At 38.4% G+C, this 138,858-nt stretch overlaps 8 protein-coding genes, 2 long non-coding RNA genes and 1 pseudogene across 13 annotated transcripts; 4 read left to right on the top strand and 7 right to left on the bottom strand.

Moving 5' to 3' along the window:
* Positions 1 to 21,443: 21,443 nt before the first annotated feature.
* Positions 21,444 to 28,366, bottom strand: LOC103436969 (T-complex protein 1 subunit alpha). Its single transcript, XM_008375431.4, has 17 exons — positions 28,056 to 28,366; positions 27,899 to 27,963; positions 27,158 to 27,247; positions 26,987 to 27,073; positions 26,813 to 26,872; positions 26,616 to 26,666; positions 26,178 to 26,273; positions 25,866 to 25,931; positions 25,515 to 25,732; positions 24,955 to 25,051; positions 24,197 to 24,283; positions 23,717 to 23,851; positions 23,394 to 23,498; positions 22,505 to 22,633; positions 22,289 to 22,410; positions 21,957 to 22,047; positions 21,444 to 21,855 (listed from the first exon to the last, which is right to left on the bottom strand). Exons 1-17 carry the CDS (start codon positions 28,126 to 28,128, stop codon positions 21,775 to 21,777), a joined length of 1,653 nt encoding a protein of 550 aa, XP_008373653.3. The 5' UTR covers positions 28,129 to 28,366; the 3' UTR covers positions 21,444 to 21,774.
* Positions 28,367 to 35,949: 7,583 nt separating this feature from the next.
* LOC103420204 (uncharacterized) lies at positions 35,950 to 42,785 on the top strand. Its single transcript, XM_029104511.2, has 12 exons — positions 35,950 to 36,343; positions 36,641 to 36,751; positions 37,099 to 37,194; positions 38,382 to 38,435; positions 38,606 to 38,751; positions 38,828 to 38,978; positions 39,058 to 39,195; positions 41,008 to 41,079; positions 41,166 to 41,239; positions 41,408 to 41,549; positions 42,182 to 42,260; positions 42,456 to 42,785. Exons 1-12 carry the CDS (start codon positions 36,194 to 36,196, stop codon positions 42,551 to 42,553), a joined length of 1,311 nt encoding a protein of 436 aa, XP_028960344.1. The 5' UTR covers positions 35,950 to 36,193; the 3' UTR covers positions 42,554 to 42,785.
* An 11,891-nt stretch (positions 42,786 to 54,676) lies between these two features.
* Positions 54,677 to 61,505, bottom strand: LOC103436968 (expansin-like B1). The gene is made up of 4 exons (XM_008375430.4): positions 61,263 to 61,505; positions 55,860 to 55,966; positions 55,378 to 55,692; positions 54,677 to 55,061 (listed from the first exon to the last, which is right to left on the bottom strand). The coding sequence occupies exons 1-4, from the start codon at positions 61,396 to 61,398 to the stop codon at positions 54,855 to 54,857; spliced, it is 765 nt and encodes a 254-aa protein (XP_008373652.1). The 5' UTR covers positions 61,399 to 61,505; the 3' UTR covers positions 54,677 to 54,854.
* On the bottom strand, positions 56,575 to 57,061 carry LOC139196991 (uncharacterized). Its single transcript, XR_011581932.1, has 3 exons — positions 56,937 to 57,061; positions 56,756 to 56,853; positions 56,575 to 56,672 (listed from the first exon to the last, which is right to left on the bottom strand). It is a non-coding gene; the product is annotated as an uncharacterized lncRNA (long non-coding RNA).
* A 2,288-nt stretch (positions 61,506 to 63,793) lies between the features above and the next one.
* On the bottom strand, positions 63,794 to 69,965 carry LOC103436967 (ATP-dependent Clp protease proteolytic subunit-related protein 4, chloroplastic-like). Of its 4 annotated transcripts, none has more exons than XR_529626.4 (9): positions 68,960 to 69,309; positions 68,614 to 68,817; positions 67,364 to 67,419; positions 67,095 to 67,221; positions 66,846 to 66,923; positions 65,519 to 65,632; positions 65,329 to 65,437; positions 64,176 to 64,257; positions 63,794 to 64,083 (listed from the first exon to the last, which is right to left on the bottom strand). XR_529626.4 is itself a non-coding variant. In XM_008375428.4 (8 exons), exons 1-7 carry the CDS (start codon positions 69,221 to 69,223, stop codon positions 65,363 to 65,365), a joined length of 918 nt encoding a protein of 305 aa, XP_008373650.3. In that variant the 5' UTR covers positions 69,224 to 69,965; the 3' UTR covers positions 63,794 to 64,083; positions 65,329 to 65,362. The 4 variants fall into 4 exon arrangements, 2 of the variants coding, with proteins under 2 accessions (XP_008373650.3, XP_008373651.3); XR_529627.4 differs by having other exon boundaries at positions 64,176 to 64,233; XM_008375428.4 differs by lacking the exon at positions 64,176 to 64,257 and having other exon boundaries at positions 68,960 to 69,965.
* Positions 69,966 to 70,467: 502 nt separating this feature from the next.
* On the bottom strand, positions 70,468 to 73,463 carry LOC103436966 (heptahelical transmembrane protein 4-like). Its single transcript, XM_008375427.4, has 4 exons — positions 73,229 to 73,463; positions 71,993 to 72,230; positions 71,580 to 71,856; positions 70,468 to 71,318 (listed from the first exon to the last, which is right to left on the bottom strand). Exons 1-4 carry the CDS (start codon positions 73,251 to 73,253, stop codon positions 70,665 to 70,667), a joined length of 1,194 nt encoding a protein of 397 aa, XP_008373649.3. The 5' UTR covers positions 73,254 to 73,463; the 3' UTR covers positions 70,468 to 70,664.
* Positions 73,464 to 77,122: 3,659 nt separating this feature from the next.
* Positions 77,123 to 78,157, bottom strand: LOC139196746 (protein BZR1 homolog 2-like). Its single transcript, XM_070823085.1, has 3 exons — positions 77,933 to 78,157; positions 77,722 to 77,818; positions 77,123 to 77,142 (listed from the first exon to the last, which is right to left on the bottom strand). The coding sequence occupies exons 1-3, from the start codon at positions 78,155 to 78,157 to the stop codon at positions 77,123 to 77,125; spliced, it is 342 nt and encodes a 113-aa protein (XP_070679186.1).
* Positions 78,158 to 80,542: 2,385 nt separating this feature from the next.
* LOC103436965 (light-harvesting complex-like protein 3 isotype 2, chloroplastic) lies at positions 80,543 to 82,431 on the top strand. The gene is made up of 3 exons (XM_008375426.4): positions 80,543 to 81,122; positions 81,846 to 81,983; positions 82,081 to 82,431. The coding sequence occupies exons 1-3, from the start codon at positions 80,732 to 80,734 to the stop codon at positions 82,332 to 82,334; spliced, it is 783 nt and encodes a 260-aa protein (XP_008373648.3). The 5' UTR covers positions 80,543 to 80,731; the 3' UTR covers positions 82,335 to 82,431.
* Positions 82,432 to 91,564: 9,133 nt separating this feature from the next.
* Positions 91,565 to 97,367, bottom strand: LOC103409500 (glutamate dehydrogenase 2-like; annotated as a pseudogene).
* Positions 97,368 to 102,869: 5,502 nt separating this feature from the next.
* On the top strand, positions 102,870 to 104,043 carry LOC139196992 (uncharacterized). The gene is made up of 3 exons (XR_011581933.1): positions 102,870 to 103,006; positions 103,252 to 103,381; positions 103,803 to 104,043. It is a non-coding gene; the product is annotated as an uncharacterized lncRNA (long non-coding RNA).
* Positions 104,044 to 104,698: 655 nt separating this feature from the next.
* Positions 104,699 to 107,590, top strand: LOC103420203 ((S)-ureidoglycine aminohydrolase-like). The gene is made up of 6 exons (XM_070823418.1): positions 104,699 to 105,368; positions 105,633 to 105,714; positions 105,951 to 106,007; positions 106,102 to 106,140; positions 106,701 to 106,771; positions 107,284 to 107,590. The coding sequence occupies exons 1-6, from the start codon at positions 105,217 to 105,219 to the stop codon at positions 107,336 to 107,338; spliced, it is 456 nt and encodes a 151-aa protein (XP_070679519.1). The 5' UTR covers positions 104,699 to 105,216; the 3' UTR covers positions 107,339 to 107,590.
* The last annotated feature ends 31,268 nt before the right edge of the window (positions 107,591 to 138,858 follow it).

The raw sequence follows: 138,858 nt of genomic DNA, 5'->3' as shown, positions 1-138,858 counted from the left end.
TGAACCTTTCCAAATTGTGCAACTTCAAAGGAGGAAGATACGGCAAATTTGGCCTTTTAAATAGAAGAAAAGACCAAGAAGGTGAGATATACATGCAATACAAGGAGATGCAAGCCAATACACAAGCAAGATGTTCATACAAATATGGTTCCATGTGCCCAATGATACACCATACATGAGCAAGATGTTCACATAAAAAGGTTCCACATTTACAACTTCCAAAAGTCCTACCTCAGTTGCTATGCTTCTGTTCTTCAAGGTTGGCCACCTTCTTCAAATCCGAACCCACCTTTCGGCCACCACGCCGGTTGGGGAAAAGTCATGCCTCTGCGCCTACTTATCTCCAAGAAACTACATTTGCCAATCTCATTGTTACCATTATCATCACCATTATATTTGTTCTTCAGAAGTTTCAACACATCCAATATAGAAACCTCCTTCTTCCCCTCCTTGCCGTCCATCGCACTCGACCCTGCCTGCCCACTGATCGATGGAGGCAGCTTCCGCCGCATCCACAGCTTCTCCATTCGGCGCAATTCCTCAATAGTCACATTAGGTATCCTCTTCATTATGTCTTTTATGCTTTCCTCTTCCTCACTGTCCGATTCAGATTCTTCGACACAACTCTCACTCTCGTCTTCAGAAGAGTCCAGCTTCCTCACCTCCAATTCTTTCTCGCTCGACTTCTCATTGGCGCCGTCAATTTCAAGACTTTTGTCTGAATTACAGCCGTGGCTGTGCGGAACCGTTGACTGAAACTCCGATTTCCTCAAATCGTGCTCGGAAACCCTCAATTTCTTCAACGGCGACTCCAATTGACCGCGTTCCGAAGCCAATTCTGCTATGAAACCCGTAACCTCCATCGTTTCCGCCTCAGAAAACCCTAGATCCGTGTCCCGCCCCAAATCAACCGCAGCCGCACCCGCGGGCCCATCCGTAAAACCATCGCCGGAGGGGACGGCTACGCCGCGCCCGTCTCCGGCGTCCTCGTACGGACGACCGTCATCATCGTCGCTCCGATCGACTTCCGCCAGCGGGGTTATACCATCTGAGGCCGGTGGATGCGAGTCTTCGGGCGGGGTCTGGAAGACGTCTTGGGACGCTCTGTTGTTGCTGGTGTTGCCACTGCAGATGGGATCTTCGTCGTCCGAGATCTCTGGAGGCGAGACCATAATGATTGCGGTGGAGATGACGTCATCTGCGGAGTTCAAGTCAGACGACGAGTCGTCCGGAAACCGGAAGGAATCGTCGTTTTCGTACATGAGGCCGCCTTTCTCTGGGGTGGGTTCGTTCGTCTTCACTCCTGTCCTTTTAAAGGGTCTGCAATTTTTCATTTTTATTTATTTTTTAATTTAATATTTGAAGGGTTTTGGTTTAGGAGATTCCCGCCAAAGTATTGATCGACGGTGGAGGATGACTGATGAGATGGGTTTAGGCGGGTTCACTTTTGGGTATTTAAATGTGGCGGGCGCTTTAATGCTCAAAGAGCGATATGTTTAGAAGGCCTAGTCAGTTTGGAATTTAGAGGATTTTAAAAGACTATTTATAGCTGATAAATTTTAAAGGATTTCATAATTTTATATGGATTTTGATAGATTTATATGAATTTCTGTAATAAATTTTTATAGATTTGTATGACCTTCTCTTATGAATTACGTAGGATTTTAAAAAATTTTATAACACCAAAAGAATATATAACAGTGGATATCATACTAGTTCAGACTTCAACAACTCAACTCTCTCCAACAAGTTTGAGATATAATGCTTCAATGTCTTGGAAAGATGGGAAATATATTAGAAACGAAATAATAGCCATGCTTGTCTTCTTGTCAATGAATTTATAGGCCTTAATGGAACATGGCATTGATAGTTCTTCTCACCATAGAAACTAGATTGGTTAAGTAAAGTTGGTTATTATGACAGGCAAGGTAATTCACATGAAATCGAAGCTAAGGCTAGTAAAACAATTAGAAAGTTAATGTCAAAATGCAAGAACCCAAATTAGGCAGATTGGTTTACACTTGGACTTGAACTTCTATAACCTATTGTTAACCCTAAAACCTACCAAGCCTACGTGGCGCGCATGCCAAGTAATTAATAAGCCAACTACGTCATTCGGTTGTGTGCGGGGCGTTGGACACGCTGCTAACTTCTTGATCTTGCGACTACGGCCGAGGAAGGAACACGTCTCGGCCTTCCGGTTCTAGAGCCTGAAGACAAGGCTGCTAGTTTTGTGAAGTTCAATTTCAAATTCGGCTTTCAATGTGCCGAATGTAGTAACTTAGTAACACATCACTTCGCCAAGAAGGCTAATGAGACAACCTCTACCAACAAGGACTCGGAAATCTTTATCGACCGAGACTTGGATAAATAACCAATCGGCCTCGAAGCAGTGCTGTCTATCCAAACTAAAGGTACTCATCGGTTGGCTGATTCTATGACTCCAATGTTGTCTATTCGAACTGAAGATGTTGCTGGTTGCCTTCACAATGATGTTTATCCAAACTGAAGATGTGTTGGTGGGAAGAAAGGGGAAGAGGATAAAATCTCATAGGTTGTTGAGAAGCTTTACGCAGGGTAATTTGTGTGTTGATTTGAAGGAGGGCCTTTTACGATGTGCGCTGCTTTGTATTTATAAAGCTGATGTACTTGCTTGGCGCGGCCTGGATGATAAACAAAGCATTTCAATTGCACATGAAAACTCTGTAATGGAATATTATGATAAATAAAATGATGACCATATGCAAATGGGGACTCTGCATGCTAATCCATTTCATTCCAACTTTGACTTATCTTTTATCCCATCATTGAATTAGTTGGACAATCACACACAGTTCTATTCACTTCCCAAAACAATCACCTTGCTTTTCTGAATGCCCATATGCCCTACACATTGCAGATGACTATCCAATTTGCGACTGGAATTCATCCCATCTACAAGTTACCTATACATGCATCAAGACCATGCATCCCAACAATTCTAATCAACCCCCTTGTTGCTCCAATCCGATGACAAGAATCCCAAGCCCATTTGAATCGCACTGCTTGCTTGGAGATATAATTTGCATCCTATTATCCCATTTCAATCCTTTATCCAAAGAATAATAACAAATAATGAATAACAACATGCTAGCATGCGTGATCTTAGGCCTAGTTAGGTGACCTCGGTATCACAAATGTGATTGCATTCGAACACCTTGATATTTTACTCATGCGACGATCTAAAACTCTGCTCATTCAACCGTGTCGATTACTTGGATCGATGGTGTAATTTTGGGTCCAAACACTGCCCCCCCCCCCCAGTTTCCTTGAGCTTGGACTCGTAAGCCGAATGGCTAGGGAAATTAATTGTTTGTAGCCAGCAAGATCCAGTCGTATCGCCGAAAAAATAAATTTTGCTTCCCGGCAATAAAATCATCTATCTTCTGCCAATGTTGTGGTCTCTCTCTGCAACCATCACTCTCTATACAAGGCTTGGCAAAGACTACTTTGCCAATATTTCTCAACCAAAATTCATGCCAAAGACAACATCCTTGAAAAACCAGTTTGACCCATAGAATGGTACGTAGAGATCAACTAAACGGCACCGAGAATGATGTTAAGTTACCTCTATTTTCAAGTAGGCTTTCAAGGGCACAGACTCCAAATCTGGCCTCAATTTTCTTTTATTCGGCCAAATCTCCATTGTGGGGATCCCAGCCGAATTGCAAAAACACTAGTAATCACGTGGCCTTGTTGAATTAGGCAAGTAACAAGGCATCACATATTCTTTCTTCGTCGAGGCTTAAAAATGAATAGGCCTCATGTCCAGTTCGGCAACTTCCATTTATTGTATCTGTTATCGACAAAAGCATGGTATTTTCTCGGTCGAGACGTACACAAGACCAAAAATATTGGCGAGCTCAACGAACGCCCATCAAGTCAACGAACACATCAAGCTTTTCATTCGTCTTCTTTTTGAGGCGGTGCGTCAAAAACAATAATCATCGAGTGATCTCTATTTTTTTATTGATGACCAACCACCTTGGCTAGTTGTTTACTGTAGATATGTCATGTTATGGAAGAGGCCCCATGATTTTACGGTGAGCTTGGCAAAAAAAACAATCCATCCTATATTATCCAATGCATGGCTCAGTTGAGACTCTATCGCCAAGTTTAGCAAATACATGTCATAAAAATCTCGATTATGACAACAAATTTTCTTCGTTGAAAAAGGTCATCGACATGTAGACAACAAAAGTTAGTTGAAAGGCCAATAATTGATCAAAACAAGCTTTCAAGCGTTCAAGAAAAGTTGGCACATTATCTCGGTCATCTTCTTCATCCAGTCGAAAAAGAAAGGGAAATAAAGCCCAGGAAGAAAAACCAATCTTTTGGTATCACCACTACACCACTAGCATCTTCCTGATTCTAAATCTGCTGGAACTTGGGCCTTTCATTCCCCACATTCTGACCATAGAATGGGAACCATTTGAATGCCACGGAATGACTTTTTCCTTGGAAAAATGGCACCATATAGATTTTCATTTGCATGGCACCCTCGAAAGCACAATGCACATAGCCAGCTAGCAGTGTCTGCCCCTCTATTTTATTGGCATCGGCTCATAAAGCCGAATGATTAAGAAAATAATTTATTCATTATATATATATATATATATATATATATATATTAGCAAACGAAAATAAAAGTGGCTGAACCATAATCAAGAGGAGGTCAACGATGCTTTCCTATGAACCGAGATCTTTGTATATCAACGTTTTTAATCGGATTTTGCTCCATGCCGAATAAAGAATTTTCTCCAAATATTCTTGGTTTGACGAAAGATTTTTTATCATCGGCCGTCGAATGTGTTGAACAATTATTATGCCCCCAAGCATAATTACTTCGTTAATTTCGGCTTTTAACTCAAATAATTTAGCCAAACGTGATTGCTCCATAACGGCTTTATCGCCTATAACCATATCGACTGTCATGGTTTCAGCATCTAAGACCATGTCTTGGCCCTGTTCATCATTCGAGCAATCCTCCGACGAATCATTTTCTAAGTCAAATTTTAGCTCAGAAACTTGAACTTTTTCTTCTAGGCCTTCCAAACTTTCAGTCTCGACCAAAAAAATAGATGGCCTATCTTTTTCTTTGACCAAATTAACAATTTTCTTAGGCCGACGTTGCGGCCGGAGTGGAAAATTGCCCCTCGGCCTTTTGAACCAACCATTCTTCAAATGGAATTGATTTGAACCTAAGACCTAAAGGCGTTTTCTTATCAAGCAACTCATAAAATCGAGCTCTATCTTCATTTAACCATTGAACTTGTAGGTTGTGATGAACGTTCACCTTTACCATTTGAGAGAAAGATTTTTGCCTTTCTTCACATACTTTAAGGATCTATTCCACATCAAGTTGAACTAGGAATGCATCCAATTGGCTGAACGGAGCCGGATTGACATCTTGATATATCATATGAACTTCATAGTTTTAGCACTGGGTCCTATTGGATGTGCTAAAATGTTGATCCTAAAAACTATTAAGCCTACATGGCGCAGACCAAGTAATTAATAAGCTAACTACGTCATTCGGTTGTGTATGGGGCGTGCTAGCTCATCGACCGAGTTCGGCCGGGGAGTAAAATATGTTGATGTGGCGTTGGGCGCGCTGCTAACTTCTTAGTCTTGTGACTGCGATCGAGGAAGGAACACGTCTCGGCCTTCGGGTTTTAGAGCCTTGTTGATGCACAAAACCGGAGGTCTTAGAACAACGTAAATCCGACCGTGAATCTACATGAAATGTAAATAACACAAGATGTATCGTGGTTCACCCCCAAGGTTTGGGCTACGTCCACACTGATTGTATATTTATCTAAAGGGTGAGGGGAGTGAGAGAGCTCTGTAATGTGAGAGCTTTGAGAGGATGAGGATATGGCCTAAGGAATGGTCTCTCCTAATTGTGAGGGTGAGGGGTCCTTTTATAGAATAAGGACTCCTCACTTATTATATATTTGCCCCCTCCTTTATCACATAATTACATTTAAGTCCCTCGAGTATTTGTACGAGATCTAAATACGAGGCCCTAAATATGGTATAAACAGTAGTCCCCCAAGTCTTCAGTCAAGATAGTTTTTAGGCTGGAGACTTGAAATTCAGTCCATGTGTGGGCCGAAGTAACTACATGTTGTCTTGAACTGATGTTCGATATGAGGCGGTGCTCAATCTGAAATGATGCTCAATTAGAAGTAGCACATGTTGCGAGGCTGCTTGGCTCGTGGCTTATGTTGCCTTGGTTGGCTCGGCTTGTGACGTTGAAGGTGAGGGAGTCCCTTTTATAGAATAAGGGTTTGGTCCTCAATACATGAATGATGGGCTAGAGTTGATGCTCTCTAATGATGGTGAGGGAGTTCCTTTTATAAAATAAGGGCTCGCTCCTCAATACATAAGTGATAGGTGCTCTCTAATGAAATTGAGGGAGTCCCTTTTATAAAATAAGGGTTCGCTCCTCAATACATGAATAATGGGTTAAGTCCCCCGAGTATTTTTCAAGAGGCCCAGTTGAGGTCCAATATGTGGGTACATAATGTAATCCCCCAAGTCTTCAGTCAATAGAGTCTGTTGGCTGGAGACTTCAAATTGAATCCATGTATGGGCCGAAGTGGCGGTTGTTCGGAGGTGGTATTTGTATACCCTGCACTGAAGCTTTGTAGGTGAAGCTTTGCAAGTGAAACTTTGAAGCTAAAGCTCTGTAAATGAAGCTTTTGAAGCTGATTGACATGAGTGATGCTCATGAATGTTTATGTTGATTGACATGAGTGATGATCATGGATGTTGTCATGAATGATGCTCATGAATGTTAACATGAGTGATGCCTATGAATGTTGACATGAATGATGGTCATGAATGTTTATGTATGATTGTCATAAGTGATGCTTATGAATGTTTATGTATGAATGACATGAGTAATGCTCATGTATAATTTGGAGTACTAGGTGTACTTTTGATCACCTGGTTGGTGGCATGAAGGGGAGTACAGGTTGTAAATTTCATCACCTGGTTGGTGGCATGAATGGCTAGTTGCCAAATTAGAGTACGGGTTGTACATCTTATCACCTGGTTGGTGGTAATAGCGGCGGGTTGCCGAATAATTTTGGAGTACTGGGCGTACTTTTGGTCACCTGGTTGATGGTAATAGTGGTGGGTTGCCGAATAATTGTGGAGTACTGGGCGTACTTTTGATGACCTGGTTGGTGCTATTTTAGGTTTATGGGCCTTCGCTTTCCACAACATGCCAACCCATTTATATTGGGCTTTGCTGTTTTTTGTTTTTTTTTTTTTTTTACCCTCTGATGGGGTTTATACATATTACCCTCTGATAGGGTTTATACAAATGTCTCTGAAAGATAAAAATAAATTACATCATTCTGGTGGGGTGTTTATTCCTTGCTTTTGCAGTGTCCCCATGTGCTTCCGCAGAAGAAAGCCTTTCTTTTGCTTTCTGCTTTTTCTCGATTTTTTATGCTTTGCTTTCGCTTTTGTTTCTGTTTTTCTACTTTGTTTCCCACTGCTTTTCTGCTTTTCTTTCTGATTTGCTTTTTCTTTGGCTTTCGTTTTTTCTCAGCTTTCTGTAATTATCTTCGAGACTGATCGAGTAGTGGGCTGTCTGCTGGCACCACTTTGATTTGATTCCCAAAACTCATTGCTCCCACTATCTATATCAAATATCGAGATGGCAAAGTGGGACCTAGGAGTTTAGTGAGGTTGAAACTTACTCTGTCAACATGATGGGATGATTTTTGCAGAGAGAGATAGATCTGAGCTTCGTACAATACTCTTCCTGTTGGAAATATGCCCTGAAAGTCAATCTTTGGAAGAAACCTTTCAGGACAAATGAATCGATGTATAGATGACTCTTATACATCAAATGGCAAAGATACTATTTAGGACTATCTCAATTAACGATATATGTCCTAAATAATGAATCCATGGACAATGGATCGATTGAAGAAGTAATCTAATGATGTTAGACTACAGAGACCTTCTTCACATAACCATTATGTCCAAAAGGTTCCTGGTCATTGGATTGTCGGAGGGAAACTGACAATGCTTAGACCGGTACATACTGTGTCCGCTTCAAATGAAAGAATGGAAAGTCTCATCCCATTTGTGTAGTGACACTAAGACAAGTATGTAGGTGCTCATTAAGGGAATGAGTTCACTGAACACAATCGAACGAGAGTACTTGCATGGAGGTCTACTCACATGTCAAGTAAGTAACTCTAATGGTTGGAATAATGTAAGTAGTCATTTGACCTGAGGCATCGTCGTTGTCTTGTGGCTAAGTACTTAATCTTTGATTATGTCAAAGTCACCCCATTCGTGGGTGTCCACGGCATAATTGGGGTTAAGCCACTTAGTCATGAAGGCAAGTGAATGCGCAACAAGGAATCTCTAATCCTCGATAAGAGAGGAAGAATACTCTAAGATATGATTCGGGAACCTTCGACCGAAGTATCGAGCGTAATAAAGGAAAGCGTTCATATACGACTCAATAGAATCATATAAGAAGGAATAATCACATTAGGGGTTTAACATAATATATCCATACCCTAGTAATGTGATTGAGAGTATTGTTTTAGAGAAGGATCGAATTACATTGTAATTCCAACTGAATAGGTTCTTCGAACAAATTCTACATTAGCTTGGGTAGCTATGATATATGGTTAGATGTCACTCATAGCTTGTGAGTTCTTCTAGATGATTAAATGTAGTCGTTAAAGAAGAAGGTGAATTAAAAGGAAGTTTTAGTTCACTAAGTGATTGGATTAAATTTAATCAATTGGATTGGTGCCAATCACCTCACTGCCTTGCTAATTAGAACCTAAAATGATTGTACACCGATACACTCTTGTAGTGAGTAATTACTGGATGATGGAAATAATTAATTGGATTAATTAAGTGTTGTGATTAATTTAGAAAGTCTAAAGAAATCATAAAAGCGATAAAAGATCGTTTTGGGCTTAAAGAAACGTTCGGGTTTAATTGGGCCCATTGGGCCTAAACCCATTGGGCTTTTATTCAAGCATTAGATGACTTGAAATAAATGAAAGCCCAAAAGCCCAAACCAACACAAGGAGGCCAGCCACTTAAAGGGAAAGGGAGAGAGAGAAAGTCAAGTTGTTGACTAGGTTTCTTTTTGTCTATATAAGGAACTTTATAGGGATATTTTCCTTAGGGTTTTTGTGTGTTTAAAACAACAAAGAGGAAAAGAAATATCTCTCTAAAAACACCTAAAGGCCGGCCACCCAAGAGGAGATTTAGCTAATCATCTTTTCTCCTTTTGGTTATTCCTCCATCCATCTCACTACACTAGTGGGTGTGGATCTTTAGAGGTTTTCTTCTTTGGAGACTAAAGGAGAACTAAAGGAGCACTCATTCTAGCAAAGTGGAGGAGGCAAGGAGGGAGGCTAGGCTCAAGGAGTTCAAGGAGCAAAGGGCTTGGAGGTGGTCCATCCTTGGTCTCAAGTCTAGATCAAGAGGTATAAGACTAAACCTTCACTTTGTTCTTAACTTAAATGTTTTAGATGCATTATATATAAACCTATGAACCTTGAAGGGGATTTGCATGACTATAGCTTTGATTTTTGTTATAAATGCTTCCGTTGCTTTCGTATATAAAATTTGATTTGTATATGCATGCTAGTCATTTTGAAATCCCATGTGAAAAACTCATAATTTTCCTTTCACTTCCCACATTACAGACCCCTCATTGTCACCATATCTGGATCCATGGTTCCGAGCCTTGTGTGGTCAACTCCTCTTGAGCTCCTAAAAACTGTCCATTTTTCAAGGTAGGAACCAGTCCACTGGCCTGCTGGTTTGAGAGCCTGTTGTGGTCATCGTCGTCGTTAGATCGAACTAGTGACTTTGTTAGATACACAAGACCCCAATCTTGCTTGATCACATCCAAAGAAACCAGTTCAAGCACCCCACTCAAAGTTGCAATACTGGTTTCTTTGGCGCACATGAAGGTGGCCCAGTTTGGTCTTTGACCTGGAGGTAAGAAAGGGAAAATGGCCCATGTAGAGCTTCATCAGGGTCAGCCCCAAACTCCATATGTCACTGGCATAGCCGTCGTAATTGCAGCCGTACATATCCGGGTCGAATCTCTTCGGGCTCATGTAAACGCAAGTTCCGACGTAGGAGTTGCAGGCGTCCAACGTCCGGCACATGATCTTGCTCACTCCGAAGTTGGTGATTTTTTTTTTTGCTTCCATGAGACTGTTTACTAGATGATTTTGTGGGTGTGGAGGTAGTTGACGGTGGACAGTGGGATTTTGACCGAGCATTGGTCGAGGACTGCCCAACCTTTGGAGGTCGTCGGAGAACCGGAATCGAGCACCAGTTCGTTATGATGTTGTGATGGAGGGATTGTCATTATGCTCAGTGTGCTTGGTTGTTCTCCCCTCTTGGGCCCTTACCAACCTCCAGGATTTACCGTCCTTCAAAGCTTGGGTGTTGGACCTTCTTTCTAACTTACCCCCTTAAATATGTTAGAAGTCTTCATGATGATTTGTTGGGATATTTGGAACTACCGCAACAACAAGCTTTGGAATGACCGCTGTGATTCTCCAGATTTAATGGTGACATGGTGGCAACAATTTCTGTCGGAAAACACCCCCTTGCTTAGGCCCTTGGCCAAAATCCTGGTCCTCCCAAATGGACAACGCCACCCTCAAGGCGTTTGAAACTCAATTTTGATGGTGCTTGGCGTGGGGATAACCTTTTAGGGGGTGTGGGTATCATTGTAAGAGACGACACTGGGATTTTTCAGCGGTTGCTTGCCTGAATTTTCCAAATGTGTCATCCCCTCTCCATGCGTGCGGAAGCCTTGGCAGCTAGGAAGTATGTGGTTTCATCTGAGCAGGTTGTTGGTCTTGCTAGAAAGGGGTCCGTAGGGAGCTTTCTGCCGGTCGACCACGTCCTCAAACAGGCCCTCGTAGACGGCCATAACTTTCTCCAGGTGGGTGTCGTTGACGATGTTCCGGTCAATTTTCGCCGGCAGACTGGGGAGCTTCGCGGTGGCATGAATGGCGACTGGGTCACGTCACATACAACCTTCAACGATGCCGCCGGAGTCAACTCGGTGCCGGAGATCGAGTTCAGGAGAGAGAGGAGAGTGATGATGAAAGGGAATGAAAAGCTACAGAACTTGGATAAGCAGAAGAAGTGTTGATTCTGGTGGTAATTGTTGAAGTGTCTGATGAGTTTGTTGTTGGAATTTGTGATGTTTTCAAAACTTCCACATGCTTTTTTAGACAGTTTTGGTTGTCTCTTGAAGAAGCAGAGAGACAGAGATGGACTTTTGGCTTCACAGCCTTCCTACTTAGTATGGCGGAGATTTGAGCATTGGGGTTTTTAATTGTTTTTGCAGATTCACGGCGGAGGTGAAAAATTGAGAGAGAACCGACATAACTTTTCGTGTCGATTTCCCACAGACGGCGCCAAATGTTGATGCACAAAACCGGAGGTCTTAGAACAACATAAATCCGACCGTGAATCTGCATGAAATGTAAATAACACAAGATGTATCGTGGTTCACCCCAAGGTTTGAGCTACGTCCACACTGATTGTATATTTATCTGAGGGGTGAGGGGAGTGAGGGAGCTTTGTAATGTGAGAGCTTTGAGAGGATAAGGATATGGCGTAAGGAATGGCCTCTCCTAATTGTGAGGGTGAGGGGTTCTTTTATAGAATAAGGACTCCTCACTTATTACATATTTGCCTATTCCTTTATCATATAATTACATTTAAGTCCCTCGAGTATTTGTACGAGATCTAAATACGAGGCCTTAAATATGGTATAAACAAGCCTAAAGACAAGGTTGCTAGTTCTGCGAAGTTCAATTTCAAATTTGGCTTTCAATGTGCCGAATGTAGTAACCTAGTAACACCTCACTTCGCCAAGAAAGCTAATGAGATGACCTCTACCAACAAGGACTCGGAAATCCTTGTCGACTAAGACTTGGATAAATAACCAGTTGGCCTCAAAGCAGTGATGTCTATCCAAACTGAATGTGCTCATCGATCGGCTGATTCTACAGCTCAAGTGCTGTCTATCTGAACTAAAGATGTCGTTGGTTGCCTTCACAGTGCTGTTTATCCAAACTGAAGATGTGTTGGCGGGAAGAAAGGGGAAAAGGATAAAATTTCAAAGGTTGTTGAGAAGCTTTGCGCAGGGCAATTTGTGTGTTGATTTGAAAAGGGCCCTTTTACGATGTGCGCCGCTTTGTATTTATATAGCTGATGTACTTACTTGGCGCAACTTGGATGATAAACAAAGCATTTCAATTGCACATGAAGACTCTGTAATGGAATATTCTGAGAAATAAAATGATGATCATATGCGAATATAGACGACAAATGGGGACTCTGCATGCTAATCCATTTCATTCCAACTTTGACTTATCTTTTATCCCATCACTGAATTAGTTGGACAATCACACATGCCAAAACAATCATCTTGCTTTTCTGAATACCCATATGCCCTACACATTGCAGATGCCTATCCAATTTGCTACTGGAATTAATCCCATCTGCAAGTTACCTATACATGCATGAAGACCATGCGTCCCAACAATTCTGATTAACCCCCATGCTGCTCTATTCCAATGACAAGAATCCCAATCCCATTTGAATCGCACTGCTTGCTTGGAGATATAATTTGCATCCTATTATCCCATTTCGATCCTTTATCCAAAGAATAATAACGAATAATGAATAACAGCATACTAGCATGCGTGATCTTAGGCCTGGTTAGGTGACCTTGGTATCACAAATGTGATTGCATTTGAACACCTTGTTATTTTACTCATGCGATGATCTAGAACTCTGCTCGTTCAATGGTCTCGATTACTTGGATCGATGGTGTAATTTTGGGTCCAAACACCTATATAAAGAACAATTTGGCATGAACCCAAATTAGGGTTCCTCCTTAAGTAATTAAGCTCGGATTGAAAGTATTGTAGGGACCATACAAAATAGAGTGGGTTATTATGCGATGGAAGAAATAGCGGGCCTAAACAATCATCACAAAGTCGCAAAGTCACAAAATATGTGATTTGGCCTAAACAATTATCATAAATAAACCAACAGTCATTACTTACACACCAACAATAGTAACAGTAATCTGTGAAATAATAAAAATAGACCATACAAGAATTTGGAAGAGAAAAGCAATATGTTAAAGGATGAGGGATGAGGGAATCAGAAAGCAGAGAAAACTAATAGTCATTACTTTTCTGTATCTGAGAGAGGAAGACTATTCTAATTCTAGAGCATGAAAACAAATCAGAAATCAGAAATCAAAGGGGGGAGGGTTGGATTCTTGATGGCATTTGGTATTTATACCACCATCCTCAAATCCATCAAAATCCTTCACTTGTTAAAATCCTAGAAAATCACTGGTCTTTTGACTACACCTAGACATTTGTGGACGTTTTTAAAATCCTAATCAACTATTGGTGGATTTGGATGTATTCTTTCAAATCCTATTAAATCCTAATTTGATTACACCATGATTTCAAAGTCTTTAAAAATCTTAATGGACTACACTCGAATTTTAAAATCTATTAAAATCCTAATTTGCCTACACCCCCCCTAAATATGGTAAATTACAATTTATTACCTCAAATTTGGGGTCAATTGCAATATCTTAAAACATCTTTAAAACATTCAATCTTCTACATTTACTTATTATTTATTTCAATTTCATATATCCGTTAGAAAATCTGTTAAGTTAAATGTTAAGTGATAACGTGACAACAATTAGTTCTATTTTTTTTTCTGATGTGGCTACCAAACTTGTGCCACAAAAAACAATTATTAAAAATTATTTCAATTCAGTTAATATTTTTATTTAAAAAATAAAAAAATAAAAAACCCACATCTTCCTCACCATCAGGCCACATCCCCCCTTTTCCCATCACCACCGCACCTCTCCCTCAACCCTACGTGTGGTGGTGCCCTTCTCAAATAAACAATACTTTTGCGGCATAGAGGCGTCGTCCATTCGTTTAAAAAAAAAAAAATTCCTCATTCTTGGTACCATGTTTTAACAATAGTATTACCCATTGACATGTTTACTTAAAAAAAAAAATAAGTTAATAATGTTATCATGAGGCACGTGAACTGATAAATACACTATAACGACTTTTATCTGTACTTTCGTATTAATTGTCAATAGATATCGCACAATCATTAAAAGCAATGTATTACGAACTTTGTGAGTTTTCATTTTGTATGTCTTTTCTTATACATGTTTTCTACATCTCCCTCACCACCACTCCTCCACTCTTCTACATCACCAGTTTCTCTCTTGTATTTCCCCTTTAATTCTAACACAAAAGGAAAAATTACAAACTAAAAACAAATTGGACTAAAACATGTCCCAAGTTCTAATTCATACATTTACTTGCATTTCTCTCTCCTCAAACATTAATAAAACACGTGCAATAAAAAATGCTTGCTGAAAACAATTGTAGGAAATAAAATAAAAATAATTACAGTGCACTCAGTTACAATATTAATCCTTAAAATTGTAAATTAACAAGAAATGGTGAAAATATCATGGTCGAATATGTAATTTTGGTAAATCATAGATTTGATAAGCAATAGAAAAGCTAATACCATCTTCCTCTTTATCTTGGTCTTCAAAGGCCTCTCAAACTAGCATCTTTTTCTCAACCAAACCAAAACCTAAAGAAAAACAGATCATGATATGACTTTTTTGTAATTGTGCACAAACAAACTCAGTCTTGTGGTCTTTTTTATACATGAAGTGGAAGGCTCTAGAACAACAATTTTGAAAATAAACTATGGACCTAAATCTGTGTGCGTGAGAGTTCAAACACCACATACATATTTGGGTCCAGAGTTTATTTTCAAAACCGTCATTCTAGAGCTTTCCACTTCATGTATTAAAAGGACTCCTAGACTGAATTTGTTTGTGCACAATTACAACAAAGGCAAATCTTGACCTGCTTTGCCTTGGATTTTGGTATTGTTGAGAAAAAGAAGATAGTTTGGGGTGAGGTTGAATCTTTTGAGCAAACATATAGGAAATGACCGAATGAGTAGCACCTGAACCTTAAAATTCTAGCAAGATGGCCAAGAACATTCAATGTACCCATAATCAAGTCGGGGTTACCCTAAGCATCCTGCAAGGTGATGTTGTTGAGGCGACCCTGCGTTTGTTGTCTGCCTCATCGATCCTTGTTTACCTGGTTTCCACGTCCCTGATTACCTCGACCTTGGTTGGTTTGATTAGTTTGCATGGTCGAGCTGCCACTGCTAAAAGCTATATCAACATTCTGGTATTGTCCTCCAGCATACCACTACACTCCGCCACCCTGATACGGCGTATAACCCTCTGGTACTGCAGATAGCTGCCCTGGTAATAAGGAACATCAGGCGAGTACTGATACACTCATCCTGGATACTGAGCTACGTTGCCTTGGTAGTGGAAAACACTACTGTTTGTTGGTAGGTGCCAGGTCCTAGAATCTGCTAAAGAGGAACTGCAGGTGGTAGAGTAACAGGTTGAGGTTTCTGATTCTGAAGGCATTGATTAGCTCTGTGTCTTATCTGACCATAAGTATAGCACCCACTATTTCCCTTTTTGCACTCACCGAAATGACGGTTATTACATTTGCGACAGAGCGGAGCACCAAAATTGATAGGGTTCCTCTAATTTTAAAAATGTGAACGGCCTGTGGAATTGCCGCCCCTTCACGATGTATTGGAACTTGAACCACCGCTCGACGATCTAGAATTATTACCTCTTCTCTTGAAATTCTGAGTCATTCGAGGACCAAAGGATGACTGCCCTCTGTTATTATTCCTCTAGTTATTATTGTTACCCTCTTCATCATCGTCATCATCAAGAGCATTCTCAGAATCTTCAACGCGAAATAGAACCTCAAAGAATTCTTGGTAGGTAGAGCATGGAGTAAAAGTTGCTAAAGAATGTAGTCGCTTACTAGGTCCCTTTTTAAAATAACGGAGCATCTCTCTGGGATTCCCAGCGATCTCGGGACAATAACAGGACAAGTCAGTGAATTTCGGATGCTACTCTATGACTGACATTTTACCTTGCTTCAGCTTAGTGAATTCTTATCTCTTTCGATCCTTGTACTTAGGAGGTGCGAATCTAGCCTCAAATAGATGCCTGAAAACATCCCAATTCATGGCATCTTGAGCAGACAATGGGCGTGACTCCTGAGCCCACCATGATCCAACTCCCAGACGAAAGAACCAAGTTCTTGTCATGACCCATCTATCATCTAGAAGATTCCCCTGCTGCTGCAAAACTCGGAAAGTCTTCTCAACATGATCGATCCAAACCTCGGATTTCTCAGGTCCCTCATTGCCAAAAAAATTATTTATCTAAAGATGGGATACTGTCTCTAGGGTAGTCCTCTAGGGGGGACGAAGTGTGGACTGAATGGCTCTGGTGATCGCCTCATCGAGTTGCCCAAAATTGGGAAAATTAATCTTAGAATGGACATGTGGTGCTCTACGAGGTGGCATGATCTGACATAAGAGATCAAAAATTATTAGAACCTATAGCATATACAAGGAATGCAGGACTGCCAAAACCTATGCTATGATACCAAACTGACACACACCGACCGGAGTCAAGGCATGTTGGCCGTCACTCGAAGGTGATGTAACCAAAATGTAAGTGATGTAAAAATGTGAATAAATTAAAACCGAAACTAGGATTTATTTAAGCTAATAAAGTGTATGCGCAGTAGCGAGAAGAACCCGTAAAACACAAATGTTCAGAGTATAGATGACAAAAGAGTGTGCAATCGAAACTATTTAAGTACTTAATACACAACCGGAATTAAGTCCTACATTTATTAGGGCTATGTCAGAATCGTCTGAGATTCCTCATATGGCACAGAGAGTTCAGCTATCTAAGACCTGGAACGGCAAAAAACAGAAGGGTGAGTGGGCAAAAACAAAGGATTATAAAACACATTTATTTTTTAACATACTAACCCCTCACTGTAAAACATGCATAGTTTACAGAAAATCATACTACGTATAAGTATGAAATCAAATGCAAATCAACAATAATTCCAGAAATATGCCAATCACAATATCTCAACAGCAGCATAATAAAATCAGAAGTTCATCGATCTATGCTAGCACATAAGTCGGAGTCGCCTAATGCAACCTGTACGACTGAACTAATGCTTATCAATCTATGCTAGCACACAAGTCGGAGTTGCCTAATGCAACATATACGACAGGACTGGGTGTAATCATAATATACGCTCTAGTGATACAATCACGTGAAGACCGACGTTATTCGCGGTCACATACGAGTCAGAGTTGCCTATTGCAACATATACAACAAGATGTCGGAGTTGCCTATTGCAACCTGTACGACATAATTAGCACCTACTTGGATCCAAGGCGAGCGTACGGTGCAGATGTGAACATACACTCGAAAGACTGGCCCTGGCCCTAGGCGAGCACTAACACCGGGTGCAGCAATGATGAGCAAACTACATAAATATAAGTATGCCATAATGATTCAACAATTCTAGTTAACATAATAAACTTACATGCGCATCATGTAATATTATTTTAGCATTTCACAATACAACATTTCTTATAACATTATTTAATCATGGCATAATAGGCATGAATCAATTCAAAAACATTTGTGGAAAGTATAAAACTTTATATATCATATATATAAAAACAAATGCCCACTCACTGATACGTGGTCAAATCGTAGCTTCCTTGCCTTGCTTGACCTCGTACTTCTTCAAGATAATTTTCTCCTATATGTGAAATAACTAAAATAATTAATTAATTAACACATACACAAAGAGGCTAGGAAAAACCCTCATAATTTGCTTAAACGGAGGGTTTAAATATACGAAAATGTTCAACTTGGCATCATGGACCCATACAAGTCAAGCACACGCCGGCCAGTGGCCGGACGCCCCATTAAGACACAGCCACACGCTCGGGACACGGCAGGCACGCGCTGACAAAAGCTAACAGATTTCAGGGAATATTCTATCAAAATCTAACGAAATATTCCATTAAGTCTAATGGCGTTAGAATACTCCGTTAACTTTAACACAATATTCCCCTTCTTCTTTGGTCTTCCTCCGCCGTCTGGTTCGTCGGAAACCGAGGAAATCTCGCCGGTTTCTGGAAAATTTTCAAAACACCATAACTTTTTCATTTGTCAACCATTTTTAACGAACTTTATATGGATTTGAAGCCCAGGGAGATGAGAATAAGATTTTACCTCTCAAAAGTCCAAAAGGTGGACGAAAGTGGATCAAAATCCACTCGACACTCTCAGCCTTACTTTCGTTGTCTCAAACCTGAGGGTCTCCTCGTCAGCTCCACTTCAAGACTAGGCTAATGGCCTCGGGGAGTAACCTAGAAGCTTCCAAGACTCCCAAAACCATAGAACACGGCTGGAAACACGTCCGAGTAAAACCCACCGAGTCGGAGCTTCCGAGTTGACATGTCAAAACTCGATCATTTCAAATTGGCTTGTACAACTAGGTTCGTGGGTTCGAGATGAGTGTGATGGTGTGTGTGTCGCAGAAGGGAGAGAGTCATGGGCAAATGAGTGAGAGAAGGAGAATGTGTGTGAGAGAGAGAGAGAGAGAGAGAGAGAGAGAGATATATATATATATATATATATATATATATATATATATATAGCTTTTTGATTGGGCAGAGAGGAGAGAGAGTGATCCGATTGGTGGAAAAGAAAGAAAATCTGATTGGGTGAAGGAATTGAGGAAATGAACTGATTGGTGAGGGGAATGGGTACACAACTCAATTTTAAAGAAGAAAAACGATAAGGTTTTCAGATTTTGTACAGTAAGTTATACACAAAAATTAATCACCTTATCAAAAACAGTGTTTCCAACACTGATAAATTAACACATGTGTGTACAACTCTACCCTTTATTAACGTATTTTAACTGTGCGTATCTTTTTCGTTACAAATCTGATTCGAGTCTAATTCGTGCTTACACAATCGTAACAACGAGTACTAATTAATTACGATAACGAGAAAAACAAACTAAAGCCGAATAACCACGTCCATGGCACTTTGCCCATAAGGGCATAAATGTCAATTTACACACTCAGGGAGAAAGTTACATGGGAAATTAGGGACAGGTCCTCACAACATCAACCTGAGTGATGCACAAACAATGTTATTTCATCTTTCACAAGTATCACAATATATTCTCAACAAATAGTATTTCAACAATAATTCCATAACCAATAACAAGTAAACACTTAATTGAAGCAATTAGCCAATAAATATCCAACCACATTAATCAACCAAACAAATCGAGAATATTATTTCATGAAATTTAATAAAATCAATTTCCATCAAGGTCTGCTGTATTTCCCCTACCTGAACTCCAAAGCTAAAACGAAGATCCACATCACTACCGCAATAGCTAGACTCCACATACTTGAACAAGCTCCTTGATCACGCCTAAATCACCATGTATTTCTTCCACCCTATTTCTTTTATAATCTCTCTCCAAATATACCTATATATATATATATATTCCTTACCCGACCCGTTAACACGACACGAAAATAACGGGTTTAGGGTCAACACGATAACTAATTGGGTCGATATTGGGTCACACGATAAGAACCTGTTAACAACGGGTCCTTAACAGGTTTACACGAGAGTAACATGCAGGTAATGTCACATCCCGGCCCAGGCCCCCACCACATCCCAGGCTCGACTCCGCCGTAGCACAATATTGTCCGATTTGGGCCTCGACCACGCCCTCACGGTTTTGTTTATGGGAACTTACACGAGAACTTCCCAGTGGGTCACCCATCATAGGATTGCTCTCGTGCGAACTCGATTAATTTCGGAGTTCCTACGGTACCCAAAGCCAGTGAGGTTCCAAAAAGCCTCGTACTAGGTAGAGATGGGAATATTCATATAAGGCTTACAGGATCCTCACCCCTGGGCGATGTGGGATCTTACAGGTAATCAGTTTCGACACAAAAAGAAAAAAAATATTTTGATGATTTTAATTTTTTAAACTACTAAAAAAACGTATTGTAGAATACAATAGATATAGTGGATATGTATCTATTGTTTATTAGTTATTATTGTATTATTATTGATATAAATTTTAAAATTTTAAGTTTTATTTATTTATTTATTTATTTTTATTGTATACTATATGTAAAAAGTGAGATTAAAAATTATAAAACACATTAAAAATAAAAATATCAAGTAATTTAAAAATACAAGACACATCAAAAAAATTATAATAATTAATTTACAAGTGCAAAAAATGTTTAAAAAAATATGTAAACACTCGTAATCGCATCTTCTACACTTTGAGGATGGGTACATTATCATTTTGAATTTTTAAAACCATACAAACCCTCATGAATAGTACTTTTAAGGGCGTTCAAAATAAATATTTTATATATTCATTAATGTATGAGTCTAAAAAATGTGAAAGCATATATAAATGCTTGTAATTGCATCCTCTACGCTTACACGATGGTTACATGGTTGTTTAGATTTTTAAACCCTCCAATATCTCATGAATAATGTTTTTTATTTGAGTGCAAAATTAATAACAATTATTGTAAAAGAGTAAAAAATGTAAAAAAATAAATAAATATTTGATGCATTATTTTTTGTTGCTTTTGAAGTTTTTTATTTGAGGGACATTTCTGTCCAATTATTTTGGTGAAGCTTGGGACACTAAAAACACTGTTCATTGAGCCCTTGGCTTTATATATAAACTAGCATTTATGCATGCGCTCATGTGCGTGCAAAGGTATTTATTTGAGGGGCATTTATGTCCAATTATTTTTTGTGAAACTTGTGACAGCAAAAAACACTGTTCATTGGGCCCTTGACTTTATATATAAGAAGATAAAGATGTAGTTTCATATTGATGGCAAGTCATTAAACCAATGTGCCAAACAAGAAGAGGTCGTGCTCCTAGTCATTGAAAATTTTGGAACGAGATTTTGGCATCCATCTACTGTCGGAAAAACACTCCTCAAACAAACACGCTTGCGGGCGCTGCACCACCAATTGTGGCGCGTTTAGGACTGGCTGGCTTAATTTTTGGGTTCCAAAGAAACTGAATTTGTTTAGCTTATGAGATAACCTTTTAGGTTCTGATAAGCGTTTTCTATCGGCTAACAATCGGGAGTGTTTAGAGTCGCTTGTCGTTGAATGGGTTTAAAAGGTTCGCCCTTGCACCCGAGTTCTTGTTCTGGTCCCGGTCCCCTCCTCCTCCCTTGAGGAGGAGCGAACAAGTGTGTTTCGAAAATCATTTCGATACAGAAAATCATTCAACATGTATAAAAGTTAGAGAAGCTAAACAAGGACCACGCCATTTCGCCACAGAAAAAGTTTGATATGTATGTTTGGAAAATATAGCCATTACAACCATCCAGTCACCTAATCATACAAAACATTTCACGTATGTGTGTTCAAGGGGAAAGCCACCATCCCTTCTCCATCACACCCAAAACAACTCCCTTCAACTAGAAAACCGTTTGCCGAAAATTAGAGTTTAATAGCAATTCCCACCCACAACTACACGAACAAAATCCTTCATCTTTAGCGCATGGAACGAATATAAACTGTGAAATCCTCGCCGAGCACAGATTCGCTTCCCACCCTTCTGCTTCAAAATCAGAGGGTCAAATGGTACTCCACGCATCTTAACCCTCTTGACTTTCATCCTTGACTAGCCTGATCATGTCATCAATTCGGAGAATGGTAATAGCTGCTTCAGTTGCAAACTGCCAAACAAAAAATGTTTCAAGTTAACAAACATTGCAAGGCTGTTAATTGAACAAGACTTATCCAAAATTATTACTGATTTGTATCTAGGATTTTGTACCTGAATTATCTTCACTTTACTCATTGCAGGCTCAATGACTCCGGCTTCAAGGTTGTTACGAACTTCTCCCTTTAATAGGTCTAAGCCCATGCTGCAACAATTTTAAAGCAATCCCGATAAGTATTCAGTCACAGAATGTGCAATCTATGCATCCAAGACAGAATAATTTCAGTTGAATATATAATCACAATGCCATAAAATTCAATATAAAGACACACCATAAACAAAGAGGACTACGGAAACCAAAAAGGAAATCAACACTGACAGTAAGCATTCCCCAAAAGAAAAAAATGTGCAATCGGGAAGAATTGCCACGGCAATAATCAGAATACCTAGAATAATCCTTATCCTTCTTGTCAGTCTTGGTTGTTGTCTTGGTTTGTGCCCTGTGGTGGTTGGCCCGTAGTATTGAAACTAGATCTGTAGAATCCTTGGCAGCATTGACGGCAAGCACCTAAACCAGATAAAAGTCACAATACAAACACCATTAACAGACAAGAATAGCAGAAAGACCACTAAAACACAACATGCTCTAAGATGTTTAGAACCTTTGGTATAATCAACAAAGCTTCAGCAAACTCAGCAATTGCCAACTGCTCACGTGATCCTAATGTTGTAGCAAAGCTCTCCAAATACACAGACAATGCGGACTCAACTGCACCTCCACCTGGTACCACCTGTATGGTATTATACCAATGAATGTAAATAACAAGAAACTCATAAAGAACCCACGATCATCAAGCTCGGTGGTGAAACCTTCCCAGTTTTATCTTTTTCTTTCCATTGAAAAATACATTTTAAGTTCTCCCACACCTCCCCCATCCAACACACACACACACACACGCACTCATGATTCGGAAGAATTACAAAAAAAAAATTGCATTGCACAAATCAAGTAAACAGACAAAATCCATTTCTCATGAAAAGGTACCTTATTAATAGCAAAAAAAGGTCGTACCCAGTGCACAAGGCTCCCGCTTTACGCAGGGTCTGGGAGAGGTGAATGTCGGCTAGCCTTACCCCCATTTATGAAGAGGCTGCTCCCAAGTCTCGAACCCGAGACCTACCGCTCATGGGCGAAGGCACTTGCCTACCGCTCAGGAGAGTGAATTTAAAATGTTCTGATCCTTTCTTGTCATTGATGTATTAAATAGATGTTACTATGTGTTATCTAATCGAAAAGCCCAAGTAAATGGAGGAAAGGGACAAAAGCATCAACAATCCAGTTGCTGATATAGGATCTACGATATCTTTTAAAAGAAAAGGACCACAAATACTCAAAGACAATGTATTCCATAAATTTCTTGCAATCATAATAATTAAAGAAAAACAATAATTAATTTATCACCACTACCAAACAATGCACACCATTAAAAGAAAAGATCACCAACCCATTTTAAACAATGGAGAAAGAACTCAGGAAGTGCCAAATTTTACCATGTTAGATTCTAGAGTCCTCTTGACAATAGACAAAGCATCATGAAGGGCTCTTTCCATCTCATCAAGCATATAGTCATTTGCACCTCTGAGGATCAATGACACCTGAAAATAATATATTGAAAAAATCAGTCCATACCATATGATTATAGAAAATGTAATACTCGTGTAACTTCATTACTTCTTGAATAGATTGGTCACGGTTATGCGCACTTATCTAAGTCATGTCCTACACATAAATGCATAAACTTCACAAAAACTTCAGGAATAAGAACTCAAGTCAAGCAGGGAAAAATGTTAAAAATTTAATTGAACTCACTCACCGCACTGTTATTTTTTGTTCCTTTTATCAAAATCACATCATCATCAGAAATGCGCTCCTCCACAACTTCATCGGCAGATCCAAGAAGTGACATATCAAATGTTTCCTCCCCTTCCATATCAGCGAAAGTTGAAACCTACAGATTAAAAAACACAAGATGACATAGTTATACAGCATATGGATCTACTTTTTGACAATAAAAAACAAATACAACATGAGTGAACAAGTAGTCCACTGATTGATTGTTTTCAATTAAGAATTGTTTAGTAGTATACCGACGTAGTGTTTTCAAGAGTCCACTGATGTACTGTTATCAAGTATTCCACCCTAAATTTGGGTTTAGGTTCTTCACAAAAAATATTTACATATTCATGTATTGTTTTCAATTTATAGGCTGATCAGGATATGACACGTGATGATTCCAAAGGAAAATTACTCTGCAAGACAATTGTATTATTAGAGAAGACATGAAGAATTTTACCATTGTTGCACCTGTAGCCTTAGCAACATGGCGCATATCTTCTTTCTGAACACGTCTTACAGCGATAGCCCCAGCCTCCACAAAATACTGAAAAAACAACCAAGGATATAAAGTTAATGCAATTGATGAGCTTAATACACCCGGTGCATTGATAAACACTCATTGTAGATAGATTGCACACTAACAACAGTGAAGCCACATAGAAGACTCTACATATACCCACACCGCCAATATATAAATCATATTTCTTTGTATACCGAAGAACAACAAAGAAGTTAAAATAAAGACAGTACAACTACTCGTTAGTTTCATAACATGGTTACTTTGAGACCTCAAGCTTCTGCATTTTTGTATTAAACAACAGCATATTTTATAGTCCTAAAGATGTATTGAAGTGGATAAGAGTAACATATCATAAAGATCATACACAATTTTCAAATAAGAGAGGAACCTACAAAAAAAGTATCGCCAAAAACATTAACTGTGAGTGTTCAGCCATTCAAATCTTTGGCCTGGTCCAAAGGTGTATGACCAAGCTAACATTAACCATAATATAAAATTTAAAAAAAATGATAATAAGGGATCTGCTATTGGCACTCCATCAAAGTCTTCCTGCACTCCTTAGTGACAAACAAAATAAAAGGGGGAGGACCGCAGGATGATTTTTTTGGAGTGCTAATAATCTAGAACTGTAAAATTGAATATCAGTTGTGGCTTGTCTAAAAAAGTTAGAGAAACAAATCACAAAAGAATCTTGCCTTGAGTGCCATGTCATCAATCCCCTTTGTAGTCAGAATAACATTTGCTCCAGCTTTCAGAAGTTTTTCAATACGCTCTTTTGTCATATCAGCTTCTCTGTAGAGATATACATATCATCAATACATTACCAAACACACAATAAAGCATCAATAGATGGCTTTTTAACATAATGACAATCATCAATACAGAAAAAGTGATTCAAATCCTTTCCCAAGTGTAAGCAATGATCAGTAACATCCTTAACTTACCAAGCCTATCTATTTGAGGCAGTTACCATTATGTTCGAGGATTCATAGCAGTTTTTGAATCCTAGGTACATTCCATAATTCAATATGGGCCTAACAATTTCAATGATTAAAGGGTGATTAAGCCAAGTCTTTTTAGCGGTATGGAGAAAAGGACTACATAATATCACAGCAGAATCACCTATTCTATACCACAGCATGCTAAAATGTGTTCATACCCTCCAACAACATGCTATGGACAGGGTGCAAAGCTGGTTACGTGATATACACATGCAATGATATGATGTATAAATTAAGGTCGATCATCTTATCACCTTTGGCGAATTTTTTCAAGCTCCCTGGGATCACTAACTAAAACTTGGACACCCATTTGCATTTTGGTTTTCTGAAGATTAAAGTCAAGACAGGCAATCTTTGCAGGGGAAACTCTAAGTGGCATTCCTTGTGCAGCACGGCCTGTATTTAGTGCATAACCAGTTAAGAGATAGCTATCTCTTGCACTTTTTCCATGAGCTTTCAAAACATTAATCCCCTGAAGAAAAAAAGAGCAACTAAGACAAAGTACTAAAGCAATAACAAAGAAAAGATAGAATAATATAAGGAAGCATATGAGCACATGATGGAAACTTCACTACCATGTGTATACATAACTACCAAGTACCAACCTTGATTGGGTACTTGACTTCCCCCCGAGCATTGGTCATCTTTACAGCTTGTACTGCATCGACAACCTAGAAAAAGCAATTGTATACTAGGATCGTTAAAACACGCACAGGAAAAAAAAAAAAAAAAAAAAAAAAAACCAAAGGGTTTAACTTCTGCTCCTGAAACCGCAGATAAGATTTGCCAACTATTTAACTTTACATGAGAAAAGGAATTCATATGAGTGACAAATCCAGCAACATTAGCCCTTACGAAAATAAATTCAATTCATTTAACATTCATTTCTAACGAAATATAAATTCAAAATAGCATACCATATTTGCAAAGAAGTCACTGTCACCGCCTATCAACTTTGAGGACATGCTTGTCTTTGCACAATTTACTAGAGAATCTTTTCCAAGCTTGTCAACCTAGGAAAATCAAGGTACAATCAATTAAACAAACAGTAATATTTTTTGTATCAAATGTTTTACAAATGAACCACACATTTCTGTATGTCAAAGCTTAATGCCTAGACACTATCAATGAATTATGACTATGAATGTACGAGCAGTAAGCCTTTTTGGCAAGAGTCAATTGAATGTTCAGAACTATTAATTTCTTTCCACACTATATGCGATCCTTCCAAACCTCTAAAAAAATTCAGAAAAGAATTCCGACGTATTCTGTACAGCCAAAGTGAAATTTATTCCAATAACAAGAGACCCTTTTACTGCACACATTGAAAAAAGAATTTACTGGAGGAACCTTACCTTCACAGCTAATTTTTCCTCAACATATTTGCATGCTTCCCTCATAGCAAGCTGCACAGAGGGTGATACGGTCAGACATAAGGGGTCCAAATACAAAAGAACAGCACCATGTTATAAGCCACAAAATATTTTACAAGTATATGCTGTTGCTAAATATTGAATCAAAAATAGAAAAAGAAACAAGAAGAGGTGCTCACTCTGTAACCACTGATTATTGATGTTGGGTGAATCTTATTCCTTACAAGATCATTTGCTCTCTGCAGAATTAGAAGCAAACCATTGATTACCCAGTTAAAAAAAAAAATCCTTTAGAACATAATATTGCTTCTAAAAAAGCATGTGGGGTGAGGAAAAAAAACAGATAGGATTACCTTAAGCAACTCTGCAGCTACAATCACCACTGACGTCGTCCCATCTCCAACTTCTCGATCTTGGAGCTCAGCCAACTCCACAAGCACCTACACATGTATAAATGCATTGTCAGACATGTATAAACGCATCTATATTATCATATTTGCAAGAAATAACCAACTTCCACACACCTTGGCAGCAGGATGCTCAACTTCTAACATCTTGAGTATAGTGGCTCCATCATTAGTAATAGTCACATCACCAATATCATCGACAAGCATCTGAAATGACCAATCAATAAACATAGTAAACTAGCTGAAACCCATGCATACATAATTTATAATATTATACAATTAGGCATACGAATTCACTAGTTATTTTAAGCATTGACTCCACTATGAGGGGCCTGCTCAACTAGCTGAAACCCTTCCATTAGACAAACATCAACTCCACCATTGATTTTTAAGCATACAAATTCACCATAAGGACAACAAATAAAAGAATGAAACTCCATACCACTGTTTAGGAGTGATTAGGGCGAGCGAAATCACTAATAGAGTGCTTAGAAAAAATTGAAGAGTGATTTATAGAAGAATTAAATCACTTTAAGTAATTATATGAAGAAGCATTGCTTCTCCTTGGAAGTGATTTTTTTTAGAAAAATAAGGGAATGTCATAGGGTTTCAATAAAAATTTTGAAATTACCAAAATCACTAATGAGTAAAAGCACTTCTACAGAAGAACTATTGATGACAAATCAAACATTGACTGAAAATTTTGAAGCTTTTAAGTAGTAAAGGACACCAAACAACGTTACTAGAAGTATAAAGTAGTAATAGCCCAACTGAAACCTTAAACGCCCATAACATCTCAGATTCATACAAATATACATATAGAGAGAGAGAGAGAGAGAGAGAGAGAGAGAGAGAGACCTTGTCGAGGCCAACGGGGCCGAGTGAAGATTTGACAATGTTTGCAACAGCTTGGCAGGCCATCACTGTGTTCACCAAAACAAAGTCGGACAAAATTAGCAGCATTTCAGTACGAAACCCTAAAATGGAAAACCCAGAGGGGAGAGAGAGGCAGAACCATTTTGAGTGCGGACGTCCTGACCGTACTGACGGTCGCCCAAGATATCGGGGGTCTGAGAGGACATGGTCATCGAAGAGAGAGAGAGAGATGGAGCAGAAACCCTAGATAAACCCTAGATCGGATCTTTGGATGAAGAGGGGAAGAAAACGAGAGTAGTAGAAGGTGCTTACTGTAAAAAGTGAAAGTGCGCGTCTCCAATGTTCACAATTGCAAACACATAAAATTTTGCTTCGGCAGCTCAAAACCGACTGCGCCAAATCGGAAGGGTTTCGTTCGCTACGACGTCGTTTTAATCTCTCTTCCGAAACACCAAAGAGAGTCCAGTCCAGTCCACTTTAAACCAACAACAAAAAGCCCGCTATTCTATATGGGCCTCACTTTTTGAGATTGTTATTTTATTTTTTATTTTTTATTTTTAGAAAAAGAAGACAACTGGTTGCAAGTCACTCATTTCGGACCCGGAGAGTCTATGCGGAATTTCACCCTACCTCTGACCATAGTCAAGCAGACTCAACATCTTGGAGTATCAAACCCGGGACCTTCCCACATTTATTTATTTATTGAAGAGTCGTAGTCCACGTCCTTATTACTGGGCCACTTGATGTGGTTATCAAGCCAACTACAAAAGGTTTCTTAAGAATCAAGGAGACTAATTTAAAACTTAACTTATTCTCCAACAGATGATAGAAAAGGCTATGGCTTAATCCATGTGGATGTTGTTGGTTCTATTTATTGCTATTTGGTTCCCTTTTTCTTTATTCATGTAATTTTTCAACAGTTTCCCTAACAATTTGAAATGTATTTTTTCTACAATATGATTGTTTATACCATACTTAAGACCTCCGTATTTAGATCTTGTATAAATACTCGGGGGACTTAAATGTAATTATGTAATAAAGGAAGGGGCAAATATGTAATAAGTGAGGAGCCCTTATTCTATAAAATGACTTCTCACCCTCATAATTAGGGGAGGCCAATTCCTAAGCCCTCTCACCCCCTCTCAAAGCCTCACTCTCATTATAGAGGCTCTCACATTCTCTCCCTCGCCACTCAGATAAATACAATATCAGTGTGGACGTAGCACAAACCTTGGGGTGAACCACGATACATCTTGTGTTATTTACTTTCTTGTAGATTCACGGTCGGATTTACGTTGTTCCAAGACCTCTGGTTTTGTGCATCAACATTTGGCGCCGTCTGTGGGAATCGACACAAAAAGCTATGTTGGTTCTATTTCATTTTTTCATCTCACCACCGTGAAATCTTCACAACCTCACCATTGTCCACTGTGCATCTGCAAAACCCAGCGACACAAACACAGAGCTCTATCTCTCTGTGCAGTAGCTGCTTCTAATTTAAAAAAAAAAAAAATGGAGAGACACATGTGACTGACTGTCTGCCTACCATCTGCTCCATCTCACTCACCAATGCCAATGTCTCATCCTCCTCCATATTCTAGGAGGCACCTCTCCTCCTCCTCCTTGCTGGCTGTTTGTTTTGTTGGCATGCGCATCCGCCAGTACTAGTACTGCTGTTACTGATACTGATGAAGTTGTCAAAGCAGTAGATCCAAGCCTTCTTCAGTTTGAGAACCCAAAGCTTCGCCAAGCCTACGTTGCCCTCTAAGCTTGGAAGTCATCCATCTTCTCCGACCCTTTCAACTTCACCACCACCTGGAATGGCTCCAACGTTTGCTCCTACACCGGCGTATACTGCGCTCCAGTTGCTCCTAATTCAATTGGAGGCCGCGGCGGACGCGTGGTGGCTGGCATTAACCTAAGGTCCTCATGGTCGTTGTGCATGATACGAAGGTCCTCACGCCGTTTGTCAGAGAGCTGAAGTGACGCATTTGTGCTTAAGGGCATTGTGCATGGTGGCCTCGGTGACGGCGCTGTTGTTCATGGTGACAGCCAGAGAGGCGACCACTATGTACATCTACGGATTTCCGCTCCCTGTCAACTCAAAGTGGTCATTTGCCAACGCCTTCGAGTATCTGGTGGGAGTTTCAGCAACTGTAACAGCTCACTCATTGATGCAACTACTAATAAGTGTGTCTAGGCTGCTCAGGAAGTCTCCACTCATTCCCTCAAGGAATCATGCATGGCTTACTTTTGCTGGGGATCAGTGATGGATCCCTCTTTCGCCAGAAAGATCCACCACCTAGATGCGGCCCATCATAGAGGATGAGGAATATGTTTTAAAGAATCAAGAGTTGGAAAATGTTGTATTAGATGCCGACTTTTCTCAGCAATCCAAGTCGCATTTGAGCTTCACAGGCCTTATAAGCTTTATCAGTGCTTTTCTGAAATTTGGAGGAAGAGATAGACTAAAGAAGCTTTTTTGGAAAAGCCGACATGGACAACACACACAAATTAACTGCTGACGCACAAAGGGTTGGGCTACCAAAAAAAATTTGATTCTTCCGTGATTGCAGATAAGACTCATTTTTCTTTATTATTTTGCTTTATCATTATTACTTCTCTAAGCCACCAGAGAATGATGAAACAACCCACTACTCAATCAGTCTCGGAGATAATTGCAGAAAATCAAAAACAAAAGGAAAAGCAAAGCAGAAGATGCCATCAACTTTTGAAAAAGAAAACTTTCATCATGCATGTTCCCACTTTTCTAAAGAAGCCACTGGAATACGCACATGGAAAAAGATCTGCAACAACCCAGTACGCAGTAGGTACAGTACGCACCAACGATCTGCAACTATCGAAACCTTTGTTTTGAATGATGTAATTTATTTTTCTTATCTTTCAGAGACATATGTATAACCCTATTAGAGGGTAATAAAAAAAACGGCAAAACCCAAAATAAATGGGCTGGAATGTTGTGTGGAAGGCGAAGGCCCATAAGCCCAAAATAGCACCAACCAGGTGATCAAAAGTACGCTCAGTACTCCAAAATTATTCGGCAACTTGTCGCTATTACCACCAACCAGGTGATCAAAAGTACACCCAGTACTTCAAATTATACATGAGCATTACTCATGTCAATCATACATAAACATTCATGAGCATCACTCATGTCAACATCCATAAGCATCACTCATGCCAATCAACATAAACATTCATAAGCATTACTCATGTCAATCAGCTTCAAAAGCTTCATTTACAAAAGCTCTAGCTTCAAAAGCTTCATTTACAGAGATCTAGCTTCAAAAGCTTCATTTACAAAAGCTCTAGCTTCAAAAGCGTCATTTACAGAGCTCTAGCTTCAAAAGCTTCATTTACAGAGCTCTAGCTTCAAAAGCTTCATTTACAGAGCTCTAGCTTCAAAGCTTCAACTTGCAAATCTTCACCTACAAAGTTTCAGTGCATGGTCTACAAAGACCGCATCTGAGCAACCGCCATTTCGGCCCATACATGGATTGAATTTGAAGTCTCCAGCCAACAACCTTTATTAACCGAAGACTTAGGGGACTACATTATGTACCATATATTAGGCCTCAATTGGGCCTCATGAAAAATACTTGAGGGACGTAGCCCACTATTTATGCATTGAAGAACGAGCCCTTATTCTATAAAAATGACCTCCTCACTTTCATTAGAGAGCACACATTATTCATGTACTGAGGAGCGAGCCCTTATTTTATAAAAATGACTCTCTCACCTTCATTAGAGAGCATAGCTGCCAACTGAGCAACCGCCTCGCCGCGAGCATCACTCCTAATCCATTATTCATGTACTGAGGAGCGAGCCCTTATTTTATAAAATGGACTCTCTCACCTTCATTAGAAAGCAACGCCGCCAGCTGAGCAACCGCCTCGCCGCGAGCATTACTCCTAGCCCATCACTTATGTATTGAGGAGCGAACCCTTATTCTATAAAAGGGACTCCATCACCATCATTAGAGAACATCCACTCTAGCCCATTATTCATGTATTGAGGAGCAAACCCTTATTCTATAAAAGGGACTCTCTCACCTTCAACGCCACAAGCCGAGCCAACCAAGGCAACATAAGCCACGAGCCAAGCAGCCTCGCAACATGTGTTACTTCTAGTTGAGCATCATTTCAGATTGAGCACCGCCTCATATCGAGCATCAGTTCAAGACAACATCTAGTTACTTCGGCCCACACATGGACTTAATTTCAAGTCTCCAGCCAAAAGACTCTCTTGACTGAAGACTTGGGGGACTACTGTTTATACCATACTTATGACCTCCGTATTTAGATCTCGTACAAATACTTGGGGGACTTAAATGTAATTATGTAATAAAGGAATGGGCAAATATGTAATAAGTGATGAGCCATTATTCTATAAAAGGACTCATCACCCTCACAATTAAGGGAGACCAATTCCTAGGCCCTTTCACTCCCTCTCAAAGCCTCACTCTCATTACAGAGACTCTCACATTCTCTCCCTCACCTCTCAGATAAATACAATATCAGTGTGGACGTAGCCCAAACCTTTGGATGAACCACGATACATCTTGTGTTATTTACTTTCTTGCATATTCACGGTCGGATTTACGTTGTTCCAAAACCTCTGGTTTTGTGCATCAATTGTCACATCCCGGCCCGGGGCGGACCACTTCCCGGGCCCGCTCCACCACCGTAGCACGATATTGTCCCCTTTGAGCTTACCACGCCTTCACGGTTTTGTTTCTGGGAACTCACGAGCAACTTCCCAATGGGTCACCCATCCTAGGAATGCTCTGGCCTCCTTCTTGCTTAACTTCAAAGTTCCTACGGAACCCGAAGTCATTGAGCTCCCAAAAGGTCTCGTGCTAGGTAGGGATGTGAATATACATTTAAGGATCACTCTCCTGGGCGATGTGGGATCTTACAATCCACCCCCTTAGGGGCCCGACGTCCTCGTCGGCACACCACGGCCAGGGTTAGGCTCTGATACCAATCTGACACGCCCCCATCCCGATATCCCGAGGATATCGGGATGGGGGCGTGTCATCAATAATGATAATTTGAATTGTATTTGCTATTTGAAAAGGATTTCCAAAGGAACCGTGCTGCCATGGATTCATTTCCCAAGGAACTGCTGCCCAGGATTTGTAATTTGGATCGTGTTTTTTTGTTTGCAAAGTGCCAAGACATTTGCATTTTGATTTAGTATATGAAATGATTTGTTTTGTTTGTAATTTTGTGTAACCATTTTAGAATGCATATTTGCCAAAAACAAGTAAAAGCATCCAAAAAAGAAAAACCACATTCGTACGAGAGAATTTATCATTAACATCCAAAATTTAACACTTAATTTCATAAATGTCATTTTTTATAATTTCTTTCAAATATAGCAGAAAACCATTTAAATATACTTAAATACCCTTATAATTAAAACCAAATAAACATAAGAGACAACACCCTATTAGATCATAATTAAGGAAAAATGAGAGGTGCATTTCATGATGTCAACCCAACTGTAACTTGGAAACAAAAAGAAGTCCTCAGATGAAATTGAGAAACTCCATCTCACCAAGAAGAGAAGAAAAGAAAGAAGAGTAGAGGGTCTAGGCTTGGAGGAGTTTGAGTTGCTGTGGACAAAATCAAACCATGGGGAGGTGGTACGGGATGCAAGGATGTTCGGGGCTTCCATCTTTCCATTTCAAAACCTTGAGTTCCTAGCTCCCCAAATTGCGCAACTTAACATTAACAAGAGGTCGAAATTTGGGGATGATTTGTGGAACACGGACATGGATATGGCGACACGATATGGTACAATCCGTTGATACAAAAAATCTCTAAAAAGTAAGATACGATGCGCGATAGATATGACAATTAAAATTATATAATAATAAACAAAGATAAAAATATATAATTTAGAACATATTTTGATAAAATAAAAATATATAACTTGGAACATATTTTGATAACACAAGATCATCCAAATTCAAGTTCATTTGATTTGTTGGAGAAGAAAAGTTGGAAATCTAATTCCCTTGGTATATATAAAAGAAGGGTGACAGTTTTATTCATAGTTTCAATTAGAGGTTGGCTCTTCATAATTCATATTCATTGATTTCAAATAAGGCTCCGTCTCTTATTATTTTTTTCTTTTTAATTTCTTATTTGAAAGTATAAAGGTAAAAGCATACTTGTATCCCAAATGTGGGATATGTGTATCCGTCAAGTTAAGGTGTGTCCGTTAATTATGATATCTATCTGACGAGTATTCAAGAGTATCCCGCAAGTATCATATTCGAAAAGGATCGAATAAAAATATGCAACCAAGGTAAAGTATATGTGCATCATAGGGGATGATAGTTCCTCAAAGAAAGATGCATAGGAGATCTATTCAATTGTTTTGGTTTTTCTATGTAAATGGGTTTTGGATGTTGAGGGCATTTAGGTCTATTCATGTGAAATTTCTGTTGTATTTGATTTTTTTTTTTATAAAAAGTGACATTTATGAAAATGAGGGTTAATTTTTGTCTATTATTGATAAATTATCTTTGTACGAAGCAACGTCCATACCATAGGTAGAGTTTGTAAAACCACGACTGATCATGAAAGAAATGAATGGAAAAAGCAGCATGTCGTGTCACATCCCGGCCCGGGCCCCCACCATATCCAGGGCTCGACTCCACCGCCGTAGCACAATATTGTCTGCTTTGGGCCCCAACCACACCCTCACGGTTTTGTTTCTAGGAACTCACATGAGAACTTTCCAGTGGGTCACCCATCATGAGATTGCTCTCGCATGAACTCACTTAACTTCGGAGTTCCGATGGAACTCGAAGCCAGTGAGCTCCCAAAAAGCCTCGTGATAGGTAGGGATGAGAATATACATATAAGGATCACTCCCCTGGGTGATGTGAGATCTTACAATCCTCCCCCCTTAGGGGCCCAACGTCCTTATCGGCACACCACAACCAGGGTTAAGCTTTGATACCAAATAGTCACATCCCGCCCCAGGCCCTCACCACATTCCAGGCTCGACTCCACCGCCGTAGCACGATATTGTCTGCTTTGGACCCCGACCACACCCTCACGATTTTGTTTCTGGGAACTCACATGAGAACTTTCTAGTGGGTCACTCATCATGGGATTGCTCTCGCGCCTTAATTTTGGAGTTCCGATGGAACTCGAAGCCAGTGAGCTCCCAAAAAACCTCATGCTAGGTAGGGATGAGAATATACATATAAGGATCACTCCTCTGGGCGATGTGAGATCTTACATGTTGTATCAATGGATAATTATGAGAATATTTCATTCTTACCGAATAGGTCCAAAATCTTATTTAAATTGTTTGAATTATTGTCATGTTACAAAAAAAAAATTATATATATATATATATATTTGGTCGAGTGAATAAATGGGTAGAGAGCCCTACTATAGTTCCAAGTATATATCCTGGGAAACATACAATACTCTACTTCATTTAATATTGGAAACTTTAACGAAAAGCACCCGGTACTGTTCACTTTAACGAAAAACCACATTTTTACACTAAAAAGTCAATCCTGGTACTATTCACTTTACCCTTTATTTTGTACTTATCATTAAAACTCAAAGTTTTCAAACAATTTTCAATAGTTTTCCTTTTAATATTTCAAAGATCAGGAGTAATTGTAAAAGAAAAAGCTAGACCCAATACAATATGTATCCCGTTGAATCCTGAATCCAATGCTAATAATATAATAATTGTACTAATAAATTTTAAATACCATTTTGATTTGGTATTCGGAATCATAAACAAGTATGAACTGCACAGAATTTGACTTTAACCGAACAATATAATTTTAGTAATAAATTTAAGTAGATCCGTACCAAACCGAAGGTTTGAAGGTGAAACTGTGTCGAATTGAGGAAGATCTATAACTGAAAAATAAAAATTTTCACAATTTATACAGTAACACATGATGTATCAACCGGTCACATTTAAAAATTTCCCTTCGGATTTGGCAAAATTTTATTTTGTTAGGTGAAGAATGGAACCGAAGTCTGGAATGGGATTAACCCGTTGAAAGTCGAACCAGTCCAGTTTGCTTACGTCACACTGGATTCAGTACGCTGATGGATAATTGATTTTCTTTCTTCTTCCTTCAACTTCAAATATAAAATATATAAAAAAGAAATAGAAGAAAAAGAAAAGAAATAGTTTTCTTCTTCCTTTCGTCTCTCTGTGTCTCTGTCGACGTCTGCGAGGGTGTTGGTGAAAGGCTAGAAGATGAAGCTCGGCTTTGAAGAATCGAAAGCGGTGTTTGGACTGCTCAGAGCAGAGCAGCGCCCGATCGAAGAGATCGTCTCTGAGTTCAACTCCATTTTCTCCCATGGCCGCCAATTCATTCCCTGCTTCTCTCTCTCCCTTCTTTTACAGGTCTGTCTCTCTTTCTCTCTCTCTCTCTCTCTCTCTCTCTCTCTCTCTCTCTCTCTCCCTCCCTCGTGGCGCCTGCTTTAGGACAAGCATTGAGAGGTGCCCAATTTCATTTCTTTATAGAATTGAAGGAAAAACCCTAGATCCCTTACCATTATGTTGCTAGGGTTTTATGTGCAATGGCGTATCAATTATGGGGTTTTCATAATTTGAATGTATGATTATGAATACCCAAAGTGAAGACATATATTGATATTAACTGAAAACTTTTTTGTGTTAAAAAAATGCTATGCTTCGCAGGACAAGAAGATGCTGAACTCCTCTCAACGTTTGATTGCGTTCACTATTCTTCAGCAGGCATATTCGTCCCAGAAACCTTCTGCAAATCCGTTCTTTAGTTTACTTATAAACGTAAGCATTGCGCATTTTTCTTTCAAGAATCGGCAGTCTTGGTTGCTTTGGTGTTCACAAACAATGATCGGTGTCCGATTGAAATCAGTTTCTTGGTATCTATTTGCTGTGCAATAGTTAAACAAGTGACAGACCATTCTTTGTTATGATTCTGTTACCAATTTGAAGCAATAGTTAAACAAGTGACAGACCATTCTTTGAAATGACATGAGATTGAATCTATGCCTAACAGTTTATTTGGCTCTTAAGTTGCTTTCTTGATACTTTAGTACAATAACATTGTAATCTGCTTTCTTATTAGAAAAAACTTCAATTTGTTAGTGTGAGCTTTTATGCTTGGGTTGCAGGCTGCATGTGATGTTGAAGTCGAAAAGTATGAGAGGGCACTTGTTCTGCAGCTATTACAGCTATTTGGCTCTGATGGCTCTAGTGGTAGCAAAGAGGTTCTCCATTATTTTTTAGCCTTTTGATTCGTTAATCTGAATTATGTTGTTCATTTAGTTTCTACAAACTGTTACTTTTCTGTTTGTACCTATGATACAAAACTGCAAACCGACATGAATTTTTTATTTTCTTCCTTTACCCTAGGAATGTTGCTCAATTAGCATTACAAATTTACAATGAATCCGATATTGGAAGTGTGTGTTTTTACTTTTTAGTGGCAATTAGCAGCTAGTTATGAGTTATGGTTAGCATTGATATATGTTGTATATATCATGTAAATTGTTAACATCAGAACTGTTCTACTACACTACTTTGAATTGTAACCGGCAAAATTTTTGTGCTTCCTCTCTTGCACAGTAGTAACAGCTTTGGTTACAAAAGAAATAACCCTTTTGGAAGCCCAAGACTAAGCCTGTTGGCCCAGGTCTAAGCATAAGGCCTTTCTGGTCGAAGATGTTGCATGTGGCATATGATGTTCAATAGAAAGAACATAAAATAAGACAGGGTGAATCTATTGTTAATGTATTAAGAGTCAATGCATTTAGAAAAAACTTTAAGTTTTATAATTCTTAATTTTAATGAGTTTTTTTTTTTAATTTAATTTAATTTTTTTAAATTTTAAGTAAGCTTGGAAGTATTTTTTGAAGCCACTGAGTACAATTTGTAAAGCAAATCAAAATTTGGATGTCTGAAATTGAAGTTTTATCTTGCAGCTGTTGGCTCATCAAGTTTTGATAAAAAAAAAAAACCTCATCTTGTGTTTGTTCTGATATTGGTTATTGTTGTAAGATTCCTTTTGTAGATTCTTCTCTCAAAATTACAAATTTTGTCAGATAGAGAACTGATCTTCCTATATCTCACTAAGCATCCATATCAGCTTTCATTTTCTCAATAACTCCACAAGGAAATAAAAACCCAATCAGGAGACTTTGAATTCTTGTTTATTATCAGCTCAAGTTTTTCAACCTTGGTTGTTTTATTTGCAGGATGCGTTGTTTTATAAGTAGTTGTCATTGATATTCGTTGTACACGTAAATGAAATGTTAGTATCAGAAACTAGTTTAATTACACCAGTGTGAAGTGTAACCAGCAACTGTATTACTTTGTTTTGTTACTGCCTCATCATCTTATCTTGAATCCTTTGTGGCAAGATTATGTTTATCTGAAGGAGAATCGTCTTTTTCAGATACTTAAACAATCTGCTGCAGAGTACATCAAAAGTTTTGATCCTTCAGTACATGTAAGTTATGTAGACCTATGTATAGTTTACTATTAAGTTTACTCACAAATAGTAATCTTTCAAGCCTATGCAGGATCCACTTGCATTCAGGGATTTTGTTAAACAGTGTGTTGAGAAACATTCTCAGTCTATGTATATAATAGATATTTTTCAATTGTCCTCACTGTCAGGCATTCCCGCAACAAGAACAGTTGCAGCAGCAGTATGCTGATAAAGTTCATCCAGACCGGTTTATTTCTCCATTCAAGGATGGTTCTGTCAGAAATGTGGTTGCAGACCCTGATGTTCCTCATGGTTGTGATGTTAACTCATTAGAGTAAGACCCTTAACAATGGATATATTTTTCTTCTTCTTTGCTCTTTCTCCACTTGACATTAGGATTCATATTCTAGGTTTGATCTACAAACTGGAACAAAACCTAAAATTGGATCTGGAGATAGAGACGAGACAGTGCTTGGCTTGCTATCCAATTTAGCGCTGGAAGGGTTAGGTCCACACTGGAACAGGCCTATTCCACCAAGGCTCCCAGTTCAGGATGATGAAGTAAGACATAAGGGTATATTTATTGATTATTTGTAGGGAATTCTTGTTCACTTGATTTCGCTTGTCAAACATGTTTCAGCTAGTGTGGCTCAACCCTGTTGACAATCATGAACTTTTATGGGATGATGGCATGTGTTTTGATACTAGCAGAGGGGCAGCTGTCAGGGACTTGATTGCAAAAGCATTAAAAGGACCAATTGCGGCTGCACAACAAGAGGTGCCGACATGTATATACAGCATACCCTTCATAATATTTAAATATCTTAAGCAATATAATCATGTTTAATATAAATATGCATTTATACTTCTATGTATCAGTCCAAATGTTGAATGACTGATTATTTTCATATCGTTTAGTCAAGTCATATATTGTGTCTCACCTTTGGGTGATGTTGGTCCTAGGATTTAGTGTGTGAACCATTGTTGGGTTGGTCTAAAAAGAGAAGGAGGAGGGGGTTGTGGGGGCGGGGCCCCGGGGGGGGGTGTGGGGGATGGCATTATTGATGATGAACCATCTTTACCCCTTCATCAGCCCATTCTAGTGATTTGGAAGGCTGAGGTCCCTTGTAAGGTTCATGCTTTGCCTTGACGATTGTTCATGGGAAGAGTATACTAAAGATGTTGATTAACAAAATGGCGTAATGCTGATATCTGACCTTGTTTATGGGTAAAAGGAGAGTGAAGAATATTGATCATCCTTTCCTTCTTAGCCCAAATGTAGAATGTGGAATAACCTTTTTTAATGGGAGGTTGAATTGGGGACTCTGGCTTCTTAAGAAATACTGTGCTGGTGGAAAAGGACATAAGCTCTATTTATTTGGTTGGGAAGAAATGCTAGAGTTTCCAATGGAGGAGATGGGTTTTTCGTTATTGGAGAGATGACCTTTTCGGGCTGCTTTCTTGTCTACTGATGCAAAATTCGCTTTCTCGTGTCTTTATTCTGAAAGGGAGAGGGATAAGTTTGGAGATTTCGAAGAGAACAGATAGCCTGTATTAAATGTTGTGACGAGCTAAAGTAAATTTGTTAGTTATAGAAGTCGGAGGAAGCAGTGCGGAACAGGATCTGAAAATAGATTTAAGCACAACAAGACTCTGAAGCAATACTGAAATTGGGCATCAGAAACCCCAAACAGTGGGCAGGGTTAGAACGTAGGTCGCCCAATCCAGCAATGGAATTACTTATTGTTATTACTGTTATTGTTATTTTTTATAGGATTTTGGCCAGGCTAAGGCCCCGTTTGGGATTGAGGTGATTTTAAAAAAAGCCACTGTGAAAAAAAGCTGAGGGTCATTTTTGTGTTTGGTAAACTGAAAAAAAAGGGCTTATTTTGGAAGCTGCTGTGAGAATAAGCTGAAAATCAAAGGAAAAGCTGAAGCTGCTATTTGCTGCTTTGAAAAAAAGCCAATTTTTTCAAAGCACACGGAGCTACAGTGCTCATTTAATGAAAAGACACACTATCATCCTGCTTTTTTTTCCAAAAGCACTTTCACAAAAACGTTTACCAAACACTCTACTGGCTTTATTTCACAGCCGCTTATTCTCACAGCACAGCCGCTTATTCTCACAGCAGCTTTTTTTCAAAGCACAGCAATACCAAACCAGCCCTAAAAGTCATGCCTGGCCTCAGAACAAAAACGCTGAAACTTGAAAGGAGACCCTTCTTGTTTGGACCCCAAGGTTTATATGAAGCACAGATCTACTAAAGCTTAATTAGTGTCAGGACCTTGGAGTTTTGGAGTCAATTAGAAATGATACCTTGTAAGCATCTTTGACTTTAGTCTTATGTTTGAACCTGGGGATAATATGTGGTTAGGGTATAGTCTAGTTAGTAGTTGCACGTCTGCTAATGTGGTGGCCCTAAGGTCACATTCTCCCTCCCCCGAATATTATTCCTGCTAAAATAAATTATTTATGATAAAGGGTTTTTGACGGCCTCATTTTACTGAGAATTTCATGTTATTTCATAACCTGTTACGTCAGTCATTTTGAATGAAGAGATGACCTAATGCTTGCCCCTTCCTTGTTCAGCAAGTCTTTTCGGAGTTGGCAAATGACCTGAAACTTGTATATCACTGTGGGCTGACACCAAGAAAGCTACCGGTAACTGTTGTCACATAACCATCAGTCATCAACAATAAATATGATTTAATCTAATACTTGTATAATTCCTCAATTATTGTTTTCAGGAATTGGTGGAAAACAATCCCCTTATTGCAGTTGAAGTCCTCACCAAGCTGATAAATTCCCCTGAAATTGCAGAGTATGTTTTTGGTTTCTATGATTTACATTGTGTGTCAAATTATGCAGAGAATCAGAGATTATTTTTTAAGCCTGTTATTATTTTTATTTTGTTTTAAACTTTTAAGCCTGTTCGCTTCCTCATTTTCAAGCCTTTTACGCTTTGTAAAACCTTTATTTGTGGCCACAGATACTTTACAGTGCTTGTCAATATGGACATGAGTCTGCACTCTATGGAAGTGGTGAACAGGCTTACTACAGCAGTCAAACTTCCTTCGGAGTTCATACACATGTACATATCAAATTGTATATCATCCTGTGAGAACATCAAGGTACTTGCTTCCACCTTGCCCTGTGGACTCTGGTTATCGGTATTCTGAGATTCAAAGGCACAGTTCAAGTCTTGATTTAGAAGCTATGTAGTGAAATATGTCATGCAAGGGTTTAACTTAAAAAATAATTAAGAGCCTGCTTGAACACAAGGAAATTCTGCGCTCTTTCTTTAAAAAATATACAAATATATAGCATCCTGCTTCCCCCTATTCTTTGCTGAAGATGTTCAAATGAGGGCTTATCTATTTAAGGTTCGTTTTAAGGCCTTGCATTTTTAGGAAAGTTAAGCAAATCAATGTGTTAGTGTTTGCTGATTAGTATAGGTTGGTTTGGTTTCCTTAGTTGAAGATGCGAACAGATATGTGCGTTTCTCTCTTTCTTCAATTAGGCTGGCTTTTACTGTGGTGTAAACTATTACTTGTTAAAGTTGTTTTATTTGGTTTTCACTTATACGCTTGAAACAAGATTACTAGGGTCACCATATGCATGCTTCACCAACTATTTTAATTATAATTCATTCTTCCTCCGTCACTCTGTGTGAGAGGGTATTAAGACAATGGTTTTTGGTCGTTGTTACCAAACTCTTATTTTGTAAACTTGTTAAGCAGTTTAAATATGTTTTTACTACCAGGATAAATACATGCAGAACAGACTTGTGAGACTAGTTTGCGTGTTTCTTCAGAGCCTTATCCGAAACAACATTATCAACGGTCAGCGCCACACTATACTTGCAATTTAATGTTATGTTGGTCGCTTGATTCAGATTGAACACACATACTTAATGTAGAGACAGTAAAATCGGATGCAAAGTAGTACATTAGTTGTAAGAACAATTGAAGCAACACGTGAACAATTTTTAATCTCAACGTTATGTTGCTTACTTTTATTAATGGTTGTCTTTGCAGTCAAGGATCTTTTCATCGAAGTCCAGGCCTTTTGCATAGAGTTCTCGCGGATTAGGGAAGCGGCGGCGCTCTTCAGGCTCCTAAAGTCCTTGGAATGAATATGTTGGTTTTTGCTCTGCCTATTTTCCACTCAGCTTGTAGATAGAGAATGTCTTCATTTAGATTTTAGAGGTCAATTAATGAAATTTTCTCCTTTATGCTGGCAGTGTTGCTATTTTTTCGCTTAAGTATGATAAAAACAGAGTAATGTTATTTAGATACACAAACCTAACGCTCAAATATAAGCGGGACTTGAATTACAAAAATATTAAAATGAACTCTTTCTCAAAACCCTTTTCTATCACCGTTGTCTCCTGGAAATTGCTGATTCTGGTGGTTTTAAGGCTGTTCCTCACCCAAGCTCTCTCTACCCAACTCTCAGGTATAACTTCTAGGAGATGTTCTCTCATGGCCTAATACTTGCAAGGTAGTGGATCTTACAAAATGTGTGTAAAAACACTCATATATATATATATATATATATATATATATATATATATATATATATATATATATAGGATTCTTATTTTTCTAAAAAAATTGGGACATCCTCTTGACCGTTAGATTGGCTTTAATGAAATTGTGTGGTTGAGATTAAATCACATGCCATGCAATCTCAACCACAGAATTTCATTAAAATCAAATTTAACGGTCAAAAGGGTATCCTCAATTTTTTTATAAAAATGGGGGTTCCTCATGTTAAAGGATTCATATATATATATATATATATATATATATATATATATATATATATATATATATATATCTACAAATTAATAAAACTCTCTTTGTCAACCAAAATATGATGAAAAGATAAATTAGTCTTCTATCACACCAAAAAAATGATGGGCAATAATGTAATTTCAAATGTTCAAATTTTACTGTTTTTTATTGAAACCTCACCTACAAGTGATGTTAAAATACCTCTAATATTAAAAAAAAAACCCTACCACTCCCCCACGTTCTCTCTCTCTCTCTCTCTCCCTCTCTCCCTCTCATTTTCTCTAGAAAAAATATGTTCATACAAACAAAGTATGTAGACAAATACTAGTATATGTCTATATATATATATATATATATATATATATATATATATATATATATATATATATATATATATATATAAACTATCATCCTGCGCGATAAGCAATCACCGGCCCATAGCAGTGACTTGGTCATCAAAGGCTTATCACATGGTGGGAAAAAGAAAATTATAGCTTTTGAATTTGAAGATGAGTATTTATCATCAACAATCCATATAATTTTTTTTTTTTTTTGGAAATGGTAACCACACATCCTTTTTTTTTTTTTTTTTTTTTTGTACATACCCATGTATAATTCTGTCTGTTGTTTTACTTGATTAATTTAATTGTCAAAAATAAAGAAGCGTGGAGAGAGAGAGAGAGAACGAGTGTAATTATCATTTGGGTATTGTGAAATTTCTCTTCCTAATATTCAATTTGATGATTTTTTTTTCTTTTTCCCTTTTTCATTTTCGCTTAACTAATGGTGCAAACTAGACCTTTGTATCGTTTTTTTTAGAAGAAGTACGCTATTCATTGAAGATTGAAATACGTACAAATCGAGGATAGGGTGCTTACGTTGGGCCTCAATAAAAACTTTGCCGGGGCTTTCAACCCGATCGAAGGGAAAAAGAGTGTCACCAAAATTAACTACAAGTACTATCCTCCAATAATAAATTGGAAATTACATTAGGAGGCTCTTCGAACCAAGAAACCGGGTGATCAATAGTTAGACTAAACCTTGCAAGGTGATGAGCCACCTTATTCGTCTCTCTTAGACCAAATATAATTTTTCATTGCTTGAAATCTTGCAGGAGGTGCCTTGTATCCACAAATAGATGCCTGTAATGACCACTATACGCTCCACCTGCATTCTGAATTGCATAAATCACCTACAATGCATCCCCTTCCACCTTGACCTGTTCTGTGACCCATATGAGCAAGAGCAGCGCTACTGCACGTGCAACACTAGCCTTTGCGTGTAATGTTGATTGCACACCTTCCTCCTTGCTTACCTGTGCCGCCATAAAACCTCCCTCTGAGTTTCTAACTACCATCCCAAATCCTCCAATCGACCTATTTTCATCCCATGCTGCATCAAAATTACACTTTATCCACCCAGAAGTTGGAGATTGCCATTTGTATACTCTTGGCTGAGGAGTTTTGCAGTGCATCATCATTCCATTTTTTAAATTCGGCCAGCCACGTTTGTGCTTTGATTTTGGTATCCAACGGAGAGACATCAACACCATTCTAAATAAAATCATTACGTACCTTCCAAATATTCCAAACTAGGACAAGTAGCAGCTCAAAGCTTTCCTTAGATACATTCTGCACCATATACTCCAGCCACCCTCCGAACCCCTATGAAACGAACGAAGTCCCAATGGATTCCAAACCAAATAGCTACCACTCTAGGACACAACAATAATGCATATGCTACTCTTTCCACTTCTTTATCACAGAAACCACAAGTATCCTTCGTAAGTACGCGTATGTTCTTCACTGTCATCGTCATCCTCCACCATTAATGATCTCACCGTAAGATATGAGTGCACCCCCATCGGTTTAGGGCCGAGAACTTTATAGAAGTGCTCTCATGGCAGCCAGTTATCCCCCAAAATGTGTATTCATAAACCATCCCCCACCCTCAATCTCGCACCTTGAAAACTAATTATCCAAGATGCTGCCACACTGCGCCAACAGTAAGAAGAATTAGGTTTGACTGGATCCTGCAAGAACTCTGATGTAGGGTAGTACCGGGCTTTGAAAATTCTTGCAACAATAGAATTAGGCTATTGTAGTAGTCTCCACCCTTGCTTTGCAAGCAAAGTAAGATTGAATGCATATAAATCCTTAAATCCCCAACCACCTTCACTTTTTGGTTTACACAACCGCTGCCATTTCACCCAATGTATTCTACGTTTACCTGCTTCCATTCCCCACCAAAATTGTGCCACCATTTGGTTTAGCTCTTCATAGAAGGATTTAGGCAACAAGAATGTCTGCATCATATACAATGGTACTGCCTGTGCAACCGTTTTTTATCAAGATTTCTTTACCCGCACTACTCAACAAAGATCCACAACACCCATTCAACTTTTTCCACAACCGATCTTTAATATAAGCAAATGTATCTTTCTTGGACCTACCAATAAACACTGGTAGATACCGGTCATGGTACTCCACACGCTCCATCCCTAGGTAATCAACTAACAACTGAGCATCCATCTCCGTGAGATTACGACTAACGCAACACTATTTTTGGGACCGCTTGCCCAGAGGCCTGTTCATAAGTACATAAAAATTCCTTCAATTGCAAACACTCATGAGGAGAACTCCTAGAAAATATGAAGCTATCATCAGCAAATAGAAGATGATGAACACTTGGTGCCCCGTTACATACTTGAACCCCATGGATTCAGCCTTGTGATTCCCACAATCAAATAAAGTTGATAAACCCTCTGCACATAAAACAAATACGAACGGTGACAATGGATCACCTTGACGAATTCCCAGTTTCAGATATACTAGCCCCACATGCTCCCTATTCAGTTTGAACACCTAAGACACCATAGAAACACACATCATTATCCAGTTTATCCATTCCTCCGCAAATCCCAGCCTTTTCATAATTTGCTCCAAGAATCTCCATTCAATACAATCATAAGCCTTACTGATATCCAACTTCAATGCCATCACCCTATTCCACCCATTATTCTTCCTATGCATATAATGTGCAATCTCTGAAGCTACAAAACAATTATAAAAAATTAACCTTCCAGGTATAAAGGCACTTTGGGAGGGTGAAATAATTTCCTGGAGAATGACTTTCAATCGGTTAGTAAGAACCTTGGAGAAAATCTTATAAATCACATTACAAAGACTTGTCGGCCGAAGTTGAGTCATTGTTGTAGGGTCAAGTTTCTTTGGAATCAAAGTGACATGGGTATAATTGATTTTCCTAAGCATATGACCTGATGAAAGAAGATGCCTTACCCCATCATATACATCTTGGTTGACAGTCTCCCAATACTTCTGATAGAAACCTGGTGACATACCGTCAGGTCCTGGAGCTTTCGTCGGATGCATTTGAAACAACGCATTTTTAATTTCATCATTCAAAACTTGCCGTATAAGCTCTTGATTCATCTCTGCCAAAACCTTGGGAGTCACTACCCGCATAATTTCTGACACATTTGTCACACCCTGAGAGTCAAATAACTTCGAAAAATAATCTACAATCTCCGCTTACATACCCCTCTTGTCTTCTTGCCGCACCCCGACCTTATCAAATAACCTCGGTAAAGCATTCCTTCGTTGTCTTCGATTAGCCTTCTGGTGAATTTATTTTTGTATTTTGATCTCGAAGCTTTAACCAATTTTCCTTTGACCTCTGCCTCCATAACGCTTCTTCATGTGCTAGTAAGGATTACAATTGAGTATTTAATTCATGTCATTGTGCTATAGTTGTTTTAGTAAAAGGCCTTCCAAATAATGCATTCAACTTATCCTCTGTTTCTAAGATCTCCCCCGGAATTGAACACTTCGTTGTTTTTGCCCAATTAGTCAATTGTATTTGTGTCGCCTTAATCTTCTTCGTGACTCTAAACATTGGTGAGCCATGAAACTCTGTCGCCCACCCTTGTTGTACCGAAGGTCCACAACCCTCTTCTACCGATCACCCTTCCTCATACCTAAAAGTTTTCTTGAATCTAACTTGGTTCTTTGGCATCCATTCTAACAGTATGTATTGAAGGAATAATTTGTGAAAACAAATTCATTTGAGCAACATCCATGCATGCAATTAACAATTAAAGGCGGAATCATGCTTGTATGCACTAAAAAACAAAACTTTACCCATGAAATTCAAATCTTAAAGAAAAGAGTTGAGAAACTTTTATACCTTTGAAGCACCTATTGGCTTAGCAAAGGATATTCACCTATGTGAGGGTCTTCTTTCTTTAGTCTCCTTGCTCCTTGGCTCTATGGTTGTCGATGGAGGAACTTTGCTTCTTGGCTCCATGACTTCTTGGATATGGATGAAGGAATGGATTCTCTAAGTTCCCAAGAAAGGGAACCTTTAAGTTTCCACACCAAGGAGAGCATTGAGGAAGAGATGAGTGAACTAGGAACAAATGGATGCTAGTCCCTTCTTTCTAAGGTGGCCGGCCTCCTAAGAGAGGATAAAGCCTTTTTTTTTGTGTTTTTCTCTTCTCTCTAGAAAACCCTTATGAGGGAATGAGTTATAATTTTCTTTTTATAGCCACTTACATTGAGTGGAATAATTGAAATTAAACCAATTCTCCCTCACACTCTCTATGCCCGGCCATGTGGGTTCATTGGCCTTTCATGCCCTTTGTGTTTTCAAGTTGTCATACAACTTGAGTTATTGGACTTGACATTCGAAGCCCATTGGGCCTTGAGGCCCAAAACTAACTTGAGGTCCAAAGCAAACTTATTCGTTTGATTAATTAACATATTAATTAATCCTAGCCATAAATAATTAAACCATTTAATTATCCTTACTCATCTGCATTGTTTCTTCAATCTCTACCTTGTACGATCCATTAGGTTTCTTTTAGCGAGGCAGTGGGCGATTAGAACTCTTCAAACCGATTGTGAATTGAAACTTACTTTTCAATTCTCTCTTTAGTGATTATACACCTTTAGGGCTACCACAAACCATGAGTGACACCTAGCAGTATGTCATGGCTACCCAAGCTAATCAAAAGAGGTGGAGAACCTATTCAGTTTGGGATTACAATGCAATAAGGTTTTTCTCTAATACAATACTCTTGACCACATTGTTTGATTTGACAGTTTATTCATGTCTACTATCCAATGTGATTCTCTTACTTATATGATTAGCTTGAATGTGATTTGGAACGAATTTCTAAATCTCATTCATACTCTGGCCAACGATTCTTAATCATATCATAGAGTATTCTCCCTTAAGCGGTTTGAATGTTAAAGATCCCTTGTTGTGCATTCATTTGCCTCCATGGCTAAGTGGCTTAACCCCAACTATGCTGTGGACACCCTTTGACGGAGTGACTGTGACATAGTCAAAGATCAATGACCTAACCATAAGACAACTATGATGTCTGAGGTTAAATGACTACTTAGCATTATCCTAACCATGAGTTTTCATGTGACATGAGTATGAGAACTCCTTGTTGATTGCGTTCAGTGGACTCATTCTCTATTGAGCACCTACATGCTTGTCTTGGTGTCAGTCACACCAATGACTCGAGACCAGTCACTCTCTCTTAAGAGAAGACATAGCATATACTGATCTTAACAGACTGTCAATGCCCAATTGGCAATCCTATGATTAGGAATGTTTATGATATGCATACGAAATAGAATGGTCTCATGAATCTAATTTCTTTAGATCACATTCTCCCAATTACATATTCCCTATACTTATCGTTTAAGAATATAACATTTATATGAGACGACTTTAAACAATAATATTTGCCTTTTATATTAAACTAGATTAGTTTAACATGTGAAATGTCCGTAAAGTATCATCATATGATTGGCTTTAGGACACATTTCCAACAGGTATGTGGTTTGACGAGTTTGGTTTCAAATGAGGAACTTGAAACCCAGAAAACACATCCATCTAATTCTGCGTTGCTACAACTCTGTCTAATCTTACTTTGATTCCCCCATACCTGGTAGTGAGCCAAGTAACTTTATTTCCGACAAACCCTAAATCTTGTAATTGGCAGCTTGTAAGGGCATTCCGAAAACCTTCCATTTGACGTTCACTTCGTATATCACCTCATGCTTGCTCATCTGCACACAAAATCTCATTGAAGTTTCCCATACAACACCACAGCAGCTCCGAATTGTCACGTAGCCTTTGAAGTAAACTCCAAGTTTTGTGTCTGTTGATGCACAAAACCAGAGGTCTTGGAACAATGTAAATCTGCCCGTGAATCTGTAAGTAATGTAAATAACACAAGATGTATCGTGGTTCATCCCAATGTTTGGGCTACGTCCACATTGATTATTGTATTTCTCTGAAAGGTGAGGGGATTGAGGGGGGAGGGCAGAGAGAGCTTCTCTATCAGAGTGAGAGCTTTGAGAGGGAGCTTAAGGCCTAAAGATTGGCCTCCCCCCATTGTGAGGGTGATGAGGCCCTTTTATAGAATAAAGGCTCATCCTCTAATTACATATTTGCCCATTCCTTTATTACATAATTACATTTAAGTCCCTCAAGTATTTATACGAGGTCTAAATACGAGGCCCTAAATATGGTATAAACAGTAGTCTCCCAAGTCTTCAGTAAAAAAAGTCTATTGGCTGAAGACTTGAAATTCAGTCCATGTGTGGGCCGAAGTAACTAGATGCTGCCTTGAACCGATGCTCGATATGAGGCAGTGCTCAATCTGAAATGATGCTCAACTAGAAGTAGCACACGATGTGAGGCTGCTCGGCTCGTGGCTTATGTTGCCTTGGTTGGCTTGTCTTGCGGCGTTTGAAGGTGAGGGAGTCCCTTTTATAAAATAAGGGCTTACTCCTCAATACTTGAATGATGGGCTAGAGTTAATGATCTCTAATGATGATGAGGGAGTCCCTTTTATAGAATAAGGGCTTGTTCCTCAATACATAAATGATGGGCTAGAGTTGATGCTCGCGGCGAGGCGGTTGCTCAGTAGGCGGCGATGCTCTCTAATGGTGGTGAGGGAGTCCCTTTTACAAAATAAGGGCTCGCTCCTCAATACATGAACAATGGGTGCTCTCTAGTGAAAGTGAGAGAGTCCCTTTTATAAAATAAGGGCTCGCTCCTCAGTACATGAACAATGGGTGCTCCTCAATACATAAGTGATGGGCTAAGTCCCCTAAGTATTTTTTATGAGGCCCAGTTGAGGCCTAATATATGGTACATAATGTAGTCCCCCAAGTCTTCGGTCAATAGAGTCTGTTGGCTGGAGACTTCAAATTGAATCCATGTATGGGCCGAAATGACGGTTGTTCGGAGACAATATTTGTATATCTTGCACTGAAGCTTTGTAGGTGAAGTTTTGCAAGTGAAGCTTTGAAGCTAGAGCTCTGTAAATGAAGCTTTGGAAGCTAGAGCTTTATGTAAATGAAGCTTTTGAAGCTGTAGCTCTGTAAATGAAGCTTTTGAAGCTATAGCTCTGTAAATGAAGCTTTGAAGCTAGAGCTTTTGTAAATGATGCTTTTGAAGCTAGAGCTCTGTAAATGAAGTTTTTGGAACTGATTGACATGAGTGATGCTCATGAATGTTTATGTTGATTGACATGAGTGATGCTCATGGATGGTGTTATGAGTGATGCTCATGAATGTTAACATGAGTGATGCTCATGAATGTTGACATGAATGATGGTCATGAATGTTTATGTATGATTGTCATGAGTGATGCTCATGAATGTTTATGTATAAATGACATGAGTAATGCTCATGTATAATTTGGAGTATTGGGCGTACTTTTGATCACCTGGTTGGTGGCATGAATGGCTAGTTGCCAAATTAAAGTACGGGTTGTACATCTCATCACCTGGTTGGTGGCAATAGTGGCGGGTTGCCGAATAATTGTGGAGTACTGGGCGTACTTTTGGTCACCTAATTGGTGGTAATAGTGGCGGGTTGCCGAATAATTATGGAGTACTGGGCGTACTTTTGATGACCTGGTTGATGCTATTTTAGGCTTATGGGCATTTTCTCTCCACAACATGTCAACCCATTATTTTGGGCTTTTTTTTTACCCTCTGATGGGGTTTTATACATATTACCCTTTGATAGGGTTTATACATATTACCATCTGATGGGGTTTATGCAGATGTCTTTGAAAGATAATAAAAATAAATTACATCATTCTGGTGGGATGTTTATTACTTGTTTTTGCTTTCTGCTTTTCTTTCTACGTTTTTCTTTGGATATGTCGCTTGATGACATAATTAAAAGCAATAGGGGTAATCGTGACAGAAATAGAAAACATCGTGGTAGGAGATTTCGTGGCCTCGGTGGAGCACATGGTTCCTTTAATGCTGAATGGATGGCCTGGTTGCTTTCGGCCTGGTTGCTTTTCTTTTGCTTTTGTCACTTTTTCTTTATTTTTCTTCTTTAGGCAGATGGTAGACAGTATAATTCCTTCCTCTTTATTTTTTTCTTTTGGCAGCCGTCTGTTCAGTTGTAGATTGTTGCGACTCTGACAAGGTTATTTCCCTTAATCTCGATGACCCAAGAGCCGGTGCGCTGGGTCTGACGGGTCGGCTCGACCCGGTAATTGGCAAGCTTTCTGCACTCGCCGAGCTATCAATCGTTCCAAGCTTTATGCAAGACATGCTGAACAGGTGTCCACAAGGAAGACAACTGATATGATGATCACCGTCATTGGTCCAAGGCTCCAAGCAGATGGAGCAAAATAGCCCGTCCATTTCGTTCCGATTCCCTGGGCTGCTGCTGCCTTGTGAGCACTCTGCACTGCCAACTCCATCACCCGACACCGTTTCGCTTATTCTATCACCCGACACCGCTGCTGCCTTGGGAGCACTCTGCACTGCCAACTTCATCCTCATTCCTCGCCGCCGCCATTTCAGGAGCACTTCTGGCTGCACCGGTTTGATCTGCAAGGTAAACAACAGAATCAACATCCATTGTGCCTTCTTCCTCGTCTTCTTCTTCAAATTCGTCTTCTTCTTCTTCAGATTCGTCTTCATCAGATTCCTTGCTGAGTCCTCCGTCAACAAGATCAATGAAGGATAAGATAGGGTTTGCCATGAGTGTGCAATTGCATATAGTGTGGTGTACCCGTGAGAGTGATTGAGTGAGTGAGAATTAGGGGAAAATTGCCTGGCTAGGGTTTTTGAGGTCAGAGAAGGAGAGAGAAAGGGAAAAGAAGGAATACAAGATTTGTTTTATCGCCTCTTGTGATCTGCTGCATCTGCTGCTTCTGATGGGAGAGGACCTTGTTTATGGCACAGGGTCTTAGCATAGTCTGAGGACGAATGCCCTGTTGAGTAAATGAGCTTGCCTTTGTAGAAAATGTCGACGACCGAGATTAACTCTGTTGCCCTTGTCGGCGGCCGGTATGGTTGAAACAGCAGATAAGCTCATTGTGAAATAAAACAACAATGAGTTGAGGTTTTCTTGAGTTGTGTTGAGTGGTGTTTGGAGATTTGAAACGGGTTTTGCAGATTTTGCAGATTCTTCGGTGGACAGTGGTGAAATTTGATGAAAAAATGAAAGAGAACCGACATAGTTTTTTGTGTCGCTTACCACAGACGGCGCCAAATGTTGATGCACAAAACCGGAGGTCTTTGTACAACGTAAATCCAATCGTGAATCTGCACGTAATGTAAATAACACAAGATGTATCGTGGTTCACCCCAATGTTTGAGCTACGTCCACACTGATTATTGTATTTCTCTGAGAGGTGAGGGGATTGTGGGGGGGGGGGGGATAGCAGAGGGAGCTTCTTTATCAGAGTGAGAGCTTTGAGATGGAGCTTAAGGCCTAAGGATTGGCCTCCCCCATTGTGAGGGTGAGGAGACCCTTTTATAGAATAAGGGCTCCTCCCCTAATTACATATTTGCCCCTTCCTTTATTACATAATTACATTTAAGTCCCTCGAGTATTTATACGAGGTCTAAATACGAGGCCCTAAATATGGTATAAACAGTGTCTATCTGTCTCTGTCGAAAAACAATAAAAGAAAGTAAGTCTCCAATTATAATCATCTCCTATTCCTCCAAACTCCAAATCAATATGATTAGACGAATACGACCTTAACAAAAGGTTAGCCTCCGCTCTCCACATAGCACATAAACCCCCGGACCTTCCCGAACTTGGAACTGTAAACACAAAATCAAATTTCAACTGTGATTTTAACCTTTCCATATGCTCATTCGAGCTTTTTGTTTCACACAAAAAAATCACCATGGGATCTTTAAAGAGAACAAGTCTCTTAAGCGCCTGAATTGCCCCGAGGTTCCCAAGCCCTAGCAATTCCAGCTAATACAACTCATTGGACTTGGCGGGGTTAATCTCTGTCAGCCTCTATCACTATAGAACTCATTGAAATAGAAGCAGCATGCTTCTTTGTGACCGGGAGCAGCCCCTTCTCTTCCTTCTCACGCTGTCCTATTTTTCCCAACTCCGGGAGCAGCCCCTTCTCTTCCTTCTCACTCTATCACTATAATTTTGATGTACATGTATTTCTCTTTTTTTTTTGGGTGACAATACATTCCAAATATACTGAAAAATAATACAATATTGAGAAGGCCAAAGTATAGCTCAGACTAATTGAATTAAAAAAAATTTAGCCTTCCAATATTCAAGGCTAAAATGACACGAGCTATATTTAGCTCCAATGGCGAAGATGACTCAAGTATTGTCAAAAGAAACGAAGTCAGTTTACCTACAGCAGTTCCGAATCTTTTTTTTTTTTTTTGTGGACAAGCAACAATAGATTGATATTTTATTAATCATCTCAAACAATAGATAGGTGTCAATTGGGTATAAAACTCCAATAGTAAACCCCTAAGCAGCTAGCACATGTATGTAAACTTCACAAGCCACCCAGACAAAACTGTCATAAGATGATAGTTATAATAGACTTGTATTGGCAACTGTAAAAAGGTCACCGTTGAATAGTAAGGCCACATAAAGTCATTGCGGAAACGAGACCACATAAAGTCATCGTAGGTAGATGAGACCACATAACACATCGCTAAATGTGAAAACCATATCCAGGCATCGTTGTAGCGAGGCCACAACACTCGCTAGGTGAGACGACATAACTAACTACGCAAAACTAAATTAAACTAAGCTAAATCAAACTAAACCAGACTACTCCAAACAACTACTCTGAGAGCGGAACTACATGTCGACTAATTCGTGGAGGAATACGAAACTCAGACAAAAGCCACCTGCAATGGCACAAAAATGGGTCTGCACCCTCAACAATTCAAAACAAACGGCAATTCCGAATCAATTTCTACGTTCAAAGGAGTATGTCTGTTAAACCAGAAATGCATGGAAGGAAAGATTAAAAAAATTCAAATTCGGAAAGCAGAAACAGACGTACTCTTTTTTTGGTAATGAGAATGCATTTCATTTAACAACCCAATAAAGTATAAATACAAGAACAAACTTTGTTTATAAAGTAGCTTAATCATATATTCAAGGACCGAAAATGTGGAACTTTATTCATTCATATTATATCCTCACCAACTGAAGGTACATAATTCCCACTAATTCTTGGCAAACCAAAGCTAAGTGCACTGCTGCCTAACCAGCATCATACAATAATTAATACTTCTAATTATTTTAAACTTGTAATTAATTTAATGCCCTCCTAATCGAGCTGAATGTCTGACGGATATGCAGCCCCAGCCTCCCAATCAGCAGGGATGACTTTGGTTGCCTGCATCCAGTCCACCTCTGCAGTTGCCCTGCCACTCACTATTTGGAACCTCAAGGAAAAGGCACCAGTTGGTGGGTTTTGAAGGTCCCACACTGCTCCATATACTCTCCTCATTGGCCTCCATTGCTGGTTATCCTCCTGCCCCAACAAAGGAAAGACTTGTTCGTCATCACGTGTGTAATGTTACACAAATCACATTCACGGAATAATTGTACTTCTAAACAGTTTGACAAAAGAACATCACTGTTCATTTTTGAATCACGTTGTATATCATATATTCCTCATTCGTACTAATAATAGAGACGCGAACGATCAGTCACTTGAATTAGCGAGTCTCACCTGTTTTAGAGATGGGATTTACAATATGACGTGTAAATACATTTGAAATAGTGTATGCATATGTGCTACCATGGTAATTTGCATTTCAAATATTGAGTTGGACTTGAATTTTTACCTGCAAAACCTCAACTGCTGTGATTTCATTTATCCCAGATACATACTGAATGACTAAGGCAAAGTAAAATGGATATTTACTGCCTTCATGGACTTTGAACACAAGTCCTTTACCAGAGAACCTGCAAGCGACCCTTCTGTATTCGATTTCAACGACACCGGAAGCAAATAAAACTTCAGATGAAGCTGGACTGTTTGCCAACTTTGCATAAGATCTTGGGCTGAAGATGAAGTCAGTTCTGTCGCCTTCGCCGTGGTCTGTCACCACCGTAGTTACCCCATCACTGCTGCAATGCTGAGGAATCTTGCACCTCACCTGATGAAACCAAACTCAAAATTAACTACTATACTTAACTAAGCAAGTTAATTATACTTTAATGAAGGCAGCAGGCGTGATTAATTGTTTATTCTTAGTGCTAATCAGCATGATTATTACTTGTTCACATACTAAATTATTGAAATTTTTTGAGGAAGTCGATGTACCTGGTAGCATGCACCACAGCCAGTTCCATTCCTGTACAGCCTAGAAACTGCGGATACTTGACCGTCGTTGACCTTTGTTCCATATTCTCCAAACCCACAAGCTCCAGCTGCAACAGTATACCGTCGTGAATATAGACCATAATGCAAAAATACTATAGTGCATGCATGCAAATGTTCTGTTGTCAAACTGTCAAACAACTTAACTAACGTGGATATGTTGATGGACAGTGAATCTAAACCATTAATCATGTTGAAGTTATTTTGAATGTGAGTGTGAGTACGCTCACATTCTAGCAACGTCAACATGCTTCTGTTAATACAAGTCTGGTAAGAGAACATTACCCTACTGTATATGTTCAATATATTTCTTTTTCATGATAAGCTGACATGTTATTTTATCACACCATCTGTTTGTACCATACTTGACCAATCCCGAAACTACCGAGCACCGGCCAACGCTATACTGTCAAGGACCCAGAAGAGTTCCCCTCCGACCAGGAGGCCAATCACTACTCGACACGTGTCAAGATTAGAAGCCAATCAGAGCGCAGCACGTGTCGACATCAAGAACCAATCACAACATGACACATGTCAATGTGACAAAGCTACAAGTTTTTCTATAAATAGGGGTCATTCCCCCACAATATTGCCTAATGCCATTTTGTGTTAAATCATTCACAAGAACTCACTAAATTGAGAGCTTGATCCTTCATACCTGAATTTCTTGAGTTATACAGCTCCGAGGGATCTCAAATTTGGATATGTTGTAGTTCACAAGCTGAGGAACAACTTCAATGAAGAAAGCATACCGATCTGAACAAGAGAAAATGGAGTTTCGAAGCTCACAACAAATCTGACGGGTTGACAGAAAAATAATAACCAGTCATTCATCATACCTGAGTTTCTTGAGTTATACAGCTCCGAGGGATCTCAAATTTGGATATGTTGTAGTTCACAAGCTGAGGAACAACTTCAATGAAGAAAGCATACCGATCTGAACAAGAGAAAATGGAGTTTCGAAGCTCACAACAAATCTGACGGGTTGACAGACAAATGATAAACAGTCACTCATCATACCTGGATTTCTGGAGTTGTACTGCTCCGATGGCTCTCCAATTTGGATATGTTGTAGTTAAGGAATTAACGAACAACTTTCATGAAGACAACTTTGTGATTCGACCTACAGATGATGGTGTTATGTTGAAAAACAATTCCGGTTGTTAGGGGAAATGAAAAACAATTCCACCAAAGAAACATCATTATGATGTTTCATCATTATGGTGTTTTCATCATTATGATGCTTTCATCATTGTGATGCTTCCATCATTGTGATGCTTCCATTATGATGTTAATGCACCAACGGTTACACCTTCTGCAATTCCACTTATTCGGGCCTAGCAACCTTCATCAACAAAATCTATGAAGAAAAAGTCCGGGGCTACCACTTAGAAAACAAAAGAATGAAGTTTTGGTACTTACGACATGGACTATTAGCAAGACACCTCATTCGTCAACTCCCTCGACTAGAGACTTGGGGGACTCCCACCATATGCTACTACGCCTTGGTACTCAAAAGTTCGTGACTACTCAGTGACTTGGATTTTTCAAGTCTCCAACCGAGAAGTTTTCCTCACTCGGGAAATTAAGGGAACACTACCTCAAACTACATGCTTCACTCACAAAGCTTCAACAATACAGGTTTCAACAAAAGCAAAAATTCAAAGAACTTTATGAAGAAGGCTTTGGTGTATTTAACACAATATGTTGAAATGAAGCAAAGCTTATTTATTAATATTTTCGATAAGCCACAAATATGTACATATACATGAGTCAAAATAAACAAACAAAAGGGAGCCTTCACAAAGGTTGCTTAGGGGAAGTCTCAGCAGTCGGTAGAGCCCCAGAAAGAGAAAGCACCGGAGGGTGGTTATCCGGAGCCTCAGTACTTGACAAAACCCCAGAAGGATGAGGCATTGGAGGTTCATCATTTGAAGCTTCATTACCAGGTACAGCCCCAGAGGACGAAGGCAATAAATGCCTTTGGAACAAACCCACAAACCGCTGATGATCAAGTAAAACCTTACCATCAGATTCCTTCATCTGGTCAAGCTTCCTCTTCATGTTTGTAGCATAGTCATGGGCGAGCCGGTGCAACTGCTTATTCTCATGCTTGAGCCCTCTAATCTCCTGTTTGAGACTCATCACTTCAGCAGCCAATGATTCAACTTGGCGGGTTCTAGCAAATAGGCGTTGGGCCATATTAGACACAGAACCTGCACACTGAACACTAAGAGCCAGAGAGTCCTTAACAGCCAACTCATCAGACCGTTTGGAAAGTAGTCTATTATCTTTGGGAGTGAGAAGGTTCCTGGCCACCACTGCAGCGGTCATATCATTCTTCATCACAGAATCCCCAACGGTAAGAGGACCAGTAGGGGATATGAAGGATGGGCGCCATATGTTGTCTGGAGAAGGCGTGGCTGTCTCTTCTCCAAGGTTCAAGTCAAAACGACGGTCGGAGGGTCCAGACATTTTCAAATGTGTTGAAGAAGGAAGAGGTCAGACAAATCAAGATCTTAGAAGTGCAAGAAATGAGCTTCTACTGGTAGAGATTCAAGTGTGCTGTGGAACTTAATGCCAGCCTCTATAAAAATCTGCACTCGACGGAGCTTCAGAAATCGAAGAGGCGTTTGCTTTCTCAAAAGCTGGGCTGCTCAGAGACCACGAGGGCCGATCTCAGAAATCGAAGAGGCGTTTGCTTTCTCAAAAGCTGGGCTGCTCAGAGACCACGAGGGCCGATCTCAGAAATCGAAGAGGCGTTTGCTTTCTCAAAAGCTGGGCTGCTCAGAGACCACGAGGGCCGATCTCAGAAATCGAAGAAGCACCTGCTTTTTCAGCCTCGTCAGCACCTGTCACATGCACACTCAGCTTTGCGGAAATTACGGGCAATCTGTCGAAGATTTCTGGTGAAGTAGAAAGCACGTGAATCTTACTGTTCAATCACCGCTCTCCATATGCACCATCAACTCCTCGGGTACCACATATAACTTTGTCAAAGATCTCTGACAAAGTTTAGGCACGAGAATTTCGAAGTTCCAGCTACCCTACTATTACCCATAAGGGTAAAGGAACAGCACCACTGCTTGACAACTGGAAAGTCCCTATGTGTGTCGACCTCCGGGTTTTGCGGCAAGACAGGTTGGCAAGAACGTCCAACCTTTACTCACATTCGAGAAAAGACTCCCAACATAATTACTTTCTAAAAAACCGGAGTAGCACCGCTTTCCGAATCTCGAGAGTCAGATCCTCGACGGGATTACTTGTTCGAAAACCGAAGAGGCACAACTCTCAGAACTTCGAGAGCCAGATTTCCTTAGATAAAGCTTGTCTGTAATCTTCACACGTAACATCAGCTTTCCAGATACCACATACCACTTTTTCAAAGTGCTCTGACAAAATTAAAACACGTGAAGCTGGCAGCTCCCACTACATTGATGTGACCAAGAAGGGTAAAGGAATAGCATTACTACTTGTTATTGGGAAATCCCTATATACATTGACCTCCCTCCTCAACGGACAGGCAAACCTGCAAAAATGCTCAACCCTTTCTCGCATTCGAAAAGGCACCCTCAACATAACCTCTCGAAATACTCAGCTTTATTTCCCCCCGATAATACCTCAGCAAATAAGCCACACCAAGAACAAGAGTATCTCATATCATCAGGGTCGAAAGCAAGAGTATCCCATATCATGCTTTCTCCCTGTCTTTGTCTTTGTCCTTGTCCACACCTGCAGGACAAGGAGAAAGAAAGCAGTCAGTCGGAACCTGAAATCAAACCTCCAATTTGGAACTGACTGCCTGGAGCCTTTGCCTGGTTGCTTACTTAGCATTGCTCTCGAGTACTCATCCTCAACTGCTGTCAAGGTCACGAATTCCACCGGCAAATACCTCATGACAGTTGATCAGATATTGGCTCTTTACACTGAAGCTGCCAAGCGTGGATGAGTCACTATGAAGGAATGTTCTGAAGGACCATTTAAATGCAAAGGTTGCACACCACTTCTGCCATGCAAAAGATTGAAGCAGAAGGTTCAACGGTGAGCTGAAACAGATCACTACAGCACGACACCTTTCCATACCACATTCATTATTCCGTCAACAGCAAAAGTATCCCATATCATCAAGGTCGAACGTACTCTAGATTTGATGGACTTGTTTTGACCCTCAAATTTTTGAGTCGGCCTTATACTCTGAAGGGCACCAGAAAACCCTCCAGCACAGTTCAAGAATAAGCCTGTGGAAAGTTACTTCTTCAAAAGCAAAAGTATCTCATATCATCTCTTATCCATTTGCTTCTCCTTATCCTGGCAGTTGAATGAGAGACAAGGAGAATGAGAACAATCAACCGGAAGCCGACGTCAAACCTCTGATCCTGGGTTGCTTACTTGGAAGTTTGACTGCTTACCTTGTCTGTCACCTCTTTCGGCAGATCTCCTAGCTCGGCGACTTGGGGGACTCCTACTATAGGGTTTGTATCACACTTGACTAAGCCCGAAACTACAACTAAGCTTCAAGTGAAATTGATACATTACCTTGTGCGTCAACATCAGCTAAGTACACCATTCCCGGATGGAGGAAAGGTACTTCCAGAGAAGGGCAGATGAAGATCAGACCACACTTCGGTACTTAGAAGTTTCGTGATTACTCAAGGGATTGGATCTTGCAAGTCCCCAACCGAGGAGTTTCCCTCACTCGGGAACTTAGGGGAGCACTGTTTGTACCATACTTGACCAATCCCGAAACTACCGAGCACCGGCCAACGCTATACTGTCAAGGACCCAGAAGAGTTCCCCTCCGACCAGGAGGCCAATCACTACTCGACACGTGTCAAGATTAGAAGCCAATCAGAGCGCAGCACGTGTCGACATCAAGAACCAATCACAACATGACACATGTCAATGTGACAAAGCTACAAGTTTTTCTATAAATAGGGGTCATTCCCCCACAATATTGCCTAATGCCATTTTGTGTTAAATCATTCACAAGAACTCACTAAATTGAGAGCTTGATCCTTTGTACTTGTGTAAGCCCTTCACTACTAATAAGAACTCCTCTACTCCGTGGACGTAGCCAATCTGGGTGAACCACGTACATCCTGTGTTTGCTTCTCTGTCTCTATTCATTTACGTACTTATCCTCACTAGTGATCGAAGCAACCAAGTGAAGGTCACAAAACCTGACACTTTCTGTTGTACCAAAGTCTTCGCTGATTTTGTGCATCAACACCATCAATCAAAATCATATGCTCAAACATGATTCTATTCGATTAATGCTCTAGCAACATAACTACGATACATACACACATATAGATATAATATATATAGTGAGAAGGCTATACATACTTGGGTTCCCGTAGCAATCTGGGCTACCATAATATGTTGCTCTAGAGGATACATATGTGTATTGAGAGGTACATAGAGCAGGCAAGAGTACCGTGATACAAAGAAACCAAGTTATGTGCTTAAGGAAAAACTCCATGTTTCTGTATGAAACAGTTTTTCCTAAACAATGCAAGTAAGTTAATTACGAAAAGTAAGACGATAATCAGATAGATTCAGCAAATGAGTTTAGGAGGGTTGTGAGAGCAAAGGTATCGTAGTACCAATATTTATAGTCGAGGCAGGGGGAGGGTGCATGCTGAGGTGGTACATACCTTTTTCTTCCACTTTGGAACTACAGCGTGAAAAAGAAATAGGAGAGCTCTGGAGTTTTGGATTAGATTGATAACGTGTACTTGAACGTGGGAGTTGGGACCTTCGATATTGATCTTTTTTGGAAGCCGGGACCGACACCAGTCTCGTTCTACAGGAGATATTTTCTCTTACAATTAAGACATAATTTCAATTGGGACACATGCTTAATAAATGGTGTTGCATGTTCTAAAGTGAACCACTAGTCTAATAGACGTTTGCCACGTAGTAAATTAGTGACAAGAGTATCTCTTGTCCCACAGTCTCACTCTGAAAAAGAGACCTGTCTCTGATATATTGGACAGCTGCCTAATGTAATAAGCCTCGTCTTATCATTATTAAGTTCATCAAACATGAAATACGACCAATTTAAATAGTGTTGTCCTGTCTAGTCAGCCTTGGTCTTAGCACAAAGGATGTATAAAAACATACTACTATGTGTTAGTGGAAGGGAATATTATAGATTCACAAATAGCCTAGCTGAACTTTTTCTCTCGTTCCTTGTATCTGCAAGTTTAATTAAGGTTTTCTTAAACTATCATTACATTTGGGACCATTCTCCTTAGCTGTGTAGGTTGGCCGAAAGCCAATAATTTTGCACCTTGTGTGCGAATTATTAGAAATTTAATAGTGTAATTGATCATCTCTATATGGTTGTAATTAATCGCTTAATGAGAGAGATAATTTACAATCATTGACAATGAAGTATTCCTAGAGAAAAAAAAAACCAAAGCTTCCAAAGAGGGGAAGGATTGTTTCTAAATTTTGTAGCAGCAAATAACAAGTCCGTTGTGATGACATAGTCTGAACTATGCTTAATTTTCAATACACAATCACCTCTAGTTTGCTCATCCCTCGTTCCAACCCTTCTCCGTTCTCTAAGTTTTTTGTTTCCTCTACCTTTATTTCTATCGCCGATTTGGAGAACTTCAATGTGATATTTGCCCATTTATTTTTTTGGAGAAGAATTCTCTCTCCTCCAAATTTCTCTCTTCTCTATTCCCTTTCTATTTAAATGGTCACAATTTAAGCTATGTCAACATCTTGTGTTGACTTCTTTATAGAGAAAGAAAAAGAGGAAAGTGAGAGAGGAGGGGACTGGAGGGAAGGGGATTTGGAGGGAGAGAATCTCACTCCTTATTTTTGGCCGACTTAGTCTGATGACAACTACTAATCACTATTAGGCGACTCTTTTTTGCTATTATGCGGAGTTAAATAATTGGGGATTGACTTTTCTCTATATCCTTCTTTTGTTCTATACGTTCTTCACGGCTAGATGTGATGCGTTCAATGGATGCGTGGCTTCAATTTGTGGTGATGGTTATGATTTAAGGTTATGGATTCATTTAGGGTTTTGGGCTATGCAGGTACATGTGGTTTATGCTAGATTTTGGTATTTCGGATTTTTTTTAGTTGTTTAGTTGAGTCTTTTCGAGTTATTGCTTTTGCAGTTATGTTGGAAACTGTAGTATCACTCTCCAAAGTATGTCACATGCAAGTCACGTGACCTACATTGATGAAAAATTGAATAAAATAGTTTTGAATCTTAAAATAGAAAAATTAACAATTTTTAATGAATTTAACAATTTATATTTAAAAAAAAAAAAAAAAAAAAAAATTTAAAGACTTAATTTTCATTCGGATAATAACTCGAGTGGTCAATTTCAATTCAACTGGAAACTAGTATATGATCCAAGAGAATGTAATTGGTGTTTTGGGTCAAATACTGAGAGCTATGGGATATAAATACGTGGATTAATTGAAACCCACCAAAGCCATCATCATGTTTGGTTGGAACGCACTGGCCGCAAGTAGGTCTATCAGATTCAGACTAACTCGAATGACTAAAAACTAAGCCACCAACCTCTAATTGCGTGTCAAAGTTTAAGATTAGAGGAAGAGCACTTATATTTCCCATAGCAAATTGCGTTTAGGTTTTTGACCCGTTTGGCCTCAACCAACCAATACAAGACAAGTTTATTTGAAAATGTTGATGAAATGGAGAGAATCCTTCTCCGCCTTGGAGGCGAGTGGCGAGAAGAAAAAGGTAAAGACTTAAAATTGTGGTAGGTTTCGAGTTTGATTTCTTCTGATTTGAAATTATGATATGGTAACAAGTTAATAACAAAAGGTGATTAATCATTTCATTCATTAACTTAACCATTAATCGTAATTAAACATGCTACCTTCAATCGAGTTTGGTTTTCATTCAATCAGAAATCGACCAACATCTTTAACTACACCGACACCAAGCGTACATGAAACATAAAAGGCAAAACACTTGCCTCATTTTTTTTCAACTGGTTCTACACATGGTTCTTTGTGCTCGATACAATTTAAGCTATGTATTATGCATTCCTTTGCTGCACTGAAAAATGTGTTACCACTTGGAAGCTGGATGCTCAGATTTTCCCGTGCATGGTGCGAATCTTGCCTGAGCATTCTCCAAGACAATCACCGCATAAACTTCAATCTGAAAAAGTTGATCTGAAATCATAAGTTTGCATGCACAACACACAATGAGACATACAATCGTCAACACAAATTTAGAACATGTAAACTTACTTGCATCAACAGAATGCATTGACATCAACTAGTCTTTGATTAAAGTATTTAGCATTTGCTGCATGGACATAGACAATTTGTGCTGTTTTGACATCAGCTACTTTTTAATTAGCACCTTAGACAAAAGCATAGTCTCTGACCTAAGCTCGTTGATCCAGAATTTATAATACAATTACGTAACAACGGGCAAGACAGAATTCACTAACCCAGTAATAACAGACTTGTATCTCAACTACAATGACGCAAACTTTCTAAACACGTATTAACTAATTTGTTCACAATGATTACACTATGGCTCCAGAAGGGAGTTCCAACTCAAAGAAAGTGACTTTCACAATAAATTGGGCTAAAAATGGACATTACTTGCATAAATGGGGCAGCCACTGAGAGCAAATAATGGAAGAGAAACTGTAGATACAATCCACTAAAATAAGTGTACGGTTCATATCCCCACATCTTCCACTTCCTAACATCTCTCTCTTACACTTGTAAATTGGGTTAAAAGGGAAAGGGCAAAAAGGTGATGCTGTTGGAGATGAAACCAAAATTACTAGCAATGAAAGATAATGTCCACAAAATCCTCACATCAGTCATCTTCACTCCCAAATTTACCAATCAACAAACGAAAAAAAGGCAAATATAAACTGTAAAGCAAGCGTCAACCCACAACTTTAGCCAGCACCTCTGCCAAGTGTCTCCTTACTGAATCTTACGGAGAAATAGTGGTAAAGGTGGTATGGACATGAAAAGAACAAGCAATTACTTTGCAATTCCAGAACCAACTTGTCCTCAGACTAGAATAACGGAGTGGTTGAGAATTGAAGCCAGGAGAGATTGTGAGTAGTGAAATTTTGAAAAGGCATAGAAATGAGACCAGAGAGAGAAATTTCCTAGTCAACAGAAAGTATCGATCCAAAAACCCAGTTACTTTATCAAATAACCAGAACTTAAACATGTAAAAAGTCTAACAACTAATCATAAGCATCGTTAATAAGTCCGAAAGCTTAGGACAATTGCTGACTACAGTACAAGGGAACTTTGAGATTCATACTCCAACATTAGCATATGGTAAATAAATGTCAATGTAATGAAAAAACGGAAATGAATCATCCCATAACATACAATCTGACATTAGCTTGTTATTGCCCTGTACCTGAATATTCCTTCTGATAAGAATTCAAGTCTTCCTATGGAATAAGTTGTGCTTTTTTAAGGTCTGAGACAACTCCCCTGTCTTCAGTACTCCTTTCATTGTACAGTACCTGGAAATTAATTTGAAAATGGATGACATAAGTTTGTTATGAGTTAGACTACAATGTATAAACTCATTCTATTTGAAATACCTTGTCAATGATGCCATATTCAACTGCCTCACTTGGACTAAAATATTTTGGACGCCTAATGTCTGCTTCAATTTGCTCAGTTGACTTTCCAATATGCTTTGCGAAGAGCTTAACCTAAAACATAAATCAGACAAAAAACACACTGAGTTGATAGGTGACCTAATGCACTTCTTTTGTTGGTATGTAAGTCAATTTCTACGCTCAAATGCAAAGTTCTATACAATTTGTCACTTCTATACTCACAATACATACCACAATTAGTCATTTGTGTACTCACTTCAAGAATAACATTTTACAATAAGTTAACTTTAAAAGGAAAAGGCGGCTCCTCTCCATGTAGAAGATTGTGTTAGTTCTTTCTCTTTTGATCGATAGATTTGTTCCATCCCTCCATGTCAATTTCTACTTTCAGGGGTGTGCAGTGTCTAACACTGGAATGGACTTGACTTGCGTAGGACATGAAAAAATACATATTTTGGAGTGTCCTTTGATTTTATTGACCATTTGCTTCTGGATACAGCTGGGACACGGTTAGGATACAGTTGTCAGTTTGTAATATTTTGAAAACTACATAGGTCAAATCTTAGTTTTGAAAACTGTAGTGTCAAATTATAGTATTAAAAAGATATGTTAAAGACCCAACCATCTCCCTATTCCTTCTCTCTGTATGAAAACCAAACAGGGACCTAGCGTTTTTTACTTTGTTGTGGAACTACAGGAGAAAGCCTGAGAAAGCTCCTAGAACTGAATGAGATGAGGAGACTAGAAGAGTGTACTGTAACTGACTCTATTCACCTTCTTTCTTGCATTTGCTGCACCAGCACCTTCTATCTATATTATTTTGTGTCATTTATTATATTTAAAGCTATATTATTGTTAATTTATGATTATTGTTGTTTAAGGGTTTATTACCGTCCTTGCCATATCCATGTCCAAATTTTTGGAAATTATCCCTGTCTTATCCCGGAACCCATAGATGACGACTGTGAAGTAGAAGCTGGAATTAATTAAGTCTTTCTTTTTTCTTCTTTTCGTTTACATTCCCATAAATTATTACACCTGAGCTATTTTTTGAACTTGTACACAGAGTAAACTAATTCCTTGTTTAATATAAAATTCCAAAAATCAATACACATCCAAGATAAAACATATCACACCTGCTACAGAAAAGAGAAAATGGAAGAATAGAAATGAACTGAGCTAAAGGAAAATATCTACCATTCTTTGAAAATTATGAAAAACCATAAACATCTAACCAGCAATTGAACTAGTCAATGAGAGCAGAGTTAAGAACGGGAAGAAATATGTTTGTGACCACTAATCTTACCAACTCATCTTTAACATTCCTCACTTCCCTCCTTGCGAGTTCAATATCTGTTGCTTGGCCTTGAAACCTTGCAATCGGCTACAGAGAGATAAAGAAAGAAGAGAAAAGTTCAGGGAAGAATTTAATACATGTATAAGTTCCACTTAACCAGATAGAAAGTACAAATCCCAGCCTTCACAGTAAAAATCAGGGAACACATTAGATAATACACCGTCATGAAACTCAACAAATTAGTGATAAAGATCAAACCTGCTTCATCATGATTGTTGATGAGGGTAAAGCAGAACGGTTTCCCTTTGCACCAGCAGCTAAAAGTAAGGCAGCTTCTCCCCAAGCATTACCGACACAAAGAGTAAATATAGGAGGCTTGACATACCTGCAGTGAATAGAAATTAAGTTTAACCATTAGGGCAAAAATTCAGATCATCTCTAATATTCAGTGAATACAAACTAGAACTGATCAACACGATAATATAATCATAATGCATGAAATAACAGAAGAACGTAAGATGGATAACCTCATGACATCATATATTGCAAAAGCCTCTGTTTCATAACCCAACTTCTCACCGCCCTGAAGAATACAAGATAAGAGTCATATAATATGGAATAAAAGAAGAAACAAGGTGCCATTTTTTAAAATCTTCATTGTTCACAGTAAATGCACCCTTGTTTCGGTCAAAGTAGAAAGCGGTAGAAAAAAGGATTACAACTCAAGTAGCAAGTCATCTATCCTAAGACAACTACTGTCAAATTGATTAAACAGCATGGCTACCGCAAAAGAACTTGAATTATAATTACAGTTACAACTGAGGAAGAAGTCATGCAAAAGCAAACCAAAATTATAAAGGATAAGAGAAAATTGAAAGTGTAGTTACAAGTTACACATTATTTAACTATTCTTTCTAAAGAAGATTATCGGATGATAATACTGCTGCCACCAATGAAGGCATTACCATACAATCTCACAAACACCATAGTTGCACCACAAACCTTCTCCTTTGCAACCACCATAAGTTGGCATCGCCTATGATCGTATCAGAACTACCATTTAAATATATTGGAAATTTGAAAAAATCCCATTAATGCTACTACAACTAAATCTAGCACCAACACCAAACATCTAAGCAACTGCTCGCTTGAGATATATCAGTACTACTACCAGACTCCCACACAAGTTATTTTCCTGTATTTACCGATAAATACACTCTCTAATTACTACCAACTGATGGACTGACCCATACCATATGAATAAGAGAAAAACATTGGATGTCCCTACAAAAGTTACAACAGAGGTGATGCCATTTTGTCATACGACCCTCCCCAAATCTACCTTTTTTACTATCAACGAACATTGGACCACTCGTATTCCAATTATCTCCTAATATCAAGACTTAATAATTAAAGTGCGGGTGTGCATTATTAACAAGTTATTTTCCTGTATTTACCGATAAATACACTCTCTAGTTACTACCAGCTGATGAACTGACTGATACCATATGAATAAGAGAAAAACACGGGCATCCCACAAAAGTCACATCAGAGGTGATGCCATTTTGTGATACGACCCTCCCCAGATCTACCTTTTTACAATCAACGAACATCGGACCAGTCATATTCCAATTATCTCCTAATATCAAGACCTAATAATTAAAGTACGGGTGTGCATTATTAACTTTGGTTGTGCTTCAAAGATGCCAATGTGTGAAACAAGCAGGCAATAAAACTAAAGCTAGCGGAAAATAAACGAAGGGTCTCGACTGCTGACCTTGGTTGTTCCAGTGGAATTTATGTACAAGTAAATGGGCTTCGTGTCGTCTTCGTACTGAAGGTAGAGAAACTCGGCAAGTATCAACTCCGTCACCGAAGGAACAAGTGACATGCCCAAGTACACTATTCGATTTTTGTACAGATATGATGCCAGGTCCGGAGGCGGCTGCTCCCATGCACTTCCTCTTTGAAATGGAATAACCTAAACTCACAAATTTCAATTCGACTCGAAAATTCAAACTTCACTTACCCAATAATCGAAACCAACATTACCCAAAATCTCAAATTCCATCCAGATAAATTTGGATTGAAAAATTTTCTGAAAAGGTAATTGGGGGGAGTACCATGGTGACGACGCCGCGTTTGGCTTTGGAGCCACGAAACGACGCCGGATTGAGGGAGGAAGGACGGAGCTTGTGGCCGGAGAAATCGGAGGAGAGGCTGTTGCCGGCGAAGGGAGAGAGGAAGCTGGTGGAGAGGGAAGCTCTGGGAAGGGAACGAGACGACGTCGGATGGGGGCGGGTAGTGTTTCGGGCTCGGCGAATGGTTGGCGTTGCTAACATGCAAGTGTGGGGCGCGAAGCTGGAAGCTGTGGTGGCCACCTCCATTGATGGTTTTCGAGCGGTCGTTCGGTGACTGGCGAACGCAGTAGCCAAGTGGAAGAGGAAGATATCGAAACCAATATGGAGTGGGGCTCGTTTGGTTTTTGGGTTCTAAAATGTTTAGCCCATTACATAGGAAATTCGAGCCCAATAATTTTTTGGCCTACTTGGATTATTAGTCTCCATCTTGATAAGGTAGTTGAAAGATTGCCCCGTGGTGAAATCTGTTACAGTTTAGGCCAACTGAAAATTTCGTTAACTCTTCGTTAATTATTAGCATGTGAGCCACACATATTATGCTAAAACGGAACTCTATGTTAATTGTTAGCATGTGGGGCTACATGTGAGGCTAATTTTATCTCTGTAATCTCACATGCGAGCCTTTATCTATTAACAAATAATGGAGAGTTGACGAAATTTCATTTTTGGGCCTGAATCTTAACAGACTTCACAACAAGGGCTTAAATCCTAATTTTTTTTTTACCATAAGGGTTATCTTCCAACTATCCTATCAAATTAAACCTTTTTTAATATATAAGTATATATTTACTCTAAAAAGTGATAAAATAAATTGATATTAAATTTACACTCGTCATCCACGAAATCAGAACCTAAGACCTTTTACTCACATAAGACCCTCAACTTACAAATAAAGAAGGAAAAAAAAAATACTAAGTACGAGAAGTGGTAAAAGTCAAACTGTTTGGCTATAATCATCATGAAGATGTCAATCACCCAATTATAAATAACGTTTGAAATCTAATTTTATTTAAATCAGTGAGGAGGGAATCAAATTTGAGTTCTCTTTCAACATTATAGCCATCAAGATGAAGCTTATGTCTAAAATCAAAGCTATGAAACTCAAGCCAAATATCATAGTGATTTTCATTGCTCTAGTTTTCTCCAATTTTTATTTATTTTATTTTATTTTATTTTTATTTTTTGACAGGAAAAGAGAAAATTGTAGTCAAATTTGTATGTGTGGTGAAAATCCAGAATAGTTTCTTTTTACAGAACCCTTGAAACTTGAACAAATATCCAAAAAAGCCTTGACTGCATCGTCCAGTGATTTCCACACAACTATTATCTTGCCTTGTACACCCTGACTTATTTATGGCATTTGAATTGAGTACATCAAACAAGAATTCATTGACAACGATAAGCAAGGGCTTACAGAAGGAGAAAAGATGTGTGCAGAAATCTTTTCGCTTCGAAAATGCTTGCAAGGTTTCAAACAGTACAAAGAGGTATTTCACTTTCAACCAAACTTGTAATTAGATATGCTGGAAGGTTAAGAAAAGGAAAATGTACAATTTTCAGACCAAAAACACTGTATTTTATTTTGGCCAAAGGAAAAAGTTAGCTAATACCTCCAAGTCTAATAGAGAAAGGCTAGAAAGTACCCTTTGTGTAATATTTTCCAGTGTTGGTCCTATCTCAATACAAGCTAACAACCCTTCAAGTCCCTCCATCTTAGGTACAGTAGACCGGCTTGGTAGTGAGTGTAAGCTGCTGCCACAACCAAAATATGGAAAAGCTGGTGGCTGTGGCCAGCAATATCAAACTTCCCTGGTCTCCACCGCTCCGGTACCCTTGTAGCATAAATCAATGCCCCTAGTCCATAAAGAACCCCCATTAACACCTCATAGCCGGTAGTCTGGATGGCCTCTGGCTGATTCCTGAACACTATGAGCTTATGAACTAAAGGCACGACACCTGACACACCCATCACAAAGAAGAGAGAAGCACGATAGACACGAAACTTGGGTCCTTGAAAAAATGGGAGGAGGGAGAAAACAATGGTGGTGATACCTAGCACTGTTATGAAACTTAAGTAGAGGTTACGAAAGAAGGGGTTGCACATGAAGGAGTAGTAGACTGGAGGGTAAAATGAGGTTGTGATGAGTGCAGCGATGCCTGCATAGTCACATCTGAGCACTATGTAGGAAAGGCGCGCTGAATGGCAAGCAAGGAGATGACATGTACTGCTGGCCAGCAAGCAGAACATGGCTCCACCTAGGAATGCAAAGAAGGGCCACCTTGTTATGGATCGATTCATAAGGGGGGCCACCATGTTCATCACGTCATCTGTTACTCCATGCTGCAATTATTGAACAAACAACAAACATAAGGCTGGGAAACATGAAAACAAAAGGACTTCCAACTAAAAATTATTTTATCGTAGGGTATGTAGAACGAATTTTATTGAAAAGATTTCAAAGAAAAAATATGTATACCAGGTAACTCGGTAAAAATTTCATACATATAAGGGGAAGGAAAAGCGTGCAATAGCATTTGAAAACCACAAAAAGACATCTTTGCATCAGAGTTGCATTTTTTTAATAAAAGAGCAGGATAATACCAGAATAGAATTCTCTGTTTGATTGGCGTGGGAGAACCTGTCAGGCAAGCAATTGGCGAGAAGTTCCCTTATATTCCCTGAAACTGAGGAGAGAAAATCCATAGATGGAAAAGCTAGTGAAGGAAGGCAATTCAACAATTCTGGATGAATTTTGTGCAAATCGGCTCTTCTAATCATGTCAGACAAACGTTGCAGGGAAGACAGATCCATGAGGTCTGGAGCTTTTGTTGCTGTGTATATTGTTAGGAAAAGGAAAAGGAAGAACCCGATCAAATGCCTACAAAAAATGTGAAAAATGATTAAAAGCAATGGTCTTAAATTTCTTAAATTTAAAATGAGACAAGCAGCTTCCGAAAACAAAATAACCATTGGATTGTATACTGGTAATAAGTTTTAGGCACTAGAGTACTTACGTCCAGACATTAAGAGTCTCATTATGAATGGAGAAAATGCTTAGAAACACCTGCTTCAATGGCCATTCTGATCGGTAATAACCCAGAATGAACTCGTTGTCTCTTAAAAAACCAGGCAATGAATGGTATTCAATAAGCTGATACCTAACTTTCTTCCATAGTCTCTTTCCCTTTGCTTCCTTTAAACATGCTTCGTTTACATCTTCACAGTCAAATTGATTATCTAATGATCTTGTTTCTGCAACGAAAGAAACATTGAGCAGCATTTTCAAGCTAAACACATACAAGACTACAACTGAAGGTCTGACAAAAACCAAGTCCAACTGAAGGGAACATGCATAGTATGCACAAAATCTATAATCGTTTCACTCTTAGTTTTTAGTTTTCACCTTTTTGTTAGGAATAGAGGAGAAAAACAAAGGAGAAAAAACGGATGAACGAAAGTGGAGGAAGGGTGGTGGAAGGAAATGAAACAGATGTATAAGCAAAGTGAAAACTAAAAACTGGAAACAAGAATTAGCTTTTTTTATCTCTTCTAGTTTTTGTTTCCTACATTCTCTTTCATTTCTCGACCCCTCTCCATATACATTCCTTCTTGTCTCTATCAAGGGAGAAAAACAATGAAAACTAAAAATTAAAAACAAAATGATTATCAAACAGGCCCTAAGTAAATACAAGTAGGGCTCCCTTGATCATTGATATGCAGGCCATCCACATTCTTGCTTTCCTCCGGGGTACATATGGCCGGCCCTTCGGGCGTCCCGGCAACACAAATATTGTTTCAAAGGTCCACAACATAATTTTTTTCCAATGCAATAAAGTTACATTGTGTCTATTTTTCATTGATAAAGGGGTATTTCCATGGGTTTGCCTTTGTGTTTGCTCTAATATTGACATGATTATCCAAACCATATTGTTGGCTTTACAAGCAAGCATGATCCTTTTAATTTTACATAAGATTATCCAAGCCAAGATTTTTCTTGTGAAACTTAATGCCTTTTTCTCTTTTCTCCTCACCCATAACTACTAATTTTAAGATTAGCATTTCTAATCACAAGGATTATTCTAATCTTAAAGACATAACAAATTCTTTTGACATTTTCTCAGCACATTGATAGGATTCCCATGAAAATATACAAACAGAAAAACCGAGCCACAATTCAATCATTCATATGAGATGACTAAAATCCACACCCGATAATCAAAGCATTAATATTTGAGAGGAAAATTTATTACCTGATAATGGAGAATCACCACCCATGATCAAGATTCACAACTCAAAAGAGTTTTCCTAATTTTGTTTGGTTTTGGCGTCGATGGAAACAGTGGATAGTTTCTCGGGAAATGTTCTACTTTCCTGGGAAAATTGTCCGCAGAAAATTCCCCAAGAAAAAGTATAAAATTCAGACATTGAAATAGTTTGGGGAGATAATAAGGCCCCTCACGGGTTTGTCTCGCCAAGTGGCCACCTGCTAAAACACAAGAGATTATTGGTATTTTTAATTTAATTTGAGATATAAAAATTCTACATCCTATTTTACAATTTTAAGAAAGAAGTGATATTTACACATTCATTTTTGTTGCAGTCATATTTAGAATATGAATGTGATTGTGTAAATCCTAGTGTATTTAGAGATATCTTGGAATATTCTTCTTAGCCTATATTATCCTATTAGAGTTGTAATCCTATTACGGTAAAGATTTAACATATCATAATCCTACTATTATAAATAAAGGCACAATAAGGTGATACAACACACAACTCATAATTAAATCTCTCTCTTCTCTCTCTTGCCGCCGGCCTCTCTCCCTATCTAGTCCTCAATACAATTTAGTCCAATAGGCCTAACACGTTATCAGCACGCTCTTGCCAGCTGTTGCCATAAACTAAGGAACTGAAGGATTGTAGGAGGAGGATTTCTTCTGCAAAATTCAAAGGTTTTTATTTGTTTTCTGCTAATTAGATACGCTTAAAATAAAGTAAGATATTTAAAACGTCCACGAAACATGAAAACATTTCCCATGATGCATGAACCCTTTATATTTATATTTTCCCTTCGATATATATATATATATATATATATATATATATGCACACACACACACATGTTTCATGCATTACGCAATTATTATTTTGCTATGTGGAATTTGTGAGTCAAAGCATATAAATAAACTAGAAGCAATTTGGGTTTTTCATAAACCCTAGAAAAGTTGAAAAAAAAATCTGGGAATTATGCGACAATGTTGTGGCTCGTCGTCACTAACACCATCGTCGACCACCACAGCTGGCTTGCAACTCAGCAGTGTGTAGCACTCCACCAGGACAACGTCCTCTCGACATTAGGACCATGGCAGTAGCCCTTTGGGCTTTGCTGCGCTTACATGGACATGTCAGGGCTTCGGCCTGGTAGGGTTACACGAGCCTGCATCTCAGCCGAACTCCTAAGAAGGTTTGTAGCTATTCTTGGACATGTCTATGTGTCCCTAGCCCAACCTACCAACAGCCTTATGCTGCTGGGCTTACCCCGTGCCTTGTTTTTGGCCATTTTCAGCAGTTTTTGATGCTGGGCTCACCTAGAGCACACTGCCTAGAGGCATGCAGCCCTCCTACGGCCCAATGACCTGCAGCCATGTTGTAGGGCCCATCCCCACATCACACCCAACCCACTTTTGGTTGGGCTACGTTATTTTTTCGACTCAATGCCAATTTTTGGCATCCCCGCATTCCAAATCAACAACAACAACAACAACAAAGTCTTTTCCCACTAAGTGGGGGTCAGCTATATGAATCCTAGAACACCATTGCGCTTAGTTTTGTGTGACGTCTTCCATTAGATACAAGTACTCTAAGTCTTTTCTTAGAGTCTTTTCCAAAGTCCTTTTAGGTCTTTCTCTACCCTTTCGACCCTGAACCTCTATCCTGTAATCGCATCTTCAAACCAGAGTGTCAGTAGGTCATCGTTTCACATTTCTAAACCACCGTAACTGATTTTCTCTCATCATTCCTACAATTTAAGCTACTCCTTCTTTACCTCAGATATTCTCATTCCTAATCTTATCCTTTTTCGTGTGCCCACACATCTAACGAAGCGTTCTCATCTCTGCTGCACCCATTTTATGTACGTGTTGATGCTTCACTGCCCAACATTTCATACCATAAAGCATTGCCAGCCTTATTGCCGTCTTATAAAAATTTTCCTTGAGCTTCAGTGGCATATGACGGTCACACAACATGCCGGATGTACTCTTTCACTTCATCCATCCAACTTGTATTCTATGGTTGAGGTTTATATCCAACTCTCTGTTCTTTTGCAAGATAGATCCTAGGTAGCGAAAACGGTCGCTCTTTGGTAAATCTTGATCTCCAATCCTCACTCCTAACTTATTTGAACCTCTGTTTGCACTGAACTTGCATTCTATCTACTATGTCTTTAACTGACTTAGGTGAAGACCTTTAGATTCCAATACTTTTCTCCAAAGGTTAAGCTTCGCATTTACTCATTCATGAGTTTCATCTATCAACACTATATCGTCTACGAAAATCATACACCAAGAAATATCATCTTGAATATATCCCCGAATTCTAATTCATGCCCAAATATTTTTTTTTGGGATACTTTAATTTCCGCTAATTAATTCTAATTTAATTATCACTTGGTTATCGCCAACCGAAACTAATATGACCAGTCTGTCATTATTTTGCTTCCATGATTGACCCAGTTTGGTCTCAATCTATTGAATTAATTAAAAGTGACATGCAGTCTATTAATCTGATAATTAATCCAAAATTATTGACTTGAAGATCACTTTTGGACATTAACAATTCAATAATTTATTTTTCTACTTTGAACCGTTGACATCCTTTTGTAGTCCCCAATCCCTCACACTTGAGTTCCCGAAGCAACTCAAATCCACTACACTTAAATCAGCGTATTGCATTCTGTGTTCTTGCAAGAACCTCTCCTTAATGAACTAATCATTCATAAAACTAAATTGAACATGTAGTTTCATATTTAGTGCCCTTGAAAGCCGAAGTTTTCATTCAAACTTACCACATGAAACTTGTAGCTTTCATACCAATACATGTCTATAAAACCTGAATGTTCTATGATGTATGTCTATGGCTTTCCATATGACTATAATGTTTTATTGACCCCTAATATGATTTGAAGCATCCACCGTTGGACCTTGCCACACCCCATCCTGCCCTCCCATTTTTTGGTGCTCCTGATGACAGTGGCAGGTGTCGTCAACGAGGTCGTCGTGAAGCAAAAGCTGAAGTGGGGCCCGAATGGTGTGCTGTCAAAAATTGAGGTCGATGAGCCAAGACAGTGGGGCCCGAATGGCGTGCTGTCAAAAATTGAGGTCGATGAGCCAAGACAAGGAAGTAGACGAAGGCAAGAGAGGATGCAGATGAGAGGAAGAAGGTGAGAGAGGACGCGAGCAGGATGAAGTGAGAGATTAGCTAGTGCCGTGGTTTTCGGGCGGCCTCGCTAAGACCGTCTAGAAACGACTTTAGTCAAGGTGAGTATCGTCTAATCTCACTAAGCTAATCCCGCATAATAACAAACACGATACTATACTACTAGTTAATCCAATCCAGTCCAATGACATCTAGTGAAGGCAAACAAACGCACCCTTAATGACTCATTTTAACACTCCCCTCAAGTTAGCACATATATTTCACACATGCTAAACTTGACAAGTGAGTCATTAAGCATCCTACTATCCACAGCATGAGTAAGGACATCTGCAAGCTATTCCCAAGATTTTACAAATAGTATAGCCACAATCTTCTCAAGTTTCTTTTTAATAAAGTGTCTATTAACCTCCACTTGTTTTGTTCTATCATGTTGTACTTGATTGTTTGCAATGTCCTTGGCAGACTTATTATTACAATATAACTTCATTGCATCCTTCGGCTTAAATCCAAGTCCCCAAAGTAATTTTTGTAACCAAAATGGAGATATTTATAATTTGACTTACCAAATGGAGATATTTTAAGATTGAAGATTTTCTTGTTTGTATAATTGTATCATATAAACTCCTATGCAAAATAACCAGAATAGATTCCTCCATTTGTATGGTGTTCGATTCACATAATATCCTTATAATTTCTTATATTACAAATCATTTTGTAAAGACTATATCTACAAAAAATAAATTAAAATTAAGGTCATTTAGTCAATTAACGGTAGCAAATAAATAGACGGTTCATAATATTTTTATTGAAATCTTCTATTTGTTTTTGTATTATTTAATGACTAAAATGATTTCATGTTTCTTCTTTTTGTTTTTTTTTGTTTTTTGTTTTTGCAAAGATAATATTTATAGAGTGATTTATGATACTAACGGTTCCGATTATAAATCCGAAATTTTTTGAATCAGACACAAAATAAATTGAGGATAGATTCTTTCTTAGCCATTGATGAGCTAAGTTAATTCTATAAAACAAGGATCTACTTGATACTCACTAGCAAGCAAGGTCCTAAATATTGATATTATCGGCGATGTTTCGCCGATAATATCATTTTTTTAGAGGACGATATTTTCACACATATCCACTTAATTATCGTCAATAATCGATATTTTTGTCGATATTATCGGAGACGATACTTTCAACATTTTAATACAATATTTGGGCAATATATCGATAATATCGTGAGAAGAAACCCAAAAATACTTGAAGGTGGGGAATTGACTTGGAGATGCTGTGGTTGAACACTCACCACCTCCAATCACCACGCTACTGCTTGGGGTTGGTGTCGTTGTTGCCACTGGAGTGGTCGTTTTGAGGGTTCCACAAGCAGGGCAGTAATTAGGAACCTTCCGTCCACAAATTAAGAAATGAAAGGAAACAAAACAAAATGTGTTTGGATGGTGAGAAAATGTAGGAAAACAAAGGAAAGGAAAAACTGAAAAAAGAGGGAGGTGTGTTACGTTGGGTGGGTGGTAGGTAGTGCTGTCGGGTTCAATGAGCCAGCCTGCCTCTGTGGCGAGATGCCGGAGCACCTCGTTGATGTCGCCGCGGGGAGAGAGGCGGTAGCCGCCGTGCTTGCGTAAGCCGTGGAAGATTTTGGTGGTGATGGCCTTCCTCTGCCTCTCCTTCATCTTGGTCTTCTCTTTCTCGCTCTCGCTCCTCCCAATCCCACTCGTTCCCACCATTTCCTCTCTCTCTCTCTTCGCTTCTTCGTCTGCTCTCTGTTATCTCTTGAAGCTCAGTCAACAACGAAAGCTAAAGGCGTGAACTTTGATTTGAATCAGAGTTCAGTAGAATGGAGTTGGTGAGCATCGGATGGTCCGGGTGGGAGAAAAGTACACAGGTTGGATTGGACGGTGGTGATGGGTCCTAGGATTTACATGCGCTCCCTGTGTTTCTCTTTCTACATGACATGACATTACATGACAGCTTAAGAGAGAGAGAGAGAGAGAGAGAGAGGTGACACTTGCATCTTTCAATTTCACGCATAGAGAGGGGATTCGGGGGTTTGGGGTGTTAGTCTTATGCGCTCCTGAGAGAGTTTTTGAGAGACCGGATGCATGTTACAATTTGATTTGCCGTATTATACATTGGATAAACTAATCCGGCTCCACCAATTTAATACCTCTAACCCTCGCTAATTGATACCCTAAAAAACCTCAGTATAATTGGCTATCACAATGGTAGAGAGATGTGTTGCCCTTGCACTACGATGTGGATTCAAATCTTGTTGGTTACCTAATCTAGGATAAATTTCTATATTTAAAAAAAACACCAAGGGGATTCGAACCCCTCCCATTTTACACTTACTCTACACATAGAGATGATGAAGATAGTGAAAATTTTGAACCTCATAGGAACTCTATGTGGTACTACTAAGTCACACGTGTATCTTACCATGCAATGTATAAATTGTAAAATATTGTACTAATTCATTATATATAAATGATTATGATGTGTTTAAACTTCTTTCATTAATTACTACATATTTTCTACACTCACAATGTTTGACAGCTCGCTATATAATCAACTTAAATCAGTTAAATCCATCATGCAATGCATTTCCTTCCAATTTTTTGTAATAAACTAATAGATAATTGACTAAATAAACATCCTTGCTAGCAAGTACTCATCTTTTAATTTTGTCTAGTATTTTAACACAGACAATAATAAACATATTATTTAATTTTCTTTAACTTTGAAAAAAAAACACGTGCCATTTTTTTTGGTGGGTCAAATTGGAAAATGGGTAGATAGAAAACTTAATGGTAAGTAAAAGTACAACATAGTGAAGCTTGTGCATAGGATGGTCCTACCCATAGTATAAAATATCGATGATATCGGTAGTCCAAAAACATAAAAATTTCGATAGAAATATCGAGATATTATCGATATCAATAAAAATTGAATAAAAACCACGAAAATTGTAAGAAAAATTTGGAAATTTTTATTGAAACTTTGGAGAATGTTTATTTAGTCAATTATCTATTAGTTTATAAAAAAAAATTAGAAGGAAATGCATTACATGATGGATTTAACTGATTTAAGTTGATTATACAGCGAGCTGGCAAACACTGTGAATGTAGAAAATATGTAGTAATTAATGAACAAAATATTAAACACACCATAATCATTTATATATAATGATTTACTACAATATTTTACACTTTATACATTGCATGGTAAGATACATGAGTGATTTAGTACCACATAAAGTTCCTACGAGGTTCAAAATTTTCACTATCTTCATCATCTCTATGTGCATAGTAAGTTTATTGTGAAGAGTATTCATCAAATGATAAATCTCCAAAATAGTTTTGCCTGTAATTGTCAACATGCCACTCATATAAATATAAATATTTTAGCATATTATCACTAAAACATAAGTGATATATGGTGGTTACGGTGTTGGAGGAGTAAAATGGGAGGGGTTCTCGAGATATTATTACACCGATATTTTGAGAAAATATTGCTGAAGTGTGAGCGAAATTATCGACATCGATATTTTCCGATATTATCGTCGATATTGTTGATATTTGTACGATATGTACATGGATATGTTCCGAAATATCCGTGATTCGAAAAAATCTAAATATCCTTGATATTTCGTCGATATTATCGATATTTCAGACTATGGTCCTACCTATTATCCACTCTGTCATAGCTCATCTAAACTATATATTAACATAACCTTATTTGTCAACTAAAAGAGGGTGTCATATCTCATCTAAACTAAATATTAATAGAATTTTCTTTATCAATCAAAAGAAGATGAAAAAACTATTTAGTTTTCTTCCACAACAAAAAAATTAAAATAGTAACGTAATTTCACACCATAAAATTTTGCTGTTTTTGGTATAAACTTCACATACAAGTGATTTAACATATCTAATTTAAAAAAAAATAAAAAATAAATCTCTCTCCCTATCTCCCCACTCTTCTCTCACCCTCTTCCTCTTTCCTTCAATTTTAATTTTAAAAACAAAAATAAAAAATTAAACACACATTGTGTAATGTGTGTGGGCGTATACCAGTTTTTATAAATTAAACACTTCTCCACTTGTATTTTCATAACAAAAAAACTGCAGAAAATACAAAACTTGCCCATTGGGAATTTGGGCAATTCTAAGGCTGAGGAGTGAGTGAGGAATGAGGATAGCCCAAGAAAAAGAAGAGCTGCCATGTTGTGATTAGCAGCAGCAACCAACTCCCCCTCCCTCCCCTTTTGCTGCAAATCAATCCAAACAATTTCCATTTCCATGGCCTTGTTTTCTCCCACAACCCATCTCCCAACCCTCTCACCTTCCTCATCACACTTCAAACCCCTCCTAACCCACAAGCCTTTTCTCTCTCTCAGACCCAAGAACCACCTCTTCACCACCAGAGCCTCGGCTGAGAATGGAGCTGGAGCTCTCGGCTCAGTTGCCACAGCCGTGGAGCCCAAAGCAGAGCCCGAGGTCCCCGTGCCCGCCGCTGAGGCTGTTCCGGTGAAGAGTCAGAGCTCTGCCGGGGCTAATGGATCAGCTGGAACTGCTGAGGAGGTAAGCGTGGTGAATTTATTTGAAGATGGGAGATGGGTCAATGGGACTTGGTATTTGAAGCAGTTTGAGAAAAATGGAAAAACTGATTGGGATGCTGTTATTGATGCTGGTAAGTTCTGGGTTTCTTTCCTTTTGATCTGTAATTGTCTATTTCTTCACTTGTTCTTGTTTAGCTCTGATTGCAACTGTTTGAGTTGGCATGGGATTTTGATTTTTCATATTGATTGTTTTTTTCATAAATGGGGTAAGGCTAGCCGACATTCACCTCTCCTAGACCCTGCGTAAAGCGGGAGCCGCACTGGGTACGACATTTTTATTGTTTTTTCCATGTTAAACTCTGAGATTAGAATTTTCATTTGTTTGCCCTGCTCCATAAGGAACATTGAATAGTAGTTGAAGTATTGGGTTGAGGATGTTTTTGTAGAATGTGGGGGATATCTGCTGAATTTGCAAGTCCCAAGTGGTTAATCTGATTTCTGAACTTGCATGTTGATTTTAGAGCTAATAAACTCATGGGTTTTCTTCCCCAAATGTTTTGAAACTTAAATGAAGAAATTTCTACGAAGTTGCCAAGTCTTTTGTTGATTCTTTTTGCAGAAGAGCATCAATTTCCAAATAGAATAGGATTGAAGGAACATCTGTTAGATGTTTGCACACCCTTGTATTTACCTGAACAATTTTGGGAAGTTCCAAAAGCTTCATTTTACAAAGAATCTGTGATTCATTTCAAGCATTTCTTTGACAAATAACTTGTTATCTGAACTTGTTATCTTTCCTAATAATTCAAAAAATACTTGCCTTCTAATGCATCACCTTGCATTACCATTTTCAGAGGCCAGGAGGAGAAAATGGCTCCAGGACAACCCGGAATCATCCAGTAATGAGAACCCTGTGTTTTTTGACACGTCCATTGTACCTTGGTGGGCATGGATAAAGAGATACCATTTACCTGAAGCTGAACTACTCAACGGTTTGTTCGGATCCACTTATTTTAACTTAAGCGTAATGAGGGAATCGGAAATACTCAAAACTAACTTATTTTCTGCTACTTTATGAGTTTCCTGCAGGTCGTGCTGCTATGGTAGGTTTTTTCATGGCGTATTTTGTTGATAGCTTGACTGGAGTAGGCCTAGTTGACCAAATGGGCAATTTCTTCTGCAAAACGTTATTGTTCATAGCTGTAGGGGGAGTGCTTCTGATCCGCAAGAACGAGGATGTTGAAAACCTAAAGAAACTACTTGAAGAGACGACGTTTTATGATAAGCAATGGCAAGCAACCTGGCAAGAAAAGACACCGGCTAGCAGTAGCAGGAAGAAATAGTTGAATTGTTGATGTTGAGTTTGGACTTTTGAATTTACCTTTGGGTTACTTTGTAATTTCTGTGTGCTAGTGGAGAATGAAGTTCTATTTTCAACCATTGTGCGTTTACATTGACAAGTTAACTTTCAAATTTTGGGTAAATCTGATTTCCTTGTTAAAATAGAGTGGCGTTCCCAAAGGGGAAAATGAGACTGTATTGTTGGGAATGAACCCTTATCACGACATTAAGTTATCGTGATAAGCTTGCGATACTGTCATCGTGATGTTCTAGTTGCATGTAAAATTCTGTCGACAGTAAGCGAAGATGACAATGATCAATTATGAAAGCACATTGTTGATGCACAAAACCGGAAGTCTTGGAACAACGTAAATCCGACCGTGAATCTGCATGAAATGTAAATGACACAAGGGTTATCGTGGTTCACCCCAATGTTTGGGCTACGTCCACACTGTAGTTGATTCTGTTTCTCTGTAATTGTATGGATACAAGTGTTTGAGGGGAAGTCCCCCGGAGAGAGAAGAGAAGGGAGAGGAGAGCCTCGGTGGTGTGAGGACTCTCTCTCAAGGCTTCTAGCCTTTGTTTTCAGCTCTAGCCCTTAGAAATGAGGACTTCAGACTTGGTTTAGAATGAGGGGGAGTCCCCTTTTATAGAATAAGGGGCTCCTCCTATTTTACATTTGTCGTGGGCTTAATGTGTGAGGCCCAAATACGAGGCCCAAATATATGGTACCAACACACATCAATATTCGTTTGATTCAGTTCAGCAAAATTCTGCCATCGTCAGCGAAAAGTTTTTGGTTTCAATATAAGAGAAAATAGCCAATACAAGATTGTACTACGATTCTCCATTGAAGACCCTTTGAGTGAAGGAACAAATGCCTTTCTGCCTGCCTTGAAGCATCCACCAACCAACCATATTCCTACTACTAGACTCCAACCCAAGTTCTATGTAGATGCCATTAGGCATTGGTACAGGAATGTATTGCCCTAATAAGGGAACAGTCCTTGTCAATTTCCAAAATAGAAGAAAACTGTCTTATGTCAACTAGACTAGTGATTATACAATTCTATTATAGGATAATGTCCGAGTATGGACTGGGCAGTATTAGACGAATCCGGATCCTCACCGGATCATTTTTGTGAGGATTCCGAGGATCCGTTAATTATATCCGTTTATCGTACCTCGTGCGGTCAGAAATTATTTTAAATATTTTTATTTAAAATTAAATACAAACAATATCTGACAAAAACTGATAGCACGATGTACGATAGATAGATACGATTTACGAATTCGCAATATCCTCAACAAAAAGATTCAAAGAAGATCCTATTAGGTATTTGACATATTTTATTTTATGACGTGGCTCAATAAAAAAAATCATCTATTTCTTTTTTTTACAAGGGAAAGAAATACAAATAACACGTTTACTGTTATTTAAATGAATAAAACGTGTTTAAGTATCATTGAGCCGCATTACAAAGTATATGTCGGTACTTAAGTATTATCCTAAACTATATTAGGTCAAAGAATCTCTGATCATACTTCCTATTTTTAAGTTAAATTTTAACTAAAAAGACTATAATGTTGCAATCTTATTATATTAGGAATGTGATTGTGAAAATCTTATTATATCTTGGAATACCTCTTATATTCCTATGAGGAGTTGATTACCAATTAAATGTTGTAATCATAAAGGGAAATGTTTTTACCTATCCTACTATTATAAATAAAGGCATAATGAGGTGGAATAGAACACACCCCACAATTACACATCTCTCTTATTCTCTCTACTTATTGATGCACCCCTCTCTCTAAGGCCTCTATAATCGTTCAGTAAATTATGCCTACAACACGTTATCAGCACGCTTTTGACACTGCGCTAAAGAGAGTTTGATCTTCAATCTGGGGAGTATTACGTTTTAATCATTCTTTTTATGATTAATTTATTATTTTATTGAATTGATCTACATGCTATTGATTCAATTGATTTTATTTTTTTTGTGTTGAACGCGATACAACGCCTTGGAGATGCAATTCTGGCATTCTGAGAAGGATATTCTACAAATTCAAAGGCTTTTATTGTTTTCTGCCAATCAGGTACGCTTAAAATAAAGTAAGATATTTGAAACAACCATGAAACATGAAAACATTCCCCATGATGCATGAACCCCCTTATGATTATATTTTCCTTCCGATATATATTGTATATGTTCATATATTTGTCAATATATATATTTGTTTCATGCATCGCACAATTAAGTTATGTGGAATATGTGAGTCAATGTATAAAATTAAATTAGAAGCAATTTTAGGGTTTCCTAAACCCTAAGGGATTTTTTAAGGAAAGGAGAATGGGATATGGTGCGGCAAACCACTGCACCATCACTATGGACACAACAACCAGGCCATGGCCTGGACTTCACCTCGACAGGGCCTGAAGCCTCGAGCCCAAAACGCTGAAACCAGCCCCGTTTGGCTGAGTCCACTCACCCACATGCCGCAACCTTATGGTTGTTCAGGCTTGTGCAACCGCAAAAGGCCTGCAGCCCTGGCCTTCAGTCCACACCAGTAAGCCACATAGCTTGCTGGGCCTTGTAGCACCCCGGCTCGCTTTGCATGACAGCCAGCCCATTGTGGCTGGGCTTTCTCGCGCCCAACCTAAGGCCAGCTCATGCTGGGCCTTGTCTCGTGCCCTCCCTTGGTCCAAAAATTGAAACCCAGCTATGGCTGGGGTTTCTCCCTCACCCCGTGACCTGAAGTTCACACTCGAGGCCCTTTTTGGGCCATGCCTTTTACTCAAGGCACCCAACCCGTGCCCAATTATATTTTTTGGGGCAATTTTTGGACCCAATGCTACTATTTTAGCATTCTAAATAATTTTAACTCGTTTGTTAATATTATTTTGCTTCTACAATCGACCCTGTATGGCCCAATTTATTGAATTAATTAAAAGTGACCCGCATTTCATTAATCTGATAATAAATCCAAAATTATTGACCTGAAGATCACTTTTGGACATTTACGATTCAATAATTTATTTTTATACTTTGAACCGTTGACATACTTTCGTAGTCCCTAAGCACTCACACTTGAGTTCCTGAATAAACTCAAATTCACTACACTTAGTTGTATATTACATTTTGTGTTCTTGTAGTAACCTCTCTTTTATGAACTAAACGTTTATAAACTAAATTGAATCTGTAGTTTCAAATTTAGTGCCTTTGAAACCCGAAGTTTTCATAAAACAATACACCCATGAAAACCCCACGTTTTTTTTATGAAAACCATGTCTTAGAACTCGAATATTCTAACCTTGATGCTTATGGATGATTCATTCCCATAGCACTAATCACAATCTTGTTCCATCCAATTCAGTGGATTGTCGAATCGTCACAAGTTCGATTTTTCTGACTTGGACATTTCTATTAGAAACCACTTTATGTGGGGTGCAAGACGTGAATCTCCACTTGACTATCAAGAATCTAAGAAACCATTGAAGCTAACAATGGCATGGAAGAGCTGAATAAGCCTTCGCCATGATCTTCATTTGAAGACTTATGCTCAAAGCATTACAAATGTAAATACCTCCCGATTGAGGATTCCATGGCTTTTTGGCTTGCTTCTACAGATCGTTTAATCATGAAGGACATTGCCTGAAGCACACCATGATTATGTCCATGAATGAGTACAATTCTGAAGTTTATAAATCCGATCGAATTTTTTACTAGAGAAAACTTTTCTCGTCCTTCCATGTTTCTAACTCTCCCCTGAAGCAGCAGTGTAGAAAGAGGAAGTTTACCAAATTCTCGGATCTGATCACTACCACAAACGTGAGAAAAAGGTATGGACCCAGTTCGGTTAAAGCCTACCGAATGGCGATGCACTGCTTTGGTAGGGATACATCGAATGACATATTCTCTCACAATCTAATTTTGAGTTTGTTTTTACAACATATGGTAGAATCATGGCCTGCCAAGGTGTGGCATCATGCCCGAAGCATGATCCTTGGTACCTAAGACCTAAAACTTCAAGAATAAGGGAAAATATTTCCAAACCTTAACCCTGTAGAATCTACTTCCGTCTCGATGGAATAGATCATTGGTTATGAACCTGTTCGTGCCCCTACCAATGTTGTTAAGGAGTATCATTCTAGTAGTCAATATGTGAGACTAATTTTGCTCCACCAAACACTGTTGGTATAGCAGACTTTGACATGAACAACCTTGTTGGCCGAATCCCCCTTAGTAAACCATTTACTTTGTTAACATTTTTCCATGTTCTTGGATTCACGTTTGGTGTATGTTTTACTTATGGATAATCTTATTGATATTGTCATCGAATATGAGTTAATTGAATCATTTTTCTTACTACATGTGACCGATTCATTGAAACACGTGATTAGGTAGGAATGTGGGAAATTTAGTTGTCTGGATGAATGCATACTATGCACACTAACTTTACACCTAAATCACATCTCTAACAACTTAATCAGGTCTATCCAACCTGATTAAGAGTATTGGCACGCTCCTCGTTGTATGAATGGTACTGCATCACCATTTAAGGGACCTTAAATTCTCCCTGATGTTGAGTTTTTAAGGATATTCGAGATGATAATGATCATAAATGAAACCACTGAAGAAAATAGAGTGAAATATCTTTGCACCACTTCCAAAAATGAGCTTGAAGCTTTGATTTGGGCCAATGGGTTGTCTCCTAACTGGGAATACACCATATGTGGCCGGCTTGAAGCCTGGTGATTGAGCAATTTATTTGTTTTGGCACGACCTTTTGGGACACTTAGGTTGCATAATGATGCTACAATGCATCTCCTTACCCGAAGTAAGGATCTTGTGCCTACAAGCACACTTTGCCAAAACCCGCTCATTTTGGGAAATTTGATTTCTAAATCATCCCTAGCAAAGATACGAAATCACCCATTTTTTCATAGTGGATTCAAGGGAATGTATGTGGACTAATCCAACCAAAATGTGGACCATATAAATACTTATGGATCGACAAACTGGTCACATGTTTGTCCACACACATTGCTGCTAAACCTTATGGCCGATTAAGGGTTCACCACCCTACTTATCCCTTAAGGTCCGGGAGACTGGATAATGCTGGAGAGTTTATATCGATGATTTTCGATAAAGTATTGCATGTATTTTGGGTTTATAATTGAACATCGAATTCCCATTATTCACCCTAAATAGCCTCGTCTAACAATCATAAAGCGCAATTTAAATGATCGCCTAAAATTTGGTAAATATACCAAGTTTTTGGTTTCTGCCAAGGGCTATGCAATCTTGTACGCAGTTATGTTGGTTCGCCTTGAGGCCCATTGCCACCCAACCTATATGATGTTACAGTTGGTTACTAGGTACACACCTGACGATTTTCGTATTTACGCATTTGGGTGTGCATTCCATATGCCAAGTTGCGCCGCCGCAACGTACCACCATGTGTCCTCAAAGAAGGATGTGTATCTTTTGTCAATCATGATTCTCCTTCACCTTTGTTCTCTTAGAGCCCTTGCACGCGATCTCTTTACCGCTCATTTGCGGGTTGTCACTTTAATAAGACAATCTTCCCGCCGTTAGAGGGAGATAAGAATGTCAACGTTCTTGGAGAACGGCGCGAATTTGGGTAGACGTTGCCCACTATGTCTCATCTCGATCCCTATACCGTACAAGTATGATAAGCAAGTAAGAAAAAAATCTAGATTTCAAAATATTGCTCCAGGCGCAGTCCTCTGATCTAACTAAAGTGACGAGATCATATACCAGCTACAAACATGCCTGCAAGGATAGACGTACTTAACAGACGTTGAGTCAACATCCCTGGAGGGTGTGCCGCCCCTGTTGGATCGTTTGGAAGCCCCTGTTGGACTGTCAGGTACATCGGCGGATAGCCAATAAATTTATCTTGGCCTGGAGCACGACAGATCATTCGGTTTGTAGGATTCACTTCCTTAGAAGAGGAAGATACAACACAACAATGAATCTAAACTCGATCGCTGTCTCAAATCATTTCCATCTCATGAGATTAATCTAGATTTCTCCTGAGACTTAAAGTTCTTAGTCCAATATACTAGTTTGGATGAGCTAAATGAAATTGAAATGAGATTATCATCGATGATGTTTTCACTTATATGGTAGCTACCGACATAAATGAAAAGCGACGATATCGAACCGTGTTCCGTTGATTAAGTGACAATGTAGAACTGATTGGACAACTGAAATTACAATCCAGGTCAAATTCTTTACCAAAGTGTGTATTGGACCTGTTGTCCCTACACTGCCCAAGATAACCCTATTGTGTTACAAGTGGGAAAAGAAGCGTTATGAGATGAATGAAATAATGCAATATGATGCACACCTTACGACGTAAGGTTTCTCTTAAAACGTCATGTGATTGATAGCAGCATGATGAAATGTGGTTAGTATTTTCTCCATAGGGATATAGATATGGAGATTTACATGTAAGTTCCTGAAGAATTATATGGACTGGTTCAAATAGTTCCAAAACCACGGAACACCCTTTTAACTTGTTTGAGGCGTTCACTTACAATCCAACAGATGTGGTATACCCGTCTAAGTGATTATTTGATCAGTCAGGGATATGAACTATGCCCTTGCGTGTTAAACTATAAAGTCTTATTCCAAATTGCTAGAGTTACAGTTTATGTCGGTGACATGAATCTCACTATGACTCCGGAAAAGCTTAAAAAAATTGCCTCACACCTGAAGATGGAATTTGAGATGAAAGATCTTGGGAAAACTCGTTTATGCCTTGACTTGAAGTTGAAGCATTGTTCTGACGGTATTTTGGTCTACCAGTCGAACTACACCCCGAATGTGTTACCTTTGAGTATACCTTTGATCGTCCATACGTTATAGTCAAATGAGACCCTTGAAGAGATTATGGAATCCGAAATTCCATGTCTAAGTTCAATTTTGCGCTTCGTTGTACTTAGCTCATTGTATTTAGATAGGACATCTCCTTCGCTGTTGATCATGGTAAAGATGCAGCACCGCGCCTACACGCATCCACTGAATTAGTACTAAAGACTACCCTGAAGGTACTACATGGACAAATCCCAACGCATCTCGAGTGGATCCAAGCCCCTGATCCTCGGAATGATGCTTGCCTTGTTGTTATGTTGACGCAGGTTACTTATCAAACCCACACAAGGCAAAATCCCAAAATGGTTATGTCTTTACTGTTAGGGATATCGCAATATCTTGGAGGTCCATGATATGACCTTAGTTGAAAAATCTTCGAATCATTCCAAGACTCACCTTACTTCACTATGCCACAAGTGAGACATGGTTAGGAGTTCTTGTTGAGCATATTCGAAGTACTTGTTGTGTTTTCATCCATCATTGAGTCCCAATGACGATCCATGAAGATTATGCTGCATGTATCCACCCAACCAAGCCATGATACATTAATGAAGTCAACACCAAAACATATTGCGTCCACATCTACATCAGCAAAGCATCAGGAGATTGAAGTCATGCAAGCCAATCCTAGACAACCTTGCCGACCTCTACACGACGTCACTGCCGAAGTGAACCTTCTAGAAGCTTGTTCAAGGAAGTGGTATGCCTAACTATTCATATGCAAATGCTTGTAGTTCTCATTTAGAAGTTATGTCAAACTCAGGGGGAGTATCCAGAAGTATACTCACTTGATTTTATGTACTCTTTTTCCCTACGATTAGGAGCATTTTTCCCACTGGGTTTTTGCTACCTAACTAGGTTTTAACAAGGCACTCATCCTGGGTTGATTATACCCTTGTGAGCTATTCTACTTGCGTCCAAAAGACGTATAGTTTTGACTTAATGCAACTTCTCACTTTTCTCCTTAGACTATGAGTTTTTCTCCCACCTTGGGTTTTACCATAGCGAGGTTTTGTGAGTTTTACCTTTTATGCATTCTTCCGTTGATCTGAGACTTGCATTTGCTCATTATGCCAATGACTTTATCAACTATACTTGCTTCTTCACTGAAGACCTGATGCGAGGTTTTGTGAGTTTTACTTTTTATGCATTCTTCCGTTGATCTGAGACTTGCATTTGCTCATTATGCCAACAACTTTATCAACTATACTTGCTTCTTCACTGGAGACCTAATGCGCCATTTACTTGAGTATTTACACACTCAAGGGGGAGTGTTGCAATCCTATTAAATTAGGAATGTGATTGTATAAATCCTAGTATATCTTGGAATATCTCTTATATTCCTATTAGGAGTTGATTACCTATTAAATGTTGTAATCCTAAAGGGAAAGGTTTTTACCTATCCTACTATTATAAATAAAGGCACAATGAGGTGGAATAGAACACACTCCACAATTACACATCTCTCTCATTCTCTCTACCTATTGCCGCACCCCTTTCTCTAAGGCATCTGTAATCATTCAGTAAATTATGCCTACAACATACAAAGTTATTTACGAGGGCTTATCTCCCCTCATATTTGAATGGTCACACTTAAACCACGTTAACATTTTATATTAATTTTTTATAGAAAGAAAAAAACAAAACACAGAATGTGAGAGGAGAGGATGGAAGGGAATGAAAAGAAGAGGGGAGAGAATTCTAGTCCAAATTGAAGGCCTACGAATAAGCAGGGATTGATGAGTGGTCCAAATTGTCCATGGAGGGGAAAAAGGGTCTCCAATCAGCAAGAAAATAATTTGAAGCAAACACGAGAGGAATACATTGATAAATCTTATTATCATAAACAACTACATGAAAATTTCGAAAGTTCAGAACTTTCGTCGAAAAGGATAAATGTGCTGGGATTGATGGCTGCTTCAAATTGTCCTTGGAGGAAGGGAAAAGGCGTCTCCAAGCAGCAGCAAGCATATACCAGGTGGTCGTACTAGTGAAGAAAACAAAAGAAACTTGATTTTAGATGTCAGCTGGAAAGATGTAACTACTAAACCTTCGGAATCATTCACCAACAAATCGCCATTCAAGTTCGTTTTGTGTTTTTGTTTTCGGCATAGAGGTTGAACCCTCGTATTTTGGCATGAGCCAGCTTTCCCGTTTCACCTAAAAACTAGCACGATGATATATTCGTGAATGATGATTAATTCTTGACGAGTAATCCATTTCTTTTTTGTTGAAATGAATTAATCATACACCTCTGCTGCATACAGCACCGATATCTAGCATGAGACTGGTTAACCCTTGCGTTCAACGGAAAAACTGCTTCATGAGGCACTAGAATTCTTAAACCTGCATTCAGTAAAGCTAGTCACGGTAGCCGAAGCCGAAGCTAAGGGCTTCCCAAACTTATGGACACACTTCACATAAAAGAAGATAAGTTTCACTTCGTTTATTGCTTTGTAATGACTACTAAGAGAAGCATCTGATGGGCAAACGAAGACTTGATTCATGCTTCCCAACCCTTCAAGAGTGTAGCACGCACTACTCGGTTCACCCCGAGAGTAAAAGCTCCCATTCGCAAGCTGCATTCATGAGTGTGACACAATGCCTTGATGTCAAGGAAGACCTTGTGCATGTACTTTTTAAGCTCACAGTTAACCTTGTCTTCTTCCCACATAAATCCTTGAATATTCTGCAAACAAGAGACAAGACTATTTCAAGACTTACTGATTTAGATAATAGGCATATATAACACACCGCAATAGCTTCCTTTTACCTGAACCCATTCGAAGTAGCTCACCGTTACACCGGCAACATTTGCATATATGTCGGGGAGAATAACAACTCCATTCTCGAACAAAATCTGCAGAAGAGGGATTTTGTACCAAAGTAGGAGATTTCAGCAACCAGTACACTAATTTAAGTTAAGAAATTCTTATTACCTCATCTGCTTCGGGGTCAGTTGGATGATTTACAGCTTCTATTATGAATTTTGCCTTCACATCAGCTGCATTTTCCCTTACATATAAAAAATTAATAAACTATCATCAAACAATAGGAAAATAAAAGGAAAACAGCAGTGAGGGGAAAAAATATAAAACAATTTTGACACAATATTCCGCTTCTGACTGAGCTTGTTTATGACGTTAATGAAGCAGAGTACGTACTTGTTGATGACTCCTCCTAAGGCACATGGAATGAGAACAACACATTCATGAATAAGCAAGTCATTTGGGTCACTAACAGCAATGACATGACCCCCTCTATCATGGATAAACTTGGCTGCCCATGAGCCCACATTTCCGAAACCCTAAAATGTATCAAGAAAGTTAGAAGAAGAACATATATTCATGTCATCACACATATTGTTGTAAACTGAAATAGAAAGGAACGAAGTTACCCGAAAAAATGTAGAAGCCTTGAGTGGTGAATGATTCTTGGGATGAGTCGTAGACTAAGTCACTATCTTTAAGACGTTTCGCGGCTCTACCCAAAGTGTGCAAGTAGTTCACAAACATCACGTCGTCCCCAGGATAAAACAGCCCAGAACCTTCTTCTTCTGATGAGATTCTTCCTTGCACTCCGAAAGAACCTTCGAACTCGCACCCTTTTAATATGTTGCTAACCAAACTCAATATCAGAAAGTATATGTATTAATTTTTTTCCCAATTTCCTTCATTGAATCTAGGGACTGCTATATATACAATAGAAGAAACAGACGTTGAGGGTTTGAGAGATTAATGAGAGCTTGAAAGCAGGACAAAACGGAAAAAAACAAGACGTAAAGTAATCGCACGGAAAAAGCAAAAGGGTTTGATTATATATAAAGTATATCAGATGATTATACTTTTCTATGTATAGGGACTGCTAGACAGGTTATTAACATAAATATTAATCAAAACGTAAAGCAAATTCAAAAAGGAAAAGACAAAACGGTTTGAATATGTTTAATGACCTGATCTTCTTCTCTATATAGAAAAGGAATTACACGTTTCATATTTAAGAGGAGATAACTCCTTATCTAATTGATAAGGCCAAAATAAATTGACTGTTATGTAAATAATATTGGTAATTATGCAAAACATAAATATATATATTTAAACATTTAAACATTTAAATAAAAACATATTTACTCCAACACATATGGCCTTGGAAAAATAAATTTTTATTATGATTTAGGACATACCTGTATAACAAACTTCATACCAGAAATGGACTTCATTTGATTCCATTTAGTGGACATAATCATAAACCGTCTGTGGGTGTGCGGTACTTACAATAGGTTTTCCTGTCACAACTGCAGGTGAATGCCCACGAAACTTTGAGTGCTCATCAAGAATCCAAGCCATTGTCTGCACAATTTGAAGAGTTAAGCAAGTTTAGTTTATAAACTTTATACCAAAGATAACAATGTATTTATCATTTTCGACCAACAAAGACCGTACTCTCAATTTAGTTTGACTGGAAACAGGATACCTGGGAATTATTTCCCATAATTCCAATGAGATCATGGATCCTCTGAGTGAAAACACGTGTTAAACGTTCTCACTCACTGATACTCAGGTCCCTTGGGTTGCAGCCAATCCCACCCTTAGCTCCACCATAAGGAATGTTCACTACGGCTGTTTTCCATGTCATCAGCTGAGCTAAAGCATTCGCTTCATCTGGATCAACCTTGCACCATTGAATATTTGATATTTCAGTACCGATGGATATTAAGAAAGCTTAAATGCAGAAATTATGAGAATCTGTATACACAGAATTAACTTCACAGAAGCATCCATTTGCTCAATCCGTCAGGTGTGGGGTTTTAATACAAAAGGCCTCGGTGTTAGTTAGAGTGGGGTAATTCTATATAAATGGCTTGTTCTTAAGCCTTCTGGCCGATGTGGGACAAAGGAATTCTAACAGGTGACCTATATGTGTGGGTTTGAAGCCATGTATAGAAAACTATTAACCTTAATTTTCAATTTCTTATTGCAGTTACTGCTAACAGCAGCACCTTCTTTGTTTGGTGCCCAAGTAGAATTTTAATAACGCTGATAAAAGTAGCACTTGTTAAGGACGTCTTTTTGCATCTATTACTCTGTGAATTCGCTGACAATAATTGAACATACCAGTTACTAGTACTACAAACAAAATGAGTTGCTATAACAATTGGAATTCACCATGGGCACATGCTAGGTAATATATCCAGCACTCGCTATCTCACTCAGGTTTCCCCTTCCAAGTGTTGCATAGTCCTAAAGGGTTCTATATATTTATGGTGTGGCCCAACTCAAAAGGGAAACAGATAATCTACAGGTACACGATACAACAATAAGTTTGTTGAAAAGGAAAATACAGAACAGGAGAAACTTATCTCATATAATAAGACGACAACCAAAGACGTCTGCAATGATCTCACAATCATCCGCAAATAATCATTGATGTTTGGGCTTACATTATACATCCAATCAATGCGGTTACATAAGGCGTTTATAACCAATCAATCATCAATTGTCATTCATCAAGCAGCTTAAAGGCATTTTCCGGAATTTGGAGAAAATACTTTTCGCTCTATAGAAAAACATCAATTTTGGCAAAACCCAATCAAACACAGAAGTAATATTGCCTATGTCCCCTTCACAGGTTTTCTAGTTAATGAAGAGAGAATGCAACCTCATTTCTAAGAAACCCCTCCTTATTATATCAAACATCTTGAAGCACACGGATACACTCATAAAAAAAAAATTAACAGAAACACGGGTTTGGCAGACGAAATGTGAGGCAAACATTGACAGTGGAACTGAGAATCCAAATTAAATTTTCCCCAATGATTGAGAGCATGTAGCCATCAAGGTTAAGCTAATTATAAATATAACCAAAAGATTAAAAAAAACGAGATGAATAAATGCGATATGCAATAAAGACCATAAATTGGAATCATAATATCAACAGATTAAGTCTCGCAGACATAAACTCAAACAGTTTGAATACACATATACAATACAAGTGTTTACCCCCTAAATTCGCCATGGGCATCGCGGACATGCTGGGAATTTACTCGAATAGGGAACTGGCGGGTGCAAGCGTGCCACTACTAGATGCTGCTAGTAGACGGGATCCAAATGATTGAGGTTGCGCCTGAGTTCAACTTCTAACCAAGAAATTGTGTCATTGAGTGGGAGTGGCTCAAATCAAGGTTCTTTCTTTGCCTTAAAGATAAGGACTTTACTTATATGGAGAAATGTAACAACATGTAAATGACAGGGTTGCTGGAAGTGCAACTAACAGAGGAAAGTAAATGACTGCTAGTAGACGGGATCCAAATGATTGAGGTTGCGCCTGAGTTCGACTTCTAACCAAGAAATTGTGTCATTGAGTGGGAGTGGCTCAAATCAAGATTCTTTCTTTTCCTTAAAAATAAGGACTTTACTTATATGGAGAAATGTAACAACATGTAAATAGCAGGGTTGCTGGAAGTGCAACTAACAGAGGAAAGTAAATGACTGGTAGTGTAGATTACTTGTAAACTAAATGACTGGAAATGAGTTCTACATAAATGTCTTTATTTAAAGTACAAAGCATTCTAAGTACAGAGGAATGCTAAATACAAGGTTTGAGCTTGTTCCCGAGGGATCGGGCAAGTTGCTCTAGTCTTGTGGCAATTTCTAGTGATTTGGGGAATGACTTTAAGGGTTGTAAATAAAACTACAAATGAGATTGATACTACTAGTGAGCAGCAGAGCTAATAAACAAGGAAAGTAAATGATATTTGGCTAAAGCTAAATGTCTACAAGGAGATTGATGAGCTGATTTGAGTAAGCTGATTTGATTGGATGTTTGAGTATCCATAATCCTTTTGCCTTTGCTTCTTTATATCGAGATCTGAGAGAATCCTTTGCTGAGAACAATGAACTTGCCCGAAAGAAACTTACTGCTAGCTTACATGTGAAATGATATTAAAAAGAGCAACTTGTGCTTCCACCACATGTCTCCACCACTTGCAATAAACTAATAATTAAAAGAAGCAAGTACTTCCATGTCCGTATGTTGCCTTCCAATCCATTCGCAATGAGAAAGCATGTGATTCTTTTAATTAAACAAAGCTCTTGACAAACCACCACCATCCAAGCAAAAAGGAAAATTAATATTATAATATCAAACTACTCCACTTGCAGTCAAATATCTTTTCAAGTTAGTCTTTTTGCACAATCATCCTCCAAATGTCATATTTAGCCGGAATGGGCACATTTTAGGTGCAAACAACAAGTATTCTAAACTGAAGTTCAACAGCGAAAACTCTAAACCTTTCGATTAAGACAGAACCTAAAACCCCTCAACAAACTTGGAGGGATACACATGGAAAATATCAATATATATTGACATAAAAAAGAAGAAGGAAATATAAACCTCAAGATCAATGGCGTAGCCAGAAATTATTCGGTGGGTGGGCTAAGCTAAAATTATTACTACGAAATCAAATTTTTAATCTTATGTTGCCTACATAAAGTTTTATAATAGTAAAAACTTGAATGTAGTATTTAAAGCAAGAATTTTATGCTATGTTTTCTAGGTTTCTAGCCTTCAAGACTTTCAAGTGAATAAAATAAGAAACCATTTGTGGTATGGAAGTTTTAATTTTATTACTATTAAATATAATTTTGGTTAAAGCGATGAGTTTATTTAACATCTATTAGCTCTTATTATTCTTAAAAACAGCCTTACTAATAAAAAAATTCATTTATTAAGTAGAATATGACAATTAAAAACATAAACTAACCCAAAAATTAATATTTTTAAGCTTGAAGAACCAAACTCTCCCTATGCTCAGGATGGTAACGGATTCCACCTTTCATCGGGCCACGAGCATTGTCATGCTGGATTCTGAATCCCACATAGGAAACAAGAGTGTCGTTATCTTTTGGAATAGTACACTCAACCTTCAAAATCAAACACCATAAAATCCAAAAAAAATCAAAAGCAGAAGAATTTATGGAATGAGCAAAGCAAGCAAGCAAGCAAATGGAAGTTCTTTAGTTTGATTTCTTTGAAGGGGACCAAAGGGCTTTTCTCAAGCTTGTAATCCAGCCCAAGAATGCGAGCTGCATGTCGAAAGTTACGGTTGGTGGCTGCAAGAGCATTCATGGCTGCCTCTGCCTCTGTTGAAATCAATGAAACAGCAAAACCCCAGAACCTTGAAACAAGCCAGGAAGGGGCGAGGACAACAGGACAAAGATGATCAGTTGGGTCGGTCAATTTCAGTCAAGCAAATGCGACTTGTACTGTTGTACATATCCCAAATAAAAATTGGAACTTTAACGAAAAGCACCCGGTACTGTTCACTTTAACGAAAAACCACATTTTTACATTAAAAAGTCAATCCTGGTACTATTTACTTTACCTTTTATTTTGTCCTTATCATTAAAACTCAAAGTTTTCAAGCCATTTTCATTAGTTTTCCTAATAAAAATCTATTGGAAAAGAAATGTAGCTGAAAAGTCTGTCAACTTATGGAAATTATTATATAAATAATAAAGCCATATTTGGTACTCTACTTGAATCCAACCTTTTAAACTCAAAAATAATTTTCAAATTTTAAGCCTTAAAAACTTGTTTGGTAGGACTATTTGCAAAAACTGAACTTAAGACTAATTCAAAAATATAGTCTATTCTCTAAAAATATAAAAATTGAGTTTTTAGAGTTTTAAACTTAAACTCACTCATTTTTTCCCCTCCCTCCTCCCCTTTTACTCCAAATCTCTCTCTCTCTCTCTTTTCTTCTTTCTCTTTCCTGTTTTTTTTTTCTTCACATTTTTCGTCTATCCTCCAATCCATTATTTTCATTCACTTCCTCTCTATCTCGTCCGATCATCTCTCTTCTTTCCCTTTCCTTCAATCATCTCTTACTTTCTTTCATTCTCTCTCCTTTTTCTCCCTTTCTTGTGATCACCTCTTTTTAGATCTCTTTGTCTTGTTTAAGTCGTAAGATTTAAAAAATTTAAATAGCAAACCAATCAAGTTTTTGAGTCTTAAAGAAACTTATTTTCAAGAAATGTTCTTAATGACACACCCCGATACTAGAATCAAGACGTGACGGCCATCACACCTTGATTCTAGGATCGGGGTGTGTCACTTAAGAAATGTTTTGAGAAATGATAAAAAATTTCAAATAGGATACCAAACCGGCCCTAAATTTCTTTTTATTTTTGGCTTATAAGACCTTGACACTAAAGTGCATGAGATAGGATCGTGTCAGTGATAGCAAGGTTTGTTCCAACTTGACTAGGATTGTAGCGAGGATATGTCTTGGGAGATTTTCTAGAGTGCTCCGAAGGACTCGATATTTTTAATATTTTTAAATAAAATGTAACAATTAAAATACTTGTAATACATAGTACTTCTTATGTGCTACTATTGAGTGAGAGAAAGGGAGAAAATTATAATTATATATTAAATGACCAAGATAAAAATGAAACCTGAAAAAGTGGAACTCAATAATTATGGAGCTTAATTAAAAATGAACTAGATCAGTAGAGAAATAAATGGGAGTCAACAATGGGCAGTGAGTAACCTTTAACTTTAATTACTCAAGATCAAGAAAAGATGAGGTGGTTTTTTTTAATTGAGGTAGATAGGAGACAAACTATAGGCTTATTGAGCATCTCAAATGAAGAGTTACAAATTTAATATGTAAAACTCATATTTACATCTCCGGAATATATAAATATGAGCTAGAGAGATGAAAATTTAGAATCTCATTTATTTTTGGGAACTTTAACAAAAAATTTCCTGTATTATTCACTTTAACGAAAAACCACATTTTTATACTAAAAAATAAATCCTGATACTATTCACTTTACCCTTTATTTTGTTCTTATCGTTAAAACTCAAAGTTTTTAACCCATTTTATTAATTTTTTTTATTTTTTTATTTTTAACTAACGGAGCCCGCCTCCTAAAGATGTAAAAAAAAGTGTAAATATACATTTTTATTTCATCTTTTGGAGAAGATGGATAATTTAATTCCACCATTAGAAAGCTTTCCAAAATCAATATAAATGCTCATTTCAAGACATTTTGCTTGATGCTCTACTTAACTTAAAAGAAAAGATACTTGTCTACTTACATTAATAAGTCATTAATTCTCATTTGCCAATCTTAGCTTGACATGACGAAAGGTTTGCATAAGAGTGTGTCATGAAACAAAAATATTACTCTTACCATCTAGATGTATCATCATTTGTATTATCTCTTAATAGAGATGAGATTCACACGGGTTGGCGGACCCTATCTCTATTAATAGTACAAATTATAGTATAACTAGATGGTAAGTAGCATTACTCATCGTGAAAATGTCTTTAGAGGCAAGGGGTCAAGGGTTGTTAATTTACAAAGTGATTTTCCTAGTGATGTGTAATTGTCTATCCCCCTCCTATAGAGATTTACATATTTAGGAAGGCCAGAGAGTCGTCCATGTCGTCTTCGGGGTCATACACAGCCTCTAAGCACAACATGCATGCGTAGGAGAGAATTTCGATCCGGTGATTCGAATAGTCCTTCCTCAATTTAAAGTATAAAAAACTTGATATAAACATCCTGTTAAGATCTCCTATTTCTCTCTTTAAAAATCCGCACATCTAATTTGAAGAGCATTTTTGTGCTAGGGTTGTTTTTCCCTTGCTTTTGCAAGGTTTTGGTCTTTCCCTTAGTCAGTTCTGTGCCCTTACATTCTTCGTGTGCGACTGATCCTTACATTTATCGTGCTTTTAACTCTGTGTAATGTGAGTTTAGGTAGATAATATAAAAAAATTCGGGTAAATTTGGACGGCAATAAAGGAATGTAAAAGATGCCATCACACAAGACAAGACAACATTAAGTTTCACTGATATTGTCGACGTTTGGATTAATTAATTTCTATAAAATGCATCTAAGACCGGGTTCTAACATATACAATTAACAGACTTCGTTCCAACCAAAGAAGTGATGTGAGAATTCACTTTTGGCCTTCACTGTTTGGCCTCACATCTTCTTTGCCAACATCTCCAACTTACACAACGTTTATAAATCCCTCTTACCACCAAACAATGAACCTCTCTCCCTCACACAGACACAGACACACACACACACACTCTCTCTCTCTCTCACAAACGCCAGCCAAAATGGTAACAAACAATATATGCTTGGTACAGATTAGTATGTGCTTGGTATGGTATGGTAGTCTAGTTTACTGATCAGTTGATTTTTTTCAGGGAACATGGTGCAAAGAGAAAGAGGTGCTGGTGAGCGTGTACGTAGAGAAGCCGAAGAGGCAGCACCACAACAACCACCATCATATTCATCACGCCGTCAAACGAGAGATAATTCATTACAGGCAGGGTGTCGGTGGAAAAGGGTACATAATTAGCAGGAGAGCAGAGCTTCTTCAGTACTCCCAATACCTTCGTCAATCTGCTCGATCAGCACCGCCATCCACACCCTCGTCAATGCAAAACATAACCAGCAGTCAACAGCCTCATACCCACCAGGTACCTTAAATTCCTTGTGTATGAGTGCTAGTGTGTTAATACAACTGTCAACTGTGTTAACTAATACAAAGTTTTAGGAAGGAATTTAGCATTAGGACAACAAATTAATATCATAATATCACCCTTGGACTTTGAGCCGTTGTATTGCCGGACACTCTTCATCGTCCGACGAGTCAAACATCAACGCTTATCATATATTCTTGCTTGGTTCACGCTCCCATTTTCTTTCCCCTACACCCCTATTTTTAACCTTTAAATTGAATAAATCAAAGGAGAATCGAGTGATGAAAATTATTGAAAGTGTACAAACATAGAAAACGAATTGTGGAAATTATTTCCATATTTCTTTCTGCCACTCTCTCTCCTTTTCCTCCTCCATGAGTTTTGGAAAATAAAAATCCATTTGTAGAAACTTGGTGTCACTTGTCAATTGGAAGAGGCCATGGTAAGCAATTAAAAATGTAATATTAGATTGGCTAATAAGGTTGTAGTTGTTAGGTAGTGGGTGTGCGCAGAAAGCCGAAGAATAGTTCAAAAGCTCCAACCTGCTTTGGCAACTGGAAATTACCGAACGTTTTTGGAATTTTCCAAGCTAGGAAAGGGAGGAAGACAAGAAAGATGCCTTGGGGTAACAGTAAAACCACCACCAGTAAAATAAAAGCTGCCGTGAGAAGCCTAAAGGTAACTGAAATTTTACTTTGCTGTCTTAATTAATTCATTTATTTCTCTCATAGTTCTTTTGTTAATTGGTTTAAAGTAAAAAGTGGGATAAAGCATAAAATCGAACGCAATAACGTTATAAGATTTATATAACAAATCTCGTTTAGTGGGATAAAAATTTATTGTTATTGTTGATTTAAAGTAAAAAGTAAAAAACTGCAATCCTTGCAGGTGCAAAAGCAGCGGAGCCTTTTTTCCAAAGTTTTCTCAGCACCAACAAGGCGAAAGTGAAACTCTAGCAACCCATGTCATTTTTTACAGATACCAATTTGTGATATTTATTGCTGAAGAAAGAGAAAGCTAAATAGAAAAAAAAAAAAAAAAAAGAATAATTGTCGTCATGACGACGGATGCAAATTTCAATTTATTTGAACACAATCTAAACTAGTGATGCTTAGCTTAAAAGAAATTGAATTTGAGTTGGACATTTGATGTACAAAGCACCTGATTTCGTTAGGAGCAATCCATCACCGAGTGCTATATATCGCTCGCATCTACATTGCTAAAAACTGGGAAGCAGGCACTATCATAATCATGTGAAAATGATGTTTGAGAATTACGTATATAGCATATTTCAGCTAATGATAAAACAACCTCTGAATTCCATGCTGCAAAATTGGCTGTTCAAAAGCCGCTGCTCATGTCTTGGGTTGAGAACGTTTCTCGTGTATAGCCAAGCCAACACAGCAAGTGTGGTGCTTAAAAATTAAAAGCTACTGCCTATTGGGATGATCTCTGCTGTCGAGTATACTCCCACAAAGCAATGGCACAGCTGACATGAACATTTAGAGATCTCAATGCAGGCATCCAGAATTTGGATGACATCGACCGGTATACCTTCCCTTTCATCCACCCAAGGACCAGTACCTATTCCATGGGTTGGATGAAAAATGAGTAAAGCTACAATGTCAGCTGCACTTTCCCAAATCCAATCACCATTGCTAAATTGAAAATTAAAGACTGGATTCACAAAGTAACGCACTGTCGTTTTAAGAAAGCTATAAGAATACAAAATATGGACATGCAAAACCTAATTGGGAATAAATACAGAGATTTAAAAAATTGCTAACTTAATACATTCTCTTAAAATGAGATTACGTCGTTGTTATTATTGATATTGTTGATACTTGGACCTTATAGCCCTCAGCATGTTGTCGATAAACATATATTCTTCACAAGTCTTCTATATATATCATATAAACATATATAAATGATAAGTGGATAATTCTAAAAAAATAAAAATAAACATAAGTTTCGATCATTGGACCACATCTCAAGATTGATCAACGACAATGCTTACTAAAAAAATAAACCAATGTTCCAAAGAAATCAGCAGTTTATTGTTCACCGGAAATCCTATGTTCTCTTCCCAAAGTCCAAATTTTGGTACGGCCCAAAACTCCCAAATTCACATACTCACTCACTCACGGAGTAACACCGAATAAACATAACTCATATATCTCCAGACCTCTTTCACTTCCACGCAGTCACAACAGACTCACAATGAATCACGCTTTGGTCATTTTTTCACCACTCTAAGTACCAACCCCAACCCAACTTCTGTTTCTTTATCTGCTTCATCTGTTTGGTTACCTGGAAAATGTAGAGAAAATGAGAAGGAAAACTGAAATGAGTTGGATTGATCAGTGTCTTAGTAGTACAACTAATTTTCGTACTTAAATTTTCCTTCTTCGATCAATATCCTATAACCCATTAAACGAATAATTAAGTTTTCAAACTCTTTAGTGATGGAGCTTCTCAATCTTGAACCTTTTCTTTTTCAGGCTTGATCAAAATGGCAGTGGCTGATCAGGGTTTTTTGCTCTTCTACTTCAATGGTCGACTCGGGTTTGGACTCGAAGCATTTGTATTGGAAGGTCACCAATCCCACACTTTCTCCTTCCCATCTTCAAGGTTGGTATATAAAGATTCTGCATTTTAGTTGGGATTGTATTTGGGTAATTGTGATGGTGGATTTTATTAGTTGTGATTAGTTTGGAGATAATCCGAAGCATGGAGCATTGTTCAGATAGTGAATTTTAGGATACACAAATCCAGAAACAGCTTCTGTAGGAAGCAAATGGAACAGCAAACTGAAATGTATAAAAAATGACGAATAAAAACATACAATGCTTCTGATAACCAAAGCTTTAAGAAAATTTTGCTCTTCATGCAAGCAATTAGTTTGCATTTACTACTGTACATTAAAGCCAATTTGTAAAATGTGGATAGCTGGATGGCTAGTTCTTATCGTTCTTTGTTTCTTTTTGAAGTTTTCCATTTCATTTCCGTTTTCAATTGTATTGTGCAGTTGGATTATGTCTGTCTCCTTTAGCCTGTTTCTTGCAGGGTTAATTGCTTTTTACAAAGAAATTGCAAGGTAAGGAATAGATCATGCAGTTCAGTGGATGCTTTGCGACTATCGAAGTGGCATGTGGTTTCTTATAGTCTGTTGGATACAGGGTAGGAAAATGATAATTAGCAATCAAACAGAGCTGAAGTTGTTGTAAATTTTATCGTTCTTGTGTTTGTGATTCAGTTGGAGCTACATAAGACGTTAAGATTCATTCTGTTTTCTATTTTGTTTATTGATTATTTAACATCCAAAATGCCGCTAATGGAAGTTTAACGATTAGCTGAGGTTTATTTGGGCTCTTTCTTCTAAGACTTGCCAGGATTCACACGCAGTGTTTACAAATGAGACCATGCTTTAATAACACCAGAAAGTCACGTATCCTTTACCTGAGTGGTACTTTTGACTCTGCATTATGATATATTGTTAGAAAGGTTCCTCTTCTCTGGTGCTGTAATGTAGATTTTCTCTAACAGGACCATGACATTGGGAACCTATTTGATAACGCTGGCGATGGGTTCACACTTTGTAATATACCTGGCAAAGATGCAAGGTTAGATACACTGCTATGGTCACTTGTTTTCTTCAAATGCTGAGATACACACACACACACACACACACACACACACACACACACTTTACCTATGTGCAGAAAACTCACTATCTGGAGTCCCTCAAATGATGTTGACAGGTGTGGGCATCTTCTTTTTCTCATTTTTCTGTTTTACTATACGATAGCTTATCTCTTATACTTTAAGGAAACATTTATTTACTTCAGGCATTTGATTTTCTTCAAAAGTTTGTCACTCTCTCTTTTTCCTACTAGCTTCATATTTGTGGTCCATGGTGCTGTCACTCTCACTAATGTTTCTGGTATTTTCCACAAATTAACGGTAAGAAGGCTCTTCAGTGTGAGACTGCCGGTTTTGATGGATAATAAATTCAAATTACTCATTATTAATTTAGCACATTTGTACTATTTGTGTATTATCTATACATACATTATTTTAAGTTCCCTAATTTTTAGGAGTAATTTTGTTTTGATCTATGACCTTCATGATATGTAAACTTGGGTAATTGGTTTTTGGTGTTGGGATTTTTAAGTCCAATGTAAACTGCTAGAAGTCTGATATATAATTGAATTGTGTGAAAGAGAGCATATCAGTTTATACAAGACCAATTATAATTACAATAGAAACTAGGGAGAAATGTTTAATATACTTATTTTTATAGATAAGGTGAACGATACGAGTATGCATGTACTGCATCGAGCAAGGACTCTGGACTACCTGATAGAATTGCTGCTTTGCTTCCAGTGCTTTTTATTTCTTTCTATACATGCTTCCAGTGCTTTTAGTTATGATGTTCCAAGTATTTACTTCTCTAATTATCTGTTATGTGGTGGTGTTCTTGTGAACTTAAGTTGAAAGGAAGTCTGATTTGGTTCATATATGAAACACAGGTGGACTCATATGCTTATCTACCTTCTAATGTTGATCAGTCCCTCAGGTGTGATGCATCTGCCGCTCTTGTGGTATTCAAGAGAAGGTTGTCTCCTTAATATATTATGATTCCCTGAATTTCCTGTCTCTCATTCTTTTAGATCTTTTGTTGTCATCATGGCACGCTTAGCATCACAGTGCACTCAAAATTCCCGTCCGCACTATTTCAGATGTAGTTAAAGACTTTGTTCAAGACAGTTTCTTGATACTGAAACACTGGTGAAAGTGAAACCAATGATATTTTTCCTTAGGAGTGAGAGATTTTAGTCCTCTTCAAGTGGCTAAAGTGCTCTCTGATGCTTCTATATAGGCATGTTTCTCTGGAAAATCAATCTACTGAGCTGATTTTTGGTTCAACAGATGAGCAGCCACTCCTGGAAACTCCAGGTGAGGTAAGTAGTGACTTTCGTACAAGGTTTATTTATATTTGGTATACCATAACCACCTAGGAAAGTTGTCTTGGTTGTCTAAGAGTCAATTCTTGAACCATTTTGATGAGGAACATCTCTCCCCCAGATGTATCTTTCTTTGTTCTTCCTTATTGTTTAACTTTTAGTTTGGTTTGGTCTCGATGATGGATTGAAGATTTTCTAGTCCCTTTTTTTACTTTTTCTTTATTCATTATCAGGTCTTCCAACTAAGGAAGCTTATGCCAGCATCTATATCCTATGACTTCAATATCCATGTAAGTAATCGTTTATTTATCTGTGTCCAATCTTTGTATTCATGCTCGCGGCTGTCTCTGATAGTATTCACCATTTTTTTGACACTGCCTGCAGATTATGGACTTTCAGCCTGGGGAGTATCTTAATGTGAAGGTATTAGTCTCTTCCCTGCTGGTTGAGCCTATCTTTTTGAGTTCCATGGTTTGCATTCTGAAACTTTAATGTGGGTTTTAAGTTGATTGGAATTAGTTTTAGTTGAGGTGTGGAGACCCTTGTGACTTCGGTTTGGTCACTCCATGAAAGAGACTTAAAAGTTATTGAAGCTTAAGGCCATATTCATTGTTCCCTTTCTGGTACAATTATCTGTTAAGGCTATCCTCTTAATTAGCTGCTATCGACTAATGAGGCTATTCTCAATGTCCAGAGATTCTTTTGTGATGATGTGTCCATCGCCCATTAGTATTGGAGTGTTTAGCTAATAAGTGCAATTCCATTCTTGTTGCTTGTCTCAACTGATCGAGAGACTCCAATTGCCCAATTAGTGAGGAAGCTTTTGTTGTTTTTGAACAGTCATTCAATTGATTTGTGGATCACTACATAGGCTTTGGAAAGCTTTGTTATGTACTCGTCGAATTTGTTGTGCTTGAAAAGTCTTTCCTCTCAAACATTGGTTGTCTATTATGCTACGTGTTTGTGGTTTATTTATTTTGCAGGAGGTCCATGACAATCAGCATGGTTTGTTGCTTCTGGAGGGGCAGGATATTTACCGTTTGGGTGATAGCTGGTACGAGTTCCATTCACTGTTGAGACTGCATAAGATTTGACATCGATTGCTTGCTTGTGAGTTATATAGGACATGGTTATAGTATAGTATTTGTTAATTGTTATTCATATGCTAGTTGTGCACTAGAGTCTCTTACCATGCCGATGTCAAATGGAATCATGGAGTCTTAAGTATAAATCATTGCAGAAATTGCTCTTTTTGCTGGTATGTAGTATAGATTAACTAAAAGATTGCACTGTTAAGATGACACATCCCTTACAATGATACCCTTCAACTCTGCAGGCAGAATAGTTGCCCATAATATCCTTCATAGATTCTACTTCTTATGCATGAAATCAGTCCTTCAAAACAAGATGACGGCATTTAAGTTTTTACCCATTACCAATCACAATTCGGAGATATCATGTCTTTCTCTGCTAGTGAGTCTAGAAATTAAATGATAGCGTTCTACCTACTGTTCTGAGCCCCACATTGTTTTTCATTGAATCTTTTGTTGATTATTCTGGAAATAGGTACCCTGTTCAAGCAGGCGATGTCATTTGGATGGCACCATTTGTGCCTCAATGATAAGTGATGAAAGGAATGCATAATTCTAACTCTCCATTTGATATTACAAGGATTGTGTTTTCCTATCTCCACATTTTAGTATTGCCAAATCAAATACATTTCTCTTGCAAATTTGCAACTTCTACAGGTATGCGGCATTAGGTAAATGCCGGACGCGATATTTGCTGTACAAAGATGTAAATAGGAATCCACTCTAGTTTCACTTGTATTGTTAAGATGTCGATGACACTGTTAAAAAGGAACTCTCTACCATTCCTGGTGACGAACCCTTGAAGTCATACAGATACTGGGGAAGAGGTTGGCCTAGAAGCTTCCTCTCCGACTTGTGCTATCCATTCTAGTGCACCTAGGACTTTGTTGACTGAAGCTTTCAAACTCCTAGTGAGTGGAGACGGTGAATGCTCTTACTCAACTAAACTAGAAGCCCTTGAACCTTACACATGGATAACAGTAATTTTATATGCATAAGTTATGACAAAACCAGAAACTTTCGGGTGGGCAGTCGTATACTCTTTCACGATTCCATGTTACATAGAGAATAGATTCTCTCATTCACGAAAGAAGCTTTCGGATACTAGACAGTCTAGACTCTAGTCATGTCGTGAGAGAAATAGAGGATTATCATATACTCCTTTCATGAAAGAAACGTCTATGTAAGAACGGAATGGTTCCATTGGGATTGAAGTGTTTTATAAAAGTGCAAACCACGCTTGAACTCGACCAATACTGTTTGGTTCTGTTTTAAGATGGTTTGCAGAAGGAGGGGTATGCAACACGATGACTTCCCAGGAGCATACCTGTAAACAGGTCGGGTTTATTGGATTTGCGTCAGATTCAACTAGGCCTGGCAAACGGGTCGTGTTGTTTTTGTGTAACACCTGTTATCTTAACGGGTCGTGTCGTGTCACACCTGTTATCTTAACGGGCGGGTAAAGCGACCCGACCCGTTATGACCCGTTAAGAAAAATATTTTTTTTCTTAAATTTGCATATACCACACATTGTCACATAAATATTACTTCAAAACATTAAAACACATTTGTCGTTTAAGTACTACATCTACACTCGAAAATAAGAGCCTCATAAAAAATACATCCATACACTACTAATCTATTACAAATATTAAATGTGCAAGGATATGCAAAATGAAAGCGTTTTTGTTTTCAAGGTTGTGAAGACTTTCTCAAAAGTTTAAATCCTACCAATGGAACTCAAAGCTTAATGAAAGTGACCCCCTGGTGTCTTTATTCGTACTTTCATTAAGTATAACATAAGATTTTGTGGTATCTAGTGTAAATATTTTAAATTGAAGATCGAATTCATTCATTGTATTCATATAGGATCAAGGAGTGTAGTTGCAAAAAAATCATCAAAATCGGGGTTAAAATAACCGTTAAATTGTGATTTTTCGTTTATAACCGTCGAAAAGTTTTGTCCCGTTACTTAATCTTTAAATGTTTGTTTTTTTCAATTTTTGGCGTATGCGATCTCGAAGCATATACAAACAAGTTTGACGGTTGGATCGTTGAAACTAGTTTCGTAGAATGCGTATCCCATCAAAACAATAGATTCACTGACACTTAAGAGTTCATTCTTACTTTCATTAAGTATAACATAATATTTTGTGGTATCCACTAGTGTAAATATTTTAAATTGAAGATCGAATTCATTCATTGTATTCATATAGGATCAAGGAGTGTAGTTGTAAAAAAATCATCAAAATCGGAGTTAAAATAACCGTTAAATTGTGATTTTTCGTTTATAACCGTCAAAAAGTTTTGTCCCGTTACTTAATCTTTAAATGTTTGTTTTTTGCAATTTTTTGCGTATGCGATCTCGAAGCATATACAAATAAGTTTGACGGTTGGATCGTTGAAACTAGTTTCGTAGAATGCGTATCCCATCAAAACAATAGATTCACTGACACTTAAGAGTTTATTCTTACTTTCATTAAGTATAACATAATATTTTGTGGTATCCACTAGTGTAAATATTTTAAATTGAAGATCGAATTCATTCATTGTATTCATATAGCGTCAAGGAGTGTAGCTGTAAAAAATCATCAAAATTGGAGTTAAAATAACCGTTAAATCGTGATTTTTCGTTTATAACCGTCGAAAAGTTTTATCTCATTACTTGATATCTGAATGTTTGTTTTTTGCAATTTTTGGCATATGCAATCTCGAAGTATATACAAACATGTTTGACGGTTGGATCGTTGAAACTAGTTTCGTAGAATACGTATCCCATCAAAACAATAGATTCACTAACACTTACGAGTTTATTCATACTTTCATCAAGTATAACATAAGATTTTGTGGTATCCACTAGTGTAAATATTTTAAATTGAAGATCGAGTTCATTCATTGTATTTATATAGGGTCAAGCAGTGTAGCTGTAAAAAATCATCAAAATCGGAGTTAAAATAACCGTTAAATCGTGATTTTTCGTTTATAACCGTCGAAAAGTTTTGTCCCATTACTTGATCTCTGAATGTTTGTTTTTTGCAATTTTTGGAATATGCGATCTCGAAGCATATACAAACAAGTTTGACGGTTGGATCGTTGAAACTAGTTTCGCAAAATGTGTATCTCATCAAAACAATATATTCACTAACACTTAAGAGTTTATTAATATTTTCATTAAGTATAACATAAGATTTTGTAGTATCCACTAGTGTAAATATTTTAAATTGAAGATCGAATTCATTCATTGTATTCATATAGGGTCAAGGAGTGTAGCTGTAAAAAATTATCAAAATCGGAGTTAAAATAACCGTTAAATCGTGATTTTTCTTTAATAACCATCGAAAATTTTTGTTCCGTTACTTGATCTCTGAATGTTTTTTTTTTTGCAATTTTTGGCGTATGCGATCTTGAAGTATATACAACCATGTTTGACAGTTGGATCGTTGAAACTAGTTTCGTATAATGCGTATCCCATCAAAACAATAGATTCACTAATACTTAAGAGTTTAATCATACTTTCATCAAGTATAACATAAGACCACTAGTGTAAATATTTTAAATTGAAGATCGAATTCATTCATTGTATTCATATAGGGTCAAGGAGTGTAGATGTAAAAAATCATCAAAATCGGAGTTAAAATAACCGTTAAATCGTGATTTTTCGTTTAGAACCGTCGAAAGTTTTTGTCCCGTTACTTGATCTCTGAATGTTTGTTTTTGGCAATTTTTGGCGTATGCGATCTCGAAGCATATACAAACAAGTTTGACGGTTTGATCGTTGAAACTCTTTTCGCAAAATGCGTATCTCATCAAAACAATAGATTCACTAACACTTAAGAGTTTATTCATATTTTCATTAAGTATAACTAGTGTAAATATTTTAAATTGAAGATCGAATTCATTCATTGTATTCATATAGCGTCAAGGAGTGTAGCTGTAAAAAATTATCAAAATTGGAGTTAAAATAACCGTTAAATCGTGATTTTTCGTTTATAACCGTCGAAAAGTTTTGTCTGGTTACTTGATCTTTGAATGTTTTTTTTTTTGCAATTTTTGGTGTATGCGATCTCGAAGTATATACAAACATGTTTGACGGTTGGATCGTTGAAACTAGTTTCGTAGAATGCGTATCCCAAATAGATTCATTAACACTTAAGAGTTTATTCATACTTTCATTAAGTATAACATAAGATTTTTTGGTATCCCCTAGTGTAAATATTTTAAATTGAAGATCGATTTCATTCATTGTATTCATATAGGGTCAAGGAGTGTAGCTGTAAAAAATCATCAAAATCGGAGTTAAAATAACCATTAAATCGTGATTTTTTGTTTATAACCGTCGAAACGTTTTGTCTCGTTACTTGATATGTGAATGTTTGTTTTTTGTAATTTTTTGCTGATGTGATCTCGAAGCATATACAAATAAGTTTGACGGTTGGATCGCTGAAATTAGTTTCGTATAATTTGTATCCCATGAAGTTCAATGGTGTGTGTGTGTATATATATATTTATTTATTTATTAAGTAGATTTAAATCTATTTATTTTGTATGTATAATTATTATAGTTTTTAGGGGTATAAAATTCAATTTAAAATTTAATATATATATATATATATATATATATATATATAACTATTATAGTTAATATTTTGGGGGTATAATTATTATAGTATATATAATTATTATAATTATTATAGTTAATTTAATATATATATAATTATTATAGTTTTTAGGGGTATAAAATTGTTAAATTAATATATATAATTATTATAGTATTTTTTAGGGTTATAAAATTATTAAATTAATATTCTACTTATTGTGTATCGTGTTACCCACATGTATACCCGAACCAACCCGTTATCTTAACAGGTGCTTATCGGGTTACCCGATAATGACCCGTTTCGTTATCGTGTCGACCCGAACACATGTTAATTTCGTATCGTGTCGTGTCGGGTTATTGGGTCGTGTCAAGAATTGCCAGGCCTAGATTCAACCCGACCCGTTAAGTTAACGGGTCACCCGAACCTAACTCGTTAAGCTAACGGGTCATCCTAACCCGACCCGTTTCACCCATTAAGAATTATTATTAATTTTTTTTTTTTGCATAGAGTTTATATTTTGTTGTTAAGACTTTATTGAAATTACTAAAATATCCTCAACTAAGGGGTGTTAACGGATCTAACGGGTTGACCCAAAGTGACTCGTTATTTAACAGGTTGTTAACGGGTTCACCCGTTAGCAACCCGACCCGTTAAGCATCCACCCAAATACTAATACTAACGGGTCGGGTCCAAAATGCCAGGTCTACCCAGGATGTCACACATTCTAGTACTATTCTAGCTCAAATTCGATTAGCTTCGGAGTTTTGATGGGATTTGTTTTAACATTCCTTGGTTTATTGATGATCAAAACGAAATCAAGCAGCCCTCTACAATTTGGATCGGCCGTTTTGGAAGATTCGACCAGTTTGATGCCTAAGATTTTATCATTTTTCTTGTGATTCGAATCTTGTCATAAATTTGAAATGTGCGACTCCAAATCTAAGGATTACAATAAGTGTAATTAACTATTTGAGAAGATAAAAAGTACTTGAATATCAAATGACAACTGTATTCAAGTCACTTCAGATTCAACATATTATTACATTGTTTGTACTTTGCAGTCCTTTTAAATTTATTGCATTTTTTGTCATATAACTGGTAAGTAAAATATATTAGGTACGATTTATTCTTCATTCTCTTAGTATAATTTGTAAGTGTTGCCACCCCACGACTATGGTTTTGTTGTCATAATATTTTCTTTTAAATCGCTCCATTAACAGGGATCTAGAGTTGGTAAAGCACCAAGGATCATTCCTCGATCACATCAACTAGAATCAGTGTCAAGTTAAATTCTCCAAATACTATCATCAACTATACGCATCTAAACCTTTCCATGGCTATAACCCTAGTAGCCCAACGTGGCAGCTGCTGGACTTGTTAGGATTTAATGAATAAAGTTTGGTCCCGCGCGCATATGGAATGTGATGACAGAGGGAGAGAGAGCACCATGACCACCACCGCCAGCAAAACCACCATCGCGATCACCACTCCACCCCTTTTTCCCTTCCACCACTACTTTCTCCAAATTTCCATTAATCTTCTGTGAGATACCCTCGATCCAAATCAGCGTTTCCCGAATGGGAATATTGTAGCAAAAAACATTATCTGCTCTTCTACCAAAGAAAATTATTAATTTTTAATACAACTTGTCAGCCTCGAAGATTAATGGAAGGATAACTGGTATCCAACTTGTCTTCCATGAACTTCGAACCTAAAATATCTTGGTTACAAATAAAGATGAATGCTATTAGACCGTAGTACTAAATCGCTAAAAAAAAAAAAAAACTTTCTTCTAAAAATAGCAACTTCGTCTAAAGTTGTTATTATGGTAACATCATCTTGTTACAACCAGACCGTAGTACTAAATCATCAAAAAAAAAAAAATTTCTACTAATTAAAAAAAAGCAACTTCGTCTAAAGTTGTTACAATTCCCTCCCATAGGTTTCCTCTTGCACTACTAGAAAATGGGGCAATATCCACTTGTTTTCCCTGCTACATGAAATTCCCTAGCATTCATTTTCCTCTTCATCAAATTTTTTTGGTCGAAAAGAAAACGAATTCATGGGACAACCAAGTATACCTGATTCCTGCAGGGTGCTTTTGTCAAGAAGACAGTCAGCATTGTATGTCATGTCTGCTAAATTGTATTACTTAAAGCCTCGTTTCGTGTTTACACATGATTTATGACCTCATAATAAATACCCCAATTAACAGTTCGAAACGCATGAGGATAATTGACGCTAGATCACATAGATAAGTTTGAAGAAGGGATGATCTATAGGAAAAGCTCTCTTTGTAAACCCTCATCAAGTCAACATTGGCGCTAAACCTAATCTATCTTCTAGCTTCATAATTCATGTCTTCAATGAAGATTTGCAAAAGTTTTATATATATTATATATAATATATATGGCCTATATACATTTGCAAAATACATGCCCGGCTAGGTAGGGTATTGTTTATTGCATTAAAATCTTGAAAAAAGCAAAAGATTGATGGTTCGTTCAGGGCATGATACACACCCAAAACCCTACCTTGTGCAAAATATTGAAAAATATATATGCAAATAAGGCAAGTAGAACACTTTCGATGGGTGATCCTACGCATGGGATAAAGAAAATATTAGATTTTCTGTGGTGTGGATCATGACAACACTATTTTAACAATGCTCTTTGGTTTTTACTTTTTTTATTTTTTATTTTTATTTTTTATTTTTGGTTGTTTTGATGTCGAAAGTAAATGTTCTTTTGTCTCGTAAGTTGAAATGGATGGTTTCTTTTAGTGGCAGACCAAATTGATAAATCAGATTGTTCTTTGCATGTTACCAATTTAAAGCAATATCTTGATAGGTTTTCTTTTTCTAGTGTCATTTTTTGCCTTTTATATTTGCCAGAGAACTGTTTTCTTTTGTTTTCATATGACAATTCCTTGGTACCTTTAACAAACATCATTTTCAGTGCCGATCTTGAGTTTTTTGGTGTCGAGAGTGAAAATTTAAAATGTTCATTTTTAATACCTAAACATATATAAAAAAAAATTATATTAAAGAGGGTTAGAACCCAGTCGAAGTTAGGGGATTAGGCCATCACACCCATATTATATTATTAGAAGAAAAAACATACAACCACTTCAAGCAAAACTCCTTGAAATTTCAACATTTAAGAAACCGTTTTCTTGCATTTTTTGGAAACAAAATCATCAATTATATCATCTTACTCCAATACATAAGATTGCTAATCCATTTAGCCTATCTTGAGTCATAGTGGTCCACAAGTAGGAGTTTAATAATTTTAGTTTTGAAAATTTTCTTTTTGCGGATGTCATAGTCACAGGTATAATCAACAATACACGATAAGCAATCACCATCATTTCATGATCATGAGACTCATCACAAACATCATGTAACTCTTCACCAACATCACTTTCTATCAAATTTTCAATCAACTCATTCTTTTTAGAAAATTTTATTAAGAGATCCTCTTAAACTTTCGGCAATTTCTTTATCATTTGCCTGCTGTTTTTTTTTTTTTTCTTCATATTATCAGAGAGTTGTTCCCTAAGACCATCTCCAATGCTTGGGTTAAAACCTAACATTTTTTACCCATAAAATTTAGCTTTTAACCCAGAAACATGTTTTCTGCACCAACCCGTATGGGTTAAATTTTTATTCCTAGATTATTAAAGAATGAATTTAGGATTCTTAAAGTAACTTTGAAAAAAAAAAATTATGTAGACTCTCCTAATTTAATTTTATGAATATTTTAACTTAAAAATATTTAGATTCCGCTAAATATTTAAAATTCACTAAACCGGCACCAAGAAACTTGTGGAACATTATGAAAGAATATGAAATACTTGAAATATATATATTTTTTAATTATTTTAGTAGTTGGATTTAAATTTTGACCTTTACATCTATTTTTTATCGTGATATTTGATCATATTATATCTTAGCCGTTAGATTTAATGAATTTATACATAAAAAAATACAATACATGGTGGGCCAACCCACTAATCAGGGGGAATTCTATGCTAAATTTGCCCCAAAAAAAGAGTTTTTAGTTAAAACTCATATTTGGCCTACGGGTTGGAGTAAGTTGGGATAGGTTTAGAACCTAAAATTTGAGTTTTACTTCAAGAGTTGAAGTAGGTCTAAAAGGCATACTTCAATAATTTCTTTCGAAAAAATCACCTACATAATAAAAAATTCCAATTCAAATAATCAACCAAAATATATTATATATAAAGCCAACACTACTGTGAATAGTGTTTTTGTGTGTCACAAGCTTCACAAAAAAAAAGTGGACAAAAATGCCCCCCAAACAAAAACGTTCAAAAGTAATCCAAAATAATGTAGGGGTATTTTCGTCATATAAACAGTGTTTTTTAATAATTCATTATTCTTGTATAGTTTATTTTTGGTACAATATTTTTTATTTTTTATAATTAGTACCTCACAATAGGCTAGCGATAATGTGATTCAATCAATTGTTTATTAAATATTATTTTCTCTATTTTTAAACACGTTCAAAACATCTTAAGACGTGCGTAGTGTCGGTTATAAAAAAGGTCTTTCGCAAGCGCATCATAATGTGATTCAATTAGTTGTCAAATTATTTTTTTTTTTTTTAACAAACGATATTATCTACACTAAGGAGGATGTGGTGGGTTTAGCCTCACAATAGGCTAATAATAATATGATTTAGTCAGTTGTTTATTAAATATTATTTTCTCTATTTTTAAACACATTCAAAACATCTTTGAGGCACGTAGTGCTGGTTATAAAAAAAGGTCTTTCGCATGCGCAATGTGATTCGATTAGTTGTCAAATGATTTTTTTTTCTTTCGAACAAACGATATTAACTACACTAAGGAGGAAGGGGTGAGTTTAGCCTCACAATGAGTTAGCAATAATATGATTTAATTAGTTGTTTATTAAATATTGTTTTCTCTGTTTTTAAACACTTTCAAAACATCTTAAAAGACACGTAGTGCTGGTTATAAAAAAAATCTTTCGCAAGTCCATATTAATATGATTTGATTAGTTGTCAAATGAATGTTTTTTTTTTCAAACACATGATAATATCTACACTAAGGAGGAAGGGGTGGGCTTAGCCTCACAATGGGGTAATAATAATGTGATTCAATCAGTTGTTTATTTAATATTATTTCTCTACTTTTAAATACGTTCAAAGCATCTTAAGAGTTGTGTACCGCTGGTGATAAAAAAAAGTCTTTCACACGCACAGTAATGTGATTCAATCAGTTGTATTATTTTCTCTATTTTTAAACACTTAAGAGGCACATAGTGCCAATTATAAAAAAAAAGTCTTTCGCACGCGCATAATAATGTGATTTAGTTGTCAAATGATCCTTTTTTTTTTTAACAAACAATGTTTTATACACTAAGGGGGGATGGGTGGGCTTAGCCTCACAATGAGTTAACAATAATGTAATTTTATCAGTTGTTTATTAAATATTATTTTCTCTATTCTTAATGTAAATTCAATAGAATGTATATGGAAATTGAAAGATCGATTTTATTATGTGGATTCAGCTACTTTGATTGGTTTATGAAGGGTTTATTCTAGTATGTTCGAATATTATTCATTTACTTAATATTTAACTTTCTTTTTGTCATAAAATAAAATTATTGAAGCAATTAACGCATATAAATACATTTAAAACATGTGAGTCGAACGTAGAACATCGTCAAAAAATACCTTCTGAATGCGCTCATGCACATGCATGAAGGTTGGTACTACCTAAAACTAACCTACGATGCTAACATATATTATTAAAAAAAACAATTACTAACACACAACATATCATTAAACATATATCATAAAAATTAACTACTGCCAGTCGCCACTCAGGTTTTGCTACTTTTAGCTGTTTGCAGTTCTAATAAAAAAAAAAGTTGTTTACAATCTTACAGATGTCACTTGTTTGGAGTCTAGACTTGATACAAATTCACCTGCTTTTAGCCTAAAATGGATAAAGAGAAAACTAAAATCAAATAGTCTATAGAGGGGCAGTACTGAGACCTAAGAGGCTGAGAGAGCGTATCGAACGAGGACAACGGTGAATGGGCCGTCGGGTGGGGTCGAAGCGGGGGAGTTGCAATTGGACGGTTACCGTTGGGTCTGTACTCAGCAGCGATTAAAGGTTTCGTTGGCCTAACTGGGTATGGGTTTAGGAGTCTAAGAATCTAGTGGTGGACACCGGACGGTGCATTGCAACGGCTGTGAAATTACTTTGAAATTAGTCGTTCACAGGTTCTTAGGGTGCGTTTGGTACGTGGGACGGGACGGGACGGAACGAGACGATGCGTTCCGTCCCGCGTTTGGTGCGCCAAAAATGGGTGGAACGGGTTGTTCCACGGGACAGATTTTGGGTGTTTTTGCGTCCCACCTCCCCCCCTGGAACGGGTTTGTTCCACGTCTGTGGAACACACTGTTTTACCATTTTAAGACAAATATACCCCATGTCTTTTTCAAAAATTACACCTTCATTCCGTCCCGTCCCATCCCGTCCCGTCCCGTCCCGTTTCGTCCCGTCCCGTCCCGTTCCATCTGCGTACCAAACGCACCCTTAAGGAACTGACTGATGATCATATAATTAATTGAAGGCTTCATGCTTGGAATTTGGAAATTTGAATGCTGAAGAAATTTCGAAGCGTTAAAGACGAAGTGATGAACATAAGAGCAATTCCACCTCTGAAGACTTTATGCTAGCACCCAACTCATTTATCCACTCAAGTGAACAGTAATACACTCCAGTGAACAGTAATAGGCAAAAGCATCTCTACCCCTAAAACCAAATAGCCTAGTCAATTTTATTAAAATATTATTAATTTTTATTATAAAATAATAATTTAAATTTTAACAAATGCATCTCTGCTCCCCTCCTATGTCTCTGCCTCAGAAGCTCCCCCACCGCTCCCCTCCAATGTGCAGAAGAAAGAAACCCATTAACAAGATGAAGTGAAATGGGAAGAACACAATGGAAGGCATCTATCTATCTCTCTTTCTCACTCTGAACCTCAACCTCGAGAAGGGCGTCGAAGGCCCCAAACCTCCATCCTCGCCATCCTTTACTCTGCCTGCAAATTGGCCTTCTTTAACCTCAGCCTCAAGATCTCTCTGTGACGTGTTGATCGTGTGGGAGGTTGATGGCCCGGCTAAAGTCAGATGGCCCAGCATGTGGGTCTGTCGATTTTAGGCCGGTCTCTTGCCTAGCTTGGGTTGGGTGCTGGTCAAGATGCTAGGCTGGAATGGATAACCTGTGTGCCGGGCTAGTTTTTTAGCTGGGTGCTAGCCTATCAGTTCCCCGATGGAATTGCTCTAAGGGTAAGAGTCGAATACGTAGGGGGCACTGTAGTAAAATTTAAAAAAAAATTGAAAGAAAAAATAATTAAAACCTATATGTGCCACTCAGTATTACAGTTTGATGTTATTCATTTTCACTTAGAAATGAGAGATCTTAGGTTCAAATCTCGTGGATAGCGAATTCAATACCAAATTAGACTGCTCATTGTATGGCTTAGTCGAACTCCCACCCCCCTAATGTAAACATATCGATGTGCTAAAAAAAACAAAAAAAAAAAAACATTGGGCATTAAGACAAGGTCGGCTTTGTTCATTTTTGTGACAAAGTTAGTTTTAGCTTTTTTCTTTTTGAACAAACAATATTAATTACTGTTGTAGTCCTATTGATTAGGAATGTGATTGTGCAAATCCTAGTGTATCTAGGAGTATCTTGTACATTCCCCTTTGTAGTTTAATTCATATTACAGATGTAATCCTATTAGGGTAATGATTCTACCTATCCTACTACTATAAATAAAGGTATAAGGGGGTGATACAACAGACACCTCAGAATTATGTATCTCTCTTTGTTACCGCTGGCCCCTCTCCCGCTCTGTCCTTTATACAATTCAGTCAAATAGGCCTACAACACGTTATCAGTATGCACTTGCCAGAAGATAAGGAACTGAAGGATCGTAGGAGGAGACTCTCTTATCTACAAATTAATAGGTTTTCAATTGTTTTCTACCAATCAGGTTATTCTAAAATAAATTAAGATAATTGAAAAAACCTTGAAGCATGAAAACATTCCACATGATGCATAAACCCCTATATTTATATTTTCCTTTCAAATATATATATATATATATATATATATATTGTATATATGTTCATATATTTTGTCAATATATATACTTGTTCATGCATTACACATTTAGGCTATGTGGAATTGTGAGTTAAAGCATCGATATTGATTTAGAAGCAATTAGGGTTTCTAACCTTAAAAATTCGACAAAAAATACAAAACAAAACAGGGATTTTTTTGTGGCACCACCGTGGTACCATCGCCGGACCACCGAGCTGGCCTGCAGCCCAACCGCGTGGGGAACGATGTCGTTTGACACCCTGGACCATGCTTGTAGCCCTTTGGACTTGCTGTTCTTTCGAACCCAACCAGGCTTCGGCCTGAGTTGACTACCACATGGGCCTGCAACCCTCAGTCTAAGCCCGAGCACACTTCCGCATGCCAGAAGTATGTTGGGCTTGTCCCTGACAGGGCCTGAAAACCCGACCTACGCTAACACGGCTTGTTGTCATTTGCTAGGCTTTTGCCTTTGCCACGGCCCGCGACTTTGAAGCCAGTCCCTGTGGCCCAAAACAAAGCCAGATTTGTTGGACTTCGCGCCCACCCACATCTGAGGCCAACCTCATGTTGGGCCTAGCACCCACGTCATTTTGGCCCAAAACGCCAACAGCCTTGTTACTAGGCCTTCCACATCTCGGCCCATGGCCTGCAGCCCTGCATTGGGTTGTTTTTTGCGGCCACGCAAGCCCATTGAGCCCTATAGGGCTTTGCCCTACTCACTGCACCCATACCCACCGTACTTGGGCTATGGTTTTTCGAATCCAATGCTAATTTTTGGCATTTTAAATAATTTAAACCCAAATGTTATAATTATTTTTGCTTCTATGATAGACCCCGAATGATCCCAATTTATTGAATTAATTAAAGTGACTAGCAGTCCATTAATCTAACAATTAATCCAAATTATTGGCCTAAAGTCCACTTTTTGGCATTAACGATTAAATAAATTATTTCGTTTCTTTGAACCATTGACTATTTTTCGTAGTCTTGACACACTTACACTTGGGTTCCTGAAGCAATCCACAAATCCACTACACTTCATTGCATATTGAATTCTGTGTTCTTGCAGGTACCCCTATATATAAATTAAACGGTTATAACTAAATCGAACATGTAGCTTCGAATTTAGTGCCTTTGAAACCTGAAGTTTTCATTCAAAACTTACCACATGAAACATGTAGCTTTCATGCTTATATTAAACCAATACATGTCTATAGAACCAAAATGTTCTACAATGTATGTCTATGGCTTTCCATATGAATAACCACATTTTGTTGTACCTTCTGTTTAGGAACAAGCTCGATTTCACTGCTATGGAAGTTTCTGGAAGAAACAACCTGAAGTGGGTTCAAAACGTGAATCTCCATCTTACTGTAAAGAGTCTTAGATCTACTATCGAGGAATCAATCGACGATCAACCCGTCGACAAAGCTCAGAAAGTTGCTATGATCTTCATCTGAAAACACATCCATGATGCAATGCAGATCGAGTACATCACAGAGGAGGATCCATGTACCCTCTGGCTCGCTTTAGCAGATCGTTTCAATCATTAGAAAGACATTTACTTGCCTAAAGTAAGACACGACTGGCAACATTTACATTTCCAAGACTTTAAGTCTGTACAACTCTAAAGTTTGTAGAATCTGATCACTACTTAAGTTCTGTAAAGAAGACTTAACTGAACAGGATCTCCTGGAGAAGACTTATTCGATCTTCAATGCCACCAATATTGTCCTGCAGCAATAATATAGGGCATAGAAGTTCACTAAATTTCTGGATTTGATATTTGTTCTACTTCTCGCTGAAAAGCAGAACCAGCTTTTAATGAAGAATCATCAAGCTCAGCAACCATAACCGACGAAAACCCTGTCGTGGCCATGGTAATAGGTGGCAAGGCCCACCACAGACCCAACGGTCACCGAACAGAGGCCCAGGAGCCAACCCTTTGCCCCAAAAGCCCCAAACTTCAAAAACAAGGCAAAAACAACCGTTTAATCGGATTCCACTAATATGGACATCTGCTACCGCTGTGGATCAAAGGGTCATTGGTCACGCATATGCCGAGCTAACCCCGAGGCTATTTCCAAGTATCAATCTCATCGTGAGACTAACTTTGTACATGTGGAACATCCTGAAGATGCTACTGCAACTCTGGAGATTTCATATTTTAAGGAAGCATCCGCTCCTATGGAAGAATAAAGTTTTATTTTTCTAAGACATGTTTTTAGGGTGTTTTTATACCCCTAGTGGCCGAACCTACTAGGAGTGGCCGAACCCCTTCCCTTATTTTTTTAGGTTTATGGTTTAATTTTTGGACAATTTTTCTAAGTCTTTGGAATTATTTGTTTAGTTTTGGTTTGTTTTGAACTTTGGACAATTATTTTAGGGATATTATTTTTGGAATTAATTAATTGAATAAATGGAATTATATTTATGCATGTGACCGATTCAATTAATTTATTTCTAGGTATTACTAGTGGGGAAGTTAGTTGTTTGGTTGATAGTGCAACCACGCACACCATATTGCATGAGCAACACTATTTTACTAACCTCATACCTAAGAATGCACCTCTGACAACCCTCTCAGGCCCATCCAACCTAATAGAAAGATACAAAAGGACCCGTATAATGTTGTCCAATGGTATTGAATTAACCATTAAAGAGGCACTCTATTCTCCACGTTCCTGAAGAACGTTGTTGAGTTTTAGAGATATTCAAGATAATCAATATCATGTTGAAACCACTGAAGAGAATGATTCTGAATTTATTTGTATCACTTTTTAGGAATATGGCCAGAAATGTATTCACGAGAGGCTGGAACGTCTCTTGAGTGGGTTGTACATAACAACCATTCAAGCCCTCGAGACACACCATATGGCTAGCCTTATGACTGGGTTCTAGGACACTTTCCTACTTTGGCATAATCGAATGGGACACCCCGGACGAGATATGATGCGCCGTATCCTCAAAGTATCTCATGGGCATCGCTTGAAATCTTATCCCGGCCATCCACTTTGCAAGGCATGTTCCCTAACGAAGTTGAACATCCAACCCTCAATTATAAAGATTATTCACGACCCCCCCCTAAGTTTCTTCAAAGGATTTAAGGGGATATTTGTAAATCTATCCAACCAACATGCGGACCATTTAGATACTTCATAGTGTTGGTTAATGCATCGACACAATGGTCACATGTATGCTTATTGTCCACACGCAATACTGCATTTGCAAAACTCCTAGCACAAATTATTAAGCTTAGGGCTCACCACCCTGATTATCCGATTAAGTGGATTCGATTGGATAATACTGGAGAGTTTACGTCATAGACTTTTGACGATTATTGCATGTCTGCTGGGATTAATGTTGAACATCAAGTGCCCCATGCTCACACCCAAAACGGCCTGGCAGAAGCTTTCATAAAGCACCTTCAAAAGATAGCTCAGACTTTGGTTATGCAAACCAATTTGCTTGTATCTGCCTGGGCTATACAATCTTGCACGCAGCTATGTTGGTCCACCTGAGGCCCACCACTACCTAACCTCATTCATCGTTACAGTTGGTTATTGGATACGAGCCTAATGTCTCGCATTTATGTGTGTTTGAATGTGTAGTCTATGTGTTAATAGCGCCGCCATTACATACCAAAATGGGTCCTCAAAGAAAAATGAGAATCTATGTCAGTTATGATTCTCCATCCATTATACGCTACTTAGAGCCCATGACAGGAGATCTCTTTACCGCACATTTACGGATTGTCACTCGATGAGACAGTTTTCCTGTCGTTAAAGAGAGATAAGATCACTAATGTTCATGTAGAATGCCGAGACTTGTTATGGATTACTCCCACTATGTCTTATTTAAATCATGCATCATTCAGTCTGAAACTGAAGTGCGACGCATTCTAGATCTTCAGAGCATTGCTCAAAGCATGCCGAATGCTTTTACAGATCTAGCAAGGGTGACAAGATCACATATACCCGATGCAAACATTGCAAGGATGGATGTACTTAACGTATGTCATACGATTGTCGTGGAAGGCCGAACTGTCCTCGATGGTGGGGCGGCCGCACCTCCCACACGACAAGGTACACTAGCGGTTAGCCAATCACCTGCTTCTACCCTAAAGCATGGCAGGCCTCATGGTTCAAAGGATTCACAACCCTAGAAGAGGAAAACGACACAAACTAGTGACCTTAGTTTGAATCTGACCATTGCTTACTCATATGTTCCAATGTATGAGGTTATTCTAAATTATGGTGATGTCTTAGACGAGACAACCCGGCCTCCCGAGAATTGTGACATTTCGGTCCATTACGCAGTATTGGATGAGGTTTGGAATCAGAATGAGATGATTATCGATGATGCATTCACGTATACCGTTGCTTCCAACATCATGCTTAGCGATGACATTGAACCACGCTTTGTTGATGAATGTTAACGTAGAACGGATTGGTCAAACTAGAAACAAGCAATCCAGTTGAACTCGATTTGCTTGCGAAACGTAAGGTGTTTGGGTCTGTAACTCCTACTCCACCACATGTGAAGCCCGTGGGCTACAAGTGGTTTTCGTGAAGAAGCGTAATGAGAAGAATCAAATAGTGCGATACAAAGCACGCCTTGTAGGGCATGGCTTCTCTCAAGTCCCTAGAATTGATTACGAAGAGACATATGCCCCCGTAATGGACGTCATAACGTTCCGCTACCTTCTCAGTTTGCTAGTTTCTGAAAAACTGAATATGCAGCTTATGGACGTTGTAACTACGTATTTCTATGGGGATCTAGATAGGGAAATCTACATGAAAGTTCCAAACAGACTTCTTTTGACTGGTTCAAATAGTTCTAAACCACGAAACACTCTATCGATTAGATTGAGGAGATCACTCTATGGATTGAAATAGTCTGGGCGAATGTGGTATAACCGTCTGAGTGAATATATGACAAGTCAGGGTTATATGAACAACGAACTATGCCCATGCGTGTTCATTAAGAAGTCACATTCCGGATTTACGATCATTGCAGTTTATGTCTAAGACATGAACCTCATCGGAACTCCTGCAGAGCTTGAGGAAATTGCCACGCACTTGAAATCAGAATTTGAGATGAAGGATCTTGGGAAAACTTGATATTGTCTTGGCCTAGAGATCGAGCATTGTTCAAATGAAATTCTAGTACATCAATCGAATTACACCCAGAAAGTGTTGCGACGTTTTAATGAGGATAAAGCAAAGCCTTCGAGTACTCATGTGGTCGTTCGGACTCTAGATGCTAAACAAGATCTCTTCCGTCCCAAGGAGGAGGAAAAAGAGATTTTAGATCTTGAAGTTCCATACCTAAGTGCAATTGGTGCTTTATTGTACTTGGCTTAATGCACTAGACCCGACATCTCTTTCGTTGTTAATCTTTTGGCTAGATACAGCAACGCGCCTACATGTAGACACTGGAATGGTGTTAAAGACATTTTCCGCTACCTCAAGGGTACGACGGATTTGGGCTTGTTCTATACCCACGAATCATCAAGAGAAGTCGTTGCCCACTCGGCCCTCAGGTTGATTCCTGCCTCGTTGGTTATACAGATGCTGGGTATCTATCTAACCAATATAAGGCACGTTCGCAAATAGATTATGTCTTTACCGTTGGAGACATTGCAATATCTTGGAGGTTTACCAAGAAAACGCTAGTTGCGAATTCTTCGAACCATGTGGAGATTCTCGCCCAGCATAAAGGCTCGCGATAGTGTTTTTGGTTGAAAGCAGTTATGGAACATATTCGAAGCACTAGTGGTATTTCTTCAATCGTTAACCTTCCTACGACGATCTTTAAAGACAATGCAGCATGTATCAAGTAGTTAAAGAAGGGATACATCAAGGGAGACAACACTAAGCACATAGCGCCGAAGTTCTTTTATTCTCACCAGTAACAAAAGCATCAGAACATTGAAGTCAAGCAACTCTGTTCCTAGGACAACCTAGCCGATCTCTTTACGAAGTCATTGCCCAAGTCTACTTTTTAGAAGCTTGTCCAAGGAATCGGTATGCGTAGATTATCTAAATTGAATTGCTTGTAGTTCTCTTATTTGGAAGTTATGTCTAACTCAAGGGGAGTATCCTGAAGCATACTTACTTGATTTTAATGTACTCTTTTTCCTACGATTAAGAGTATTTTTTCCCACTAGGTTTTTGCTACCTTACGAGGTTTTGATGAGGCACCCTTCATGGGATGATCATACTCCATTGAGTTCACTACTTTCATCCTGTTTCACATTTGTTTTAGACATTATGCATACTTCTCACTTTTCTCCTTAGTCTATAGGTTTCCACATGCCTTGGGTTTTACCATAGCAAAGTTTTGTGAGTTTTACTACCCATGCATACTTTCTTATATCTGAGACTCGCATGCAACCGTTGTGCCGACGATTTCATCAATTGTTCTAACTCATTTGCTGAAGATCTGATGCGACATTTTGTTTGAGTATTTACACACTCGAGGGGGAGTGTTGCAGTTCTATTGGATTATGAATGTGATTGTATAGATCCTAGTGTATCTAGGAGTATCTTGTATATTCCTTTTAGTAGTTTAATTCCTATTGGAGATGTAATCCTATTAGGGTAAGGATTCTACCTATTCTACTACTATAAATAAAGGCATAAGGGGGTGATACAACATACACCTCATAATTACATATCTCTTCTCTCTCTCTGTTGCTGATGGCGCCTCTCCCTCTCTGTCCTTTATACAGTTCAATTAAATAGGCCTACAACACTTAAAAATTATTAAGGTGACTTTATTTGCCTCTATTTGCAATTATTGTGGGCATTAATTGTAAATTTATGCCCCTAAAATTAAGGATGTACGAATAAATGATTCGGTCCTAAAACAAGCATTGCTAATACCATTAAAGGCAAATATTTTCTTAAATCAGCCCCTACTATTTTTACATCCGCCTGTGGTGTTTTGCTTGACACGCTGGAAATTAGGGCATTAAAGGCAGAAGGTTCGCCCCTACTTGTATCTAAACTATACATATTAACAAAACTCTCTTTGTCAACCAAAAGAGGATGAAAAGATCAAATTATTCCTACCAACAAAAGTAAAGAAACATAACAAAAATAAACGTATAAGCAATATAAAACATAAATAACATGTGTACTAATGTTTTTTTTTTTTGGAACAAACAATATTATCTACACTAAGGAGATGGGGATTGGGCTACGAATGAGCTAGCAATAATATTGTTCAAATTTAATTTTTATAACTATAATATAAAATTACAATTTCACAGCCATTATTGCATTTTGAGAATTGTTTCTGATTGGAAAAAAAAAAATCATTCCATAATTAATACTAGCAACCCCGAAGGGAAAAAGAAAAAAAGCTATTACCAGCAAAAGTTAAAAAAAAATTCAGATTCATTTCATTAGATACAAAACAGACAAATGAACATGATAGATATATATTTGGAGGAAATACATATCCAATGGTGTACATAAAGCACTTAAAACCTAAATCTAATGAAGACCCATCCTCTAATCCGAACATACAACTGATGCAGATTACACGTTTGTGTCTTTCATCATCCTTATAGAGTCGCAACACAAGCATGTAACAAATTCTCAATAAAACTTATACACACTAAACTCAGCTAAAAAGATACAATATTACTCACACGAAAAAAAAAGAAGAGCAAACACTGTCAGTCACCCTTCCCAAATGAAATACCAATCAAAACCTGCAATCAAAAACACATATGAAAATGTCCAATCCCGAATAATTTGGGTTTGATCGTTTTCATTAATAACAAACAAAATATAGACAATATAAATATTAACAAATAAATACAACAACAACAACAACAACAAAGCCTTTTCCCACTAAGTGGGGTCGGCTATATGAATCCTAGAACGCCATTGCGCTCGGTTTTGTGTCATGTCCTCCGTTAGATCCAAGTACTCTAAGTCTTTTCTTAGAGTCTCTTCCAAAGTTGTCCTAGGTCTTCCTCTACCCCTTCAGCCCTGAACCTCTGTCCCGTAGTCACATCTTCGAACCGGAGCATCAGTCGGCCTTCTTTACACATGTTCAAAATCACCGGAGCCGATTTTCTCTCATATTTCCTACAATTTCGGCTACTCCTACTTTACCTCGGATATCCTCATTCCCAATCTTATCCTTTCTCGTGTAGCCACACATCCCACGAAGCATCCTCATCTCTGCTACACCCATTTTGTGTACGTGTTGATGCTTCACCACCCAACATTCTGTGCCATACAACATCGCTAGCCTTATTGCCGTCCTATAAAATTTTCCCTTGAGCTTCAGTGGCCTACGACGGTCACACAACACGCCGGATGCACTATTTCCATCCAGCTCGTATTCTATGGTTGAGATCTCCATCTAATTCTCCGTTATCTTGCAAGATAGATCCTAGGTAGCGAAAACGATCGCTTTTTGTGATCTTCGCTAGATTGCTCCGGTCATTAGTGTGGATAAGTATATAAATGGATAGAGATAGGAAAGCAAACACAAGATGTACGTGGTTCACCCAGATTGGCTACGTCCACGGAATAGAAGAGTTCTCATTAATTGTGAAGGGTTTACACAAGTACATAGGTTCAAGCTCTCATTTAGTGAGTACAAGTGAATGATTTAGTACAAATGACATTAGGAAATATTGTGGGAGAATGATCTCGTAATCACGAAACTTCTAAGTATCGGAGTGTGGTGTCGTCTTGACTTGCCTTATCTGTCTCATAGGTAGATGTGGCATCTTCTCTGGAAGTACTCTTCCTCCATCCAGGGGTGGTATCTTTAACTGGTGGAGATGCACAAGGTAATGTATCAATTTCACTTGAAGCTTACTTGTAGTTTCAGGCTTGGTCAAGCGCGATACAAACCATGTAGTAGGAGTCCCCCAAGTCGCCGAGCTACGGGGTCTGCTGAAAGAGGTGACAGACAAGGTAAGCAATCAGAGCTCCGACTGATTGTTCACCTTCTCCCCATCTTGCAGCAGCATGAAGGATAAAGAGAAGAAAAATGAGAAGAGATGATATGAGATACTTTTGCTTTTGAAGAAGTAACTTTCCACAGGCTTATTCTTGAACTGAGCTGGAGGGTTTTCTGGTTTCCTCCAGAGTATAAGGCCGACTGAAGAATTTGAGGGTCAAAACAAGTCCATCAAATCTAGAGTACGTTCCACCCTGCTGATATGGGATACTTTTGCTTTTGACAGAGTAATGAATGTATCGGCACGTGTGCTGTTACGCTTGTCTCCACATGCTTCCTTGTATCCTTCGCACTTGCCCTATCTGTTCCTCAAGCAGATGCGGAATCTTCCCTGGAAACATAAGATGTTGAAGATGAGTACTCGAGAGCAATGCCAGGTAAGTAATCAGGTAAGGGGTTCCAGGCAGTCAGTTCCTGGCTGGAAGCTTGATTCCAAGTGCTGACTGATTGCTCTCTTTCTCCTTGTCTTGCAGGTAACAACAAGGCCAAAAGAAAAGACAGGGAAAAAGCATGATATGGGATACTCTTGCTTTTAACCCTGATGATATGAGATATTCTTGCTCTAGTATAGCTTGTTTGCAGAGGTATTATCGGGGGGAAAGAAAGCTGAATATTTCGAAAGGCTTCGTTGGGAGTGCCCTCTCAGATATGATGAAGGGTTGAGCATTTTTGCAGGTCTGCCTGTCCGTTGGGGATGAAGGTCGACATATATAGGAGTCTCCCTAACAACAAGTAGTAATGCTATTCCTTTACCCTGCTTGGTCATAGCACGGTAGTGGGAGCTGCCAGTTTCACATGTTTTAACTCTGTCAGAGCACTTTGAAAAAGTGGTCTGTGGTATCTGGCTCTCGAGATTCGGAGAACGATGCCTCTTCGATTTTTGAGAAAGCAATCATGCTGGGGGTATGACTCTCGAGATTCGGAGAGCAGTGTCTCTTCGATTTTTGAGGAAGTAATCATGTTGGGAGTCTGGCTCTCGAGATTCGGAGGGCGGTGCCTCTTCGATTTTGGAGCAAGCAATCTTGTTGGGAGTGTTGTCTCGAATGTGAGTAAAGGTTGGGCATGTTTGCTAGTCTACCTTGCCACGAAGCACAAAGGTTGACACACAGGGACTTTCCAATTATCCAGCAATGGTACTGTTCCTTTACCCTCTCTTCGATTTTGAGAAAGTAGTCATGTTGGGAGTCTGGCTCTCGGGATTCGGAGGACGGTGCCTCTTCGATTTTGGAGCAAGCAATCTTATTGGGAGTGTTTTCTCGAATGTGAGTAAAGGTTGGGCATGTTTGCTAGTCTACCTTGCCACGAAGCACAGAGGTTGACACACAGGGACTTTCCAATTATCCAGCAGTGGTACTGTTCCTTTACAGTTGTGGGTAATAATATGGTAGCTAGACCTTCAAAATTTATGTGTCTAAACTTTTGTTAGTGCTGTTTCTTTGCTATTCTTTTACCTTTCTTGGTCAGAGCGATGTAGTGGGAGCTGCAAGCTTCATGTGCTCAACTTTGGCAGAGAACTTTGGCAAAGTTATTTGTGGTACCCATGAGCTATTGTTGCGTGTGGGAAGTGGGTGATTGAACAGTAAGATTCATGTGCTTTCTACTTCACCAGAAGTCTTCGACAGAAGGCCCATAATTTCTGCAATGCTGAGTGTGCGTGTGACAGGTGCTGACAAGGCTAGAAAAGTAGGTGCCTCTTCGATTTCTGAGATCGGCCCTCGTGGTCTCTGAGCAGCCCAGCTCTTGAGAAAGCAAGCGCCTCTTCGATTGATTCGGAGAACGATGCCTCATCGATTTTTGAGAAAGCAATCATGCTGGGGGTCTAGCTCTCGAGATTCGGGGAGCAGTGTCTCTTCGATTTTTGAGAAAGTAATCATGTTGGGAGTCTGGCTCTCGAGATTCGGAGGGCGGTGCCTCTTCGATTTTGGAGCAAGCAATCTTGTTGGGAGTGTTTTCTCGAATGTGAGTAAAGGTTGGGCATGTTTGCTAGTCTACCTTGCCACGAAGCACAGAGGTTGACACACAGGGACTTTCCAATTATCCAGCAATGGTACTGTTCTTTTACCCTCTCTTCCATTTTTAAGAAAGTAGTCATGTTGGGAGTCTGGCTCTCGAGATTCGGAGGACGGTGCCTCTTCGATTTTGGAGCAAGCAATCTTATTGGGAGTGTTTTCTCGAAAGTGAGTAAAGGTTGGGCATGTTTGCTAGTCTACCTTGCCACGAAGCACAGAGGTTGACACACAGGGACTTTCCAATTATCCAGCAGTGGTACTGTTCCTTTACCCTTGTGGGTAATAATATGGTAGCTAGACCTTCAAAATTTATGGGTCTAAACTTTGTTAGTGCTGTTTCTTTGCTATTCTTTTACCCTTCTTGGTCAGAGCGATGTAGTGGGAGCTGCAAGCTTCACGTGCTCAACTTTGGCAGAGAACTTTGGCAAAGTTATCTGTGGTACCCATGAGCTATTGTTGCGTGTGGGAAGTGGGTGATTGAACAGTAAGATTCATGTGTTTTCTACTTCCCCAGAAGTCTTTGACAGAATGCCCATAATTTCCGCAAAACTGAGTGTGCGTGTGACAGGTGCTGACAAGGCTGGAAAAGGCTGGAAAAGTAGGTGCCTCTTCGATTTCTGAGATCGGCCCTCGTGGTCTCTGGGGAGCCCAGCTTTTGAGAAAGCGAGCGCCTCTTCGATTTTTGAGATCGGCCTTCGTGGTCTTTGAGCAGCCCAACTTTTGAGAAAGCAAACGCCTCTTCGATTTCTGAGATCAACCCTCGTGATCTCTAAGCAGCCCAGCTTTTGAGAAAGCAAACGCCTCTTCGATTTCTGAGCAGGCGCCTCTTCGATTTCTGAAGCTTCGTCGAGTGCAGATTTTTATAGGGGCTGGCATTAAGTTCCAAAGCACACTTGAATCTCCACCAGTAGAAGCTTCATTCTTGCACTTCTAAGATCTTGATTTGTCCGACCTCTTCTCTCTTCAACACCTTTGAAAATGTCTGGCCCCTCCGACCGTCGTTTTGACTTGAACCTTGTTGAAGAGGCAGCCCCGCCTTCTCCAGACAACATATGGCGCCCATCCTTCGTCTCCCCTACTGGTCCTCTTACCGTTGGGGATTCCGTGATGAAGAATGATATGACCGCTGCGGTGGTGGCCAGGAACCTTCTCACTCCCAAAGATAACAGACTACTTTCCAAACGGTCTGATGAGTTAGCTGTTAAGGATTCGCTGGCTCTCAGTGTTCAGTGTGCAGGTTCTGTGTCTAATATGGCCCAACGCCTATTTGCTCGAACCTGCCAAGTTGAATCATTGGCGGCTGAAGTGATGAGTCTCAAACAGGAGATTAGAGGGCTCAAGCATGAGAATAAACAGTTGCACCGGCTCGCACATGACTATGCTACAAACATGAAGAGGAAGCTTGACCAGATGAAGGAAACTGATGGTCAGGTTTTACTTGATCATCAGAGATTTGTGGGTTTGTTCCAAAGGCATTTATTGCCTTCGTCTTCTGGGGCTGTACCGCGTAATGAAGCTCCAAATGATCAACCTCTGATGCCTCCTCCTTCTAGGGTTCTGTCCAGTACTGAGGCTCCAAATGATCCCCCTCCGGTGCCTTCTCTTTCTGGGGCTCTACCGATTGCTGAGACTTCTCCTAAGCAACCTTTGTGAAGGCTCCCTCTTGTGTGCTTATTTTGACTCATGTATATGTACATATTTGTAGCTTATCGGGGATATCAATAAATAAGCTTTCCTTCATTTCAACGTATTGTGTTAAATACACCAAAGCCTTCTTCGCTAAGTTCTTTGAATTTTCTTTTGTTAAAGCTTGTATGTTGAAGCTTTCTGAGTGGAGCATGTAGGTTGGGGTAGTGTTCCCTTAATTTCCCGAGTGAGGAAAACTTCTCGGTTGGAGACTTGGAAAATCCAAGTCACTGAGTGGGATCGGCTATATGAATCTTAGAACGCCATTGTGCTCGATCCTGTGTCATGTCCTTCGTTAGATCCAAGTACTCTAAGTCTTTTCTTAGAGTCTCTTCCAAAGTTTTCCTAGGTCTTCCTCTACCCCTTCGGCCCTGAACCTCTGTCCCATAGTCGCATCTTCTAATCGGAACGTCAGTAGGCCTTCTTTGCACATGTCCAAACCACCGTAACCGATTTTCTCTCATCTTTCCTTCAATTTCGGCTACTCCTACTTTACCCCGGATATCCTCATTCCTAATCTTATCCTTTCTCGTGTGCCCACACATCCAACGAAGCATCCTCATCTCCGCTACACCCATTTTGTGTACGTGTTGATGTTTCACCGCCCAACATTCTGTGCCATACAGCATCGCCGGCCTTATTGCCGTCCTATAAAATTTTCCCTTGAGCTTCAGTGGCATACGGCGGTCACACAACACGCCGGATGCACTCTTCCACTTTATCCATCCAGCTTGTATTCTATGGTTGAGATCTCCATCTAATTCTCCGTTCTTTTGCAAGATAGATCCTAGGTAACGAAAACGGTCGCTCTTTGGTATTTCTTGATCTCCGATCCTCACCCCTAACTCGTTTTGGCCTCCATTTGCACTGAACTTGCACTCCATATATTCTGTCTTTGATCGGCTTAGGCGAAGACCTTTAGATTCCAACACTTCTCTCCAAAGGTTAAGCTTTGCATTTACCCCTTCCTGAGTTTCATCTATCAACACTATATCGTCTGCGAAAAGCATACACCAAGGAATATCATCTTGAATATGTCGTGTTAACTCATCCATTACCAACGCAAAAAGGTAAGGACTTAAGGATGAGCCTTGATGTAATCCTACAGTTATGGGAAAGCTTTCGGTTTGTCCTTCATGAGTTCTTACGGCAGTCTTTGCTCCTTCATACATATCCTTTATAGCTTGGATATATGCTACTCGTACTCCTTTCTTCTCTAAAATCCTCCAAAGAATGTCTCTTGGGACCCTATCATACGCTTTTTCCAAATCTATAAAGACCATGTGTAAATCCTTTTTCCCATCTCTATATCTTTCCATCAATCTTCGTAAGAGATAGATTGCCTCCATGGTTGAGCGCCCTGGCATGAACCCGAATTGGTTGTCCGAAACCCGTGTCTCTTGCCTCAATCTATGCTCAATGACTCTCTCCCAGAGCTTCATTGTATGACTCATTAGCTTAATACCCCTATAGTTCATGCAATTTTGTACGTCGCCCTTATTCTTGTAGATAGGCACCAAAGTGCTCATTCGCCACTCATTTGGCATCTTCTTCGTTTTCAAAATCCTATTGAAAAGGTCAGTGAGCCATGTTATACCTGTCTCTCCCAAAAGTTTCCACACTTCGATTGGTATATCGTCTGGGCCTATTGCTTTTTTATGCTTCATCTTCTTCAAAGCTACAACCACTTCTTCCTTCCGGATTCGACGATAAAAAGAGTAGTTTCTACACTCTTCTGAGTTACTCAACTCCCCTAAAGAAGCACTCATTTCATGTCCTTCATTGAAAAGATTATGAAAATAACCTCTCCATCTGTCTTTAACCGCGTTCTCTGTAGCAAGAACCTTTCCATCCTCATCCTTGATGCACCTCACTTGGTTTAGGTCCCTTGTCTTCTTTTCCCTTGCTCTAGATAATTTATAGATATCCAACTCTCCTTCTTTGGTATCTAGTCGTTTATACATATCGTCGTAAGCCGCTAACTTAGCTTCTCTGACAGCTTTCTTCGCCTCTTGCTTCGCTTTTCTATACCTTTCACCATTTTCATCAGTCCTCTCCTTGTATAAGGCTTTACAACATTCCTTCTTAGCCTTCACCTTTGTTTGTACCTCCTCATTCCACCACCAAGATTCCTTTTGGTGTGGGGCAAAGCCCTTGGACTCTCCTAATACCTCTTTTGCTACTTTTCGGATACAACTAGCCATGGAATCCCACATTTGGCTAGCTTCCCCCTCTCTATCCCACACACATTGGGTGATTACCTTCTCTTTGAAAATGGCTTGTTTTTCTTCTTTTAGATTCCACCATCTAGTCCTTGGGCACTTCCAAGTCTTGTTCTTTTGTCTTACTCTTTTGATATGTACATCCATCACCAACAAGCGATGTTGATTAGCCACGCTCTCTCCTGGTATAACTTTGCAATCCTTACAAGTTATACGATCCCCTTTCCTCATTAGAAGAAAATCTATTTGTGTTTTTGACGACCCACTCTTGTAGGTGATCACATGTTCTTCTCTCTTCTTAAAGAAGGTGTTGGCTAAGAAGAGATCATATGCCATTGCAAAATCCAAGATAGCTTCCCCATCCTCGTTTCTCTCCCCAAAACCATGGCCACCATGAAAACCTCCATAGTTGCCTGTCTCCCTACCCACGTGTCCATTTAAATCTCCTCCTATAAATAACTTCTCCGTCTGAGCAATTCCTTGCACCAAGTCTCCAAGATCTTCCCAAAATTTCTCCTTCGAACTCGTATCCAACCCTACTTGAGGTGCGTACGCACTAATCACATTGATAAGTTCTTGTCCTATTACAATCTTGATTGCCATGATTCTATCTCCTACCCTCTTGACATCTACAACATCTTGTACCAAGGTCTTGTCCACGATGATGCCAACACCGTTTCTCGTTCTATTTGTGCCCGAATACCAAAGTTTAAACCCTGAGTTTTCTAGATCCTTTGCCTTACTACCAACCCACTTAGTTTCTTGTAGGCACATAATATTTATCCTTCTCCTCACCATAACTTCCACTACTTCCATAGATTTTCCCGTTAAGGTTCCTATATTCCACGTTCCTAAACGCATTTTGCTCTCTTGAACTCTACCCTTCTGTCCTAGCTTCTTCACCCTCCCCCGTCTAATTGGATCAAAGTACTTCTTTTGTGTGTCCCGGGTAAAGTTGATAGGAGCATATGCTCCCAAACAACTTTGAGTGGAGTCGTTCGAAAAGAAGTTTCTATGGCTCCCTTGCTCATTTAACACTGCATCCGGGTGCCGATGGAGATACAGCGACCCTTGCTCACTTATCACTGTGCTCAGGCCACACAGCGCGCCACTTACGGGTGACGCCCTAGCTTTAGCGCGATTTTGTTCTGGATTCATTTTCATAAGGATTCGACGTGATCATGGAGTGCCGGCTGTCGACTACCTGACGCCCTCCCCCTCCTCCTTTATCCGGGCTTGGGACCGGCCATGTAAGACATAGGCGGAGTTAAATATTAACAAATAAATAAGTAAACAAAAATAGTGGAAATTTGTTACCTTATTGAACCTTGTAGAAAACGAGAAAATAAACAAAGAACTCATAAATTAAAATTCTAAAATTTCAGAAACCCTAAATCATCTCCCAATCTTCGATTCAATCAAGTAGCCTGGACTAGAAAAAAAAAATTGAAGGAAGAAAGAACGAAAAGAAAGCAGACAAAAAAAAGAATGTAGTGGAGGAAGTGAATGAACATGGTTGAGAAAGTGAAGAAATGGATTGGACAGCACATGAGAGAAGAAAAATTAACTTGAAACAAGAAAGAATATAGATACGACTTAGGTCCAGTTTGGAATTGTTGTGCTTTTGAAAAGAAAAAAAAAACTGCTTCTATTGTATTTTAAGAATAATCAACGGAATAATAAAGCAGTTGAACGTTTGATAAACTGTATTTTTCTTCTCTCATGCGCTGTTTCCAATTTAAAAGTAATATAATTATATATAATGACAAAAATAGAAATAGTAGTGGGGGTGGTGGCAATGTTAGTGTTGTCGAGGGTAGTTGGCGGTGATGGCATCGACAATGGTGAAGTTGTGGTGGTGGTGCCAATAGTAAGGTGTAGTAGTTAAGGATGTAGCGGTAGCAGTGGTGGCAGTGGAAGTTATGGCAATTGCAGCGTAGTTGGTAGTGGCAATGATGGTGGTGGTGATGGCGACAATGATGTAATGTTGGTGGTTGTAGTTGTAGGTGGTGGCAACGACGATAATGGAAATAACGATGATAGTAATAGTGGCGATGGCAGCAGTAATGGTGATGGTAGTAGCAGTGGCGATGATGATGGTAGCAACAATTGTAAGGTATGATGGTGCCTAGGGATAGCAATTCTAACCGTTAAACTCGAAAACCGCGGATAACCGCTCGAAAGCATTGGATTTGGATATGAAAATTCGGGTATACTTTGGGTATGGGGAAAAAACGTGAATATTATTTGGTTATGGTTTTGGATATGGTTACATGGGTCCCCAATCCGTATCCGTTCTCGAATCTGATGAGAATTCAATGGTACTTATAGGATATATCAAAGATCAGCCAACATTATCAATGTTTAGCTTTAATTTTTATACAAGATCCATTCATTAAATCATTTTATACATCAAATATTTAGTGAAGAAATTAATATTTACTAAATTATCATGCATCAATTGAATGAATATATTTTTATATTAACGAAGATGGATATAAACGTTAACCGATGGGCAATCCGTTACCCAGTGGGTATGATTATGGATAATACCCGATGATTAATTTGCGGTTATGGATATGATTAATTTTCATGGTTATGAAGATGGATATCGTATTTCTGTCCCCAAACCGAATTGTTGCCATCCCTAGTAGTGCCAATAGTGGGTATGGTGGTTGGGTTGCATAAGTTAAAATGGTGGTATAGGCAATGGCAACAATGGTGGTGGTTGTGGTGGTGGCGGTGGTGACAATTATAGCGACAGTAACGACAACGATGGTGGTTGTAATGGAAGTTGTTGTGATATTGATGGTGGGTGTGATTGGGGTTGGGGTGGTGGTAGTGGTAGTGGTAGTTGCAGTGAAGGTGGTGGTGACGATTGTGCACTAGTAGGAAAAACTATTTGCATAACAGATGATTGAGTGACAAAGCAATATTCGTTGCGCAAGTGCATTTTGCACAACGAAACAACAGTTTCGCTGTGCAAGAATGGTGATACCTTGCTCGATGCACACCTTTGTCTCACAATACTGTATGCAGAACGAAAAAAAGATACTCGTCGCGCAAAGTCAGTAAGAAAACCGCAAGTAATTTTTTTTTGGCGGGAAAAAAATGCGCGACGAAGTTTTTCCCGCAGAAATCTTGGGTGACAAAGGCTTCGTCGTGCAAAGTTCGTTCAGTTTTTTGGACAGAGCATTTTGTGCATATGAATCAGCAAAACACTTGCATGATAAAGACTTCGTCGTGCAAAGTCCTATTAGTTTTTTAGTAAGAGCATTAAGTGCATGTGAATCAGAGAAATTAATACTGTATTTAATGCAGATGTTTGTGCGACAAAGGGTCGCGCGCAGTCCCTAACTTTCCTATAAATATGCGATTCTGCTCTCATTATTCTTCACAATTATGTTCATGCTCAAATGAAGGATAAAAACTGGGAGCATAGCATGCCGTCCGGGCCCTATGATATGAGGCAATATGTGGAGTTTGTGCATGTGATTGGTGTAGCAATGCAGAATAATTGACCTACTGCTAAGTGGTGTTCTTGGAAATATGTGCCCGAGAATGTGAAGAAGGCGGTGATGGATCAATTATTAGTAAGTGTGACAAATGTTGAAAATAATTAATTTTATGAAATTTTTTGTTATATGTTGGAATTAAGTATTTGCATATATGTGTAACAGTATAACTATACTCTTGAAGATACGAACAAAGAGTTGATGAAGTTGATGGAAGAGGCGTTGAAGGGGGTTACAAAAGGTGGCATTTTGACATGGAGCGGAATGGAGGACAAGTGAAACAGTAGTTTTAAATTTATCTTTTTTAGGATAATATTTAATTTTAAGGTTTTTTTATAGGTTATGTATTTGTACTTAATTAGGCTTTAATTCATGTTGTTTGTAATTATGAAGTTTACGTAAATATAATAAAGATCTATGTTTACGTAAACTTCATGATTACAATCAATTATGTTCGTCGCGCAAAATTTTTAGCGACGAAAGTTTCGTCGTGCAAAGGGCCCAATAAACGCAGTTAACTTTACCACCATATGTTTTGCATGACGAAACATTCATCGCGTTAGGTGATAAAACCTTGCACGACAAATGCTTCGTCGCGCAAAGGTCGTTCAGTTTTTGGGTCAGAGCATTCAATGCATGTGAATCAAAGGAATCAAAATCGTATTTAGTGCAGATATTTGTACGACATAGGTTTTGTCGCGCATAGTCTCTAACCTTCCTATAAATATGCGTTTTTGCTCTCCTTATTCTTCACAATTAGTTTCGGAAATGCTTTACAATTTTGTAGATTATAAACAATTTGTTCTTTGATTGTTGGTACGATGGCCGACAATGGTGCGTGTTCATCA

This window comes from Malus domestica, chromosome 06, assembly GCF_042453785.1.
Source record: "Malus domestica chromosome 06, GDT2T_hap1".
Classification (NCBI taxonomy): domain Eukaryota; kingdom Viridiplantae; phylum Streptophyta; class Magnoliopsida; order Rosales; family Rosaceae; genus Malus; species Malus domestica.
The sequence above is the reverse complement of the archived record's forward strand: the minus strand, read 5'-3'. Positions and strand labels throughout refer to the sequence as shown.

Bases quoted from the DNA above. Each gene is read 5' to 3' on its own strand.
- LOC103436969 (XM_008375431.4), bottom strand. From the start codon at position 28,128: ATGACCATGTCCTCTCAGACCCCCGATATCTTGGGCGACCGTCAGTAC. The intron at 24,284-24,954 runs GCAAGATTCTTT...TTGTTTTTTCAG, and splicing joins TTGATGACATGGCACTCAAG to TATTTTGTGGAGGCTGGGGC. The intron at 23,499-23,716 runs GTGAGTGAGTTC...TATTATTTTCAG, and splicing joins GAACAAAAAATAACAGTGCG to GTGTCATTGATCCTCAGAGG.
- LOC103420204 (XM_029104511.2), top strand. From the start codon at position 36,194: ATGAAGCTCGGCTTTGAAGAATCGAAAGCGGTGTTTGGACTGCTCAGA. The intron at 36,344-36,640 runs GTCTGTCTCTCT...TATGCTTCGCAG, and splicing joins CTCTCTCCCTTCTTTTACAG to GACAAGAAGATGCTGAACTC. The intron at 38,979-39,057 runs GTAAGACATAAG...AACATGTTTCAG, and splicing joins TCCCAGTTCAGGATGATGAA to CTAGTGTGGCTCAACCCTGT.
- LOC103436968 (XM_008375430.4), bottom strand. From the start codon at position 61,398: ATGGAGTTTTTCCTTAAGCACATAACTTGGTTTCTTTGTATCACGGTA. The intron at 55,967-61,262 runs GTATGTATAGCC...ATACTGTTGCAG, and splicing joins AGATTGCTACGGGAACCCAA to CTGGAGCTTGTGGGTTTGGA. The intron at 55,062-55,377 runs GTAAAAATTCAA...TTGTTGGGGCAG, and splicing joins CAGCAGTTGAGGTTTTGCAG to GAGGATAACCAGCAATGGAG.
- LOC103436967 (XM_008375428.4), bottom strand. From the start codon at position 69,223: ATGGAGGTGGCCACCACAGCTTCCAGCTTCGCGCCCCACACTTGCATG. The intron at 65,633-66,845 runs GTAAGATTAGTG...TTTATGTTTTAG, and splicing joins GGAATGTTAAAGATGAGTTG to GTTAAGCTCTTCGCAAAGCA. The intron at 65,438-65,518 runs GTATTTCAAATA...ATTAATTTCCAG, and splicing joins AATATGGCATCATTGACAAG to GTACTGTACAATGAAAGGAG.
- LOC103436966 (XM_008375427.4), bottom strand. From the start codon at position 73,253: ATGGGTGGTGATTCTCCATTATCAG. The intron at 72,231-73,228 runs GTAATAAATTTT...CTTTCGTTGCAG, and splicing joins TGGTGATTCTCCATTATCAG to AAACAAGATCATTAGATAAT. The intron at 71,857-71,992 runs GTAAGTACTCTA...CATTTTTTGTAG, and splicing joins GAGACTCTTAATGTCTGGAC to GCATTTGATCGGGTTCTTCC.
- LOC139196746 (XM_070823085.1), bottom strand. From the start codon at position 78,157: ATGGTGGGAACGAGTGGGATTGGGAGGAGCGAGAGCGAGAAAGAGAAG. The intron at 77,819-77,932 runs GTAACACACCTC...TGTGGACGGAAG, and splicing joins CTACCTACCACCCACCCAAC to GTTCCTAATTACTGCCCTGC. The intron at 77,143-77,721 runs GTGAGTGTTCAA...TATTTTTTGTAG, and splicing joins TAGCGTGGTGATTGGAGGTG to ATATAGTCTTTACAAAATGA.
- LOC103436965 (XM_008375426.4), top strand. From the start codon at position 80,732: ATGGCCTTGTTTTCTCCCACAACCCATCTCCCAACCCTCTCACCTTCC. The intron at 81,123-81,845 runs GTAAGTTCTGGG...TACCATTTTCAG, and splicing joins GGATGCTGTTATTGATGCTG to AGGCCAGGAGGAGAAAATGG. The intron at 81,984-82,080 runs GTTTGTTCGGAT...AGTTTCCTGCAG, and splicing joins TGAAGCTGAACTACTCAACG to GTCGTGCTGCTATGGTAGGT.
- LOC103420203 (XM_070823418.1), top strand. From the start codon at position 105,217: ATGTGGTGGTGTTCTTGTGAACTTAAGTTGAAAGGAAGTCTGATTTGG. The intron at 105,715-105,950 runs GTAAGTAGTGAC...ATTCATTATCAG, and splicing joins TCCTGGAAACTCCAGGTGAG to GTCTTCCAACTAAGGAAGCT. The intron at 106,141-106,700 runs GTATTAGTCTCT...TTTATTTTGCAG, and splicing joins GGGAGTATCTTAATGTGAAG to GAGGTCCATGACAATCAGCA.